The sequence below is a fragment of the Corylus avellana genome, chromosome 1 (genome assembly GCF_965113065.1).
Source record: "Corylus avellana chromosome 1, dhCorAvel1.hap1.2, whole genome shotgun sequence".
Lineage (NCBI taxonomy): Eukaryota > Viridiplantae > Streptophyta > Magnoliopsida > Fagales > Betulaceae > Corylus > Corylus avellana.
The window spans coordinates 16334425-16451265 of NC_142490.1; the positions used below are offsets into that span (position 1 = coordinate 16334425).

The following is a 116841-nucleotide window of genomic DNA, read 5'->3' on the forward strand; positions in this document are numbered from 1 at the left end:
CGAACGATTGATCCTATCGCGATCAATCGAATTAATTCATTATGATCGATCGGATGTTTAATGATCATTTAATCATATCATGATCAACCTAACTAATTCATTATGATCGATCGGATGTTTGATCGAACATTTGATCCCATTACGATCGATCAGACTAATATGTAATAGTATTGATCAGAATTGATTTTATCAGATGTTTGATTGAACCTTCAATCATGCCAAGTTTTATTGATTGTATCCTGATCAATTTAAGTAATGCACTAATATAATATAAAATGCTTAGAGTTCAATTCAATGTTCTATCGAACATTTAATTTGTTTGAATTTTGTTCGATCATTTGATCTTATCACGATCGATCGAATGAATGCACTAGGTATGACCAATCGGATGTCTGATAAAACATTCAATTTCAATTGTTTCAATCATTTGATCTTATCACGATCAATCAAACTAATTCATTATGATTGATCAGATATTTGATCAAACCTTCAATTTCAATTGTTTCAATCATTTGATCTTATCACGATCAATCGAACTAATTCCTTTTGATTGATCGGATATTCGATCAAACCTTCAATTTCAATTGTCTCAAGTTTGATCGATCATTTGATCCTACCATGATCGATTGAACAAATGTACTATGATCAAACGGATGTTTGAAATAACCTTTAATTTCAATTGTTTCAATTTTGATTGTCACTTGATCCTATCATTTGATTGTATCACTATCAAAGTTGTTGTACATTATGCAATAAAAATTAAAAAATTAATATATATATATATATATATATATATATATATATATATATATATATATATATTACATTCTGTTTCTATGATCGATCGCATACTTGTTACGATCAATCTCAGTAATGGAATTTTGGCTTTGAAGATTCTGTTATTGCGATCGAACGCACCTTGGGTGCGCTCGATCATAGTAATCGAATTTTACACCTTTGAACATTCTATTACTGCGATCGATCGCATCTTAGGTGCGATCGATCGCAGTAATCGAATGTATACCATTGTACATTCTGTTACTGCGATCGATCGCAGTAACAGAATGTATACTTGTGTTGTTTCTATTACTACGATCGATTGCATATTGGGTGCGATCGATCGCAGTAACAGAAACAACATGCACACTGCTGCCGAATGTGATCGATCGCCTCGGACAGCACTCCACGTGACCTATTTTAGGTCACTTTCCCCCCACACCCCACATATTTTTCTTCTCCAAGCTAGCACCCACCTCCGGCACTCCACCGTTTTTCACCACTCCTCCACCGTTTTTCACCACCTCTAGCACACAAGCACCACACGGTTCTCTTCTCCGGCAACCATACCAGGTACTTTTCACCACCTCTACTTTACACCCCGTTCCTCATTCCCATCAACACCCCAACGCCGATCAATTCTCCAACTTTTTTTTTTCTTATATTTCTACAATTGTGGGTGTTCATCCACCCACATTGCTTTCTTGTGGTTGAATTTTGGTGTTTTTACATGGGTTTTGAGCGGAGTTGCGTTGTTTTGCAATTTTGGCTATCTCTAGTGCACACAAGGTGTTCGTCAAAAGTCCCCAATCAAGCTCATCATGCCAAGAGCTCAAGCTTCATCCTCCCGAGGGCCCGATACCCGAGCCATTTCTCCCCCGCCCACTTTTGAGGAGCAGGAGCTGCTATTTGAGACCACCTTCGCCATTCGAGAAGACTTTCAAAATCTTGAGGCGACTCAATGGGCGGTCGCTAAGTTCAAGCGACGGGGGCTCAACAAGCTTTTCAAGCCGGTCACCCCCACTGCCTACAGAAAATTGGTGATCGAGTTCTATGCCCACCTGTCTCATGACTGCAACAGGGTGGCTGCCCTCTCTTCGAAAGTGAAAGGTGAAGCTATTGAAGTAACACGGGCTGACATTGCTGCTGCCCTTCGATGCAATCATGAGCACCCTCCAGAAGCCACACAACTTGCTGAGTAATCGGACATATTCTACGTGGCAGAAATCATTGAGGACATGTGCGAAGGGCCGATGCCCATCATAATACCGGCAGCCGATCCAAGCTACCTCAACGGCTTTGGTTTGTGAACTCCGTATTACACCGTAATGCTTTTCCCTTGGGGCACAAAAGTCAAAGGCGGGATCAATTTCTTCAAGCACTCTACGCCTTCCATAAAGGTGCTTGGTACTCCATTCCTGACATAATTTGGAACCAAATTCACAAATTTTGGAATGGGGTGCACGTTGGAGGAGCGGAGTCCACACATTCATGGGGGTTGCCTTTCCCATATTTAATCTCCTACATTCTCCGGAAGAAAGGCGTCAAGGGTGCCGCAGTTGATGAGCCTGTCACTACTACTCCCATATTTGGCATTCGCCAATGGAACAAGAGCCTCTCCCGCATGCTCCGGGTAGCTCCAACACCAGCAGCTGGTGCAGAAGAGTATGAGGCCGAGCCGATGGCCGAAGATGAACCTATAGTTGGGCCAGAGGCAGCTGAGGAGGAGGCCCTGACAATTTTTCGTGAAGCACAAAACCGCTCACTTAGTGAAGAAATAGCGGGCCTTCGAAGAGAGTTGGCTGGCCAAAGAAAGGAGGCTCGGGAAAATAAAGAATTGATGGACAAACGCCTAGGCGCCTTAGAAGAATTGATGCAGTCCATTCTCAGCCGGTTGCCACCACCATCTGCAGGAGCATCATCTTCTGGACAGTAGTGAGCAGAGACCACCTCATGGGAGGCACCCCATACTTTACCCTTTTTATTTTGTTTAGTATGTTTTAAGTTAATCTTTTTATTTGTCTTTAGTTTTGTTTCTTTTTACTTGCTTTTGTGTTTTCTTATGGGAATGACCTCGTATTTGCACACGGCCGGTTGTTGAATTGAAAGGTATCAATATATTTTCACTTAAAACTGAGAGGAATTATTTTACGGTTTAGATTTTATTTTGTTATATTTAACAGTGTAAAATCTTTCCAAAAGGTATCAATATATTCATCATATAATATATATACACTATTAGATCTATAAAATTTAATATGAATTATGAAATGGGAATTAAGTCTTCAAATTAGTTCGAATGAAAACTTTATCCTCCAAATGGAACTCCTAACCAAATGGCAAATATATATATATATATATATATATATATATATATATATATATATATATTGAAACAACTGTACATATGGAATAAGTGAAAGGGAGAGCTTTACTTTTACGGTTAAAATTTTATTTTGTTATATTTAACGGTGCATATTGTGTCACTTTATTTGAAAATTTTAAAGAATGTAGTGATATATACACAATTTTAGTGGATGCTATTGGGCATCAATTTTTTTTTAAAATTTTTTTTTTCTACCTACTCTTTTGTCGATCCTAATACTTAAGTATTAGGGTCGACTTTGAAAGTCGACCCTAATAATATGTCTTCAGCGTCCACTCTTAGTGGATGCTATTGGTCATCAATTTTATTTTTTTATTTTTTATTTTAATTTTTCTACGTACTCTTTGGGGTCGACCCTAATATACTTAACTATTAAAAGTCGACCCTAATAATATGTCTTCAGCGTCCACTCTTAGTGGACGCTATTGGTCATCAATTTTATTTTTTTATTTTTCTATGTACTCTTTACTTAACTATTTGAAAGTCGACCCTAATAATATGTCTTCAGCGTCCACTCTTAGTGGACGCTATTGGTCATTAATTTTATTTTTTTATTTTTCTACGTACTCTTTACTTAACTATTAGGAAAGTCGACCCTAATAATATGTCTTTAGAGTGGACGCTATTGGTCATCAATTTTATTTTTTTATATTTTTTTTTAATTTTTCTACGTACTCTTTAGAGTCGACTTTGTCGACCCTAATACTTAACTATTAGGGTCGACTTTAAAAGTTGACCCTAATAATATGTCTTCAGCGTCCACTCTTAGTGGACGCTATTGATCATCAATTTTATTTTTTTATTTTTTATTTTTTATTTTTCTACGTACTCTTTTGGGTCGATAAAGTCGACCCTAATACTTAACTATGAAAGTCGACCCTAATAATATGTCTTCAGCGTCCACTCTTAGTGGACGCTATTGGTCATCAATTTTATTTTTTTATTTTTTTTTTTAATTCTTCTACACACTCTTTAGGATCGACTTTGTCGACCCTAATACTTAACTATTAGGGTTGACTTTCAAAGTCGACCCTAATAATATGTCTTCAGCGTCCACTCTTAGTGGACGCTATTGGTCATCAATTTTATTTTTTTATTAATTCTTCTACGCACTCTTTAGGGTCGACTTTGAAAGTCTACCCTATTGATCTTTTATTTGATTTTTTTTTTCCAGCTTTTAGCATCCACCTAAGTGGACGCTATTGGTTAAGTATTAGGGTCGACTATTATCGACACTAAAAGTTTTTTTTTTTTGGCCGCTTAAATTTTTCTCGCCCCTTGAATAATTCCCGCGTGTATATTTGGGTCGACTTATTAGCGTCCACTGTAAAGTGGACGCTAATAGTCAACCTTTCGACCCATTATTAGCGTCCACTTTGACGTGGACGCTAATACGTAACTATTAGGGGCGACTTTTTAGTCGCCCCTGATGAGTAACTTTCTTGTAGTGATATTGATGGAATGATTAATTCCAAGATGATTGGTGAAGATTTGTGTCTAGCAGACATTTGTACAACGCACATAATTCTTAGAGATAGGAAATATTTTCAATACTTGATATTAAACAAAGCTAGTGTTAATACAATATCAGGTTCATCAAACATAATCGAAGGCTCTGGAAGAGTGAATATCATATTACCAAAAGGAACAAAATTTTGTATTGATGATACTTTGTATTCTTCTAAATCTAGAAGAAATTTAATCAGTTTTAAGGATATTCGTCTAAATGGTTATCATGTTGAAACCACTAATGAAGGCAGTGATAAATATCTTTATATTACTTCAATAATTTCGGGCTAGAAGCTCATATTGGAAAAACTGCCTACTTTTTCTTCCGGGTTGTATTATACAACAATAAGAACAATTGAATCACATATTGTGATGCACCAGAAGTGCTCTAATCCAAAGATGTTTATGCTCTGGCATGATCGTCTTGGACATCCGGGAACAATTATGATGCGTCGAATAATTAAGAACTCTCATGGGCATCCCTTAAAGAACCAGAATATTCTTTTACCAAGTAATTATCCTTGTGCTATATGTTCTCAAGGTAAACTTGTTATCAAACCATCCCCTTATAAGGCAATTTTTGAAACTCCATCATTTTTACAAAGAATTCAAGGGGATATATGTGGGCCGATTCACCCTCCATGTGGGCCATTTAGATATTTTATGGTTTTAATAGATGCATCATCTAGGTGGTCACATGTTTGCTTGCTTTCTACTCGTAATGTTGCATTTGCTAGACTTCTTGCTCAAATAATTAGATTACGAGCACAATTTCCAGATTATCCAATTCAATCTATTCGAATAGATAATGCAGGTGAATTTACATCTCAAACATTCTATGACTATTGCATGTCAATTGGAATTAATGTTGAACATCTTGTTGCTCATACTCATACTCAAAATGGTTTAGCTGAATCGTTTATTAAACGACTTCAATTAATTGCTCGACCTTTGCTTATGAAAACAAAATTACTTGTTTCTGCTTGGAGACATGCAATATTACATGTTACATCATTAGTTCGGATCAGACCAACAACTTACCAAAAATATTTCCCTGTGCAACTTGCATTTGGTCAGCCACCAAATATTTTTTATTTTCGTATTTTTTGTTGTACTGTTTATGTTCCTATTGCGCCACCTCAACGCACTAAGATGGGACCTCGACATAGACTTGAAATTTATGTTAGTTTTGATTCTCCTTCTATCATTAGATACCTTGAGCCTTTAACTGGTGATATTTTTAAAGCACGTTTTAAAGATTGTCATTTTGATGAAAACATATTCCCATCACTAGGGAGAGAAAAGTCGTTGCCAGAAGCACGACAAGAAATCACTTGGAATAATTTGATGTTATCTCATTTTGATCCTTGTACAAATCAACGTGAACTAGAAGTTGAAAGAATCATTCATTTGCAGAGTATTGCAAATCAATTGCCGGATGCATTTATTAACAACAAGAAAATAGTTAAGTCTTACATTCTAGCTGCTAATACTCCAACGAAGATAGAAGTCCCTGTAAGACAATCAATTAATACAGCAGCAAATGAGTCTAAGGCACACCTGAAGCGTGGAAGACCTATTGGTGCAAAGGATAAGATTCCCCGGAAGAGAAAAGCACAAGGAAATGAAATCGGAGCTCCTGAAGAGGCCTTACCTACAAAACAGGCAACGAAAATTGATCCATCCAAACTTTCTGTACAAAATTTTCCTGAAAATGAATCCCTCAAAGAGGAACTTCTTGAAGAGGAATCTCCTGAAGAGTTACCCCCTAAAGAGGAACAGGTACCTAAAAATAATGAGATCTCAATAAATTATGTAAGTACAGGACAAATATTTGCTAGAAACAAAATTGTTGTCAACAACATATTTTTCATTTAAAGTTGCATTTGACATTACCAGAAGTAATGATGATATTGAACCACAAACCGTCGAAGAATGTCGATGTAGAAATGATTGGCCAATATGGAAGGAAGCAATTCAGGCAGAATTGAACTCACTAGCAAAACCTGAAGTATTTGGACTTGTAGTCCAAACACCTAAAAGTGTATCGCCTATTGAATACAAGTGGGTATTTGTACGAAAACGTAATGAGAAAAATGAAATTGTGAGATACAAAGCAAGACTTGTTGCACAAGGTTTCCTGTAGAAACCGGGTATTGATTATGCAGAAACATATTCCCCTGTAGTGGATGCTATTACATTTAGATTTTTGATTAGCTTAGTAGTTACAGAAAGTTTGGATATGCGTTTAATGGATGTGGTTACAACATATTTATATGGATCACTTGATAATGATATATACATGAAAATTCTTGAAGGATACAAATGCATGAAGCATATAATTCCAAATCTAGAAGTATTTATTCTATCAAGCTACAAAGATCTTTATACGGGTTAAAGCAATCTGGATGCATATGGTACAATCGTCTTAGTGAATATTTATTGAAAGAAGGATTTGAGAATAATCCAATTTGTCCATGTGTTTTCATTAAGAAATCAAAATCTGGATTTGCCATTATTGTAGTTTATGTAGATGATTTAAATCTAGTTGGGACTCTAGAGGAGCTCATAAAAACTGTCACTTATTTAAAAAAATGAGTTTGAGATGAAAGATCTTGGAAAGACAAAATTTTGTCTTGGCTTACAGTTTGAACATTTTCCAAATGGAATTCTTGTTCATCAGTCAACATACACAGAAAAAGTCCTGAAGCACTTTTACATGGAGAAAGCTCATCCTTTGAGCACTCCAATGGTTGTTAGATTACTTGATGTGAAAAAAGACCCTTTTCGCCCTCGAGAAGATAACGAATAAATTCTTGGTCTTGAAGTACCATATCTTAGTGCTGTTGGTGCTTTGATGTATTTTGCAAATTGCACACGACCTAATATTGCATTTTTAGTTAATTTGCTAGCAAGATACAGTTCCGCACCAACTCGAAGGCATTGGAATGGCGTCAAACATGTTCTACGTTATCTTCGTGGAACAACTGACATAGGATTGTTTTATTCAAGAGGTTCAAATTCACAATTAATTGGATATACAGATGCGAGTTTTCTTTCTGATCCATATAAAGGTAAATCTCAAACAGGATATCTATTTACATGTGGAAGTACTGCTATTTCATGGAGATCTGTCAAGCAAACACTTGTCGCTACTTCTTCAAATCACTCAGAGATTTTTGCAATTTATGAAGCAAGTCGGGAATGTATATGGTTAAGATCAGTAATTCAACACATTTGAGAAAAATGCGGTTTATTCACAATCAAATATAGCCCGACAATATTATATGAAGATAATGCTGCTTGTATCACACAGATCAAATGAGGATATATTAAGGGTGATAGAACCAAACACATTTCACCAACGTTCTTTTATACACATGAGCTTCAAAAGAGTGGTGATATTGGTGTCAAACAGATACGATCAAGTGACAATTTGGCAGATTTATTTACCAAAGCATTACCAACTGCAACATTTAAGAAGTTGGTGAATAACATTGGAATGCGCCGACTGAAGGATCTTTCATCATAAACAATTGAAGCTCTTCATGCTAATGATGGGGAGTAAAATGATTATACTGATTGTACTCTTTTTCCTTTGCTAAGGTTTTTCCCACTGAGTTTTCCTTTGCAAGGTTTTAATGAGGCAATCTTAAAGCATACGAAGGCACACAAGAATATTGTACTCTTTTTCCTTCGCCACAGGTTTTTTCCCACTAGGTTTTTCTTGGCAAGGTTTTAACGAGGCATATTCTTAGTGTATGGTCATCCAAGGGGGAGTGTCATGAATGCATTCATGCATTTGGTGGATGACCATTTAGTTCCATCTCTTGGAATTCTACACATTCATGCTATCTTTTAGAATTCCTATAACATCTATGTAATACATTGATTAACCATTTTGTTTCATATTCTCCTTTCATATTCCTTAACCTCCCATTATGATTCCATGCCTATAAAAGGGCCTATTGAGTTGTATGTAAATCACACAATAATAGAGAAGAATCATACATAGTTCTTAAAGAACTAGTTTCACATATTGCAATCTTTTATCTTGTCTTGTTATTTTCTTTGATTTTACAACATATTTCCTTTATCTCTTTAATTTAATTATTAGTTTCTATAACTCAAAACAAATGCATTTAATTATGTTAATGATGGCATCATTAAAAAGTTGAATAATGAGAACAAACAATGAAAGAAATGTCATTGGAAGAACAATCACATTTCAAACATAACATTATATTCAGCATTGAATGAGATGCAATAATGCCACAAATTTTCAAAACACATTTTATGGGTTATCGAAAGTCACTAGAGAGAGAAAAATAACAGGAAGCGTCTTAAGTGAAATCATTGTCGTAGACGCCGTCTCCTTCTCAAGCCTTGGTGGAAAATTCAGTTGGTGCGCGAAGATGAAAGACCGTGAGAAATATGGGTCTATGATTGGGTATGGAAGTTTTTCTTGCTGCAAAGAATCCACACATCGAGTCTTCTGCGTGCAAATTGGAATTGCCGGTGAAGACATTCCATGAGGACCTGTGATTTTCACAAGTTATAATCAATGGATAAATAGTTCACGTCAATATTTTTTTTATTTGTTATTTCAATTAATCCTATAAATTTAATAGATTAATTATTAGAATTTGTGAACTTATGTGAACTAAACACAAATTCAATAGTACGTTCATCTATTTACTATAAAGGTAGTTAAAAAATTATTGAAAAAATAAATGAAGTCTATGATTTCTCTAATCAATACAAATTAAGTCCTCTTTGGAAACCTAAAGACCATCAATACACAACATCCTAGTCAGGTGGTAGATGATGGATAACCTTAAACATTGCTTGATTCCCTTGTAATATCAGAAAGTTCAATAATTGGTATTGTTATTACTTGTCAGAGAAATGATAAAAATTATTGTTTATTCTATCTTTCATCTTTCTCTGTAAAGTGGATGAGTGAATTACAAATTTAATGGTAAATTTACAAAAATATCATTAAGAGATAATTGAAAGAATGATGCGTAAATCCAATTTTATGAATTCACAGTATGGCACAATGACAAATTGATGAAGCCTAAGCCAAATATGGCAAAATCCGAAAGTTTCTAGCTTGCAGATTTGAAGGTGGGCAACGTGAGCAACCAAGAAAATTTTAGAGAAAATTAATGCACACCTAAAAACACAACCATTTTTTTAAGGGTTAAGTCTTTTCTTCTGGGGATTGAGCATTTTTTTCATGGGTCATAAAGAGAACGAATAGCTAGGTTGCAGCCAGGTTTACAGGTCTAAGCCTGGTGGCTCCATTTTATGACCGAGCAGTGAGTGAGAGAGAGAGAGAGCACTAAGAGTGAGGTGGCGGGGAAGAGGGTGGAAGGTGGTGGCACGCAATAAAGAAATAAATGCCTTGTACAATTTTTCAATCAAGTATACTTCACGTCACTTCTAGTAATGTCTTGTTTTTTAGTTAACCTCACTTACATTGTGTAAACGACTTGTTTTTGATAGATTTTATTGTCCTTTACAAACAAATGACAAGGGAAGTTATTTAACATCGTTTCATTAAAAAACGACATTTTTTTTTATAATATTTTATTGACCTTTAATACTATTAACTTTTGTTAAATTAATGATTAAGTGATTAAATTTATCTCTTTTTATAAGCTTAAGTTTTTGGAATAACTAGCAATTTAATATGGTATCAAAATCAAAAGGTCCTGAATCGAACATTGACTCAATCAATTCACCACTCATTTAAATTAAATATTCCATGTATTAGACATCATCTATTAAAAAGAAACATAGCGCCCACATGTGAAGTTGAGTGTTAAATTAATGATAAAGTGTAACATCCCCAGCCCATTAAGGCTGAGTTTGTCACTTCTCTTCTTTTTTCAATAAACATTTTTGCAAAGATGTATAAGGTCTATCAAAGTACTTGATTTTAAAAGGTACGATAAATGTATAAAACATTATTCAAAAGATTTTATTACAAGCAAAATTAGAAAACATTAAACTTCAGTTGCGGAATATCATATTATTACAATAACTGATATGAAAAGACTTTGAAAATTAATAATTATTCCCGTCCCCATTCCGGCCTCCTATTCCAGCATCTTTTCTACCTGAAAACAAGAAATAAAACTGAATGAGCCCAAAGGGGGCCCAGCAAGTAAAATCCACAACCATAAATAGTTTTACTCCTTGTTCTCAGTTTTGAAAATCGTTTTCACAAATAAATATACATCCAGCCATAATAATATATGTATGTACGGTTGCATCTCCCGTAACATATACATACCATTACATCTAGTAACAGATCATCGTTGTAAATCATCTTTATAAATCATCATCATAATGCATCATTATAAATCATCATTGTAAATCATCTTTGTAAATCATCGTAGCATATCATCGTTGAAAATATAGTATCATTTTCTCATAATAGGGCCCATGTACACTGTTACCCCTGTGCACGAGGGTTGCGGGTCCTGTGACCATGGCACTGAACTGTGGCCACAGCCATGCCCGACCATCAATTAACTCTTTCTTGGTGCACTCAACGGTCTGGTTGATGGAATACCACCTTCTGGCATAGCCTCCTTCAGTGGTTTCGCCTCCATCCGAGTATCGGTACCGAACTCTTCTCATTCTTACTTATCTTGGGGCCAAAAATACTCTCTTCCATACATGTGCCCTCATTTCATAAACATTTATCTCATCTCTTGTACTTTTCTTTGTACTTCTTTTGATGCAGCTTAGGGCAACATGTAGGAAGGTTTATCATCATTTTTCTTTCTTATAATCATCATCATTTCTCAACTTTCTTTTCTCAAAATGGAAACCTTTTCAAATATAAACTTGTTGTACTTAAAAAGCGTTTAAAGAAATAGAAACTTTCTACATAATTCATTTAGAAATCCTTCATGCATGCAACATAACTTCATAATACGTAAATAAAAGAATCATTTACAGTTTGATACAAGAATGAATAAATAGCATGACATGAAGTAACTTTAGAAGGGGTAGTGAATTTACTTACCTCTAAACTGAAGCTAAAAGTGGTCAGAAGGAATCTAGTTGCTCCAATATGACTAACACCACTAGTATATCTTTTGAAACTAATTTCTAAAGTCCGCTATCTCTTGTGTTCTTTTTTTCTTGTAGCGCTTGGTCTCGCCCTTTCTCTCTCTGTTCTGAGTAAACACTCTTAGAAAGAAGAAAGACCGAGTAAAAAGCGGAAGAAGGAAGAATATATGCAAGAGATGGGATAGGAGTAGTGAAATTGTGAAGGAGAAGAGCTCTATTTATAGGAGAAAATCCAATACTATTCTACCTTCAATTTACAATTACACCCTCATTTTACTATTCCACCTACCCACTTAGTATACCTACAATTGACTATTCTACATTCTTATTTAAAATTATACCCTCCTTATACCTACCATTGACTATTCTACATTCTTATTCAAAATTCCACCTCCTTATACCTACCATTGACTATTCTACCTTCTTATTCAAAATTCTACCCTCCTTATACCTACCATTGACTATTTTACCTTTACTATTCTACCTACCCATACAATTCTTCCTACCATTTACTATCCTATTATTTCACCAATTACCATTCTTTAATTACCACTCTCTGTAACACCATAAATTTTCTAAGAATTAACATCCTTAGCTACAATAGATATTAAAATAACATCATTATCAAAATAATCTATTTAAATAGCTTTGAAAATTCTGGGGGTACTACATAAAGTAATTAAATTTACCTATTTTTATGAGCTTAAGATTTTGGAATAACTGATAATTTAACACTAAACTCAATAAATTTATGTCATTTTTTTTTTTAAGAACGAGTTTAATGGAGAAGGATTGTATCCATTTCAAAGGAGATGGAGAGGCGCCCATCTTTTATTTTGCAAGGGTGGAATTATTATTTTTTTTAAAAAAAATGACAATTCTATTCTTGTGAAATAAGGAAAAGGTTCCTCTCAATTTCCTTTGAAATGTAGAGGATTGTGTCCGAATTTAATAACATTTTTCTGTAACCGATGTAAATTTTGATGTTGTTTACCAATAAACAAAGTTATCTATAAGTCTCTAAGGAGTAATTTAATCGGTTGGAGACCACGTCTCATGAAGAGAATACCACTAAATCGAATCTCCTTTTTTCTTCCATTCTCTTGTGTGAACATGTCAAAAAAAAGTTCATCTATAAAAATAAGGTCATTTTTTAGAAACGACAAAAATAAATAAATAAATAAATAAAGGGGCATTAATAGTCTATTTTCCTGTCATTAAAGAAATTTGCTCTTAAGAGCACTAATTCTTTGCACTTTTTTTTTTTTTTTTCAATAATGAGACAATGGTTACTGGTAGTCAGGGACAACACAAATGAAACCGGATGGGTTCCTCAACAACAAGACACAAACAAAAAAGACAATACATATATGGTAATGGAAACAAAAGGTAGGCAATAGAACAAAAAAGAATCTAGGCTTCTCTAAGGCTGCACAAAACGGTACTGTTAGAGAGAAAATTGGTAACTAGGTTTTGCCAATTTTCACATGTCACCATAGAGGGTTTGTCTCTCTAAGTAAAAGATGGGATAGCTTCAAGGCCCGTAGAATGGATAATTGTCAAAGCCCGTGGTTCGCCATACGAACCATACTACCCTCAGGGTCCACTACGCTAAACCTCTTCATGTACATTCATGCCGAGCATTGGGGGTTGCCTAGCCTAGCCTGGTGACGCCGGGCAAAACTAGGATTGTTCTGACAGCGTATAAAAGCAGCAGAAACTAAGACTTGAAGATAGAAAAGGGAATTCAGGAAGAGAGAAAATAACAAGTAGGGAAGAGAAAATCCCTAAGTGCCTCAAATAAGCAAACAGAGAAATAACTCTGAAAGACTTAAATTTAATTGATAGTATACACTGGATTGAAAAACAACAAAGACTAGATGCCTTTATCTAGGCTAGGCACCTCCTAAACCAACAAGGAAAAGAAAAAGCAAACTTAATTGGAAAAGGAAAACAAATCCCAATAGGAAAAGGAAAAGCAAATCCTAATAGGAAAGGAAAAACCCAATCCTTATTGAAAAAGGAAAACTAAAACATAAATAATAAATCTACTTTATTATTATTATTCTCCTGCATCAGTCTCCCCGGGTTGGAAAGAACTCGCCCTCGAGTTCAAGTTGTCTTTGTCTGCATCAACAAAACATGGAGTCAAATGCTTCACATTGAACACATCAGAGGTCTTTAAATGACTTGGAAGACGTAGTCGGTATGCATTGTCATTTATCTTTTGCAGAATCTCACAAGGCCCAATCTTCCTCTCTCGTAGCTTGTTATACTCACCAACAGGGAAACGATCACGTGTGAGTACAGCCCAAACTAAATCACCAACCTCAAAAGTTACCTTGCGTCTATGGCTGTCGGATTGTGCTTTGTACTTAACATTGCTATCTTCTATCGCTTTCTTGACCTGGTCATGAACTCCTCGAAGATAATCTGTCATTTCATCAGCCTTAATACTCAATCGACCAATACGGGGAATAGGTGCTAGGTCAAGCACTCCCGATGGGTTTTGCCCATACAAAATCTCAAAAGGGCTCAACTGAGTCGTTCTATTCTTGGACCGGTTGTAAGCAAACTCTGCTTGTGACAAAGCCAGGTCCCACTGCTTTGGCTTATTTCCAGCTAAACTCCTTAAAAGATTCCCCAAGCTTCGATTTACCACCTCAGTTTGACCATCTGTTTGGGGATGGTAGGCACTACTAAAATTAAGCTTGGTCCCCATCTTTTCCCACAGGCTCTTCCAAAAATGGCTCATGAATTTTGTATCTCGATCCGATGTAATAGATCTTGGAACCCCATGCAAGCGAACAATCTCCCAAAAATACAAGTGAGCAATTCGGGCGGCATCCATCGTCTTCCGGCAAGCAACAAAATGGGCCATCTTGGAAAAACGATCAACCACCACAAGAATAGAATCCATGCTCTTTTGAGTGCGAGGTAACCCCAAAACAAAATCCATGCTGACGTCAAGCCATGGGCCGTCGGGCACAGGTAATGGGGTGTATAAACCCGCATTTGTGAGGGTCCCCTTAGACCTTTGACAAATAAAACACCGTTCCACGTAACGGGTCACATCACTAGTTAACTTGGGCCAATAATAGTTTGATGAGACCAAGGCCAAGGTTTTGTCTCGCCCAAAGTGACCTTCTCCATGCAACTCTCGTATTATTTGCTCCCTCAATGAACTATCCGGAATGCATAGCTGTAAACCTCGAAATAGATAACCATTAAGAGTAACATAATCACTGCGCTTACCTATAGATACCTCAGCAAATATCTTCCTGAATGAAGGATCTTCCGTATACAACTCTCGGAAAGTGTCAAAACCCACAACTTTGGTATGCATGGTAGTAAGGAGTGCAACTCTCCTACTCAGAGCATCAGCAACTCGATTCAAATTTCCTGATTGGTGCCGTAAAGAAAAAGTGAACTCCTGAAGGTAAGCGACCCATTTGGCATGTCAGCGACTAAGCTTCTGTTGGCCATTGATATACTTGAGGGCCTCATGGTCAGTGATAAGGATGAACTCCTTCTGCACTAGGTAATGACGCCAATGTTTCAAAGATTGTACAATGGCATAAAACTCCAAGTCATAAGTGGAATAGTTCTTCTTGGACCCGGACAACTTTTCACTGAAAAATGCAATCGGACGTCCCTCTTGGCTTAGGACACCTCCAATGCCAACGCCAGATGCATCACAATTAACTTCGAAAATCTTCTCGAAGTCTGGAAGAGCTAGAACAGGTGCTTCCGTCATTTTCTTCTTCACCAATTGAAAGCTTGCATTGGCTTCTTCAGTCCATTGGAAAGTCCGACCCTTTAAGCACTCCGTGATTGGTGCAATCGATGTACTGAAATTTCGGATGAATCGTCGATAGAATGATGCCAATCCGTGAAAACTTCGAACATCATGTAGACTCTTGGGTGTTGGCCATTCTATAATTGCTGTCACCTTAGACTGATCTGCATGAACACCATCAATAGACATAACATATCCAAGGAAAGTGACAGTAGTAGTAAGAAAGGAACACTTCTTCCGATTGATATATAGACACTCTTTTCGTAGCGTGTCAAGAACCTCCCTGAGGTGTTTTAGGTGTGTCTCTTGTGAGGAGCTATAGATGAGAATATCGTCAAAGTACACAACAACAAACTTCCCCATGTAAGGCCGCAACACTTGATGCATGAACCTCATGAATGTACTGGGAGCATTGGATAGCCCAAAAGGCATGACCATCCACTCGTACAACCCATGATGCGTTTTGAACGCTGTTTTCCATTCATCTCCAAGCCTGATTCTGATTTGGTGATACCCGCTTTTAAGGTCAATTTTGGAGAAAACCTTAGAACCTGCTAACTGATCTAGCATGTCATCTAAGCGAGGAATCGGGAATCTATACTTCACTGTGATTCGATTGATGGCTCGGCTATCAACACACATACACCACGACCCATCCTTCTTTGGAACTAAGAGAGCAGGAACTGCACATGGACTCATGCTCTCTCAGATGTAACCTCTTTCTAGCAACTCTGTCACTTGGCGTTGCAATTCTTCAGATTCCTTCGGGCTAAGGTGATAAGCTGGACGATTGGGCAAGCTTGACCCCGGCATGAGGTCAATGTGGTGCTGTATATCTCTCATGGGTGGTAAACCAGGGGGTGGATTCTCTGGCATCAAATCAGCAAACTCCGTAAGCACCTCTTGTAACTCTATGGAAACTTCATCATCTACGTTGTCACCTTCTTCACATGGCATCAAGGCGTATACAACTCCCTCTTCTTCTGCTTCCTCCAGGAATTGAGATATTGATAAGAGATTAGTGCCCCTTTCAATCACTGGTCCATGAATGACTCTTTCTCATTGAGGTGCTAATACCACCTTCTTTCCCTTGATGCTCAAGGTATAGGTATTTCGTCGTCCATCATAAATAATACTTTGATCATACTGCCAAGGTCTGCCTAATAATAAATGACATGCATCCATAGACACTACATCGCACCATGTATTATCAAAATATTTTCTACCAATTGAAAAAGAGACCAAACACCTCTTATCTACTATTACCTCACTCCCTTTTTTTAACCATGACAATTTGTATGGTTTTGGATGGCGATCAATCTTCAGCTGAAGCTTCTTAGTTGCTTCCTCTGACACCACATTCTCGCAACTACCATTGTCAATAATAAGCTTGCAAACCTGCTCTGCAATTGTGCATGTGGTATGAAAGATATTGGTTCTTAACCAGTCTTCTTCAGAATCATCATTTGGAGTAAGCAAGCTTTTTCTGACAACAAGAGTTTCGTTCCCATCTCCATACAAAATATCCCCGTCATTACCTTCATAAAAAATAGGATCTCCGATGTTGACTTGCTCTTCTACTATCTCATCCTCAATCAAGAGATTCTTACCCATTCTGCTAGAAGATTTTCGGCAATCTGTCGATCGATGACCGGGCTCCCCACATCTAAAACAACGAATGTTGGAATTGGAACTCTGACCTTACGTAGATTGAGGATTAGGATGAGGCTCTTGAGGACGAGTTCCTCGTGTATTTTGATCTCCTCTCGGTGTAGATCTGGTATTATTCTTGGCATGCTGCTTTTCTACAGTCAAGGCACGTTGGTAGGCTTCAGAAACCGTCCAAATGGAGTGGAGACTAAGGACGTCTTGTAGGGATTGCCGCAAACCGCCTAGGTACCGCGCCACCAACTGCTCCTCAGTCTCTGACAAGTCGTTCCGAGCAACCAACTGGTAGAACTCTTCAGTGTAATCATCAACAGATCTCGCACCTTGTCTCAGCATATGAAGTCGCTGAAATAATGTCTGTGTGTATCCGAAGGGTAAAAAGTTTCCCTTCATCTTCTTCTTCATCTTCTCCCAATCACAAATCTTTGACTTGCCTTGTCTATCTCACGATCTCTTTAGCTGCTCCCACCAAGCAGATGCGTGACCTTTTAGTTTGATGGCGACAAGCTTCACCTTCATACGATCTGGAACCTCCTTATAATCAAAGATCCTCTCTACCTCATGCAACCAATCAATGAAGCCTTCGGCTTGTAAAGTGCCTGAAAATTCTGGAAGCTCAACTTTGAAGCCTAAGTCTCCATGCCGCCAATCCCGAACACCCTGTTCCCGACCCAGAACAGGATTGTGATACGGGTTCTCAAAATTGGATTCTGAATCACGATCATCCATCTCGCGATCCCTCTCCAAGTTTTGCGCCACTAGACGCTGGGTTAACTCCGCAACCTGCCTCTCCAAATCTTCAATCCTCACGTCTCGTACATGGTGTTCATGGTAGGAGACTTCCTCATTCGGAACCTGCCCATGCCGACCACGACCACGACCTCCAGCCATAAAAACTGATGAAAAATTCACCCCAAGAAGACGCTAAGCTCTGATACCAACTGACGCCGGGCAGAACTAGGATTGTTCTGACAGCGTATAAAAGCAGCAGAAACTAAGATTTGAAGATAGAAAAGGGAATTCAGGAAGAGAGAAAATAACAAGTAGGGAAGAGAAAATCCCTAAGTGCCCCAAATAAGCAAACAGAGAAATAACTCTGAAAGACTTAAATTTAATTGATAGTATAAACTGGATTGAAAAACAACAAAGACTAGATGCCTTTATATAGGCTAGGCACCTCCTAAACCAACAAGGAAAAGAAAAAGCAAACTTAATTGGAAAAGGAAAACAAATCCCAATAGGAAAAGGAAAAGCAAATCCTAATAGAAAAGGAAAAACCCAATCCTTATTGAAAAAAGGAAAACTAAAACATAAATAATAAATCTACTTTATTATTATTATTCTCCTGCATCACCTGGTCCTTATTACCGAGCCACCCCTTGAATACAATAAATCGTACGAAAAGGCCTTGAGGTGTGCCATGCTCTTCCCACCAAATCTCTTATCCAGACAGCAGTAATGATCACGTCATACAAGGTATTCAATCGGCAGGGCCGGCTCAATGTATTTGGGGGCTTTAGGCGAAATTTTGAAGTTGAGCCTTTTTTTTTTTTTTTAATATTTAAATATTAATTAAATAATATTTATTTTAATAATATTATTATTATTTTCATTCTCATTGTTGTTTCATGACTTTTAACTTTAACTTTTAACTAGTTGTCCAAAAAAATTGATCTGGCATATATATATATATATATATATATATTTGGTTAATTGGTCTTATTTTACAATGGACTTATTATATTGGGGCCTTATTTTAGAGGCCTTAAATTTTTATGAGAAAAATTTTTGGGCCTTATATTTTTTTTTAAAAAAAAAAAAATTATACCTTAAGTTAAAATAAAATTAAAAAAAAATTTAGGCCTTATTAAAAATATTTTTGGGCCTTATTAAAATTTTTTTTAACCTTTCTAATTGAAAGCCCTAGGGGACCGCCTTAAGGCTTAGCCATTGAGCCGGCCCTATCAATCGGTACGTCACATCTACTGAGGGAGAACTTTTGCTTTGTACTAATCTTTGTCATTTGACTTTGTTATTTAGCTGTCTAGTGTGTTGTTAGCCCAAATCCCTCTTTGATTGGAAACTGCGTTAACATGTACTATACGAAGGCAAAAATGCTTCCTTAGAAGCTCTATCCTGTAAAGGTAAACCACCTATTAAGCAGTTGTTGAGTTGTTGTAGGGAGCATTGCCAAGAATCTAGAGATTTGTGAAAAACACACCGATTACAAAAGTCGCTACTTTCCAAAAAAACAAAAAAAGCCTGGGAGACGGTACCAAAAAAAAAACAAAAAAAAATGCAGCGACGCACGACAAGAGCTTCGGAAAAGAAAAACATCAGAAAAACATAAATAGAAGAACACCGAAAAATCCTTGCACCCATTTACTCCGTTGTGTGCGCATACATCCTCTAAGCCAAAAAATCCCAAGGTATTCTGCATAAATCCATTACTTTGCCCGCCATACTCTCCTCGAAATCCCAGTCCAAGCCATCCAGATTGGTTGCGCTTTGCGCTTCCCATACCGCAAGACATTTCAATGCCGAACTGAAGGATTGTGGGGTGGAGGAGGTTCCGACTCCGAGGGAAGACTTTGTTGAAGATGAGAATTCACAAAGTCGATGGAATGTGGAAGTGGGGAGCCCCAGTTTTCCGGCCAATGTTTTCCCGGCGGCCAAGTTGATTTAATGAGTGACCAAGCGTTCTTTCTCTTGGCGTTCATTGCCTGCTCGGTATGAGGAAATGTTGGTTTTTCTTTTTTCTTTTTACTGTAATTGTGCTGTTGTTCAAGCTACATTACACCTTTCTTTTGAATGGGAACTATTTTGAATTCTTGACTGACCAAAGGAAATTTTGTAATGGTTCATCGAAAATTAGACAGTAATATGAAATGACTCTCGTTGTGAAAATCAGAAGAATATGCAATTTGTTCCCTGCTAATTAATTGATACTTGCATATGTCAGAAGAATTAGATATGATTTGAATAAACTCTGGTTTAAACTTGTGGTAGTCATTATTGGGCATTTGGATGGGGGTAATCTTTTAAGATTTATGGGAGTTCTAAAAGATTACCCCATTTGATTGCAGTTTAGTGGAGGGAATGTAGATTCCCTCCCAACCCTCTGTGGGAATGTGGATTCTCTTCTAGAGAGGTAGGAATCCACATTCCCTTACCTTGGGAATGTTTACTTTTTTTGTTAAATATTTGACAATAATGTCTAATTTGAACTCTCTTGTACACTTAAGTGCACCCAGTTGCTAAATATTGCCAGTTGACCTGAAACTGTATTCAGATCCCTCAAACAAAACCAAATAATAATAATAATAATAATAATAATAATAATAATAATAAGATGACACAAAAGAGCAAGAATAGGAGATCTGACTTTAGGGTCAATAAACCTGGCCTTCTCGGATTAGGGGTGTTATGATGTTTTCTTTTAGATGTTTTCTTTTATTCTAGTTTAAAAAGTAAGGATGGTGTAGGAAATTCATAATTGTGTGTATGGGATATCCCTGAAGGGAAAAAAACTAACAAAATGGGATTGACAGAATATACTATATATATCCTCTGCAAATCCTCTGCATGGGAAGATTGCAGATACGGCAACAGAAAAACTTATAATATTACATAATGATGCATATTAGTTAAAGAAAGCCCCATTGTCCATTTGCCTCAACTTCTCTCCAACTTGACCTTCCTTAGCCAGGGAACAACTTTGAACATAACAAGAATAGCAATTCTGTCTGTCAAATTATCAAAGCTTCGAAAGTAAGCTTGCCTCTCCATGATACTTTAACAATTAATGTGCCACAAACTCCCCAAAATCCAAAGATAAAACCCACTGCCATGCTAATATAGAAAAATTCTGCATCAATTCCCTTGTCATCATTGCCACCATTTGATGTTACTTTTGGATCGATTTCATCTCCTGGGCACTTTGTTGGAAGAGGAGGTCCACAAAGTAAGCTGTTACCTTCATAGCTGGAAGAGCCAAGTGTCTGTAGTTGATTCCCAGATGGAATTTTTCCAAACAAGTTGTTGAATGACAAGTTCAAATAACTCAAGAAATTTAAAGAAGATAAGCTTTGAGGGAAAGGACCAAAAAGTTTGTTCCTTGAAAGATCAAGTGATTCTAACATTCCCAAATTTCCAATTTTTTGAGGAATTTTTCCAGTTAAATGGTTCATTGATAGATTCATGCTGACCAATCTTACGAGCCTTGTTATATTATCAGGTATTTCTCTTTGATATATTATTATTTGAGAGGTCTATGGAATGGACAAGTGCAATAGTAAAATTATATATGTATTCTCTTCCTTTAGAAACCACCATAATTTGCTCGAAATAATTTGTATGATAGCTGCTTCGTGCTTTACTCAAGTTCCCTATGCATATATTGAGGGATTTCTCCTGACAAATCATTATTTGCAAGGTCTAGGATCTGAAGGCGTGTAAGAAAACATAGTTGTTTAGGTATGTTCCCGTCAAAGAAGTTGGATCTTAAGCTTAACCTCCGTAAAGACATTAAGCTTTCTCCTATACATGCTGGAACATTTCCACAAAATTTGTTCTCTCCAAGGTCAAGGTTTACCATCCCTCCATACTTTCTAAAGAAAGATGGAAGCTCCCCTTCAAAATGATTTTGGCTCAATGACAACACACGTAGTGAACTGAAATATTGCATTGAACTTGGGAAGGTGCCAGATATATTGTTGTTTGCTACGTCCAACACAGATAACAACTTCAAATCCTCCCATTGATGAGGGAGTTTCCCAGACAAGTAGTTGTTTCTCAAAATAAGAACTTTCAATTTCCGTAGCATTCCAATAGAATGAGGAATCCTGCCCGTAATAGAGTTTGAAGAGAGGTCCAAGAATGATATCCTAGGAAACAGCTCACCTACGTTTTCGGGTATAGGACAAGAAAACATATTTTTTTTAAGATATAAGATGCCCAAATTCCTTAAAAAAGTGGGATTGGACCCTCTAAATTGTTGGAACTCAGATCAATATGAAATACTGGATGATGAGCTCGAGTGTTTGGTACCTGCCCGTGCAGGCTGTTATTGGACAAACTCAAATGATGGATATTTGAGCAGGAATTCCAAAAGCCAGGTGGAATGGTGTCAGTAATGCCAACGTTGTGGAGGCTAAGAAACTGGAGTTCATTTTGAGTATGAAGCCATGAAGGAAAGTTTGGACCCACTTACATGTTATCTAATTGAACATGTGTCAAGTTAAAAGAAGGAACCCAATCATGCTTCACATCTAAACCCAATGTCCATTTTCTAGAATATTCCATAGACAAGTTTAGAACTTTTAATCTGGTGAGATTCTGAAAATGAGGTTCCGTTAAGAAACCTTCCCATAAATTCCAACTGAGATCCAATGAAACAAGCTTTGGTAGTTTGCCAATGCTTCTGGAATGGTTCCTCTCATTTGATTGTTCCTGAGGTTAAGTACTTTTAAGGAAGACATGTCTCCAATAGAATGTGGAAGCAAACCCCGAAAAGAACATGACCCAAGGTTAATAGTTTTCAATTTCTTGAGTCCGCCCAATGAGTAAGGGATATTCCCCCCAAGCAATTTATTACCACTCAAAGCATTGATTTGAGGTTGCTGTTGTAACACTGAGATAACCCATTCACAAACTCATTTATCTCCCCACCTATTTTGTTGCCTTTCAGATTAAAAATTTACTAGTTGCAAAGGTTGGAAAATGAGCTTGGTATCTTTCCAGAAATGTTGTTTTCAGATAAATCCAATCTGCGCAAATTGGTCAGATGTCCCACACCAATTGGAATGATTCCAGCAAAGAATGAGCCAGAGAGACTGAGATACTGCAAAGTTTTAATGGAACCCAAAAACTTTGGAATGTTGATTCCATTAAAATTATTCATGCTTAGGTCCAGGTAACTCAAATGTTTTAAATTGAGAAAAGAAGAACTTATCTTACCCCCCAAGCAAGACTTGTTCTCTCCATCAGCATTATATTTGACAACAGGAAATGGGTTTTTGAGGTCAAGCATGACGACATATCCCGTTGTGTTGTCACAGCCAATGCCTTTCCATTTACAGCAATCTTGAGCAACCCAGGAAGAGAGTCGACTGGATGGATCGGTGAGACTTTCTTTGAAGCTAAGAAGTGCTATTCTCTCCATCTCTGAGGATCTGAAAGTTAGATTGCTAGTGCAGGAAGCAGGTTTAATAACTTGTAGGCAGGGAAGTCCCCCCAGACAGATGAAAAAAATCAGAAGGAGACAGCATTGGAGATGAAAATGAGGATGCTAACCATTTTGCTAATGAAACACTTCTCTTGATGTTTGTTCTGTGAAGAAAACTTGAGCTGCCATACCAAATCAATAAATAGAGGTGAGATTCAACCACACTGCTGAAAACCATGCATGTGTTTCGTCGGATGGTGTTGGCTTATTTGAATGTTTGATGCATGTGGCCCTTGGGCCCATATTGTTAAAGGATTAGAGCGCCTTTGTTTCACTTGAACTTTAGAGTAATTATTTTATGGTCAAAATTTTACTTTGTCCCATCTAATATTAATATTGTATAAGTATTAAATTATTTAAAAAATTTAAATGACATTAACAACATGAGTAATGCTAGATACTGTATTTTTATCTAATAATTACTTAACAATATTAATATAACACTTTTCAACTAATCATTGATTTTTTATTTATTTATTTATTTTTTAACTTAGATTAATCCCAAAATTAGTTAAGAGTGTCACCTAAAAATTGTTAGACAATTGTTTCTCACATTTCTCTTAACCTCATATAGAACATTAAATTTGTGAAATATTTCTCTTAACCATAAAATACTCTTATGCTCTCCATTTGATTTGGAATCATGTGAAGAACCCGGAATTAGCCAAAAGACAAAAAGTATAAAACATGTGACTATCAAGAGCTACCGAAGCATATGATACACCAACGAGAGGATGACCTTAAATTACAAGAAATAAAAGGCCAATATTGATCACAGTAAATTAAAGAACAGGGCCAAAGTAAGAGGGATCAGTTTCTACTCAGAAAAATAAATAAATAAATAAAATCGGGGTCAGTTATCATTTCTTCTTGAAGCAGTTCCCATCGTAGATAAAGAGAGTGACAGAGAACCTATTAACTGCCAAGAGACAGAATATGAAGTAGAGACTATAAAGTTGTAAAGGCACAACCTTTCTCCACTCTAATTCGAGGTATGATGCTATCTATGTTGTCACGAATTTCTGTATTGTTTCTCTAAATTACTTCTGTTTTGGTCAAATCAATCTTGTATCTTGGAACCCTTTTCTTATTTCTTCTGTCCTATGTTTCACTTTTGCAGACTGTGTTTTTCCTATATTCAAGTTTCTTATATTTTTTCTTTTTCTTTGTGTTTCCTGAATCTGTTTTCAGGTGGTGGATGATGGGTAACCTTAAACATTGCTTGATTCCCTTGTAATATATATAGCATCAGAAAGTTCAATGATTGGAATTGTTATTATAGGTGATTTACCCAATTCCCTGAATTCACAATGAAATCTGCTCTTATAAGCACTAATTCCTTGCACCCATTTGCTCCGTTTGGTGCGCATATATCCTCTAAGCTAAAGAATCCCAATGTATTCTGCATAAAACCCATTACTTTGCCCGCCATACTCTCCTCGAAATCCCAGTCCAAGCCATTCAGATTGCTTGGGCTATGCACTTCACATAACGCAAGTCCTTCGAATGCCGAATTGAAGGGTCGTGGGGTGGAGGAGATTCCGAGTGAAGACTTTGTTGAAGATGAGAATTCACAAAGTCGATGGAACGTGGAAGTGGGGAGCCCCAGTGTTCTGCCCAATGTTGTGCCGGCGGCCAAGTTGAGCTTGAGTGACCAAGCTTTCTTTCTCCTGGCCTTCATTGCTTGCACGGTATGAGAACATGTTGGGTTTTTTTTTTTTTTTTACTGTAATTGTGTTGCTATTCAATACCTTTTTGAGAAATGCTACACATGCTCCCATACTCTCAAAATATAATGATGATTTTTAGTCACACGTGAGGGAGTGTGAGAATAAGAGCGTTTGTAGCATTTCTCATACCTTTAATGGATTTCTTTGGTTGTTTAAGGCATGCTTGCTTTTCCCATTTGGGTTTAAGGGATCAGTTTAATCCTCCATTGCGTTGGAAGTGCACATCCATGGCTTGATTGGAACTATTCAGAATAAGATGAAGCCTTTTAGGAATTCATGAAGTCACTACATTTTAAATGTTTTGTGTAGTGGTGATGGCTACAATGATAATGACTTCAACAATTAATAATGATGGCTTTTTGAAAAACTCTATCCAGAAAGATAATTTAAATTTCTATTCTCGTGGAACATGCAAACAGGGTTTTAATAATTCTCACTAATCAAAATTGTAGTTAGGTGTAAGATCTCATATTCCCTAAAAAGAAAATTAATAAAAATAGAGTAAATATGGATGCTTATTGATCATTAGTAAGAGGTGACTTTTATGATAAGGAAAAGAATGAGGAAGCCATATAGAGAAGTATGTGCTTTAGGAATGTGTATTTCCCCCTGTTCTGGTCACAAAATAGATGAAATAAAGCAAAAAATGGATTTTTGTTGCAGCAACTGATGTTATTTGGCATTTACAACAGATTGGAAACTATTTTCAATGCTCGACTTACCAAAGGAAAATATGCTATTTGTTCCAAGCTAATTAATTGATACTTACATATGCAAGAATAATTTTTTTGATAAGTAATAAGAAGTTTTATAAAAAAGCGTAGAGGCGCCCCAAGGTACACTGGGAGTATACAATAGGATCACCTAACTAGAAGGAGAAAAACGAAGAAGAAAATCATCATAACTAATCGAAACAGGAGATACATGCGCAACGGTCCAAAGATACAAAGTTTGAAAGCAAGAGGCTAAAATGTCTTCCCAAGTCCCCTCCACATCCTCAAAGCACCTATTATTCCTTTCCCTCCATAGACACCAAAAAAAGCACGTAGGCACCATTTTCCACACTGCGGCACTCTCCCTCCTCCCCGAAGACCACCAACAAGCGAGTAAATCCGAAACCCTCTTCGGCATCACCCAAGACAACCCAAACCGACCGAAAAAGGTGCTCCACAAAGTATAAGCTACCTCGCAATGAAGGAGAAGATGATCCACCATCTCCTCGGACTTCTTGCACATACAACACCTGTTTGTCACAATCACCCGTCGCTTTCTAAGATTGTCCAGGGTCAAAATTTTTCCCAAAGCCGCCGACCACACAAAAAAACTCGCCCTCAGAGGAGCTTGGGTACGCCACACACTCTTCCACGGAAATCCTCCCCCAACAGGACTCGCCAAGGCGGCGTACAGGAGCTTAACCTTGAATCGGCCTCTTTTGGAAGAATTCCACCACAGCCTATCTTCACACCCTCGCCTCACTTGAGCAGCATGTAACACCTGGAAAAAAGAAGCCAACACCTCCACCTCCCAATCATGCGCTTCTCTAGAAAAGCTCACATTCTACTAGTTAGTGCCTCCCAGCACCTCCAGATGCTCCGCCACTGAAGCATCCTTAGCGCAGGCAATGCTAAATAAACCTGGAAAGGCATGCTTGAGAGCCAAATCACCACACCACAGATCGTGCCAAAAGCGCACCTTAGACCCCTCCCCAGCCTGAAATCGAGTAAACCTTTGAAAATTGGCCCACCCCTTCCTGATGTTCTTCCATAACCCCACCCCCAGAGGACCACCCGGCTCCAAGGAACACCACCCTCTCCAAAGACTACCAAATTTCGCATTCACCACAGCCCTCCACCAAGAATCTCTCTCTAACCCATAACGCCACAACCACTTCCCTAAGAGGGCGCGATTGAAGACCCTAAGGTTCCTGATACCCAAACCTCCCTCCTTCATCGGGGTGCAAACCTTCGCCCACCCTACCAGGTGGAACTTGAACTCATCGCCTAGACCTCCCCATAAAAAGTCCCGCTGCAACTTCTCGATCCTCATTGCAACACTACCTGGAATGGGAAAGAGTGACAAATAGTACGTCGGCAAGTTGACGAGAGTACTCTTGATAAGGGTTACTCTCCCCCCCTTAGACAGATAAGATCTTTTCCACCCGGCCAACCGACGTTCTATCTTCTCAATAACTCCATCCCAAATATGAGTAGCCTTGCAAGAGGCCCCTAACGGCAAACCAAGGTACCTAACAGGCAATGAAGCAACCCCACACCCCAGAATCTCAGCTAAGCTGTCCACTTGGACCACATCCCCCACTGGAATTATCTCCGACTTGGCCAAATTAACTTTCAACCCGGAAACAGCTTCAAACAACAGAAACACACTCCTCAAATACCGAAGCTGGGCAGGCCTAGCATTACAAAAAATCAAAGTATCGTCCGCAAACAAAAGATGAGACGTAGTAATATTACCGACCTGAAATCCCTCAATAAAACCCCCGTTCACTGCCGCCGAAATCATTCTGCTTAGAGCTTCCATAACAAAGACGAACAACAGAGGACATAAAGGGTCCCCTTGTCTCAAACCCCTGGAGCTGCTGAAGAAACCATTAGGCGAGCCGTTGATCAGGATTGAGAACCGCACCGAAGAAATACAATGTTCAATCCAAGAACACCAAATCCCCCCAAAACCACATCTCCTAAGCATGTATAACAAGAAACCCCAATTCACATGGTCATAAGCTTTTTCTAGATCCATTTTGCATATAACCCCTGGCTCCCCAGATCTCAGCCGACTGTCTAGGCATTCATTAGAAATCAAGACAGGATCGAGAATCTGCCTACCTTTAATAAAGGCACTCTGGGATTGAGAAATGACCTTATCCAGCATAACCTTCATTCGATTTGCTAACACCTTTGCTATGATCTTGTACATACCTCCCACAAGGCTAATAGGCCGAAAATCTCTGAGATTAGTAGCTCCGGGAATCTTCGGAATTAGCGAAATGAAAGAGGCATTAAGGCTCTTCTCAAACCTCTCCCCAGCATGAAAAGCATAAAACACCTTCATTACATCCTCCCTCACCACCTCCCAACAAACTTGGAAGAATGCCATAGAAAACCCATCAGGACCCGACGCCTTATTGCCATTCATTTTAAACACTACCTTCCTTACCTCCTCTTCTTCGAAATCTCTCTCCAACCATCTAGCCTCCTCCTCCGAAATGGAATCAAAGGAGATACCATCCACCATAGGCCTCCAGTGACATTGCTCCGAAAAAAGTCTTTGATAGAACTCAACCACATACTCACTAATCTCGGACGGATTTGAAGAGATGCTGTCTCCAATCATGAGAGAATCCATAGAATTGTATCTTCTATTAAAATTAGCTATGGAGTGAAAAAATTTCGTGCATTTGTCTCCTTCCTTTAGCCACATCACCCTGGACTTCTGCCTCCAACTCACCTCCTCCATAAGCATGCAATTCTCTAGCTCTCGAGCCACATCCGCCTTCCTCCTAACTTCCCCTTCCTCCAAAGCCCTACTTTCTTCATTCGCATCCAATAACCGAAGCTCTTCAAGAAGCATCCTCTTATTCCTATCAAGGTTACCAAAAACCTCTTCGTTCCAAATCTTCAAATTCAGCTTTAAGGCCTTTAGCTTGCTAGCAAACACGAAACTTGGCGAACCATGAAACTCATAGGAATCCCACCATTGTTTCACTTGGGCCACAAAACCATCTGCTTTAAGCCACATGTTCTCAAACTTAAACGGCCTCTTCCCTCTTGACACTTCCCCGATCTCTAGTAAAATTGGGAAGTGATCTGAGCACAGGCGAGAAAGTCTCTTTTGCTTAACCCCTGGACACCGTGCCTCCAACTCCGGAGAAATAAGAAACCGATCAATCCTTGACCATAGGGGGGGATCATTTGAAATAGACCATGTATACAAACCCCCAATCAAGGGAAGATCCATGAGCCCCTGATCCGAAATGAAATCCGAGAATTCCATCATGGACGAGTCTAAATGAGCATCACCTGATCTCTCGCTGGGAAAGCGAGTTACATTGAAATCACCCCCAATACACCAAGGCATATCCCACCAACTGATAACACCCGCTAATTCCTCCCATAGAAGCCTCCTGTCCCTATAGAGATTCGGGCCATAAACCCCAGCAAAAGCCCAGACAGAATGATCTCCACTGTTTCTAAAAGATATTGCCAAGGTGTAAGACCCCACACAAACCTCGACCTTCTCCACCACCCTATTATCCCACATAATTAAAATACCTCCCGAAGCCCCACTAGAATCCAAACAACACCGATCCACATGACTCCTCCCCCATAAGCTACGGACTATACTGCGAGACATCTCCTGAATCTTGGTTTCTTGAAGACAAACAATATCAGCCTTCCAATCCCTAAGCATATTACTCACCCTAAGGCGTTTATCCTTCCTGTTCAGCCCTCTCACATTCCAAGAAAGTATTTTTAACTTCATAATTACACCACCTGCCCCCTCCCCTTCCTATTTCCGCGACTTGAACTCGCCCCTTTAGTATCATAGTTCACAGAACACTCCAAATTCCTAATCTCCCTCTTACCCTTGGCCCCACTACTCGTATTCAAAATCATCTCATTGTTCCGACGTTCCTCTTCCAAGGTCAAAAGCGCAAGCAATTGTAACTTGTGACCCGTGTAAGAGATCCCCACAATCGGATAAATCTCATTAGCACACTGGATTACCCAATCCGAGTATCCCTTCACACCCCCATCATTGGGCCCGTACAACTTCAAGGGAGAAGGCACACTGACCTCACAAGAATCTGTGTCTACAACTCGAGCTTTAACCTCCCTGCCCACCTTCCCGGCAGAGTAATCAGCTATGATCCTAGTGTCCTGCAACAAGCCCAGCCCCTCACAAGCCTTGCAAGAATAATTGGCTATGATTTAAGTAGGCTGTGGTTTAAACTTGTGGTAGTTATTATCTATGCTATTCTTTGCTGACAAACTTGAAGCTTGAATTTTATTGTTGACTATGATCTACATTAATTTCATCATTATTGATAATCATGAATTAATTTCAATGTTTGCAGACTTCTGTGGCATTCACTAGCCTTATTACTGCAGCTGTCCCAACACTATATGTAAGTAGTCTGACTTTATGATTAAGTGCGGAATTTATTATTTATTATTATTATTATTATTATTACTATTATTTTTTGGTGTCCTACTCCCAGCACCACACGTCAGGCTTAATTCATCTCACTTAAGTCTATTACAACATTATGACTACCTATTCTTTTGCAATATGCCTAAAATATGGATAAACCAGTGATTTATTAGTTGCAGCAATTTCTGTAAGTTCTTTTGGAAAGTGTGTTTTTTTTTTTTTCTTTTATGAGCAATTGTTTCATTTCTCATGCCGTTTCAGCTAATAGCTAAAGGTTGATCCACTCCCACTCCCAAAGCACCCCTAAAATTTTGTTACTGCTAATTGATTTAATAGCCACTAACAACTCTATGTTCGTTTGGCAAAACTCTTTGGAGGGTGGTTTTTTGCTTTTTGGTTGTGAGGTCACATAAAGGTAATAGTTTTTTATGGTTTGAGTTGTATGTTAATGCTTACATACCTTAACAAACGTTGCCAAACGAGCCCAGAGTCTACCTTTTTCTGTTTCCTGACTAAACATTTCTAAAACGCATGCAATATATGGAAACATGCTGCAAATTAGTCTGATATGGAAGATAAATAAGGTCAAATAAAAAATTGTTATATTAGGCAAAGCTTGCTTGGAGCCTACCTTCAAATATTTTTCTCCCTTATATGTTTACCTAAGAAGAGGTATGACAACCTAGTTTGAGTGATTGGTGCACTTGCTGTGAGATTGGTTATATTGCTGATGTTAAAGTTAGGTTGATGCTCTCTGCATAACACTAAACTGAGGTTTCTTCCTTAAAGAGTTTACAATCCAAATTTGTTCTTGTTAGATAAATGTTTTGATTATCTCTGCTGGTTAGTGTATGAGTGCATAAATTTTAGGGCCAAAACCAAGATCTATAAGTTCGAGCACTAAATTTCAGGGTTGAAATAGTATGGTTTTGGTGATTGATATGCAGATATACTACTGCCTGAGGACAATAACGGAAAAGTTGGTTTGGGTAGGATAATGTGATGTCTAGCTTTTGTAGATATATATCTGCTGTTATGTGTGTTAAGCTTAAATCTCTTGACTTTCTCTGGCCTGGCATAAAAATGATGGTTTTCTTTTAAGATATGAGAATTCTAGGTGGTCTCAAATTTTTCTCTGTAGCCAATACCTCATGTTTCTATTTTCTGCATACTTGATCAAAAACTTAAACGATGTTATCATATCCTCAATTTGCAATATACATTTCTTGTGTTGTTGTCACAGCCAACACCTATCCAATTATGGCAATCATCACTAACCCAAGAAGAAAGACGACCTAGTGGATCTGTAAGATTGTCTTTAAAGCGAAGAAGTGCTTCCCTCTCCACCTCTAAGCATCTTAAATTTGGGCTCTTGGTACATGAAATGGGTTTAATAAGTTGAAGGTAAGATGCAGTTCCAAACAGAGAGAAGAAGAAAATGGGAAACCCCGTGAGCATAAGAGTGAGAATTCATATTCTAGGAAAGGTTTTGAGGGGTTATGCATAATGATGAGGGGAGTGTTATCTAGGTTAGATGAGTTTGACAAGAGTCACAAATCTGTATCTAAGGTTAAAAAGGTTTGGGTTAGGAAGGTTAATACCATTCACCCGTTGAGGGGGAGTGGTGGTGGACTCACCTAAAGTAAGGTGGTCCAGAACATGCCTAAGATTGGTTGTCTTGCATATTTCTTCATATCCTAGAGTATGTATCATTCATTGCATTGCATTTTGTTTCTAATTTCTGTTCTGCATATATATGCATTGCATTAATTTTGTGCATTTTATTTTGAAAAAATTCAAAAAGACAAATATTTCTTTTAAGGTTGTTTGCTTATTGTTGTCATATGCACCTTGATAGTCCATAAATTTCTCATGACTATACATGAGATGAATATGTATTAATTAATGGACTGATTTTTTTTGTGCCTAAGCATAAGCTTCTATGGTACATTTTACCTATGCTTGAACTCTTGTGCACATTTAAGCTTATATTAAGTATAAATTTGACCTTAAGGGTGAGTTATGTTAGGCAACCATATAAGGACGATTGACTAGTTGTGTCTATTAAATTGACCAAATGCTAGTTGAACCTAGGACCTAGAAATTCCAACATTCCACTAATTTCTTTTTAAGCACTAAATGATTAAAGACACGTTCTCAAAGAGAAAAATAGTGAAACAATAAAACAAAACATATTCCAAAAGGAATCTATTTCACTGTGCCTTATTTGTGCTCAACTTGTCCCTATATAAATAGTCGTGACCATATTCATTGTGGAAAGAGACAGTCACTACCAAACAATGTTTGAGTATGTGCTATTACTACATGAGAAGTGTATTGGATGAGGGTGACACGACCCTAACAAGGTTTGACTTTTATTTAGACATACATGTCAATCTTCCCATGAGGTAATTTAAGTTTTTTTTCTTGCTAGCCTATCCCCTCACCTTATAAGTTCTTAAACTTACTTGATGGTTAGCTTTCACACACAACACACAACCATGGGTCGAGTGGAACATGTTGCTTTGCTTGTGTTGAAGAAACTTTTGTTTCATATCTTTTTATCCTCATGGATATTTTGGACATTTTGAGAAATAACCGGATAATCATTTCTTAATACATGAGTCTTTTATGTTATCATGTGTGTGTATTTGACATAATGAGTCTTATGTTGAGGGGGATAATTTTTTTCATGATCTGCATTTCACTTATTATGCATTCGTAGCTTTGATCATGTTTATGTTTCTGTGACTTTCTTTGGGCTTACTGGTGTTTTACTGCCCCTGATGAGAATAGATAGAACACCATAGATAATTTTGATTTTGATATACTTGTTGCATCTATGAATGATATTTGTTTTGTGTTCTAATAGATTTGGTGAGCTCATGATTATATTCTATTCAAATCTATTATATTATTGATCATTATTTATTCCTGTTCCACATTTGTCTTTATGTGTTTTGTGAAGTGTTTCAAGAAATATGAAGACCTTTTGTCATTCTGTGATAAAAAGGGGGAGTAATGATGGGAGATGATGGAATGTCTGCATATTGGTTTTTGTCACCGAATTGCCAAATGGGGAGTTTGTTAGTATTTTTTGTCGACAATTATCTCTAGGATTTGGTTAGCTTTTTCAATGTGTAGGTATATTGTAATCTGGAATGTGCAGGATTCTAGTGTTATAGGATAACTCGAGATATTTTGCTTGATAGTAGTAGATATGATGCGGCTAGGCTATCGGTTGCCTCTGTATAATGCTTATATACATACTTATTTGTCTGTATTTGTTGTGTGCACATGCAAAGAGACAATTGACATGCATTTGATGATTACAAACACTCTAAAAAAATATTAATTTGATGATAACATTGAGTTATTTAAACTTCATCGGGTGGAGCTAATAACAGAAACGAATTAGGCAATTAGGCAATTAGCATGACTATATATATCGAGTAATCTAAAATTAAAATGCTAGCGTTATCCTGTAACTATTAAAATCATAAATATCTCGCACAAATCTCTATCAAAATGTTAAAAAACAAAAAAGTGTATGAATTCACCATTTCTTCCATAGAGTAAAATTATTTGGAAGGCTGAATTCAGGTCCGTAAACGGTGCCCAAATGTCTAACAGTCCAACTTTTTTTCTTCAAATAAAATATATTGTTGATATGCCAATCCTGTAACTATTAAGTAATGATAGAAGAATCATCTGAATGACTGAAAAAGAAGGAAATCAATGATTTTTTTACAACTGAAGCATGAAAGCTTATGCATTCAATTCGCAGATTCTATTTCGTTTCATAGCACATCATTGCTTGAATGACAATATTAGCTTCAGTGATGTAATATTAAGAATGATGGTTAAAATTGTAAATTTAGGACTTGTCCTGTCTTTACCCAACTGTTCGCTCACAGCACCATTAAATAGAGAATGAAAATATAATAGTAAGTAATGAGAAATGGATTTTGGAAAATATAATAGTAAGTGAATGGGCTATAGGGTCTCCGCTGCTAGTGCTCTTAGGTTGGGCACATTTGCCTGTTTCTCTCAGCTTATTACTTGCTCCCAAGTGAATATATAAATTTTACAATTGACAGAAAATGGGAATGAGTGAATGTAATGTAATGCTTTTATTTCATGGGTGACACCCAATCCCACCCATGAAACAAGTGGCATATCTATTTGCCAAAGCAATTGAATTATGAGTCATGCGATATACCAACCCTCAATTCCTTTTCTATTTTACTTGGTTGACGTGGCAATGTCTAACATTTTATTTTTTTGAAAAAAAATAAAATAAAAGTAATTGACAATGACACATTAACCTGGCCAGTAAGATATGATGGAATGAGGATGTAGTATGTAACATTACTCTTGAATTATACTTCAACTTTTTTAGTTATAAGAACTAATATTTAAATAAATGAAGAGAAGATTTCATTGAAATTCAAAACAAAGGAAAAAAAAAAGAAAAAATATATTGCAATCAAAATTTTCTTGTGAGTGTTGGTATCATGTGGATACCCCTCGTTAATTACGTTACATTGACTGATTTTTTTTTAGGTACTTTGGAAAATGTAAATTCATGTACTCTTTAGATTTAGAAAATTTATCACATTATGCTTGATTTTTGTAAAATGTTTGCAAAATTTTATGCATCGAAAGCAAAAGACAGAAAATCAGAAGTTTAACAAACAAAGCCATTGATTTTCTAATAATTGTACTATTTTGATTTCTTAATTACTTCCGTTTTCTTGGAAAACTAAACATAACATAGGTGCTTGCAGTTATATACCATGATTTTGAAATTAATTGTTCTATTTTGATTTTCTGCCCTTCATTTTTTCTACTTGGATTGAATTAATTTAAGAATAGCATGGTTAGGTTCATACTATTGATCTCAATTTATTCAGTCATTTTGTGGTGACTTTGCATATTCTATGGAATTATCACAAGTTGTTTTTTTGGTGATCAACTGTATTGTACATGGAAATGCTTTTGCATTCAAAATCAAGTGAGAGTGGAACTTGACTATGTGAATATACTGCTTGATTTTGTAATAAAAGAGGATTACTACTTATCAAAAAAAATATAGTGCTTGATTTTGCTCCATCTGCAATTAGTGTTTGTTTGAAGTGAAAACAACGTTATCTCTAATTCCTGTCAGCATTTTCAACTTTGATGATTTGGATTTTCTCTCCATCATTTGACAGATGTGGAGATAGCTGATGGGAATCAAAGCATGCATTCTTTAAAGCCTGCTGGTGGAATAGGGAAGAAGTTCAAAAGGAAATTCAAGATGGGTAAAGGCAAGCGCCGTGGTAAGGGCATCAGGAGGAAGCACCATATTTGATTCCATAGATACTGGTAATTGATATTTCTCCTACTGTACTAATGGTATCAAGTGGCCTGTGGGCAATCTTGGTAGTTCTAAGATAGGTATATTTTGTATTCTGCTTTTGTGTCCTAGGGATCAAGTTTGGAAGGTTGTTGAGTGACATGAATGTAGACTATCCTTTTCTTCTTTTATCACAACTTATAAATATGGATGGATGACTTTTTTTCCCACGCACACAGAAAATTTTAGTGGATTGAAGGATATATCAAATTAGTGTAAAAACAGAAAATTATTCAACTGACTGTTTTACCAAACAGTCACCATTTATTGCAAAGACTAAAAACTTTTCTGAAAGGAAGGCTAAATTTCACTACCTTTATGGTATTCAAATTGTCCATTTTTTTCCCTTAAAAAAATATATATTGTTGAGGTACCAATCCAGTAACTGTTAAGTAATAAAAGAAAAATAATAGATAACTTTTTCTCATCTGAAAGACTGAAAAAGAAGGAATTAGAACGAGTTTTTTTATAGCTCAAGTGTTGAGCTGATGCATCTGTTTATGGCACATCATTTTTCTGGATGACAATATTAGTTTCGGTAATGTAATATGAAGAAATATGATAATTAAGACCCTAAAATGGTTATATCGAGAATAAGAATATAATAGTAGCAGTTGAACAAATGGTTATTAGAAAACGGGATGCAATAAAAGAAATAATGTCTCGCACAATTGTAAAATCTTTCATATATGACTTTAACAAGTGAAGATTGGAGCATATGTTATTACAACAATCTGAAAAACTTATAATACATAAATAATTAATGCATATTAAGAAAAACACCAATACCTATAGCTTCAACTTCTCTCCCACTTGACCTTCCTTAGCAAGCGAACAATTTTGACCATAACGAACACAATAATCTTGTCTTTCAAATTATCAAAGCCTCGAAAGTAAGCTTGTCTCCATGATGTTTTGATAATCAGTGTGCCACAAACTCCCCAAAATCCAACAATAAACCCAGCTGTCATGCTAATGTAGAATGAGAATGACTCAATACTAGCCCTTCCATTTTCATTGGCTATTCCGTTACCGCCATTTGGTGTTACTCTAGGTTTAGTTTCATTCCCTGAACACTTGGTTGAAAGAGGAGGCCCACAGAGTAAAGAGTTACCTTCGTAGATAGAAGCGTCGTTCAATGTTTGAAGTTGTTTCCCATTTGGAATTTTTCCGGACAACTTGTTGAATGACAAGTTCAAGTGACTTAAGAAGGTCAAAGAAGACAAGTTTTCAGGGATAGGACCATAAAGCTCATTCATTGAGAGATCAAGTGTTTCTAAATTTTGTAAATTCCCAATTTCTTTAGGAATTCTTCCAACAAGATGATTCATTGACAAATTCAAACTCACCAAGTCTACTACGTTTGTAATATTAACAGGTATTTCCCCGGATAAATTGTTACTTGAAAGGTCTATAAAATGAACAAAACTGAGTTGATGAACAGCATATATATCTTCTCTTCCCTTAGAAACCAACGACATTTGTTCACCCATGTACTCTTCAAATGTATCAGAACTGAAATTTCCTAAACATTGAGGGATGGCTCCTGAAAAATTATTGTGTGCAAGGTCTAGGATCCAAAGATTTGAAAGAAGACATAACTGCTGTGGTATGTCCCCGTGAAACAAGTTGGACCTTAGGCTTAACCTCTCTAAATCTGGTGAACTTTCACCTATCCATGCGGGAAGTTTTCCAGAGAATTTGTTTCCTCCAAGATCAAGGCCTATCAAGCTGCTGTAATTTTTGAAGAAAGAGGGAAGCTCTCCCTCGAGATGATTTTGGGGCAATAATAATTCTTCTAGTGAACTTAGATTCCGCATTGAGTGGGGGAGTTTCCTAGATAAGGAATTGTTTCCCAAAAAAAGAATTGCCAATTCCTTTAGCATTCCAATTGAATGCGGAATTTCACCCGAAATTGAATTTGAAGAGAGGTCCAACACTTGCAATGTGGGCAATAACTGACCTATATTTTTTGGAATAGGTCCAGAAAACATATTATTCCTGAGGATTATGTAGCCTAGATTACTATGAAAAAGTGGAAGTGGGCTCTCTAAGTTGTTGTAACTCAAATCAAAATAGTCTGCTGAAGGATGAAATTGAAAGTATGGTACCTTCCCATGTAGTTTGTTATGAGATAAACTCCAAAGGCTGACATTTGGGCAAGACCTCCAAAGGTCGGTTGGAATGGTGTCTGAAATGCCGACGTTATTGAGCTGAAGATGTTTGAGTTCATTTTGTGTTTTTAGCCACACTGGAAAGTTTGGGCCGATTCGTACATTATCTAATACAATCTCTGTCAGCTTAAAAGGAGGAACCCAGTCGTGTTTGACATCTAAAACCAATGTTGCTTTCGCATAAACTTCCATATAGAAAGAAAGAGATTTTAATCGAGTGAGATTTAGAAAATGAGCTTCAGTTAGGACACCTTCCCAAGAATTCTTACCTCCTTCCCAAGAATTCTCACCTCCTTCCCAAGAATTCTTACCTTGAAGCTTCAATGAAACAAGCCTTGACAGTTTCCCAATGCTTTCTGGAATGGTTCCGCTCATTTGATTATCAGCAAGATTCAGTGAAACAAGCATTGACAGTTTCCCAATGCTTTCTGGAATGGTTCCGTTCAATTGATTACCAGAGAGGTCAATTTCTTGCATTGACGGTAAGTTCCCATCTTCAGAGCTACTATTGGAACATTGAGACAAGCCATCCACAAACTCAGTTATCCCCCCATTTATCTTGTTCCCACTCAGATATAATGCTTGCAAATTGCAAGGGTTGGCAAATGAATTCGGAATCTTTCCAATTAAATTGTTGCCACCTAAATTCAAGCTTCGCAAGTTGGTTAGATGTGACAACCATTGAGGTATAGAGGTGCTAAAATCATTGCCAGAGAGATCAAGAACTGAAAGTAGTGTAAAATTGATGGAGGAAATAGAGGAAGGAAGACTAGCAAGTCCACAGCTAGCTAGGTGTAACTCCCGTAAGGAAGGAAGCACATTAATCGCATGAAGCCAATCCGGTACTTTCTCAAGATTTACATTATCCATTCCAAGGTACTTAAGAGAAGGAAAACCAACAACCCATTCTAGACTTTCAGACTGACTCAATGTTGGATATTTTGAATTGAGGTCTAGATATTGGAGCCTTGAAAGGTTCCCAAGATGGGGAGGAATAACTCCAGAAAACATTGAGAATGAGAGATTGAAATACCTCAAATTCTCAAGAGAACCCAAAAACTTTGGAATATTGGCTCCAGTAAAATAATTCAAGCTTAGGTCAAAGTAACGCAAATGCTTGAGATCGAGTAAAGAAGAACTTATCTTGCCCCTTAGACACGACTTTTTGTATAGTTGATATTGATCAAAACCACCATGCCACGAAAATTGGTTCCTGAGGTCAAGCTTGATGACATTTCCTGTGTTGTTATCACATCCAACGCCTAGCCAGTTGCAGCAATCCTCACCAACCCAAGAAGAGAGACGGACCGATGGATCTGTGAGATTGTATTTAAAGCTAAGAAGTGCTTCCCTCTCCACCTTTGAGCATTTGAAAATAGGGCTTTTGGTACATGAAACGGGTTTAATAAGTTGTAGGTAGGATGAAGTTCCAAGCAGAGAGATGAAAAAAATGAGGATGAGATGATGAAGAGTGGACATAAAGATATGGCTGCTAATAACCATTCTGCCAGGGCAATAGTTAGACATGATCATCTAAATGCTTGTGAGGCCTAGACATGCATGGGGTTCATGTATTTATAGTTTGAAGAATTCTAGGCGCTTCTCTTTACACGTGGCACAAATATATGCTGTAGTTTTTTTTTTGTTTTTTTAATTTATTTAATTTAGAGTTAAAAATGACAACGTGTAACATGAGGAGACTCCGATCGAGTCAGTTATACCTATCAGACCACTCGTTATCTACAGTTTTTCACTCAAGGTTTTGGACTATATATAATCCTTTTAAATGACTATGCACGATAGACACAAATTGGTCTATCATCTCTAATTACAAAAATAAATTGTATAATAAAATGAAGTTATATCTGCATGCGTATGCGTATCCACGCTCTAGTTGCATTCACAATAAATCCAAAAGAAAAATCTACTTTGGGAAATAAAGAAGATATAATTGCTGTCCACTTTGGGATTGAAAGTTTATCTCAATGCAAAGACTTCACACTTGGAGTCGTTTACACGCAAATTACATGTAAGTTTCATACAGATAAAATTTTTCACCAGACTGCAAGTAAGAGTCCTATAATAACTATTATTTGGAATCATTTTCTTACTTACCTCCATATATTTAAAGTTTCATTATCAATTTGTCCCATCATTTTCTTACTTATCTCATCGTCTGGATTCTCAAATATTATTATTAAAATGATTTAAAAAAAAAACAAAAAAAATTAATTTAAAAATAATATTTTTTAAAAAAACAAATTTTTTTAAACAAAAATTTTTATTTTTTTTTTAAAACGGAAATTTTTATTTTTAAAATATATATATATATATATATATATATATATATATATATATATATTTATTTAGTTTAAAAAAAAACAAAAAATTTCATTTTATTAAACGAAAATTTTATTTTTTTAAACGTAAATTTTTATTTAAATAAAATTATAAAACAAAAATAAAAAATAAAAAAACGAAAATTTTCAATTTATATATAAAAAAAAAATCGAAATTTATTTAATTTTTTTCTTATAAAATTGATTTAAAAATAAAATAAAAATTGGCCAACGTTTGGATTTTTTTTTTTTTTTTTTTGTTAGTTTTAGGTTTTTTCTAGAAGTTTTATTTTTTTTTTAAAAAAAAAAATTTTACTAAGGGTAATTTCGTCATTAGGGGGAACATTGACAATTTTTGGTAGTTTGGGGGGGACATTATCAATTGAGTGGTAATTTGAGAGGGTTATGTGGACTTTCCCCATTCTTTTATATTAACCAATAGTTATTATTTATTTATTCTAATAACCTTATTGCCTGGGAGTCTGGGACAGTAATAAGAACCTTGTGGCCTAATGAAACTTCTTTTTCTTTTGAAGGTAGAGTCTCAGGAATTGGTCGACACTTGCTTAGAGGAAATATATTGAGATTAAGAAGTAATATATCCTTTGTCAAAGTAACAAAAAATATTAGAAAATTGAGAAATAGTTAAGCGTAAAAACACCTAATGGATTAGCAACATGGGCCAGCCAAAAATTCTTCAGTCATCCGTGACCGTCCAAGAAAAAGAAAAGAACAAAATCATGAGCTCCGGTTGTCGTCAAACATTGTTGGAACGCGAATAAGGGTATTCTTTCGGGAGCAGCAGGGGCATAAATTTCGAGTGCTTCATTATTTTCTTATTTAATTAAGACACCTGGTCCGTAAGTTGTAATGGCCAGGTCAACAAGAAGTAGGAACTGCATCCATATGAATAGGGTGCCAAGAACAGTAGCCAAACAAATGGCTGGAATGAAATTCAATGAATCTTCATGTAACATAAGTAACAGAGCAGCACAAAATGCAATCCCCATGGTTGCAATGGGTTAGCAACATGAGCTAGCTGAAAATTCTTTAGTCATCTGTGGCCGTCCAATAAAAAGAAAGGAACAAAATCATAAGCTCTGATTGTTCGTCAAACATTAAAGGAACCCCAATAAGGGTATTCTTTCGGGAGTAGGGGGGGCAAAAATTTTGAGCGCTTCATTACTTTCTTATCTAACACATCTGGTCCATAAGTTGTAATGGCCAGGTCAACAAGAAGTGGGAATTGCATCCATATGAAGAGGGTGATAGGAATACTAGCCAAACAAATGGCTGGAATTAAAATTTATGAATACTAGCTATTTCTCTCATTTTTTAGAGGAATAGCTATTTTTGTGTGTATGAGATTAATCATTCCCATAAGAATAACTATACCCATACCAAACAAAAGAATGATTATTCCATAGGAATAACCATTCCATTTTAGGGGTCTATTCTGCAAACCAAATGGACCCTTAGTGAGTAATGCTAGAGCCATCTTTTTATCTTCTTAAAGTTGATGTGGCTTTTAAAATCATCATTGGATAAAAATCTAAGTATGATTCATCTAAAATATAATGATAATTTTAAAAGCTATATTTATTTTAGGAGGATAAAAAAATGATTCCTAACATATTACTCAATAAGTATTTAGATAAATGTGATGAGTAAATGATCGAGTTTTAGCTTTGAAGATAAAATTGTACATGTTGAGTCAATAATTGATAATATTTTATTTGAGGTTCTGATAATGAAAGCAGTGAGGACTTTTCATGCACATATATATCCAATTTCTTGACTGACCAAAAATAAATTCAAGAAAATAAAGGAGATGTAACATTTGCTACAAATGAATTCAATGAATCTACGGGTTGCAAATTGCCAGTTAAATTCCACATGGGGCCCATGATGTCAATAATTTCCAAATTCCAAGTGATAATACTAAGAATAAATCCAAGAAATGTAGACCATGAGAAATAAAAACGACGTACCTAACTTATCTCATCAATACGGCCTAGACTTTTCTCTTCAAGTCCTCTTCATGCAAATTGCTTTTTGTTAAATTCCACGTGGACCACATGATGTGAATTTATTTTGCATGTGATAATCAATAAAGCGTATGGAATTAATTTCTGGATATCCACTCTCTTGATTTAATCCCAATAAATCTAAAAGAAATTTCAACTTTTGAAAAATAAAGAAGATGTAATTGCCGTCCACTTTCGGATTGAAAGTTCATCTCATCAATGCACAGACTCAAGGATTGGAGTCGTCCATACCCAAATTGCACGTAAGTTCCACATGTAACATAAGGGCCCTATGACTATGATGACACATAATTTGTCTGAGGCTGAGGGATGGGATTTTAATGTTGTGGGTTTAATTAAAATTGCGACTTCTTAAATTTAAACCTTTTTTTTGTGTTCCCAAGAGGTAGTTCAGTCGGTTAGGATCACGGCTAATGAAGCGAAGGTCACTAGTTCGAATTCCTCTCCCCCCCTCTTGTGTGAACATGTCAAAAAAAAAATTTAAACCTTTTTTTGTTGGGAGCTTAAAATTTAAACTTATGAATAAAGATATTTTGCTTAAATTGTATTAAATCTGAATGTATACTTGTAATTTTATGTGATGTTGTGGATTAAAAGGTCAAAATGTAGATACTTGTAATATTAGGTTGTGACTTTGTGACAATGAAAGCATGGAGTGGGAACTTCCACATATCCACTTTCTTGAACGACTAAGAAAAAATCCAAGAAATCCAAGAAAATAGACTAGGCAATGTGAAATGAAGAAGATGTACATGTGCTTTATTAATTGGTCTGCCAAAGTTTACCTAAATGCAAAGACTCAATATCAAAGTCTATTAATGGTGTGACATGACAAAACGAGTGAGGACTTTCGACGTGCCTAATACTCGATCCCTTCACTGACTAAGACAAAATCCATACAAACATAGACCATGTAAAATAAAAACATTAATTGATCAGTCCACATTGGTTGTGGAAGTTTGTCTAATTGTCTTAATGCAAAGAATCCACTCTTTGAGTCTCTGCTTATATGGAAATTGCATAGTTGACCCTAAACACTGGCTTGACTACAAAACTCTATACGACAGATAAGAATCTACCTATAACACACAAATAAATATTAATTATAATTCCTCCCACTAAAATAACCTTTGTGGGGTTAAATTTTAATAAGGTGAAATCTTTAAAATGAGTTCAATAAAAGACACCAACTCAAAAATTAAACCAATTTGCAACTGAATAATGTTAGAAAGAAGACTTTTGTTAAATTAAAGATTCACTAATAATAAAAAAAAAATCAATAATGATACATGAGCTCGAATGGACCGGTCATGTCCCGCCTCATGCATGATGAGATTATGCTTCCTTTTGTCTTCTATTTACAACTTTTTTATTATAATACGAGATTATGCTAAAGGCTTATATATAAATAATATATCAAAACGATGCCATTTTGGTGTTATATAGTAAGATCAGCTGAGACTAATCTCCGAACAATATCTCTTCCAACATCAAATATCTATAAATGAAGTCCATCCTCGTCCTGCTAAGCGATAGTAACTGAAAGTCTGAAATAGAGAACTTGAGACATTTTGAGTTCATGTAGGAATGAAATTTAAAGAGTATATATGCTTCATGAAAGACATGCCCGGAGAGAGTACGTGCTTCAAGTCTGATCCGTGGATGACTTGGTAACAAGTCATATGGCATGATATATTGTCGATGTGGTACTCTTAACATCTTGAGAAGCAGTTAGAAAACTAAAGCCAGTTAAAAGTTTCTAAATGGAGAGATTAATTAGAGAAGCAGAATGTGAAGAAGTGGATACTGTATTTTTAGTTAACTTGAAAATCAGTTGTTCTTAATTTTTTGACATTGTATTATTGGGGACCTTTGTCATGTAGGTCAATGACTAAGGGTCCGTTTGAGATTGCGGTTTCAATAGGTGCATTTTTAAAAATTGCGTTTGTGAAATTGCTACTTTTTAAAATCGCAAAAGCGTTTGGTAAAACATGTTAAAAAGTATTTATTTTTTTATTTTTATCAAATATTTGTTATGCAAAATTGTGATTTTGATTTAAATTCATGCTTTTTTAAATAAACACCCCTTAGTCTGCTTTTAGAAATCGCAATTTTTTTTTCCTATTTTATATTAAGTGCTTTTTAAATCACAATGCCAAACGTTTACGTTTTGCGATATTTTTTTAAAAAACGCAAATTATTCTTACGAAATCGCAATTCCAAATGCACCCTAATTAGATATGGAAGGTAAATTATTATTAATTTTATTTTTTTTATACACAAAGGAAAGTTAGAAAGGGAAAGCTTACATGCATTGACAGAGATGAATAAGAGAGATGCTTAGAAGCGGGATCCACTAATGTCCCTCTACCAAATAAATGATTCCTAGAAGAAGATTCATAGTGCTTAGGAACCCATTCGGCTACTTGACCGATGTGGGACTAATCACATTTTTCTTTTCTTTTCTTTTCACAACATTGACTGAGAAACTAGAAAATGAGAAAAACGACACTAAATAAAAAAAGAGAGGTTCAAAAGCGAGACCCACTAATGTGTAGAGGGTAACTTTACTTGAGTCATTTGATAAAAACATGCATTATTGAGCAATTCTTGCTGATTGAATTGCTCTCATTGTTAGTGCCATCTCATTTTCCAACTCAAAAGGAGGAGCAACTTTAGGCTTAGCAATTAGGAGCGGACGCCTGTACCTGAATCATTCAAGGCCTGTCTTGCTGCAAGGTAAGACAATTGGATCTTAGTACTAAAAGATCTCCTCTTTTTTTTTTTTTTTTTTAAAGCCGAAATAAAAGAAAAATGTTACGCATACTCTCAACTATTCATTGTTTTTTTTGAAAAACTCACGACTTATTAGATACGTGATTAGTACAATGTCACAATTAATTAATTGGCCGAACAGAGTTCTCCTCCTAATAAAAAAAAAGACGTGTATTAATAATGGTATTAGTCTATTGTAGTGGCAAATTGTTGAGTTAGCTAAAGCTGTTATGGTATGTATATATAATTTAATATGATTTATGAACGGAAGGCTATATATATATATATGAAATAGTTCAGATCTTCACATATTTTCTTCATTTTTACTTCGAATTAAGATATGGAATTTATTCTTTTAGGGTAAAGTCCACATACCCCCATCAAACTACCATTCAATTGACAATGTACCCCCCAAACTTTCAATTGTGACAATGTCCCCTCCAAACTACCAAAACATTGTCAATGTCTCCCCTAAGACTAGCAATAAGACAAAAATGCCCCTATAAATTTCTCAATAAGACAAAAATACCCCTATAAATTAAAAAAAAATGATTTTTAAAAAAAAACAAAAAAATTTAATTTAAAAATAATATTTTTTAAAAAAACAAATTTTTTTTTTTTAAAACGGAAATTTTTTTTTTTAAAAAAATATATATATTTTTTATTTAGTTTTAAAAAACAAAAAATTTCATTTTATTAAACGTAAATTTTTATTTAAATAAAATTATAAAACAAAAATAAAAAATAAAAAAACGAAAATTTTCAATTTTTATATAAAAAAAAAAATTGGCCAACGTTTGGATTTTTTTTTTTTTTTTTGGTTAGTTTTAGGTTTTTTCTACAAGTTTTAGTTTTTTTTTTTTTTTTTTTTTTTAATTTTACTAAGGGTAATTTCGTCATTAGGGGGAACATTGACAATTTTTAGTAGTTTAGGGGGGACATTGTCACAATTAAAAGTTTGGGGAGGACATTGTCAATTAAGTGGTAGTTTGAGGGGGTCATGTGGACTTTCCCTATTATTTTATATTAACCAATAGTTATTATTTATTTATTCTAATAACCTTATTGCCTGGGAGTCTGGGACAGTAATAAGAACCTTGTGGCCTAATGAAACTTCTTTTTTCTTTTGAAGGTAAAGTCTCATGAGGAATTGGTCGACACTTGCTTAGAGGAAATATATTGGGATTAAGAAGTAATATATCCTTTGTCAAAGTAACAAAAAATATTAGAAAATTAAGAAATAGTTAAGCGTAAAAACACCTAATGGATTAGCAACATGGGCCAGCCAAAAATTCTTTAGTCATCCGTGACCGTCCAAGAAAAAGAAAAGAACAAAATCATGAGCTCCGGTTGTCGTCAAACATTATTGGAATGCGAATAAGGGTATTCTTTCGGGAGCAGCAGGGGCATAAATTTCGAGTGCTTCATTATTTTCTTATTTAATTAAGACACATGGTCCGTAAGTTGTAATGGCGAGGTCAACAAGAAGTAAGAACTGCATCCATACGAATAGGGTGACAAGAACAGTAGCCAAACAAATGGCTGGAATGAAATTCCATGAATCTTTATGTAACATAAGTAACAGAGCATCACAAAATGCAATCACCATGGTTGCAATGGGTTAGCAACATGAGCTAGCTGAAAATTCTTCAGTCATATGTGTGACCATCCAAGAAAAAGAAAGGAACAAAATCACGAGCTCCGATTGTTCGTCAAACATTAAAGGAACCCCAATAAGGGTATTCTTTCGGGAGTAGGGGGGGGGGGGGGGCAAAAATTTTGAGCGCTTCATTATTTTCTTATCTAAAACACCTGGTCCATAAGTTGTAATGGCCAGGTCAACAAGAAGTGGAAACTACATCCATATGAAGAGGGTGACAGCAATACTAGCCAAATAAATGGCTGGAATTAAAATCCATGAATACTAGCTATTCCTCTTATTTTTTAGAGGAATAGCTATTTTTGTGTGTACGTATGAGATTAATCATTCCCATGGGAATAACTATACTCATACCAAACAAAAGAATGACTATTCCATAGGAATAGCCATTCCATTTTAGGGGTCTATTCCGCAGACCAAATGAACCTTTAGTGAGTAATGCTATGAATCATCTTTTTATCTTCTTAAAATTAATATGGCTTTTAAAATCATCATTGGATAAAAATCCAAATATGATTCATCTAAAATATAATAATAATTTTAAAAGCTATATTAATTTTAAGAGGATAAAAGATGATTCCTAACATTACTCAATAAGTATTTGGATATATGTGACGAGTAAATGATCGAGTTTGAGCTTAGAAGATAAAATTTAAATTTTTAAATTTTTATGAAAAACGAAATTTTATTTGGGTTTCAGCTATATGTGATGTTAAATGAGTTTCAGCTTTGAAGATAAAATTGTACGTATATGAACATTATGAGTCAATAATCCAAAGAGTCATTGTGAATATATTTTACTTGTGATTGTGATAATGAAAGCATTGATGACTTTTCATGCACGTGTCCAATTTCTTGACTGACCAAAAATAAATCCAAGAAAATAAAGGAGATCTTAACATTTGCTATAAATCCAACAAAAGTTTGGAAGTTTATGATCTGAATCCAAAGAATCAACCATATATTTGCAAATTGCCTCTTAAATTCCACATGATGCATGCATGTCAATAATTTCCAAGTGACAATCCTAAGTTTATCATGTAGCTAAGTTTTTATTGACCGACTAAGAATAAATCCAATAAATCCAAGTCCTCTTCATGCAAATTGCTTCTTAAATTCCACGTGGACCACATGATGTCAATTTTTTTTTTTGTTTTTTTGCAATGGAATTTCTGGATATCCACTCCCTTCATTCATTCACAATAAATCCAAAAGAAAAATCCACTTTAGGAAATAAAGAAGATGTAATTGCCGTCCACTTTGGGATTGAAAGTTTATCTCAATATGCAAAGACTTCACACTGGGGTCGTTTACACGCAAATTGCACGTAAGTTTCATATAAAAGATAGAATGTTCCTCCAGACTGTAAGTAAGGGTCCTATGATAACAAATATTTAGAATAATTCAACTTCCCCACATTAAGTACTTTTCTTTCGTAAACTATATCATTGTCTTACTTACCTCCATATACTTTAAAGTTTAGTTATCAATGTGTCCCATCAATTAATTAAGTTTGGATAAAAAAATTATATATAAAATGACTAAATTGGTTATTTATGTGAAAAATTGGTCTGGAATATTAAAAAAACAAATCATCGTCTGGGTATAACTTGTAACCAACTGACAATTAATTGGAAAGAGTCAATTATTGTTTTTTAAAGTCTAAACTATTTATATTACGAACAGGAGAAATTGTAATCTTCCCCAGCGATAATAACTGAAACAGAGGATTTATGAGATTTAAAGTTTAAGACAGAAAACGACAAGTTATAACAAATGGAGGCATTGACTTAATTTCTAATAATTGTACTATATATTTTGATTTCTTGCTTCCGACTTCTTGGCAACTTAACATATAGCATATGTGCTTACAATTCTATGCTATGGTTATGTTGAAACTAAATTGTGCTATTTTCATTTCTTGCCCTTCATTTTTTTTTCAACATGGATTAAAGCAATTATTTAAGAGTACGTAGCATGGTCAGATTCATTCTATATTGATCTTTGCTAATAAGTTGCTTTTTTGGGTGATAATTGTATTTTACATGGAAATGCTTAAGAATGGAACTTTTTCTGGTCTACATCTAGATGCCTCCGATGCCTCGGATCTGCTTCTTTCTTTTGCCAGTTTGTCGCCACGGTAAGATCGTTGGCTCTGATACCAAATGTAATGGATTTTTCTTGTGTTTGAATGATATTTTTGGATTTTGATGTATTAGATGAATGGATGCTCATGAAATTATAGAATGGAGATGATTTGATGATAGAAATACTGGATAAACTTGTATTGAAATGATAAAGAACAATTTCTCCTGAAATTATAAGATATTCTTTCTTGGCCCATTTCTGTTGATTGCTGATTGGGTTGATTCTTATAGACCCAATCGGCTACAATTGTCTAACAACCAAAACCCATAAAACTACTAATAAAATGCAAGACTACAAAAAGGACCTAATTAATTTCCTAAAAGACCCATTACAAATTTACAACTAAGGGATCTACTAACATAATAGACCCATAAAAGCCCACTACCTAAGAAACCCATATTTTGTAGCTCAAGTAAATTTTTGTATTAGTTATAAAAGTTCTCTAAAGAGTACATACCATTTTCTGATGTCCAAAATTAAAAACGTACCAAAAAAAGGTGGTTTCATAATAAAATGCACAGATCGATCTCCAGCAAAAAGTTAAAATAAATAAAAATATGAGCAGTCAGCATATATATATCTTGCACGGACTAAAAACGTTTTCAGGATGAAAGCTAAATTCCAGCTAGCTCGTTTATGGTACTCAGATTATCCAACATTTTCTCTTGAAAGAAAATATGTTGTTGATGTGCCAATCCAGTAACTGTTAAGTAGTGAAAGAAAAACAATAGATTACTTTTTCTTGTATGAAAATACTGAAAAGGAATGAGTTTTTAAAGTTGAAGCGTGGAGCTCATGCATCAGTTTATAGCACATAATTTTCTGGATGACAATATTAGTTTCGGTAAGCTAATATTAAGAACGATGGTAATTATAACCCTAAAATAGTTAAATCGAGAATGAGAATATAATGGTATTATATGAACAAATGGTTAATGGAAAATAAGATGCAATAAAAGAAATAATGCCTCGCACAATCGTAAAATAATTCATATATATATATATATATATATATATATGACATTAGCAAGTGAAGATTGGAGCATACATTATTAATTACAACAACATGAAAAACTTACAATACATAAATAATGCATATTTAGAAAAGCTCCAATGCCCATAGCCTCAACTTCTCTCCAACTTGACCTTTTTTCGCAAGCAAACAATTTTGACATTAACGAATACAACAATCGTGTCTTTCAAATTATCAAAGCTTCGAAAGTAAGCTTGTCTCCATGATGTTTTGATAATTAGTGTACCACAAACTCCCCAAAATCCAACAATAAAACCCAGCCGGCAAGCCAATGTAGAACGAGAAGGACTCAATTTCCCTTCCATTTTTGTTGGCTACTTTGTTACCACCATTTGGCGTTAGTCTAGATTTAGTTTCATCCTTTCAACACTTAGTTAAAAAAGGTGGCCCACAGAGTAAAGAGTTATCTTTGTAGATAGAAGAGTCATTAAGTGTTTGAAGTTGATTTCCGCTTGAAATTTTTCCAGACAAGTTGTTGAATGACAAATTCAAGTGACTTAAGAAGGTCAACGAAGACATGCTTTTAGGGATATGACCAGAAAGCTCATTCATTGAGAGGTCAAGTGATTCTAACATGTGTAAATTCCCAATTTTTTCAGGCATACCTCCAGACAGATGATTCATTGATAAATTCATGTTGATCATGGTCGGTTGTAATATTATTAGGTATTTCTCCCGATAAATTGTTACTCGGAAGGTCTAAAGAATAGATTAGACCAGTAATAGAACCATCATATAGATTTTCTCTTCCTTTAGAAACCAACAACATTTGTTCTTCATAGTCTGCTCCGCCATTATCATCTCTACTCAAGTATCCTAAACATTGAGGGATTGCTCCTATAAAGTGATTGTGTGCTAGGTCTAGGATCTAAAGTTGTGAAAGGAGACATAATTTTTTAGGTATGTTCCCGTGAAACAAGTTGGACATTAGGCTTAACCTCAATAAATATGGTAGGCTTTCTCCTATCTGTGCTGGAAGTTTTCCAGAGAATTTGTTTCGTCCAAGATCAAGGTTTCGCAAGTTTCTATAGTTTCTAAAGAAAGGGGAAAGCTCTCCCTCAAGTTGATTTTGGGGCAATGATAATACCTTTAGTGAACAAAGATATGTTGCATTGAACTTGGAACATTGCCGGATATATTGTTATCTGCTAAGTCCAATATCTTTAATTGTTGTAAATCCTTCCATTGAAGGGGTAGTTTCCCGGATAGAGAATTGTTTCCCAACACAAGAACTCCCAATTCCTTTAGCATTCCAATAGAATGGGGAATCCTACTAGTAATTGAATTTGAAGAGAGGTCCAACCAAGATAACTTGGGCAATAACTCACCTATGTTTTTGGAATAGGTCCAGAAAACATATTATTCGTGAGACGTATATCGATTAGATTGCTAGGAAAAAGTGGGAGTGGACCCTCTAAGTTGTTGGAACTCAAATCAAAATAATATGTCTTGTGCTGTTGTCACTGCTAACGCCTATCCATGTGCAGCAATCATCACCAACCTAAGAAGAGAGACGACCCGATGGATCTATAAGACTTTCTTTGAAGCTAAGAAGTGATTTTCACTCCATCTCCGAGCATCTGAAAATAGGGCTTTCGGTGCATGAAACAGGTTTAATAACTTGTAGGTAGGATGTAGTTCCAAGTAGAGAGAAGAAAAAAATCAGATGGAGAGGAAAAATAGACATAAAGAAGTGGGTTCTAACCATTTTGCTAGTGAAATAGTTAGATATCTAAATGCATGTGTTGCTAGCTACATGCATGGGGTTCGACTATTTATTCTTTCCAATAAGGTTGGCAGAGTTAGACATGTTATGTGGCATTAAATAAATAATAAACTCAACATTTATTCAATTCAAAACCATTAAGTACTTCAGCTTTCAATATATAATTGTATCTCAACTTGTTAAGTGGTTGTAAGAGTCATATTTCATTTAACATTTTGATGTGATGAAACCACTAAGGACTTTCTAAGTATCCACTAACTTGACTCATAAATCCACTCTCTTGATTCTATGAGAATAAAGCCAAAAAAAAAAAAAAAAAATGAAAAATACGATGTAATTGCCGTCCCCTTTGGGTTTAAAAGTTAATCCAGGACAAAGACTCCACGGTTGGGTCTTCCTTCTATAAAGCAAAAAATAAAAAAATAAATTTAATTAAGGATATTTAAGGCTATTTATTTAAGTTTTTCAATTAAACTAAGATTTTGGGTCCAACATTTTTACTTTCATCATACATCATGAATAGTACATGACCTTTCCAATGATGGCGAGAGGAAGTTGCAAGGCAAGGGTGAAATTAAAATAGAATGGACTATTTTATATCTAAATTGGCTGTGTGTTTGTGACTATTCTTTGATACCCTTTTTTGTACATGCAACTTGTGAAAGGGGGAATATTCATATACTCATTACGATTTTGACCAGGTTCTCTCAATAAAATCATTTTAATTATTTTTCTTAGTGTTAAATTATTAATTGAATAATTAAATCCATCATTTTCTATTACTTAAACTTTTATGAGATTTAGAAATTTAACACCTACTAGATGCCCTTGACTGACTAAGAATAAATCCAAAGAAACATCCTCCTCTTTGGATTGTGAATTTCTCTGATTTGGATTAGATGCAAAGACCATCAGAAATAAAAAGAAGTAGTTTCTGATTTAGAATCGAAATTGCGTGTTAAGTTCCATATGGGCCCGTGATGTTTGCAAGTGATAATCAATGAAATGGACATATGGCTTTCTTTATTGATTTGTTGAGCTTAAATTCCTCCAATAATAGTGGGGGGGGGGAAGTCACGTTATACTGTATGGGGTCAATTATTTCTACTGAAATTAGTAATATATGTGAACTATTTATTAGGTTTTTGAGAAATTTGATGTATGTGTGTGTCCATATATATACAATTAATTCCCAACTAAAAACCTTTGTGGGTTTAATTATGTGAGTTTTTTTTCTCAAAATTGGGACTCCCAACATTTTAGAAACTCGTGATCATTGTAGCTCCCAATCCCACGGACTTGCTTCGCTTTATTTCTATTAAAAATTAGAGCAAAAGTCAATTAAAAAGATGCTTTTTTACTGTAGAAGAATCATCTGAATGATTGAAAAAGAAGGAAATGAAACCATTTTTTACAACTGAAGCTTGAAAGTTCATGCATTCGCAGATTTCATTTCGATGTTCTAAAGACAATATTAGCTTCGGTAACGTAATATTAAGAATGATGTTTAAAATTGTAAATTAAGGCACTGTCTTGTCTTTAGCCAACCGTTGGCTCACCATTTTATTGCAGCACCATTAAATAGAGAATGAAAATATAATAGTAAGTGATGAGAAATGGATTTCGGAAAATGCGATGCAATAAAAGAAATAATGCCTTGCACAATTGTAAAAATTATTCATATATATGACTTTGACAAGTGAAGATTAAACCATCTTGGATCACACATTATTACAACAACCTGAAAAATAAATCCTCTGTCGTGGGAGATACGATTGCATTTGGCATATGCAACAAGCCTTTTAAACCCCTAGGCATCCCTAATGGACGAGTGAAGTCTCGTGAGGGTTTAACATAAATGATACCCACAAACATTGTAGCACTATGTTAGCCCATAGCTTCAATTTCTCTCTGACTCGACCTTCCTTAGTAAGCAAACAATTTTGACCATAACGAACGCCGCAATCTTGTCTTTCAAATTATCAAAGCTGCGAAAGTAAGCTTGTCTCCATGATGTTTTGATAATCAGTGTACCACAAACTCCCCAAAATGCAACAATAAACCCAACTGCCATGCTAATCCAAAACGAGAATGACTCAACTGCCCTTCCCTTTTGGTTACCACCATTTGGTGTTACTTTACGATTAGTTTCATCTTCAGAACACTTGGTCGAAAGAGGAAGTCCGCAGAGTAAAGAGTTACCTCTGTAAATAGATGAGTCATCAAGAGTTTGAAGTTGATTCCCAATTGGAATTTTTCCAGACAAGTTGTTGAATGACAAATTCAAGTGACTTAAGAAGGTCAAATTAGACAAGCTCTCAGGGATAGGACCATAAAGCTCATTCATCGAGAGATCAAGTGATTGTAACATTTGTAAATTCCCAATTCTATTAGGAATTCTTCCAGTGAGATGATTCATTGATAAATTCATGATGACCAATTCTGAGATGCTTGTTATATTATCAGGTATTTCTCCTGATAAATTGTTACTCGAAAGGTCTATAGAATATAAAATATCAACAAAAGTTAGACCATATTCATATTCTATTCCTTTAGAAACCAACAACATTTGGTAATCATAGTATGCCCAATAATCTTCACTCTCATTACTATACAAGCTTCCTAAACATTGAGGGATTACTCCTGAAAAATCATTGTGTGCAAGGTCTAGGATTTGAAGATGTGAAAGAAGACATAATTGTTGAGGTATGTCCCCCTGAAAAAAGTTGGACCTTAGTCTTAACCTCAATAAAAGTGGTAGACTTTCTCCTAACCATGTTGGAAGTTTTCCGAAGAATTTGTTTCTTCCAAGATCAAGGCTTTGCAAGTTACTATAGTTTCTTAAGAAAGAAGGAAACTCTCCATCAAGATGATTTTGGCTCAATGATAATACCTGCAGTGATCTCAAATATTGCATTGAACTTGGAACATTGCCAGATATATTGTTCTCTGCTAAGTCCAATATTGATAACCGTTGTAAATCCTTCCAAAGAGGGGGGAGTTTCCCGGATAAGGAATTGTTTCTCAAAATAAGAAACGTTAATTCCTTTAGCATTCCAATAGAATGGGGAATTCTGCCAGTAATTGAATTTGAACAGAGGTCCAACACATACAACTTGGGCAATAACTCACCTATGTTTTCTGGAATAGGTCCAGAAAACATATTATTATCGAGAAATATATCGCTTAGATTACTAGGAAAAAGTGGAAGTGGACCTTCTAAGTTGTTGGAACTCAAATCAATAAAGTATGCTGAAGGATGAAATTGAAAGTATGGTACCTGCCCATGTAGTTTGTTATGAGATAACCTCCAATAGGTGACATTTGGGTAGGACTTCCAAAAGTCATGCGGAATGGTGTCAGAAATGCCAACATTCTCGAGTATAAGATAATTGAGTTCATTTTGTGTTTTTAGCCACACTGGAAAGTTTGGGCTGATCCGTACATTTGCTAATTCAATCAATGTCAGCTTAAAAGGAGGAACCCAGTCGTGTTTGACATCTAAAACCAATGTTGCTTTCGCATAAACTTCCATATACAAAGAAAGAAATTTTAATCGGGTGAGATTTAGAAAATGAGCTTCAGTTAAGACACCTTCCCAAGAATTCCCGCTTAGGTACAATGAAACAAGCCTTGATAGTTTCCCGATACTTTTTGGAATTGTTCCGTTCAGTTGATTATATGCGAGGTCAAGTTCTTGCATTGGCGGTAAGTTCCCATCTTCAAGGCTGCTATTGAAAACTTGAGACAAGGCATCCACAAACTCAGTTATCTCCCCAATTAAATTGTTGCTAGCTAAATTCAAGCTACGCAAGTTGGTTAGATGTTCCAGACCAACTGGAATAGTACCTCCAAGGAAAGTGTACTCAAGGTTGATTGTTGAAAGCTCACTCACATTTGACAACCAGTGAGGTATGAAGGAGGAGCTAAAATTGTTGGAAGAGAGATCGAGGACTGAAAGTAGTGTAAAATTGATGGAGAAAATAGAGGAAGGAAGACTAACAAGTCCACAGCTAGCTAGGTGTAACTCCCGTAAGGAAGGAAGCACATTAATCGCATGAAGCCAATCTGGTACTTTTTCAAGATTTACATAATCCATTCCAAGGTACTTAAGAGAAGGAAAACCAACAAGCCATTCTAGACTTTCAGACTGAGTCAATGCTGGATATGAGTTTGAATTGAGGTCCAGATATTGGAGCCCCGAAAGGTTCCCAAGATGGGGAGGAATAGCTCCAGAAAACATTGAGAAAGAGAGATTGAAATACCTCAAATTCTCAAGAGAACCCAAAAACTTTGGAATATTGGCTCCAGTAAAATTATTCAAGCTGAGATCAAAGTAACGCAAATGCTTTAGATCGAGTAAAGAAGAACTTATCTTACCCATCAGACACGACTTGTTATATTGATCAAAATCATCAAAATACGATGGGTTCCTAAGGTCAAGCTTGACGACATTTCCTGTGTTGTTATTACATCCAACGCCTAGCCAGTTGCAGCAATCCTCACCAACCCAAGAAGAGAGACGACCCGATGGATCTGTGAGATTGTATTTAAAGCTAAGAAGTGCTGCCCTCTCCACCTCTGAGCATTTGAAAATAGGGCCTTTGGTACATGAAATGGGTTTAATAAGTTGTAGGTAGGATGAAGTTCCAAGCAGAGAGATAAAAAAAATGAGGATGGGATGATGAAGAGTGGACATAAAGATATGGCTAACCATTCTGCTAGTGCTATAGTTAGACATGATCATCTAAATGCTTGTGAGGCCTAGACATGCATGGGGTTCATGTATTTATAGTTTGAAGAATTCTAGGCGCTTCTCTTTACACGTGGCACAAATATATGTTGTAGTTTTTTTTTTTTTTTTTTAATCTATTTAATTTAGAGCTAAATGATAATGTGTAATATGAGGATACTCCGAGTCGGTTATACCTATCAGACCACTCTTTATCTACAGATTTTCACTCAAGGTTTTGGACTATAATCCTTTTAAGCGACTATGCACGATAGCCACAAATTGGTCTTTCATCTCTAATTACAAAAATAAATTGTATAATAAAATGAAGTTATATCTATGAAAAGCGAAATTAATCCCAATTTCCCTCCTAAATGTTACTCATTTTTCTTTTTTCTTAAAATGTACTCGGTACAAATAATATATAAGTCAATGTTATATGTATTTTGAAGAAAAAAAAATGTATACTTATAATTTTATTTTCAAAAAATTTAGATACATGTTATTTTATCGATTAAATGATTGAGTTTCAGCTTTGAAGATAAAATTTTATTTATGAACATGATGATGAGTCAATAATTCTAAGAGACATGCATGGTTATATTTTAATTGAGGTTGTGATATTGAAAGCAGTACTAATGACTTTTCATGCACATATCAATTTCTTGACTAACCAAAAATAAATCCAAGAAAAGTAAACCATGAGAAAATAACGGAGATGTAACATTTGCTATAAATCCAACAAAGGTTTGGAAGTTTATAATCTCAATCCAAATAATCCAACAAAAGGTTTGCAAATTGCCTCTTAAATTCCACATGATGAATGTCAATAATTTCCAAGTAATAATCCTAAGTTTATCATGTAGCTAAGTTTTTCTTGACCGACTAAGGATAAATCCAATAAATCCAGTCCTCTTCATGCAAATTGCTTCTTAAATTCCACGTGGACCACATAATGTCAATTTTTTGCTTTGCAAGTGATAATCAATTTAATGTTGGGATGTGACGATATCAGTATGGAATTTCTACGTATCCACGTTCTAGATGCGGTCACAATAAATCCAAAAGAAAAATCCACTTTGGGAAATAAAGAAGTGTAATTACTGTCTACTTCGTAAGTTTCATATGGACATACAAAATTTTCCTCCTGCAAGTAAGAATCTTATAATAAGAATTATTTGGAATAATTCAACTTCCCCACATCTCAATTATTTGGAATCATTTTCTTACTTACCTCCATATATTTTAAAGTTTCGTTGTCAATTTGTCCCATCAATTATGTTGGATAAAAACAATATATATATATATATATATATATATATATATAATGACTAAATTGGTTATTTATGTGAAAAACTGGTCTCGAATATTAAAAAAAAAACAAATGATTCTCAAATATTACAGAGGGTATTATCCAAGTGACAATTAATTGGAAAGAGTCGAGTATTGTTTTTAAAGTCTAAAGTATTTATGTTACAATTTAATAAAATTTAATTATTATTTAAAACATGCAAATGTACATAAGTTGTGTAATTTATAATTTATGAAAAAGACCATATGCCCCCTCATACTATCATTTAATTGATAATGTTGTCCTCCAAACTTTTAATTTGACCGCCTCTTTCAAACTATCAAAATATTGTGAATGTCTTCTCAAGGCTAGCAAAAAGGCAAAAATGGCCCTATAAATTTTTCAATAAGACAAAAAATATCTTATAAATTTGAAAAAAGAAAAAAAATATTTTTTTTTCATTTTTTTAAAGAACGTAAATTTATTTTTTTAAAAATAAAAACGAAAAAAGGAAATTTTTTATTTTTTAAATGAAAATTATTAATTTTTATAAAACAGAAATTTGTATTAAAAAAACGAAATTTATAAAATAAAAGTTTAAAAAAAAAACCAAAAAACGAAAATTTTTAAATTTTTATGGAAAACGAAATTTTATTTGGGTTTCAGCTATATGTGATGTTATTTGAGTTTCAGGTTTGAAGACAAAATTGTACGTATATGAACATTATGAGTCAATAATTCAAAGAGTCATTGTGAATATATTTTACTTGTGGTTGTGATAATGAAAGCATTGATGACTTTTCATGCACATGTCCAATTTCTTGACTGACCAAAAATAAATCCAAGAAAATAAAGGAGATGTAACATTTGCTATAAATCCAACAAAAGTTTGGAAGTTTATAATCTGAATCCGAAGAATCTACCATTTGCAAATTGCCTCTTAAATTCCACATGTGATGCATGCATGTCAATAATTTCCAAGTGACAATCCTAAGTTTATCATGTAGCTAAGTTTTTATTGACCGACTATGAATAAATCCAATAAATCCAAGTCCTCTTCATGCAAATTGCTTCTTAAATTCCACGTGGACCACATGATGTCAATTTTTTTTTTTTTGTTTTTTTGCAATGGAATTTCTGGATATCCACTCCCTTCATTCATTCACAATAAATCCAAAAGAAAAATCCACTTTAGGAAATAAAGAAGATGTAATTGCCGTCCACTTTGGGATTGAAAGTTTATCTCAATATGCAAAGACTTCACACTGGGGTCGTTTACACGCAAATTGCACGTAAGTTTCATATAAAAGATAGAATGTTCCTCCAGACTGTAAGTAAGGGTCCTATGATAACAAATATTTAGAATAATTCAACTTCCCCACATTAAGTACTTTTCTTTCGTAAACTATATCATTGTCTTACTTACCTCCATATACTTTAAAGTTTAGTTATCAATGTGTCCCATCAATTAATTAAGTTTGGATAAAAAAATTATATATAAAATGACTAAATTGGTTATTTATGTGAAAAATTGGTCTGGAATATTAAAAAAACAAATCATCGTCTGGGTATAACTTGTAACCAACTGACAATTAATTGGAAAGAGTCAATTATTGTTTTTTAAAGTCTAAACTATTTATATTACGAACAGGAGAAATTGTAATCTTCCCCAGCGATAATAACTGAAACAGAGGATTTATGAGATTTAAAGTTTAAGACAGCAAACGACAAGTTATAACAAATGGAGCCATTGACTTAATTTCTAATAATTGTACTATATATTTTGATTTCTTGCTTACAATTATATGCTATGGTTATGTTGAAACTAAATTGTGCTATTTTGATTTCTTGCCCTTCATTTTTTTTTTCAACTTGGATTAAAGTAATTATTTAAGAGTACGTAGCATGGTCAGATTCATACTATATTGATCTTTGCTTATCATAAGTTGCTTTTTTTGGGTGATAATTGCATTTTACATGGAAATGCTTAAGAATGGAACTTTCGCTGGTCTACATCTAGATGCCTCCGATGCCTCGGATTTGCTTCTTTCTTTTGCCAGTTTGCCGCCATGGTAAGATCGTTGGCTTTGATACCAAATATTATGGATTTTTCTTGTGTTTGAATGATATTTTTGGATTTTGATGTATTAGATGAATGGATGGTCATGAAATTATAGGATGGAGATGATTTGATGATAGAAATGCTGGATAAACTTGTATTGAAATGATAAAGAACAATTTCTCCTGAAATTATAAGATATTCTTTCTTGGCCCCTTTCTGTTGATTGTTGATTGGGTTGATTCTTATAGACCCAATCGGTTACAATTGTCTAACAACCAAAACCCATAAAACTACTAATAAAATGCAAGACTACAAAAAGGACCTAATCAATAACCTAAAAGACCCATTACAAATTTACAACTAAGGGATCTACTAACATAATAGACCCATAAAAGCCCACTACCTAAGAAAACCATATTTTGTAGCTCAAGTAAATTTTTGTATTAGTTATAAAAGTTCTCTAAAGAGAACATACCATTTTCTGATGTCCAAAATTAAAAACGTACCAAAAAAAGGTGGTTTCATAATCCATATTGGAAGCAATCCCTGCAATTTTGGCATGACTTCTACATAGTTTGGGGTATAAAATGATTGTTTGATATTAAATTATGAATTTAAGTTTTGCATGTCAGGACTTATTTTTATTTCTAGTTTGGAAGCCCAACTTGAGCAGAATTGGTTTGCATTTGAAAGATGAAGTCGACCAAGAATGTGATTGCTTTGGTCTAATTATTCTTACGTACGTTTTGTCAATAACAAGTGAACCTAATTCATATATACTTAAAATCTCGCTCATTTTCAAACAAAATTCAAATAACAAGAAACACTTATTGATCAATTTCATAACAATACAAATCACAAAAACCAAAATTTTTAAATCGATCGCCAAAACTTCATCAATTCATGAAGCTAATAACAGAAAGGAAGTAGCATGACAACGTCAAGTAATTAAAATAAAAATACTAGTACTATTAACAAAAATAAAATGCACAGATCAATCTCCAGCAAAAAGTTAAAATAAATAAATAAATGAACAGATGATTCATTGATAAATTCATGTTGATCAATTTTGAGATGGTTGTAATATTATTAGGTATTTCTCCCGATAAATTGTCACTCGAAAGGTTTAAAGAATAGACTAGACCAATAATAGAACCACCATATAGATTTTCTCTTCCTTTAGAAACCAGCAGCATTTGTTCTTCATAGTCTGCTCCGCCATTATCATCTCTACTCAAGTATCCTAAACATTGAGGGATTGCTCCTAAAAAGTAATTGTGTGCAAGGTCTAGGATCTGAAGTTGTGAAAGGAGACATAATTTTTGAGGTATGTTCCCATGAAACAAGTTGGACCTTAGGCTTAACCTCAATAAATATGGTAGGCTTTCTCCTATATGTGCTGAAAGTTTTCCAGAGAAATTGTTTCGTCCAAGATCAAGGTTTTGCAAGTTTCTATAGTTTCTAAAGAAAGGGGATAGCACTCCCTCAAGTTGATTTTGGCACAATGATAATACCTTTAGTGAACAAAGATGCCGCATTGAACTTGGAACATTGCCAGATATATTGTTATCTACTAAGTCCAATATCTTTAACTGCTGTAAATCCTTCCAATGAAGGGGTAGTTTCCCGGATAGAGAATTGTTTCCCAACACAAGAACTCCCAATTCCTTTAGCATTCCAATAGAATGGGGAATCCTACCATCAATTGAATTTGAAGAGAGGTCCAACCAAGATAACTTGGGCAATAATTCACCTATGTTTTTTGGAATAGGTCCAAAAAACATATTATTCTTGAGATGTATATCGATTAGATTGCTAGGAAAAAGTGGGAGTGGACCCTCTAAGTTGTTGGAACTCAGATCAAAATAATATGTCATGTGCTATTGTCACAGCTAACGCCTATCCAAGTGCAGCAATCATCACCAACCCAAGAAGAGATACGACCCGATGGATCTGCAAGACTTTCTTTAAAGCTAAGAAGTGATTTTCTCTCCATCTCTGAGCATCTAGAAATAGGGCTTTTGGTGCATAAAACAGGTTTAATAACTTGTAGGTAGGATGCAGTTCCAAGTAGAGAGAAGAAAAAAATCAGATGGAGAGGAATAACAGACATAAAGAAGTGGGTTCTAACCATTTTGCTAGTGAAATAGTTAGATATCTAAATGCATGTGATGCTACATGCATGGGGTTGGGGTTCGACTATTTATTCTTGCCAATAAGGTTGGTAGAGTTAGACATGTTATGTGGCATTAAATAAATAATAAACACAACATTTATTCAATTCAAAACCATTAACTTCAGCTTTCAAAATATAATTGTATCTCAACTTGTTAAGTGGTTGTAAGAGTACACATATTTTATTTAACATTTTGATGAGATGAAACCACCAAGGACTTTCTAAGTATCCACCAACTTGACTCATAAATTCGCTCTCTTGATTCTCCGAGAATAAAGCCAAAAAAAATTGAAAAATAAGATGTAATTGCCGTCCCCTTTGAGTTTAAAAGTTAATCTCAGGACAAAAACTCCACGCTTGGGTCTTTTATAAAGCAAAAAATTTAAAAAAAAAAAAAAAAAATTATAATTATGGTACATTTAAGCCTATGAATTTAAGTTATTCAATTAAACTAAGATTTTGGGTCCAACATTTTTAATTTCATCATACATCATGAAAAGTACGTGACCTTTCCAATGACAGCAAGAGGAAGTTGCAAGGAAAAGGGTGAAATTAAAGTATAATGGACTATTTTATATCTAAATTGGTTGCGTGTTTGTGACTATTCTTTGATACCCTTCTTTGTACAACATGTGAAAGGGGGAATATTCATATACTCATTGCGATTTTGACCAATTTCTCTCAATAAAATAATTTTAATTATTTTTCTTAGTGTTAAAATATTAATTGAATAATTAAATCCATCATTTTTTATCACTTCAACTTTTATGAGAAATAGAGATTTAACACCTACACCCTTGACTGACTAAAAGTAAATCCAAAGAAACATCCTCCTCTTTGGGTTGTGAAGTTTTTCCGATTGTGCAAATTAAGACTATAGAGCATAAGAAATAAAAAGTAGTTCCATATAGGCCCATGATGTTTGTAAGTGATAATCAATGAAATGGACATATGGCTTTCTTTATTGATTTGTTGAGCTTAAATTCCTCCAATAATAGTTGGGGAAGCCACGTTATACTGGATGGCCTGGAGTCAATTATTTCTACTGAAATTTGTAAAATATGTGAAATATTTAGTAAGTTTTTATGAAATTTGATGTATGTGCGTCCATATATAAAAACCTTTGTGGGTTTAATTATGTGAGTTTTTTTCTCAAAACTCCCTATAATTTTAGAAACTCCCATGGACTCGTTTTACTCCATTTCTATTTAAAAATAGAGCAAAAAGTCAATTAAAAACAAGATGTTTTTACTATATAGAAGAATCATCTGAATGATTGAAAAAGATGGATATGAAACGATTTTTTACAACTAAAGCATGAAAGCTCATGCATTTGCAGATTTCATTTCGTTTTCTGAAAGTCAATATTAGCTTCAGTAATGTAATATTAAGAATGATGGTTAAAATTGTAAATTAAGGCCTCGTCTTTTCTTTAGCCAAACGTTCGCTCACCCTTTGATTGCAGCACCATTAAATAGAGAATGAAAATATAATAGTAAGCGATGAGAAATGGATTTCGGAAAATGCGACCCAATAAAAGAAATAATGGCTTGCACAATTGTAAAAATTAGTCATATATATGACTTTGACAAGTGAAGATTTGAAGCATTTTGGATCATACATTATTACAACAACCTGAAAAACTTACAATGCATAAATTATGCATATTAAGAAAAGCTCCTAAGCCCACAGCTTCAATATTTCTCTGACTTGACCTAACTCCTTAGTAAGCAAACAATTTTGACCATAACAAACACAACAATCTTGTCTTTCAAATTATCAAAGCTACGAAAGTAAGCTTGTCTCCATGATGTTTTGATAATCAGTGTACCACAAACTCCCCAAAATGCAACAATAAACCCAACTATCATGCTAATCCAGAACGAGAATGACTCAATTCCCCTTCCATTTTGGTTACCACCATTTGGTGTTACTTTAAGATTAGTTTCATCCTCGGAACACTTGGTTGAAAGAGGAGGTCCGCAGAGTAAAGAGTTACCTTCGTAAATAGAGGAGTCATTAAGTGTTTGAAGTTGATTCCCAGTTGGAATTTTTCCAGACAAGTTGTTGAATGACAGATTCAAGTGATTTAAGAATGTCAAAGAAGACAAGCTATCAGGGATAGGACCATAAAGCTCATTCATTGAGAGATCAAGTGACTCTAACATGTGTAAATTCTCAATTTTTTCTGGAATTCTTCCTGTCAAATGATTCATTGATAAATTCATGCTCACCAATTTTGAAATGCTTGTTATATTATCGGGTATTTCTCCTGATAGGTTGTTTCCCGAAAGGTCTATGGAATAGACAAGATGAATAGTTGATTCATCATATAGATTTTCTCTTCCTTTAGAAACTATTGGCATTTGCTCAGCATAGACCATAACCAGACCATCATCATAACTAAAGTTTCCTAAACATTGAGGGATTACTCCTGAAAAATTATTGTGTGCAAGGTCTATGATTTGAAGATTTGAAATAAGACATAATTGTTGAGGTATGTCCCCGTGCAACAAGTTGGATCTCAAGCTTAACCTCAATAATTGTGGTAGACTTCCTCCAATCCATACTGGAAGTTTTCCAGAAAATTTGTTTCCTCCAAGATCAAGGCTTGTCAAGTTTCCATAGTTTCTAAAGAAAGAGAGCTCTCCTTCAAGATGATTTTGGCGCAAGGATAAGTGTGCTAGTGAACTCAGATGTCGCATTGAACTTGGAACATTTCCAAATATATTGTTTTCTGCTAGGTCCAACACCAATAACTGTTGCAAATCCTTCCAATGAGGGGGGAGTTTCCCAGACAGGGAATTGTTTATCAAAATAAGAAAGCTCAATTCCTTTAACATTCCAATAGAATAAGGAATTCTGCCAGTAATTGAATTTGAAGAGAGGTCAATCGAAGACAACTTGGGCAATAACTCACCTATGTTTTCACTAATAGGTCCGGAAAACAAATTATTTTGGAGAAATATGGAGCTCAGATTACTATGAAAAAGTGGAAGTGGACCTTCTAACTTGTTGGAACTCAAATCAAAATAAGATGCCAAAGGGTGAAATTGAAAATATGGTACCTGCCCCCGTAATTTGTTACCAGTTAGACTCCAAGAGACAACATTTGGGCAGGACTTCCAAAGGCCATCCGGAATGGTGTCGGAAATGCTAACATTGTCGAGCCCAAGAAAATTGAGGTCATTTTGTGTTTCTAGCCACGCTGGAAAGTTTGGGCCAATCTGCATGTTTGCTAATTTAATTTTGATCAGCTTAAAAGGAGGAACCCAATCGTGTTTGACATCTAAAATCAATGTCCATTTCGTAGACAAGTAGAGAAATTTTAATCGGATGAGATTTTGAAAATGAGCTTCAGTTAGGACACCTTCCCAAGAATTTCCACCAAGGCTCAACAAAACAAGCATTGAGAGTTTCCCAATGCTTTTTGGAATTGTTCCGTTCATTTGATTGTATGAGAGGTCAAGTGTTTGCAATGATGACAAGTTTCCAATAGAATCTGGAATTGAACCCGTGATGGAGCATCGAAAGAGGTCAATAGTTTTCAAATTCTTGAGTCCTTCCAACGAATGGGGCAAGTTCCCCCCAAGCAACATATTATGACCCAAATTTAGATCTTCAAGGCTACTGTTAGAGCATTGAGATAAGCCATCCAAGAAATCAGTTATCTCCCCACTTATGTTGGAAAATCGCAGATCTAATGTTTGCAAGTTGCAAAGGTTAGAAAATGAGTTTGGAATCTTCCCAACAAAATGGTTGTCACCTAAATCCAAGTTGCGCAAATTGTTCAGATGTCCCAAACCAACTGGAATATCACCTATAAGCCCACTAAACTCAAGTTTGATTGTTGAAAGCCCACTCATATTTGACAACCAGTGAGGTAGGGAGGAGTTAAAAAAGTTAAAAGAGAGATCAATGACTGAAAGCTTTGTAAAGTTGATGGAAGAAATAGAGTGAGGAAGACTGACAAGTCCACAGCCAGCTAGGTGTAACTCCCATAAGGGAGGAAGCATATTAACCGCATGAATCCAATTTGGAACTTTCTCAAGATTTACATTTCCCAAATTAAGGTACCTAAGAGAAGGAAAACCAACAAACCAATCTAGGCTTCTGACTTCCAATCCTGTAAAGGGATTGACCATGATGAAGGCGGATGAAATTGAATTGAGATCTAGATATTGCAGCCTTGATAGATTCCCGAGATGGGGTGGAATAACTCCGGAAAAAAATGAGAAAGAGAGATTGAGATACCTTAAACTCTCCAGGGAACCAAAAAACTTTGGAATATTGATTCCATTAAAATTATTCAAGCTTAGGTCAAAGTAACTCAAATGCTTTAGATTGAGTAAAGAAGAACTTATCTTGCCTCCCAAACACGACTTGTTGTGAGCTTTTGCTATTTCATCAACATGACGGTCAGATTCTGTTGCTACATGAAATTCATTGTCTTCATAATAAAGATCAAATTCAATCGTTGGAAATGAGTTTTTGAGGTCCAGCTTGACGACATGTCCTGTGGTGTTGTCACAGCCAACGCCTGTCCAATTGCAGCAATCCTCACCAACCCAAGACGATAGACGACCCGATGGATCAGTGAGATCTTCTTTGAAGCTAAGAAGTGCTTCCCTCTCCACCTTTGAGCATCTGAAAATATGGCTTTTGGTGCATGAAACTGGTTTAATAAGTTGCAGGTAGGATGCAGTTCCAAGCAAAGAGAAGAAAAAAATCAGGAGGAGATGAACAGTAGACATGAAGTTGTGGGTGGTAACCATTCTGTGAATTCAAAATAGTTTAGACATCTAAAGTATTTATTGTTACAGATGAGAGAGGGCTAGCTTGTACTAATACCTTCATCAACTTAGGTTCGAAGAAGGTGAGCAGTCAGACTTTGCGAGCTATATCCAGCTGTAGTTAGACATCTAAAGTTTGAATGCAGGAGATCCAGTCAAACTTTGCGAGCTATAGCTAGCTGTCATGTTTTGTGACACTAAATGCATTGAGATCCAGTAATAAAGGTGACTTTGGAAAGTTTGAAATTTTTTTTGGATTGAAGTGTTTAGCTCTCTAACGTTTCTCTTAGATTTATAACGCCATGTTTAAGGTAACACAATCTTCAAACTGAATGGCTAAAAGTGACTATGCACCGTAGAATTATCCATCCTTTTAGGCGCAAATGGGTCTATGAACTCCTATTCCAAAATAATTATATAATAATAAAATGAAGTTACATCTATGTACGTAAAGCCAAATTAATCCCAAATTCCCTGCACTCATTTTTCTTTAAATGTACTTGTTACAAATAATATATACTATACCATAATGTAAGAGTAATGCTCTAGACTATATATATGTACCTTCATTCTATTAGGTTGATATGATAGTATCATTAGTTATTGAATCAGTTCTTGTAAAAAAATAAAAAATTTAAGAATCGATAAACACTGCCCCATCAACCCACACTTAACTAAATATATATATGATGCTACATTGTTACCGATTAAATGGTTGAGTTTCAGCTTTCTGGAGAAAATTGAAAATTGTATATATTTTATATGAGGTCCGTGATAGTAAAAGCTGAAAATTCTAAAATGACTCCAAATAATAATCAACCAAATACAAATATGAAATGAAAAACAAAAACACAGATATTTGGTTACGAAGATGAAACCATTTAGAGAACTCTCTAAAATGTAAAATCTTTCCGGGGCAGCCAAACCCAGGAAATCAATCAACTATAAAAGAATAAGGATTACAAGAAGTTCACACTTACAAAACCTTTGCAATTGACACTCCTTTGCATAAGACAAGGGACTCACTTAACTTCTACCGCAGTAGCCTTTTCCAGAACATCTGACACAACATTTAACTCTAAGAGAGACTAACCCTAACGCTCAATATCTTAAACGCTCTCTTAGCACATGGAATTCTTATGTGGAATACCTTACAATTTCGTGTATAACAGCTCTCTATATATAGACTACAAGAAAACCTAGTACTAGTTGAAATGGAAAGAAAAAACTAGTTCTAGTTGGAATAGGATTCATCCAAATTTTCTTCTTTATCTTGCGAGACGATTTTGGCATAACTAACTTTCGAATTTTGAAAATCTTATTTCAAAAAGATTTGTATAATTTTCTGTTAGCTTTCCAATGCCGCTGGTTTCACCTCAATCCGATTCTCGAGCCGAAAGTTATGCTTTGAATACTGATACATGTGCAGGATACGAAATTTAATCAAATCCTATTTTAACTCTAATTAAAGAATTTCGATTTAATTAAATTTAACAATATCATATCGATCTTCTAGGTCTTCTCTTGACACAACACCTTATGTATGCACTGCTGACGGGATTGCAGATGAATGTATTTTGTCACTGAATTTAGCAATTTAAAACCCAACAAAAGCAATGAGGACTTTTCATGCACATATGATGCGACTGACCAAAACTAAATCCACGAGAAATAAAGGCGACTTGACCATGAGAAATAAAGGCCACGTAACTATGGGTTTCGCTTATGTTGGCCATGGTGGGGGTTGAAAAATTAATTCTATTAATTGATAATTTACGTAGTCAAGAATTTTGGGTTTTTTGTTATCAATTTTTTTTTTTTAAGTACACCAAAGTGGAAGGAAATGAAAGTTTGATACATTAAAATAAGAGTTTTTGAACAATAGGAGAGTGTCTGCAAAAAGCGCGAAAGTATAGGGGAGTAAGTGAAGTTTTCCCTAAAAAGAAATTGGTTATTGGCAAGAAGTGGAGGTCACTAGCTCAATCAATTAGAGACTATGTTTCATAAAGTGTATGTCACTAGCTAATTCGAATCCCCCTCCCCCTTTTTCTCCCTTTGTTAAAAAAAAATAATAATAAATAAAAATAAATAAATTAATTAATTAATTCAAGAGAAGCTCGCGAACAACAAAACTCAAATATAAGAAACAATGCTGCTTTATTCTTTCCTTTATATATATATATATATATATATATATATATATATTGTACTGCTTTATAGTTTTAAACTTTAAAGGGTTTAACGCCTTCTCCAAAAAAAAAAAAAAATTAAGTACCCGCCAATTTTTTTTTTTAATTTTTAAGTTTTCATTTTATTTTTTAATTTTCACCCTTTTCAACCAAAATTCTGGTTCTCTATTGTCTTGGACAAAATCCAAGAAAAAGGATGTATAAAGTGGTATAGCACCAAAACAAAGGGGCATGACCCTTGCAAAACCTTTCAACCTTATCCAAACCTCTAAAGAAAGGAACACATGCAGAGACATGATCCTTGAAAGACCCTTTAAATCCTATTGGTGGAAAGAAAAGAAGTTTAATAGGAAATATGAAGTTCAAATTCTAATTGTTTTTGATTTTGAACACTCGAAAATATATTACTTTGATGGTAAGCTGCGTATTTGGGGTTAAAACTTGACTATTAACAAGTGATTAGACAACTAGATAGTTCTGAATCAAAAATGATAAACCCAAAGATAGCTAATTACATTGGTTATTTGAGCTTATATGATGTTACCTACTACTTAAAAGGTCGATTCTAATTTTATATTTCATTTGAGGTTACGACAATGAAAGAAGGGAAGACTTTCTTGATTGACAAATTAAGAATAAATCCAAGAAACGGTTTCCTACAAACAACTCTCTCATTTTCCACCTGTATATATTACGTGCTTCTCTACTGCATTTAGTTTGGTGTTGTGGAGGGAAGTCAAATTGGGTGGCTCATGATTCCTAACCTTTGCGTGATTTGCGGGGAGAAAAAGAAAGGTTCGCAGTAGTACTACTGGTCGGGGAAGACTGAAGAAAAAAGCAATTGGCTTGCGTGGGAAAGACTAAAGAGAGAGATTCGCGCGGTGGAGGCTGAAGAGCACTCATAAATACTGGCTCCACAGGCTGTTTGCTGTCTTCTTAACGAAGAAGAATGAAAGATGACAAAACCAGTGACGACCTTCCGAGTACCTACTACTCCCTTGACTGACTAATTAACACGAAATCCAAAGAAATCACATGCATCTGCTACTTTAATATTGGTCCGTTCCAAGTTTTGTTAGGACGGAAGACAATGCAAGAGCTTCGTCCTAATTAGTCCAATCTGTTTTTAATAAAATCGATTTAATTTTTATTATATCTGTTGTGTTTAACTTCGCGCATAAATATGTCTTCTATGGATTCCAAATTTCACTTTATTTTGCTATTTAAATTATATACTCGTATTAACGCACGTAATTGACATTGAGGTCAGGTGCGTATATATGATTCAAAAAGATTATATTGGAGTAGGTCCCAATTAAGAAGTACTGTATGCTGCCATGTATAGTGTTACTCACTTGCCAACTCTTAGTTTTGGAGAGCCTGCGATTTAAGTCACTGCAAGAGAAAATCGTCAACCACGCCACATATGCAAGAGAAAATCATTAATATTAAAAAAAAAAAACACACACACACACACACACAAAGGTATAAAGGAAGTGAAACGAATTTTTACCGCTCAAGCGTGGTAAATTGGGAAATGGGATTAAATAAAAGATAAAATGTCTCTCACAATTGTAAAATCATTCATATAAAGTATGGTACAATCTTCAGATGTGAAAATCATATATATTTCACATCTGAAGATTGTACCATACTTTATTACAGCAACCCGAACAAACTTATGATACAAATATAAATTAATGATGCATATTAAGGAAAGCTCTGATACTCATAGCCCAACTTCTCTCTGACTTGACCTTCTTTAGCAAGCGACCAATTTCAACCAAAACGATCACAACAATCTTGTCTTTCAAATTATCAAAGTTCCAAAAGTAAATCTAAATTATTCTCAAATTCCCCACTAAATGGCCGAGTCTCAGATTATAAAATAAAATTGTATCTTAACATGTTAATTAATTAAGTCAATAATTCAAAGAAATTGACTTAATTGCCAACTGATAATTAAGATAATTGGCTGAGTCTCTGCAAATTGCCTCTTAAACTCCACATGGGCTCCATGATGTCAATAGTTCCCAACTGATAATTCTAAGTTTAATTACCACGCAGCTAAGTTTTTCTTGACGGACTAAGAATAAATCCAATAAATCCAAGTCCTCTTCATGCAAATCGCTTGTTAAATTCCACGAGGACCACTGGATGGGATGTGACGATATCAGTATGGAATTTCTGAATTAGGATCGTCTCGAGTTCAAATGAACCGGATAATATCCGGTTAGTTATTATTTTATTTTCTTTACATGTCCACATAAGATGGGGAGGGGGATTCGAACCAGTGATCTCCACTTCATGAGGCGTGGTTCCTAACCGATTGAGCTACCTCTTGGGGAGATCCAGTTAGTTATATTGAAAATGTATTTTAATCCGCTAAAAAAGTAAAAAAGCAAAAATACCCCTCTAATATAACTAATTGGATATCATCCTGTTCTGAAATTTCTGGATATCCACTCTCTTGATTCATTTACATGGAATAAATCCAAATGAAAAATACACTTTGGAAAATAAAGAAGATGTTAATCTTAGAAGCACAAAGTTTAAATAAACTCTTGACTGCTTTCTTATTCCATGGCAATGTAATATTTAAAAAACGAATACGCAGAAAATATAGTCCCTCACTAACAGGACTTACAACTGACACACGACTCAACACAATACAACGAAATAACAACACCAAAGCAATAAGGATAACTTGCTGTCAATTACTCATAACTACTGCAGCCATCAGCCATGCACACGTAACAGCCCACACCTGCAATAACTCCAAAAAAAAAAAAAAAAAAAAGGTTTATTCACCATGTTTATTTCAATACATAGAAAGGCTCATAACATAAACGAATTAAGGCTTTAGCTTGTCTTTAGCCAACTGCTTGTTCATCATATTTTCTATATGATGACAAATGGTTATTGGAAATTAAATGGGATGCAATAAAAGATGAAAATGTCTAACACAATTTAAAATCATTCATATAGATATATAAAGATTGGAGCATATATTGTTACAGTAACATGAAAAACTCACAATATATAAATGATGCATATTGAGGAAAGCCCCAATCGTGCCCATAGCCTCCTCAACTTTTCTCCGACTTGACCTTCCTTAGCAAGCGAACAATTTTGACCATAACGAACAAAACAATCTTGTCTTCCAAATTATCAAAGCTTCGAAAGTAAGCTTGTCTCCATGACGTTTTAATAATCAGTGTGCCATAAACTCCCCAAAATCCAATAGTAAATCCAGCTGCCATGCTAATGTAGAACGAGAATGACCCAATATTCCTTCCATTTTCGTTGGCTACTCTGTTACCACCATTTGGTGTTACTCTAGGTTTAGTTTCATCCTCTGAACATTTGGTCGAAAGAGGAGGCCCACAGAGTAAAGAGTTTCCTTTGTAGATAGAAGGGTCATTAAGTGTTTCAAGTTGATTCCCGCTTGGAATTTTTCCAGACAAGTTATTGAATGACAAATTCAAGTGACTTAAGAAATTCAAAGAAGACAAGCTTTGAGGGATAGGACCATAAAGCTCATTCATTGAGAGATCGAGTAATTCTAGCAGCTGTAAATTTCCAATTTTTCCAGGAATTCTTCCAGTGAGATGATTCATTGATAAATTCTGAGAAGTTTGTAATATTTTCAGGTATTTCTCCCGATAAATTGTTACTCGAAAGGTCTACAGAGTAGACAAGATTAAAAAAAGACTGACCATATAGATATTCTACTCCTTTAGAAACCAACACCATTTGGTAATCATATCTTGGAAAAACAGCTTCATCACTTTGCTTATTTCTCAAGCTTCCTAAACATAGAGGGATTGCACCCGAAAAATCATTGTGTGCAAGGTCTAGGATCTGAAGATATGAAAGAAGACAAATTTTTTGAGGTATGTCCCCGTGAAAGAAGTTTGACCTTAGGCTTAACCTCAATAAATATGGTGAACTTTCACCCATCCATGCAGGTAGTTTTCCAGAGAATTTGTTTCCTCCAAGATCAAGGCTTTTCAAGTTTCTGTAATTTCTGAAGAAAGAGGGAAGCTCGCCCTCCAGATAATTTTGGGGCAATGACAATACATTTAGTGAACTCAGATGTCGCATTGAGTGGGGGAGTTTCCCAGATAGGGAATTGTTTCCCAAAATAAGGACATTCAATTCCTTCAGCATTCCTATTGCATAGGGAATTCTACCAGTGATTGAATTTGATGAGAGGTCCAACCAAGACAACTTGGGCAATAACTCACTTATGTTTTTTGGAATAGGTCCAGAAAACATATTATTCCCGAGATTTATGACTCTTAGATTACTTGGAAAAAGTGGAACTGGACCCTCTAAGTTGTTGTAACACAAATCAAAATAAGATGCTAAAGGGTGAAATTGAAAGTATGGTACCTGCCTGCGTAGATTGTTATTAGATAGACTCCAATAGGTGACATTTGGGCAAGACTTCCAAAGGCCATGCGGAATGGTGTCAGAAATGCCAGCATGGTCGAGCACAAGAAAATTGAGTTTATTTTGTATTTTTAGCCAAGCTGAAAAATTTGGGGCGATCTGAACCTTTGATAAAAAAATAGATTCCAGCTTAAAAGGAGGAACCCATTCATGTGTGACATCTAAAACCAAGGCCCCTTTTGCATTAACATTCGTAGACAACCTAAGAGATTTTAATCGGGTGAGATTTTGAAAATGAGCTTTAGTTAGGACACCTTCCCATGAATTCTCTGTTAGGTCCAATGAAACAAGCATTGACAATTTCCCGATGCTTTTTGGAATTGTTCCATTCAATTGATTATATGAGAGGGCAAGTGCTTGCAGTGATGACAAGTTCCCATCTTCAGTGCTACTGTTGAAACATTGAGACAAGCCATCCACAAACTCAGTTATCTCCCCATTTATATTGTTGGAATACATATATAATGCTTGCAAGTTGCAAAGGTTGGCAAATGAGTTTGGAATCCTTCCAATTAAATTGTTTCCAGCTAAATTCAAGACACGCAAGTTGGTTAGATGTCCCAGACCAACTGGAAGAGTACCTCTAAGCAAAGTGGACTTAAGTTTGATTGTTGAAAGCCCACTCACATTTGACAACCAGTGAGGTATGAAGGAGTTAAAATGGTTGTAAGAGAGATCAAGGACTGAAAGTAGTGTAAAATTGATGGAGGAAACAGAGTGAGGAAGACTAACAAGTCCACAGCCAACTAGGTGTAACTCCCGTAAGGAAGGAATCATATTAACCGCATGAAACCAATTTGGTACTTTCTCAAGATTTACAAAATTCATTCCAAGGTACTTAAGAGAAGGAAAAGCATCGACCCATTCTAGACTTTCGACCTCCAATCTTTGAGATGAAAAGTTATAGAAGTTAATGGAAAATGAAAATGAATTGAGGTCTAGATATTGGAGCCTTGAAAGATTCCAAAGATGGGAAGGAATAACTCCAGCAAACAATGAGAAAGAGAGATTAAGATACGTCAAACTTTCAAGGGAACCCAAAAACTTTGGAATATGGATTCCATCAAAATTATTCAAGCTTAGGTCAAAGTAACTCAAACACTTTAGATCATGTAAAGAAGAACTTATCTTGCCCCCAAGGCACGACTTGTTGTAAGCTTCCATCTCTTCATGCGAAAGAGATATATTTGGATCAACATGATAATAATTAAACGCCGGAAATGGGTTTCTGAGGTCAAGCTTGACGACATTTCCTGTGTTGTTGTCACAGCCAACACCTATCCAATTGCAGCAATTATCGCCAACCCAAGAAGAGAGACGACCCGATGGATCTGTAAGATTGTCTTTAAAGCTAAGAAGTGCTTTCCTCTCCACCTCTAAGCATCTCAAATTTGGGCTCTTGGTACATGAAATGGGTTTAATAAGTTGAAGGTAGGATGCAGTTCCAAGCAGAGAGAAGAAAAAAAAGGGAATGAGTTGAAGAGCGGACATAAAGCCAATCATTCTGCCACTGAAATGCTTGTGAGGCCTAAGGCATGCATTGGGGTTCAAGTATTTATAGTAAGAATTCTAGGCTCTTGATTAGAGAAAAAAATTAATAATAATAAAAAATAAAATAAAAAATAAAAAATAAAAAATTCTAGGCACTTCTCTTTACACATGGCACAAATACATGCGGTAGTTTTTTTAATTTAGAGTTAAATGATAGGCTAACAGTAACTTGTATAGTAATATGAAGTTATATCTATGCAGAGCTAAATTAATCTCAAATTTCCTACTACAAATAATATACAGATTTTTTTAATATATATATATATATTAAAAAAATGTATAGTTATATATAATTTTGCTTTCAAAAAATTTAGATATATGTGATGCTACCGATTAAATGGCAGAGCCTCAGATTATAAGATAAAATTGTATGTGAACATGTTAATTAACTCAATAATTCAAAGAGTAATATTATATTTAATTTGAGGTTGTGATATATAATGGAAGGCACTTAATTTCAAAATAAAAACTACTTTATTGACCGACTAAGAATAAATCCAAGAATGAATAGAGTTTAATTGGGAGTTTATCTCAATGTTTACAAAGACTCTATGCCTCAAGCCTTCGAATTTGGATCTTCTCCAATTTATTTGAACCAGAGATCGAATATCCAGTTAGTTACAATGAAAGGGTATTTTTTTTTTCCTTAAAAAGTGAAAAGATAAAAATACCTATAAAGTATAACTAACCGGATATTCTATGGTTCATTTGAAGTGAAGAGGATCATGTTCCCAAATCTTCACGAGGATTAATTTGCCTGTTAAATTTCGCATGGGCCACCTATATGATGTCAATAGTTTCGAGTGATAATCAATAAAGCTTATATCCACTTTCTTGACAGAGTAATTAAGACTAACTCCACTTACTAATCAAAAATAATAATAATAACTCCACTCACTTTTGACTAACAATAAATAAAAATAAAAAAATAAAAAAAATTGATATAAGATAAGATGCAACATTTGGTATATTGGTCCGTCCACTTTAGGCTTTAAAGTTTGTGCGAATGCAAACACAATTGACCCCTAACTTCCTATATTAAATAATATATCAGCTGAGACTAATCTCTGATATATCAATATCTCTTCCAACATCAAACATATATATGTAAATGAAGTCCATCCTTGTCCTCCTGAGCGATAATAACTGAAACAGATGACTTTTGACAATTAGAGTTTTAAGTAGGAATCAAATGTTAATTAAGAGACTAATTAAATTTAACATTAGCATTACGCCTACTCTCATCCCAAACCTTCCTTGCCGAATCATCCAAATTTAGCATTACTGTATAAATTTATTTATTGATTATTTAGTTTCCATCTAAAACACTAAATGTTAAAACTGACTAAATGTTAAAATACCCATACCTAAAAAGTGGTTATGCGCAGGAACAGAACCAGGAAGTACTATGGGCAGGGGCCGGGCCAAGGCATAAATTAAAATTATTTTTGAAGTGAAATTAAAAATATATTAAGCTCTTCGAATTTCATCCCGTTGATTAAGATCATAATCTCATATCTGATGACGCAATCTAGGATCAAACTCAAATGAACTAATATCAAATTGATTGGCATCAACTCTCGGAGGCTTTTTTGGAGAATTTTCAGAAATTGGAATATCAGAAATTAGCAATGATGTATCACCAACATTGGCATTTGAACTTTGTACATTTTTTCTTTTGAAAAATTCAAGTATTGTGTTTGGCTTTCCCATCATCTATAAATAAATTTACATGATCATATTGGAGTCTTTAGAAAATAAAGAAAAAATATGCGTAGGTTAACAAACTCACACAAAAAACAATATAATATAAATAGCTTTCATGTATCAAATTCTCCAATTAAATGTTTAAATTCTAACAATCAATATTCTCAATAGTTAATAACCATAATATCCAAATTACAAGACTACTTAGATTAGAAATTGAGCTTAGAATACTAACCTCAAAAAGTACAACTTACATTGAGTTATTTTGCACCGCTTCTAAATGGTTTTGTCATTTACGAGTTGTTGTTCTGCATGTGTTAGGAAAGACAAAAACAAATTAACAACTCTCTCATTATTTTGATTTGAATTATTGTTAATTTTGTGAGTTGCAAGCTAAAGAGATAATTAAAAAACTCAAGAATCAAGAATTTAAGGATCTCTTTGAGAGACCTTGTTTTACATTGAATAAATTGTTTTACACTCACAGTAATTACAATTTTTATGAAATTAAAAATTGCCTTTAAGTAAATTACATTGATGTTGATCAAAAATTTCCCATATCTTCTTGGCTCTAACATCAATTTCTCTAAGATTTTCAGAAATTGACATGGGAGAATGAAATTTCTCTAACATCAATTTCTCTAAGTAAATTACATTGAAACTCATATTTCCTTCATACAGCCCAACCCACCACCAAGTACCCTGATCAGGTCCCTCACAATCCCAAAATGCTACAAAGAGTCTACTCTGTCATTTACGAACAATGTTAAGCTTGCAACTTTTGTTGGACTGAGAACCATCTAAGGAGGAAGTCAATTATTGCAAGGATTTAAGAACCTCTTTGATAGATTCACTCGACAATTATTTCTAGGATTTGGTTAACTTTTTCAATGCCTTGAGATAACTCGATATATTTTACTTGATTAATCGATATGATCATGTGGATAGACTATCAGTTGCCTCTTTATAATGGTTATAATATACATATTTGTCTGTGTTTGTTGTGTGCATATGGAAAGAGACAATTGACATTAGATGATTACAAACACTCTAGAATATATTACTTCAATGATAAGTTGAGTATTTGTTGTCAAAAAGTGATTATTAACCAGTAATTAGGCAACTAGCTAGTTCTGAAATAAAAATAATAAATGCAAAGATAGGTAATTACATTATTTGAGCATTTCTTAATCCATAGGAATCATATATATTTTGTAGCTCACGTCCATTTTTGTATTAGTTATATATAAAAGTTCTCTAAAAGAGTACATATATACCATTTTCTGATATCCAAAAATAAAAAACATAACACAAAAGTTGTTGCATAATCCATAATGGAAGCAAGTAATTTTGGCTTGACTTTTACATAGTTTGTACATAAAATGGGGGTTTGATATTAAATTTTGAGAAAAAAAAATAAATTTGCGTCTATCTAGTTTGCAAGCCCAACTTGAATAGAATTTGTTGCATTTAAATGATGAAGTTGACCTAGAATGTGCTCGCTTTGGTCTAACAAAAATGGTTTGATATCTTGAGAAATGCTATTTGGTAAACCCTCATATAATTGTCATACAACTATAGTAATATAACAGCGAAAATCAACCTTTAATTTTTTCTTTTTATGATTTGCCTTTGCAACCAGACAATCCCACAAAAGTTGTCGAGTAGTCTTCATCTCTACTCCGCGTAGGGGCATGATGGATCTCAGTACATAATTTCTTAATTGACCAAAAATAAATCCAAGAAAATAAAGGAGATGTAACATTTGCTATAAATCCGACAAAGGTTTGAAAGTTAATCTTAAATTCCACATGGGGGCCCCATGATGTGAATAATTTCCAAGTAATAATCCTAAGTCTATAATGTAGCTTAAGTTTTTGTTGACGGACTAAGAATAAATCCAAAAAAGATAGACCAACATAACTTATCTCAATACCAAGACTCCTCCCTTGAAGTCCTCTTCATACAAATTGCTTCTTAAATTCAACATATATAGGACCCCATCATGTCAAATCTTTTCTTTTGCAAGTCATATGATCAATAAAGCGTGTGGAATTAAGGCTTTGTCTTTCGCCAACCATTTGCGCACCATCTTAACCATTTAAACTTATATTGACACGTTACGAGTCAGTGCCATGGCAATGTGGCACGTCACTGGTTGGTGATGTGCCATATTGACCCGTCACCGAAATGGTGACGTGGAAATATGACACGTCACTATTTAGTGATGTGCCAATGTAGCATGTCACTAAATAATGACGTGTCATAATTCCACACGCCGTCATTTCTTTAAGTTTAAATATTCTTGGTTTTAATTTAAAGAATTTTAAATTTAGTGACGTGTAACTTATCTCAATACCAAGACTCCTCCCTTCAAGTCCTCTTCATACAAATTGCTTCTTAAATTCAACATATATAGGACCCCATCATGTCAAATCTTTTCTTTTGCAAGTCATATGATCAATAAAGCGTGTGGAATTAAGGCTTTGTCTTTCGCCAACCATTTGCGCACCATCTTAACCATTTAAACTTATATTGACACGTTACGAGTCAGTGCCGTGGCAATGTGGCATGTCACTGGTTGGTGATGTGCCATATTGACCCGTCACCGAATGGTGACGTGGAAATATGACACGTCACTATTTAGTGATGTGCCAATGTAGCATGTCACTAAATAATGACGTGTCATAATTCCACACGCCGTCATTTCTTTAAGTTTAAATATTCTTGGTTTTAATTTAAAGAATTTTAAATTTAGTGACGTGTAACTTATCTCAATACCAAGACTCCTCCCTTCAAGTCCTCTTCATACAAATTGCTTCTTAAATTCAACATATATAGGACCCCATCATGTCAAATCTTTTCTTTTGCAAGTCATATGATCAATAAAGGGTGTGGAATTAAGGCTTTGTCTTTCGCCAACCATTTGCGCACCATCTTAACCATTTAAACTTATATTGACACGTTACGAGTCAGTGCCGTGGCAATGTGGAACATCACTGGTTGGTGATGTGCCATATTGACCCGTCATCGAAATGGTGACGTGGAAATATGACACGTCACTATTTAGTGACGTGCCAATGTAGCATGTCACTAAATAATGACGTGTCATAATTCCACACGCCGTCATTTCTGTAAGTTTAAATATTCTTGGTTTTAATTTAAAGAATTTTAAATTTAGTGACGTGTAGGATTGGACACGTCACTAATTAGTAACGTGTCAAATATAACACATCACTAATTAATGACGTGTCAAATTTGACACATCAATAAAAATTTTAGTGACGTGTTACATTTTAACACGTCACTAATCCCTTAGCTCTTTGTAGTGAATTATGATGTCAATTATTTGCAATAATTCAAGTTCCCTACATTACACTTTGAGTCGTCTACTGGATATTCTCTAGTTCAAATAAAATTGAGAGGATCCTAATTTCATCTCTTATACGCAAATAAACTCTACGTAAGTATGGGTTTGGCAATTATCAATAAATGACTATTAAATATTAAAAAAAAAACACCTGACACTTATTAGATTAGGTTAAAAGAAATTTCCTTTAAACTGGTTTTGAGGAAATTTGTTTCTGTTATCGAATTAGTCACTATCTCCGTTTCCAACGTCACTAATCCCTCAGTTTTTTGTAGTGAATTATGATGTCAATTATTTGCAATAATTCAAGTTCCCTACATTACACTTGGACTCGTCTACTGGATATTCTCCAGTTCAAATGAAATGGAGATGATCCTAATTCCATCTCTTATACGAAAATAAACTCTACGTAAGTATGGGTTTGACAATTATCAATAAATGACTATTAAAATATTAAAGAAAACATGTAAGTGAGAACACTTGACATTTATTAGATTAGATTAAAAGAAATTTCCTTTAAACTGGTTTTGAGAAAATTTGTTTATGTTATCGAATTAGTCTCTCTGTTTCCAATATTGTATTTATCAATTTAGTCCCTTTTTTTTTTTTTTTTTTTTTTTAATTTGATTAATTTGATCATCAACATTTAGATTGTCTTCAATACAGTTCATGAGCTTGAATGGGCCCGAAACAGGCCTGTATCGGCATGGTTATTATTAGAGGTGGTCATTTGTGTTCACGTATTAGGTTTGAGTCGTGTTAAGGTATGGTTTAAGATTATATATATAGGTCAACAGTAGTCTAACTTATTTAATTAAATGGGTCAAAATATTCAACCATAACTCTTTAATTTTGTGGTGGGTTCGCGAATCATTTCAAAAATTGTTAGTCTAATTACTATACAACAATTCTGCTTCCTTCTCTCTTATTTTTATTTTATTCATCAATTTTTTTTTCTTTTACAAAAATTATATGGCTTAAAGCATTATGTCACGAACACATTATACCTTCCAGTTCCAAAAAAAAAAAAAAAAAGCACGTGACTATAAACTAACGGAATAAATTAAAAATCATACTAATTTCATTAAAAATTAAGGAATTAAATTGATCAAGTTAAAAAAATAAAAATAAATTGCGTGGAATTTGATTTTCGAAAAACAAAATAGAAAAAGAGAAAAATGTTCCGTGTTTGTTATCATTTGAGGGTAACTAGGAAGAAACAAAAAATGATTAGAGTTTAGTAAAGGCACAACCTTTCGACTGGTAGCATTCAATATCTTCAGTGGGGTTTTATTATTAATTTGTTCAAGGCATTCTTGGGTTTCGCGGTAATTAGGATTTAATAGCTCGGTTTAATTCTTCATTGCGTTGATCCATGGTTTGAATGGAACTATTCAGAATAAGATGAATCCTCATGGTCACTGTCAGATGTTGTGACTTGTTTTCACAAGTCTTACCGTGGGCCCCACAGCAGTATGGCATCCCATACTCTTTGTCTTGTTTTTTTCTTTCCCACACGTCTCTCTTTCTCTCCATCTATTGAGCTTCTTCTAGAAGTTTTGAGAAAAGGCTGGCTTTGTTTTATTTGAAGCCATTCGGTCATCAAGAAGGAAGAGAGGGCAGCAGCTACTTTAGCAAGAAAAAGAGAGAAAGAAGAAAAGAAAAAAACTGCCAAGAGAGAGAGAGAAAGGCTTGTGCTGTTGGGAGAAGAAGATGCACCATTTTTCTTCATTTTGATCTCACTTTTGGAGTGCTGAAATGCTTAGAGAATTTTAGAGAATATTTTTCTCTTTTGTATCTAATTCTCTTTTGAGTGAGATTGGGGTGTATTGGGGCTTTTGGGTTTGAGTGGTTTTGTTTGTACTACTCTTTGTACTCCACTCTTTTGTTAGTGAATTTCTCCTGAATCGTCTCCGCCAGTGGATGTAGGCTTGTTAACCCGAACCACTTAAATCTTGGTGTCTTGTGTGGTTGTGTTATTTTTCTATTCTGCACTTTTCTACTTCTTTGGTGATCTTGGATTTGCATTTGTCACAACAAACTGGTATCAGAGCTCGGGTATTTATTTTGCGGGATGGCTACTGCAAAATTTGAAGTAGAGAAGTTTGATGGTCAGAATAGTTTCAATCTTTGGCGCATCAAGATGCGAGCTTTGTTACAACAACAAGGCTTGGCGAAGATTTTGGATGGCGAGGTGCCATCAACATCATCAACGGAGGAAACGAAGGAACTTGAAGAAAAAGCCCACAGTGCAATTTTGTTGTCTCTTTCAGATGGAGTTTTAAGAGAAGTTGCCGATGAAGAAACGGCCGCTGGACTTTGGAAGAAGCTGGAGAGCTTGTACATGAAGAAATCCCTCACTAACCGATTGTATTTGAAGCAACGGTTATATACCCTCAAGATGAAAGAAGGTATGCCTCTTTGTAATCATCTTGATGATTTTAATAGAATTATTTTGGATCTGAAAAATATTGATATTAAAGTAGATGATGAGGATCAAGCCCTGATTTTGTTATGTTCACTACCGGATGCCTTTGATAATTTTGTTAATTCAATGTTGTATGGTAGAGATACTATCTCCTTAGCTGATGTTAAATCTCCTTTAAATTCTATGGAGTTGAGGATAAGATTGAATAGTAAAGGTAGTGATAATCAGACAGAGGGTTTATTTGTTAAGGGTCGTTCAGAAAATTCTTCTAATTTTAGAGGTCGATCCAGTGAGAGGGATTCGGGTAAAAGTAAATCAAGAGGCCGATCACAGTCTAGGTCAAAGAAGAAAGTAAAGTGTTACTATTGTAAAAAGTATGGGCATTATAAATCCGAGTGTCCGAAGTTGAAAAATAAAGAGGAAGGTGACAGGCAAAGTTCCTCTTCTGTGGCTGGTGTTGTCGAAGGAAATTCTAAAGGTTCAGACCTTGTCCTTGCAGTTACCATTTCTAATGATCGTTCTAACGACAAGTGGGTTCTTGATACTGCTTGTACATTCCATATGTCCCCTAAAAGGGATTGGTTTACTACCTATGATTCAGTCAATGGTGGTTCAGTCTTGATGGGAAATAATGTCGCCTGCAAGATTGTTGGTATTGGTACAATCAGAATTACGATGCATGATGGGATTGTGAGGACTTTGACGAATGTTCGACATATACCAGATTTGAAGAAAAATATTATTTCATTGGGCACTTTGGACTCCCTTGGATACAAGTATTCCGGTGAAGGTGGAGTTATTCGGGTTAGCAAAGGCTCATTGGTTATAATGAAAGGTAACAAGGTTGATGGCCTTTACTTTCTTCAGGGTAGTACGGTAACAGGTTCAGCTGCTGTGTCTTCTTCAGATGATCCAGATTTAGACACTACCCGGTTATGGCATATGCGGTTGGGTCATATGAGTGAGAGGGGTATGACAATCCTGAGCAAGCGGGGTTTGCTTTGTGACCAGAAAACAGGATCTCTTGACTTTTGTGAGCATTGTGTGTTCGGAAAACAGTGCAGAGTCAAGTTCAGTACAGGCATCCACAGAACTAATGGTACATTGGATTATATCCATTCAGATCTATGGGGTCCCTCTCAGGTTCCATCAAAGGGTGGTGCTCGATATTTTGTTACATTTATTGATGATTATTCGAGAAAAGTCTGGGTGTATTTTTTGAAGAAGAAAAGTGATGTGTTTGTCACTTTCAAGCAATGGAAGACATTAATTGAGAATCAGACTGGGAAGAAAATCAAGCGACTCAGAACAGACAACGGCATGGAATTTTGTGGTGATGAATTTAATAAATTCTGCAAGGATGAAGGCATCGCTAGACATCGCACAGTTAGTCATACTCCACAGCAAAATGGGGTTGCTGAGCGGATGAACAGGACTCTCTTGGAGAGAGCGCATTGCTTACTTTCAAATGCCGGGTTGTCTAGAGATTTTTGGGCTGAGGCGGTCAATACTGCTTGCTATTTGGTCAACCGTTCTCCATCAACAGCCATTGATTGTAAAACTCCTTATGAGGTATGGTCTGGTACTCCTGCTGATTATTCATTTTTAAAAACTTTTGGTTGTCCTGCTTATTGTCATGTGAACGATGGTAAGCTTGAGCCTAGGTCAAAGAAATGTATATTTCTAGGCTATGCGGATGGGGTGAAGGGATATAGATTGTGGTGTTCTGATCCTAAATCACCTAAGTTTATAGTCAGTAGAGATGTTGTATTTGATGAATCTGCCATGCTTCACCCGAGAAAGGAGTCTATTGTTTCTGCAGGAAAGGAGCAGGGTTCTAGCAAGGAGGTGGAGCTTCAGGTGGAGGCTTCACAGAGGGTGCGAGATAACACTCAAGATCAGCCTGTTACAGATGTTCATGATTCCAGTTCTGATGATGATGATCCACAAGAAGAGCAAGAGACCAGTATTGCGGCTGGTAGACAGAGGAGGCAGATTAGGCCATCTCAGAGATATGGCTATGCAGATTTGGTAGCATATGCACTTACTATGGCAGAGGACACTGCAGTCCAGGAGCCTTCCACCTACTCAGAAGCTGTCACAAGTAGTGAGTCTGCTCAATGGGTTGTTGCCATGAATGAGGAGATTGAGTCTCTTCATAAGAACCAAACATGGGAATTGGTGAAATTGCCTAAAGGCGCTAAAACTGTTGGTTGCAAATGGATCTTCAAGAAAAAGGAAGGAATCCTAGGTGTTGAAGATGCAAGGTTCAAGGCACGTTTGGTAGCAAAGGGCTATAGTCAAAGAGAAGGTATGGACTTCAATGAAGTCTTCTCTCCTGTTGTGAGACATAGTTCTATTCGTGTTTTGCTTGGCATGGTTGCTTTAAATGATTTGGAACTTGAGCAACTTGATGTGAAAACTGCATTTCTGCATGGTGAGCTTGAGGAAACCATTTACATGCATCAGCCAGAAGGGTTCATTGTTGAAGGTAAAGAAGATCATGTTTGTCAGTTGAGGAGGTCGTTGTATGGTTTAAAACAATCTCCAAGACAGTGGTACAAGCGCTTTGACAGCTTTATGATCGGACATGGTTACACAAGAAGTAGCTATGACAGCTGTGTGTATTACAGGCAATTGTCTGATGGTTCTTTTGTTTATTTGTTACTCTATGTGGATGACATGCTTATTGCTGCTAAAAGCATGTTGGAGATTAAGAGATTGAAATCTATGTTGAGTGATGAATTTGAAATGAAGGATTTGGGTGCTGCGAAGAAAATCCTTGGTATGGAGATTCACAGGGATAGAAAAGCGGGAAAGTTGTACTTGTCACAGAAAAAGTACATTGAGAAAGTACTTGAACGCTTTGGTATGCATAATTCTAAATCAGTGAGTACTCCACTTGCAGCTCATTTCAGACTCTCAGCAGCGTCAGCACCACAGAGTGAGGAGGAGGAGCAGTTCATGTCACATGTTCCTTACTCCAGTGCAGTTGGAAGCATCATGTATGCTATGGTGTGCACTCGTCCAGATATTTCACAGGCAGTCAGTGTTGTTAGTCGCTACATGGCGAATCCGGGCAAGGTTCACTGGCAGGCAGTGAAATGGATACTCCGTTATTTACGGGGCACTACAGATGTTGGTTTAGTCTATGATAGAGGCAGTGGTATCAGTTCCAGTGTTACTGGTTATGTTGATTCAGATTATGCTGGTGATTTGGATAAAAGAAGATCTCTGACAGGTTTTGTTTTCACTCTCTCAGGGTGTGCCATTAGTTGGAAAGCGACTTTACAGTCGACGGTTGCTTTATCCACTACGGAGGTAGAGTATATGGCAGCAGCAGAGGCAGTGAAAGAAGCTATTTGGCTCAGAGGTTTGGTTAGTGATCTGGGTTTGCAACAGGATGAGACTGTTGTATTTTGTGATAGCCAGAGCGCAATACATTTGACCAAAAATCAAATGTATCATGAGAGGACCAAACACATTGATGTCAGATATCATTTTCTTCGGGAGGTCGTGACACAAGGTGATATCATAGTGAAGAAAATTGCTTCGGCGGAAAATCCAGCAGACATGTTGACTAAGCCACTTCCGATCCTCAAGTTCAAGCATTGCTTGGGCTTGATTGGTGTTTGTCGTTTGTAATTACCCTTAGGGGTGTTGGAGGAGACGTCTTGAGGAGATTTGAGTTGAAGACTTGATGAAATTCAAGTCAAGGTGGAGATTTGTCAGATTTTGTGACTTGTTTTCACAAGTCTTACCGTGGGCCCCACAGCAATATGGCATCCCATACTCTTTGTCTTGTTTTTTTCTTTCCCACACGTCTCTCTTTCTCTCCATCTATTGAGCTTCTTCTAGAAGCTTTGAGAAAAGGCTGGCTTTGTTTTATTTGAAGCCATTCGGTCATCAAGAAGGAAGAGAGGGCAGCAGCTACTTTAGCAAGAAAAAGAGAGAAAGAAGAAAAGAAAAAAACTGTCGAGAGAGAGAGAGAAAGGCTTGTGCTGTTGGGAGAAGAAGATGCACCATTTTTCTTCATTTTGATCTCACTTTTGGAGTGCTGAAATGCTTAGAGAATTTTAGAGAATATTTTTCTCTTTTGTATCTAATTCTCTTTTGAGTGAGATTGGGGTGTATTGGGGCTTTTGGGTTTGAGTGGTTTTGTTTATACTACTCTTTGTACTCCACTCTTTTGTTAGTGAATTTCTCCTGGATCGTCTCCGCCAGTGGATGTAGGCTTGTTAAGCCGAACCACTTAAATCTTGGTGTCTTGTGTGGTTGTGTTATTTTTCTATTCTGCACTTTTCTACTTCTTTGGTGATCTTGGATTTGCATTTGTCACAACAGTCACATTTAGAAATTCACCCAAGTCACAACAATTTAAATTTTGTTTAATTTGGTGGAAGAGGAATTGTTATGACTGACAATTGTCATCAAATTATGTTTTGATTGATGTACATATTTAGGGGAAAGTTCACATAATCCCCTCAAACTACCACTCAATTAACAATGTCCCCCCTAAACTTTCAATTGTGACAATGTCCCCCCCAAATTACAAAAAATTGTCAATGTTCCTCCAATGATAAAATTACCCTTAGTAAAATATAAACAAAAATACTAAAACTTCTAGAAAAAACCTAAAACTAACAAAAAAAAAAAAAATCCAAACTTGGCCAATTTTTTCTTTTTTAAAATCAATTTTATAAGAAAAAAATTAAAAAAAAAATTCGATTTTTTTTTTAATAAAAATTGAAAATTTTCGTTTCTTTTTTAAAATCAATTTTATAAGAAAAAAATTAAAAAAAAAATTCGATTTTTTTTTTAATAAAAATTGAAAATTTTCGTTTTTTTATTTTATTTTTGTTTTATAATTTTATTTAAATAAAAATTTACGTTTAAAAAAAATAAAATTTTCGCTTATTAAAATGAAATTTTTTGTTTTTTAAAACTAAATAAAAAAATAGTTTTTAAATTAAAAATTTTTCATTTTTTTAAAAAATCATATATATATTTTTTTAATTTATAGGGATATTTTTGTCTTATTGAGAAATCTATAAGGGCATTTTTGTCTTATTGTTAGCCTTGGGGGGGACATTGATAATGTTTTGGTAGTTTGGAGGGGACATTATCACAATTGAAAGTTTGAGGGGAACATTGTCAATTTGGTGGTAGTTTAAGGGGAGTATGTGGACTTTACCCATGTATTTATGTGTATTTGGTATATATGTACATATGCAGAGAAATACATATATAACATTAAATGATTACAAAATTTCCAAGCTATATTACTTTGATAATGAGCTGCATATTTGGTGTTAACTCTTGATTATTAACAAATGTTAAGGCAACTAGCTAGATAGTTCAGAAAAAAAAATAATAATAATAATAAATGCAAATATAGGTAATTACACTATTTGAGATTTTCTTAATCCATTGGAATCGTATTTGTAGCTCAAGTCCACTTTTGTATTACTTATAGTTTAGAGTACACAATTACCATTTTTTCAATAGATTTTTTGATACTTACGGTTTTTCTGTGCATTGGGTTGGAAGAAATTTTTTCAATTCAATTTACGCAATTGCTATGTGTCTTTTACCATGTGAGAAATATATGCTTATTTAATAGTTTTAACAAAGTTGGAAAAGAAATCTATTGAAAATATTTGTTTCTCACGAGATGAACAAAAAAAAAAAAAAATTAGTGGAATGGAATAAAAATATAAAATGTCTCACACTAAAATCATTCATATATTTGACTTTACCACACTTAATTGGCACATACATTATTACAGCAACATGAAAAACATAATATACATAATTGATCCATATTAAGGAAAGCTCCAATACCCACAGCCTCAACTTCTCTCCGACTTGACCTTCCTTAGTAAGTGAACAAATTTGATCATAACAAACACAACAACCTTTTCTTTCAAATTATCAAAGCTTCGAAAGTAAGCTTGTCTCCATGATGTTTTGATAATCAGTGTGCCACAAACTCCCCAAAATCCAACAATAAACCCAGCTGTCATGCTAATGTAAAATGAAAATGACTCAATTCCCCTTCCATATTTGCCGGCTACTCTGTTACCGCCATTTGGTGCTACTGTAGGTTTAGTTTCATCCTCTGAACACTTGGTTAAAAGAGGAGACCCACAGAGTAAAGAATTACCTTCGTAGATAGATGGGTCATTAAGTGTTTGAAGTTGATTTCCTTGTGAAATTTTCCCAGACAAGTTGTTGAATGACAAATTCAAGCGACTTAAGAAGTTCAAAGAAGACAAGCTTTCAGGGATAGGACCAGATAACTCATTCATTGAGAGATCAAGTGATTCTAACATGCGTAACTTACCAATTTTTGTAGGAATTCTTCCAGACAGATGATTCATTGATAGATTCATGATGACTAATTTAGAGATGCTTGTTATATTATCAGGTATTTCTCCTGAGAGGTTGTTACCCGAGAAGTCTATTGAATGAACAAGATAAAGGATTGGATCATCGTATAGATATTCTCTTCCCTTAGAAACCAGCTGCATTTGCTCAAAAAATGGAATTTCACTATTTTTGTCAGAACTGAAGTTTCCTAAACATTGAGGGATTGCTCCTGAAAAATCATTGTGTGCAAGGTCTAGAATTCGAAAACTTGAAAGAAGACATAATTGTTGAGGTATGTTCCCATAAAACAAGTTGGACCTTAGACTTAACCTCAATAAAGATGGTAGACTTTCTCCTATCCATGTTGGAAGTTTTCCAGAGAATCTGTTTCCTCCAAGATCAAGGGTTTGCAAGTTTCCATAGTTTCTAAAGAAAGTGGGAAGCTTTCCTTCAAGATGATTTTGGCCCAATGATAATACCCCTAATGCACCCAGATGTCGCATTGATATGGGAATGTTACCGGATATATTGTTCTCTGATAAGTCCAACACCCATAACAGTTGTAAATCCTTCCAATGACTAGGTAGTTTCCCGGATAGAGAATTGTTTCTCAAAATAAGACATGTCAATTCCTTTAGCATTCCAATAGAATGTGGAATCCTACCAGTAATTGTATTTGAAGACAGGTCCAACCAAGACAACTTGGGTAGTAGCGCCACTATGTTTTCAGGAATAGGTCCAGAAAACATATTCTTATAGAGAGATATGTCACTCAAATTACTAGGAAAGAGTGGGAGTGGACCCTCTAAGTTGTTGGAACTCAAATCAAAATAATATGCCGAAGGGTGAAATTGAAAGTATGGTACCTGCCCACGTAGTTTGTTGCCGGATAGACTCCAAAATGTGACCTTTGGGCAAGATTTCCAAAGGCCATGCGGAATGGTGTCAGAAATGCCAACATTGTTGAGTGACAAAGAATTGAGTTCATTTTGTGTTTTTATCCATGCTGGAAAGTTTGGGCCAATCCACATGTTTGTTAACTGAATATCTCTCAACTTAAAAGGAGGAACCCAATCGTGTTTGACATCTAAAACCAATGTCCACTTTGCAGAAAGTTTCGTAGACAGGGTAAGGGATTTTAACCGGGTGAGATTTTGAAAATGAGCTTCAACTAGGACACCTTTCCAAGAATTCTGAGCAAGGTTCAATGAAACAAGCATTGATAGTTTCCCAATGCTTTCTGGAATTGTTCCATTCATTTTATTGTTCGAGAGGTGAAATGTTTGCAATGATGATATGTTTCCAATAGAATCTGGAATTGAACCCAAAAAAGAGCAGCCTTGGAAATCAATAGTTTTCAAATTCTTGAGTCCTTCCAATGAATAGGGCAAGTTGCCCCCGAGCAACATATTTTTACTCAAATATAGATACTCAAGGCTACTGTTGGAACATTGAGATAAGCCATCAACAAATTCAGTTATATCCCCACTTATATTGCTGCTCTTCAGATCTAATGTTTGCAAATTGCAAAGGTTGGCGAATGAGTTTGGAATCTTTCCAGTAAAATGGTTGCCAGCTAAATTCAAGCTGCGCAAGCTAGTTAGATGTCCCAGACCAACTGGAATAGCACCTCTAAGCGAACTGGAATCAAGATTGATTAATGAAAGGCCACTCACATTTGACAACCAGTGAGGTATAAAGGAATTAAAACTGTTGGAAGAGAGATCAAGGACTGAAAGCAATGTGAAGTTGATGGAGGAAATAGAGTGAGGAAGACTAACAAGTCCACAATTAACTAGGTGTAACTCCACCAAGGAAGGGAGCATATTAACCACATCAAGCCAATTTAGTACTTTCTTAAGATTTACGTCTCCCAGATTCAGGTACCTAAGAGAAGGAAAACCAACAAGCCACTGCAGGCTTTCAACCTCCAATCCTGGGGAGAAATAATATGGGTCGATGGAGGATGAAAATGAATTGAGGTCCAGATATTGCAGTCTTGAAAGATTCCCAAGATGGCTAGGAAGAACTTCAGCAAACATTGAGAAAGAGAGATTGAGATACCTCAAACCCTCAAGGGAACCCAAAAATTTTGGAACATTGTATCCATGAAAATCATTCAAGCTTAGGTCCATGTAACTCAAATGCTTTAAATTGAGTAATGAAGGACTTATCTTACCCCCCAAACATGACTTGTGGTAAGCTCTTACTACTTCATCATAATGATACTCATAGTCTAGATTATAAGAGGTTGAACTTTCTTCATTAATAAAATTAAATTCACTAACCGGAAATGGGTTCTTGAGGTCAAGCTTGACGACATATCCCGTGTTGTTGTCACAGGCAACACCTATCCAATTGCAGCAATCATCACTAACCCAAGAAGAGAGACGACCCGATGGATCCGTGAGACCTTCTTTGAAGCTAAGAAGTGCTTCCCTCTCCACTTTTGAGCATTTGAAAACAGGGCTTTGGGTGCATGAAACGGGTTTAATAACTTGTAGGTAGGATGCAGTTCCAAGTAGTGAGAAGAAAAAAATTAGGAGGAGATGAACAAAGTACATAAAGAAGTGGATACTAATCATTTTGGTAAATAAATCGTTAGACAGCAAAATGCATGTGATCATGTGATGCTTAGACATGCATGGGGTTCAAGTATTTATAATGTTAACGACAAGAGAGGGCTTGCACTACCTTCACCATCTTAGGTTGGAAGCAGCAGAAAGACTTTGCGAGCTATAGCCAGCTGTCATATTTTGTGGTCAAATTAAAGGTATCAATTTGCATTTTACAAAAAGAGATAAAGAGCAAAGGTTGTGGATGCAATTCTTTCAACTCTTCTTTATGACTCTCTGAAGAGTCAATGATAATTTGGTTGGGAAAATTAAGGAAACAGGTAATAATTCAATTAAACCATTTTGCACGGTATAGAGTTTTCCATCCAGATCCTTTAAGACACAAATTGGTCATAAATTATATATAGAATGAAATATATCTATGTAAATCAAAATAAATCCCAAATTCCCTGCTAAAATGTCACTCATTTTTCCGAAATTCTACCAAGTACATCTAATAAATCAATTTTACATGGATTGTGGAAAAAAAGATCGAATGTATACTTGTAATTTTATGTGATGTTGTGGATTAAAAGGTCAAAATGTAGATACTTGTAATATTAGGTTGTGACTTTGTGACAATGAAAGCATGGAGTGGAAACTTCCACATATCCACTTTCTTGACCGACTAAGAAAAAATCCAAGAAATCCAAGAAAATAGACCAGGCAATGTGAAATGAAGAAGATGTACATTTGCTTTATTAATTGGTCTGCCCAAGTTTACCTAAATGCAAAGACTCAATGCTTATCAAAGTCTATTAATGTACATGACAAATTAAATGAGTGAAGACATTCGACGCGCCTAATACTCCCTTCACTGACTTGAGTAAAAAACTCTCTATGACAGATAAGAATCTACCTATAACACACAAATATATATTAATTATGATTCCTCCCACTAAAATAACCTTTGTGGGGTTAAATTTTAATAAGGTGAAATCTTTAAAATGAGTTCAATAAAAGACACCAACTCAAAAATTAAATCAATTTGCAACTGAATAATGTTAGAAGGAAGACTCTTGTTAAATTAAAGAATCACTAATAAAAAAAAAAAAAAATTAACAATGATACATGAGCTCCAATGGACCAGTCATGTCCCGCCTCATGCATGATGTGGTTATCCTTACTTTTGTCTTCTATTTACAATTTTTTTATTATAATACGAGATTATGCTAAAGGCAAGGCTTATATATAAATAATATATCAAAACGATGCCGTTTTGGTGTTATATAGCAAGATCAGCTGAGACTAATCTCCGAACAATATCTCTTCCAACATCAGATATCTGTAAATGAAGTCCATCCTCGTCCTACTAAGCGATAATAACTGAAAGTCTGAAACAGAGAACTTGTGACATTCTGAGTTCATGTAGGAATGAAATTTAAAGAGTATATATGCTTCATGAAAGACATGGCCGGAGAGATGTATGTGTTTCAGGTCTGATCCGTGGATGACTTGGTAAAAAGACATATGGCGTGATATATTGTCGATGTGGTACTCTTAACATCTTGAGAAACAGTTAGAAAACTAAAGTCGGTTAAAAGTTTCAAAATGGAGAGAAGCAGAATGTGAAGAAGTGGATACTGTATTTTTAGTTAACTTGAAAATCAGTTGTTCTTAATTTTTTGACATTGTATTATTGGGGAACTTTGTCATATAGGTCAACGACTAAGGGTCGTTTAGGATTGCAATTTCAATAGGTACAGTTTTAAAAATTGTGTTTTTGAAATCGCTACTTTTTTAAATCGTAAAAGCGTTTGGTAAAATATGTTAAAAAGTACTTTTTTTTTTTTTTTTTATCAAATATTTGTTATGCAAAATTGTGATTTTGATTTAAATTCGTGCTTTTTTAAATAAGCACCTCTTAGTCTGCTTATAGAAATCTCAATTTTTTTTTTCCTATTTTATAAATCCAAGAAATGTAGACCATGAGAAATAAAAACGACTTACCTAACTTATCTCATCAATACGGCCTAGACTCTTCTCTTCAAGTCCTCTTCATGCAAATTGCTTGTTAAATTCCACGTGGACCCCATGATGTGAATTTGTTTTGCAAGTGATAATCAATAATATAGCGTATGGAATTTCTGGATATCACTCTCTTGATTCAATCCCAATAAATCTAAAAGAAAAATCAACTTTTGGAAAATAAAGAATCTGTAATTGCCGTCCACTTTCGGATTGAAAGTTCATCTCATCAATGCAAAGACTCAAAGACTCGAGGATTGGAGTCGTCTATCCCCAAATTGCACGTAAGTTCCACATGTAACATAAGGCCCTATGACTATGATGACACATAATTTGTCCGAGGCCGAGGGCTGGGATTTTAATGTTGTGGGTTTAATTAAAGTTGCGACTTCTTAAATTTAAACCCTTTTTTTTCGGAGTTTAAAATTTAAACTTATGAATAAAGATATTTTGCTTAAATTGTATTAAATCTGAATAATAAGTCAATATATGCCGTATATGTTCTAAAACAATGTGTATTTTAGAAAAAGAGATAAGAGAAAAGGTTGTGGATGCAATTCTTTCTACTCTTCTTTATGACTCTCTAAAGAGTCAATGCTAATTGGTTGGGAAAATTAAGAAACAGCTAATAATTCAATTAAACCATTATGCACGGTAGAGTTTTCCATCCAGATCCTTTAAGACACAAATTGGTCATAAATTATATATAGAATGAGATATATCTATGTAAATCAAAATAAATCCCAAATTCCCTTGTAAAATGTCACTCATTTTTCTGAAATTGTACCTAGTACATGTAATAAATCAATTTTACATGGATTGTGGAAAAAAAGATCGAATGTATACTTGTAATTTTATGTGATGTTGTGGATTAAAAGGTCAAAATGTAGATACTTGTAATATTAGGTTGTGACTTTGTGACAATGAAAGCATGGAGTGGGAACTTCAACATATCCACTTTCTTGACCGACTAAGAAAACATCCAAGAAATCCAAGAAAATAGACCAGGCAATGTGAAATGAAGAAGATGTACATTTGCTTTATTAATTGGTCTGCCCAAGTTTACCTAAATGCAAAGACTCAATGCTTATCAAAATCTATTAATGGTGTGACATGACAAAACGAGTGAGGACTTTCGACGTGCCTAATACTTCCTTCACTGACTAAGACTAAATCCATACAAACATAGACCATGGAAAATAAAAACATTAATTGATCGGTCCACATTGGTTGTGGAAGTTTGTCTAATTGTCTTAATGCAAAGAATCCACTCTTAGAGTCTCTGCCTATATGGAAATTGCATAATTGACCCTAAACATGCTGGCTTGACTAAAAAACTCTCTAAGATAGATAATAATCTACCTATAGCACACACAAATATATATTAATTATAATTCCTCCCACTAAAATAACCTTTGTGGGGTTAAATTTTAATAAGGTGAAATCTTTAAAATGAGTTCAATAAAAGACACCAACTCAAAAATTAAACCAATTTACAACTGAATAATGTTATAAGGAAGACTCTTGTTAAATTAAAGAATCACTAATAAAAAAAAATTAAAAAAAAAAAATCAATAATGATACATGAGCTCCAATGGACCGGTCATGTCCTGCCTCATGAATGATGAGATTATGCTTCCTTTTGTCTTCTATTGACAATTTTTATATTGTAATACGAGACTTATAAATAAAATCTAATAACGATACATGCGCCACAATCGATCGGTCATGTCGCGCTACTCATGATGAGATTATGCTTCATTTTGTCTTCTTTTTACAATTTTTTTTTTATTATAATACGAAATATGATTATCACCGAGCGACGCCAACGGAAGGACTATATTCATTTGAAAAATACTAAATGATTAAAATGATCTATTTTATTTATTTATTATTAAAAAAAAAAAAAATGAAAAAATGAAAAAAAGGGATATATCAAATTAGAGGAGTTCAAAACCCCATTCGGCCACTTTGATTTTGCTTTCCTCATTCTCTCACTTTCTCTCAACTCTTCTCATGTACACCCAACTTTTTTAGAGCCAAAACATCTACCACACTCCACTCTTCTATGTTATTCCACACGGTATGGCAGGGGAAAAGTTCATCAAAACATCCTTTTGATTAATTTTTTCACACCATTCTAAGTAGCATATATATACCTCCTGATGATAGCCTTGCTTGAATATTGAAAAACTGATTTGAACAAATTGAAAAGTGATTATATTGCTTTCATTGAAAATCCCATATAATGCTATTTTTCTTTTTATATCAATTGCATGAAGACATATATATGGAGAGATAGCCAAACCTATAGTACATATATATACATAATCTTCTTAAACCATTTTCTGGAATGAATACTAAATTCCACTACGTTTACGGTATTCATATTGTCCAACTTTTTCCCTTCAAAGAAAACATGTTGTTGATGTGTCAATCCCGTAACTTTTAAGTAATGAAAAAAAAAAAAAAAATTAATAGATAAATTTTTCCTCATCGATCTGAACTGAAAAAGAAGGAAATTGAATGAGTTTATACAACTGAAGCGTGAAGCTCATGCATCAATTTATAGCATATCATTTTCTATATGACAATATTATAAGTTTCGGTAATGTAATATTAGGCAAGCTGGTAATTAAGACCCTAAAATGGTTAAATCGATGACAAATGGTTATTGGAAAATGGGATGCAATACAAGAAATAATGCCTCACAATTGTATATATATAACTTTAACAAGCAAAGAGAAGATTGGAGCATATATTATTACAACACCTTGAGAAACTTATAATACATAAATAATGCATATTAAGGAAAGCTCCAATGCCCGTAGCCTCAACTTCTCTCCAACTTGACCTTCCTTAGCAAGCGAATAATTTTGACCATAACAAACACGACAATCATGTCTTTCAAATTATCAAAGCTTTGAAAGTAAGCTTTTCTCTATGATGTTTTGATGATTAGTGTGCCACAAACTCCCCAAAATCCAATAATAAACCCAGCTACCATGCTAATGTAGAATGATAATGACTCAATTCTCCATCGATTTTCATTGGCTACTCGGTTACCATCATTTGGTGTTACTTCATATTTTGAACACTTAGTCAAAAGAGAAGGCCCATAGAGTAAAGAGTTACCTTTGTAGATAGGAGAGTCATTAAGTGTTTGAAGTTGATTCCCAGCTGGAATTTCCCCCGACAAGTTGTTGAATGACAAATTCAAGTGACTTAAGAAGTTCAAAGAAGACAAGCTTTCAAGGATATGACCAGAAAACCTATTCATTGAGAGATCAAGTGATTCTAACATGTATAAATCTCCAATTTTTTCAGGAACTCTTCCAGTCAAATGATTCATTGATAAATTCACATTGACCAATCTTAAGAGGCTTGTTATATTACCAGGTATTTCTCCCGATAGATTGTTACTTGAAAGGTCTATAGAGTGAACAAGATTAATGATTGTATACTCATATAGATATTCTCTTCCCTTAGAAACCAGCAGTATATGATCGTCATGGTCAGTATAACTATAATCATCTTTACTCCAATTTCCTAAACATTGAGGGATTGCTCCTGAGAAAGCATTGTGTGCAAGGTCTATGATTTGGAGACTTGAAAGAAGACATAACTGAGGAGGTATGTCCCCGTGAAACAAGTTGGACCTTAGGCCTAACCTCAATAAAGAAGAAAAACTTTCTCCTATCGATATCGGAAGTTCTCCAAAAAATTTGTTTCCGCCAAGATCAAGGCTTCTCAGGTTTCTATAGTTTCTAAAGAATGAAGGAAGCTCTCCTTCAAGATGATTTTGGTGCAACAATAATATAACTAGTGAACTCAAATATCGCATTGAACTTGGAACATTGCCTGATATATTGTTATTTGCTAAGTCCAATACCTTTAACTGTTGTACATGTAAATCCTTCCAATGAGGGGTATAGAAGATTTTAGTTTTTGTGTTTTTTGCCTATTCAATCGTATGGCAGTGTTTCTTACTTATAATAATAAAAAGATTGTTTTGTTTACAAGATCAATAACTGAAGAAAACCTAATTCTATACAAATTGTCTTTGAGAAGTAATTCACTTCAGTTCTTGTTCCTACAAGAGTTTCTGTTGGAGCAAAGGTCCTTTGTCATTATCTTTATTACAATCGGTTGTTTGTGATTTATCTATTCCAATACGCCCCCTCAAACTCGACGTGGGCATGCTAACGTTGAGGTTGGATTTTAGCACCAGGAACTTCTGTGAAACTAGAGGTTTGGTAAGGATGTCAGCTATTTGGTCTTTCCCTGAGATGAAATGAATGTCAAGTTCCTTGGTAGCCACTAAGTCATGAACAAAATGATAGTCGATGGCAATATGTTTTGTTCGTGTATGAAACATGGGATTGGAGGAGAGATACGTGGCTCTGATATTGTCGTAATGTAAGATTGGAGGATGCTGGAAATGCTGACCAAGTTCACGGAGAAGAGCTTGAATCCATACCAATTCGGCTGGGGCATTTGCTAAGGCTTTATACCCAGATTCGATGCTAGATCTTGACACCATGGGCTGCTTTTTTGAACTCCATGAGAGTAGATTTCTGCCGAGAAAGGCGCAATATTCAGAAGTTGATCGACGATCATCAAGGCATCCCACCCAGTCAGAGTCTGAATATGCTGTAAGAGAATGTGAAGATGAGCTATATATTGAGAATGTATGATCACTTGTGAACTTTAAGTAACGCAGGATGCGCTTGACTATTGTCCATTGGGTGTCTCAGGGTTCCTGCATGAATTGTGATACCTTGTTTACGACAAATGACAAATCTACGGTATAATGAGGGATCAATGATTGTGAAGCCATCAAACTTGCTTAAATGGGAAGAAGCTAACATTGGAGAGGATATAGGCTTGGCAAACATCATGTTTGTTTTTGTAAGCAGATCATGTATGTAACGTTGTTGAGAGAGATGTAGAGCATCTTTTGTCCAAATTGCTTCAATGCCTAAGAAGAAGTACAATGGTCCAAGGTCTTTGATGGCAAAGGATAGTTGCAGGTCAGCAATAAGTCTTGGAATAGCCGCTTGGTGGGAGCTCGTAATGATGATATCATCGACATATATTAAAACAAAGATAGTAACACCATTGCATTTATAAATAAAGAGAGAGGAGTCAGATTTTGAACTTTTGAACTTTAGTTTATAAAGCTGTGAACTCAATCGATCAAACCAGGACCTTGATGCCTGTTTTAAGCCATATAACGCTTTGTGTAGTTTGCAAACTGCATTGGGGAAGTTGGGATGTGTGAATCCTGGAGGTTGGAGCATATAAACATTTTCCTTGATAACACCATGTAGGAATGCATTGCTAACATCAATTTGATGAATAGCCTAATTCTGAGTGATGGCAATAGTAAGGATAGTGTGTAGAGTGATAAGTTTCACTACAGGGCTGTAAGTTTCATCAAAGTCGATCCCTGGTTGTTGGTGGAATCCCTTGGCTACTAGCTGAGCCTTATATCTTTCAATGCTCCCATCAGCTTTTTGTTTGATTCGAAATACCCACTTTGAGCCAACAACATTCATTGAGGGAGAGAATGGTACCAAGGACCACGTACCATTTTTGAAGAGAGCATCAAACTTCTCATTCATTGCATGACGTCAATTTGCATCCTTGGCTGCTGTAGTGTAGCAGGTTGGTTCAATGGTAGCTGAACTTAAGGTGGTGGTGAATGCACTTCGTGGATACCTGATCATCCCTATAGGGAGAGGCTTTGGCTTGAATATCTAATTTTGAGACCATGTTGTCATCTCATGAGTGCATGTGAGAGGACCTGGCACTTGTTCATCTTCTGAGGCCGTGGATGAGGTATGAGAATCACTTGCGGCAGAGGGTGTGATGGTGGGGGCTGGGACAATAGGTAATTGAGGTGAGGTGTGAGGATTGCTGATTGGAGACCTTTGGTTATGAGGAGTTTCTGTAGGTGGGGACCTGTTCTTGTAGTCTACCAATCCTGGGCACCTGTTCCTGTAGTGAGCAAAAAATAATTGTATTTGACTACCCACCTGTGTTGGGTGGGGATCCCTTGTAGTAACCCCCTAGGGGACAAGGGGCTTCCGTTGTGCTAGCGTTGAACAAATCAATCGTCACCCAATCCCACACCCATAACAAATCATGGTAGGCTTTGACACTATGAACAAATTTGTCTTTGAGAAGTAAGTCATTTCAGTTCTTGTTCCTGCAAGATTCTATGTTGGAGTAAAGGTCCTTTGTCATTATCTTTATCACAATTGGTTGTTTGTGATTTATCTGTTCCAATAAGGGGGTAGTTTCCCGGATAGGGAATTTTCTCTCAAACTAAGAGTTTTCAATTCCTTTAGCATTCGAATAGATTGGGGAATTTTACCGGTAATTGAATTTGAAGAGAATTCCAATGAAGTTACGTTTGCTAATCCAATATATCTTAACTTAAAAGGAGGAACCCAGTCATGTTTGACATCTAAAACCAATGTCCATTTCGCATAAAATTTTGGAGTCATGAGCAGGGATTCTAAACGGGTGAGATTTTGAAAATGAGCTTCAGTTAGAACACCTTCTCAAGAATTCGAACCTAGTCTCAACGAAATAAGCATTGACAATTTCTCGATGCTTTGTGGAATGGTTACGTTCACTGAGACGTCAAGTGCTTACAATGATGATAAGTTTCCGATAGAATCAAGCAATGAACCCCAAACAAAGCTTTCAGAGAGATCAAGTGTTTGAAGACTACTATTGGAACATTTAGACAAGCCATCCACAAACTCCGTTGTCTCCCCACTTATGTTGGTGAATTGCAGATGTAATGTTTGCAAGTTGCAAAGGTTAGAAAATGAGCTTGGTATCTTTCCAATTATATTGTTGATAGATAAATCCACGCTGCACAAGTTGGCTAGATGTCCTATACCATCTGGAATACCACCTCTAAGAAAACTAGACCCAAGATTTATTGTTGAAAGCCCCTCACATCTGACAACCAGGGAGGTATGAAGGAGTTAAAACTGTTGGAAGAGAGATCTACACGTCTACAAGCATGTAGGTGTAACTCCAACAAGGAGGGAGCATATTAACCGCATGAAGCCAATTTGTAACTTCCTCGAGATTTACATATCCCAAATTAAGGTACATAAGAGAAGGAAACCCATCAAACCATTGTGGGCTTTTGACTTCCAATACCCATACTGGAAAGGGAATGACCATTTGGATGTTGGATGAAAAGGAATATGAATTGAGATCTAGATATTGGAGCTTTGATAGATTCCCAAGTTGGGAATTCACAAAGTTGTTGATTTGGAGAAGCCCACTGCAGTCGACAATTGCCTCAATATATGGCTTGCATGGGCCATAAGCCCATACTGTTAAACGGATTAGATCGTCTTTATCTCACTTGAACTTTAGAGTAATCATGGTCAAAATTTACTTTGTCCCATCTAATAGTTTATAAGTGTCAAATTATTTAAAAATCTTAAATGACATGGTAATTTATCTACTACCATTAACAACACGAATAATGTTAGATACTATCTTTTTATCTAATAATTGTTTAATAATGTCGATATAACACTTTCAACCAACAATCAAATTTTATTTTTTTATTTTTTTATTTTATTTAACAAAGATTAATCCCAAAATTAATTAAGAGTGTCACATAAAAATTGTTAGACAATTGTTTCTGACATTTCTCTTAACCTCATATAGAATGTCAATTGTCAAGTACGCGGAATTTGACAAAAGACAGCTAGAAAACATGTGACTATCGAGAGCAACCTAAGCGTATGATATGCCAACGAGCGGATGACCTTAAATTACAACAAATTAAAGCCCAATATTGATCACAGTAGAGTAAAGAACGGGGCCAAAATAAGAGGGATCAGTTTCTACTCATTAAAAAGAGAAAAAAAATCGGCTTTGGTTGTCATTTCTTCCTGAAGTAGTTCCCATCGTAGATAAAGAGAGTGGCAGAGAGAACGCAGTTAACTGCCAAGAGACAGAATATGAAGTAGAGACTATAAAGTTGAAAAGGCCCAACCTTTCTCCAATCTAATTCGAGGTACGATGCTATCTATATTGTCACGAATTCCTGTAATTGTTGCTCTAAATTACTTGTGTTTTCGTCAAATCAATCTTGTATCTTGGAACCCTTTCCTTATTTCTTCTGTCCTATGTTTCACTTTTGCAGACTGTGTTTTTCCTATATTCAAATTTCTTATCTTTTTTCTTTTTCTTTGTGTTTCCTGAATCTGTTTTCTGGTGGTGGATGATGGGTAACCTTAAACATTGCTTGATTCCCTTGTAATATATATAGCATCAGAAAGTTCAATGATTGGTATTGTTATTATAGGTGATTTGCCCAATTCTCTGAATTCACGATGAAATCTGCACTTATAAGCACTAATTCCTTGCACCCATTTACTCCGTTTGGTGCGCATATATTCTCTAAGCCAAAGAATCCCAGTGTATTCTGCATAAAACCCATTACTTTGCCCGCCATACTCTCCTTGAAATCCCAGTCCAAGCCATCCAGATTGGTTGCGCTTTGCGCTTCCCATAACGCAAGCCCTTCGAATGCCGAACTGAAGGATCGTGGGGTGGAGGAGGTTCCGAGTGAAGACTTTGTTGAAGATGAGAATTCACAAAGCCGATGGAATGTGGAAGTGGGGAGCCCCAGTGTTCTGCCCAATGTTGTGCCGGCGGCCAAGTTGAGCTTGAGTGACCAAGCGTTCTTTCTCCTGGCCTTCATTGCTTGCACGGTATGAGGAAATGTTGTGTTTTTATTTTATTTTTATTTTTTTAATTTTTTTACTGTAATTGTGTTGCTATTCAAGCTTGTAGCATTCAATACCTTTCTGAGAAATGCTACACATACTCCCATACTCTCAGAATCTAATGGGGATTTTTAGTCACAAGTGAGGGAGTGTGAGAATAAGAGCGTGGGTAGCATTTCTCATACCTTTAATGGATTTCTTTGTTTGTTTAAGGCATGCTTGCTTTTCCCATTTGGGTTTAAGGGATCAGTTTAATTCTCCATTGCATTGGAAGTGCACATCCATGGCTTGAATGGAACTATTCAGAATAAGATGAAGCCTTTTAGGAATTCATGAAGTCACTACATTTTAAATGTTTTGTGTAGTGGTGATCGCTACAATGATAATGACTGTAACAATTAATAATAATGGCTTTTTGAAAAACTCTATCCAAAAATATAATTTAAATTTCTATTCTCGTGGAACATGCAAACAGGGTTTTAATAATTCTCACTAATCAAAATTGTAGTTAGGTGTAAGATCTCATATTCCCTAAAAAGAAAATTAATAAAAATAAAGTAAATATGGATGCTTATTGATCATTAGTAAGAGGTGACTTTTATGATAAGGAAAAGAAAGAGGAAGCCATATAGAGAAGTATGTGCTTTAGTAATGTGTATTTCCCCCTGTTCTGGTCACAAAATAGATGAAATAAAGCAAAAAAAGGATTTTTGTTGCAGCAACTGATGTTATTTGGCATTACAATAGATTGGAAACTATTTTCAATGCGTGACTTACCAAAGGAAAATATGCTATTTGTTCCCAGCTAATTAATTGATACTTACATATGTAAGAAGAATTGGCTATGATTTAAGTAGGCTGTGGTTTAAACTTGTGGAGTTATTATCTATGCTATTCTTTGCTGACAAACTTGAAGCTTGAATTTTATTGTTGACTATGATCTATACGTTAATTTCATCATTATTGATAATCATGAATTAATCTCAATGTTTGCAGAATTCTGTGGCATTCACTAGACTTATTAATGCAGCTGTCCCAACACTAAATGTAAGTAGTCTGACTTTATGTATAAGTGCAGAATTTTTTTATTATTATTATTATTATTATTATTTGGTGTCCTACTCCCAGCTCCACACGTCAGGCTTAATTCATCTCACTTAAGTCTATTACAACATTATGCTACCTGTTCTTTTGCAATATGCCTAAAATATGGATAAACCAGTGATCTATTAGTTGCAGCAATTTCTGTAAGTTCTTTTGGAAAGTGTGTTTTTTTTCTTTTATGAGCAATTGTTTCATTTCTCATGCTGTTTCAGGTAATAGCTGAAGGTTGATCCACTCCCACTCCCAAAGGCCCCCTAAAATTTTGTTATTGCTAATTGATTTAATAGCCACTAACAACTCTATGTTCGTTTGACAAAACTCTTTTGAGGGTGGTTTTTTGCTTTTTGGCTGTGAGGATATAAAGGTAATAGTTTTTTATGGTTTGAGTTGTATGTTAATGCTTACCTACCTTAACAAACGTTGCCAAACAAGCCCAGAGTCTACCTTTTTCTGTTTCCTGACTAAACATTTTCTAAAACGCATGCAATATATGGAAACATGCTGCAAATTAGTCTGATATGGAAGATAAATAAGGTCAAATCAAAAATTGTTATATTAGGCAAAGCTTGCTTGGAGCCTACCTTCAAATATTTTTCTCCTTTATATGTTTACCTAAGGAGAGGTATGACAACCTAGTTTGAGTGATTGGTGCACTTGCTGTGGGATTGGTTATATTGCTGATGTTAAAGTTAGGATGATGCTCTCTGCATAACACTAAACTGAGGTTTCTTCCTCAAAGAGTTTACAATCCAAATTTGTTCTTGTTAGATAAATGTTTTGATTATCTCTGCTGGTTAGTGTATGAGTGCATAAATTTTAGGGCCAAAACCAAGATCTATAAGTTCAAGCACTAAATTTCAGGGTTGAAATAGTATGGTTTTGGTGATTGATATCCAGATATACTACTGCCTGAGGAAAATAACGGAAAAGTTGGTTTGGGTAGGATAATGCGATGTCTAGCTTTTGTAGATATATATCTGCTGCTATGTGTGTTAAGCTTAAATCTCTTGACTTTCTCTGGCCTGGCATAAAAATGACGGTTTTCTTTTAAGATATGACAATTCTAGGTGGTCTCAAATTTTTCTCTGTAACCAATACCTCATGTTTCTATTTTCTGCATACTTGATCAAAAACTTAAACGATGTTATCAGATCCTCAATTTGCAATATACATTTCCTGGGTTGTTGTCACAGCCAACACCTATCCAATTGCAGCAATCATCACCAACCCAAGAAGAAAGCGGACACCTATCCAATTGCAGCAATCATCACCAACCCAAGAAGAAAGCCGACCCGATGGATCTCTAAGATTGTCTTTAAAGCGAAGAAGTGCTTTCCTCTCCACCTCTAAGCATCTTAAATTTGGGCTCTTGGTACATGAAATGGATTTAATAAGTTGAAGGTAAGATGCAATTCCAAACAGAGAGAAGAAGAAAATGGGGATGAGATGAAGAGCGGACATATCGCAAACCATTCTGCCACTCAAATGCTTGTGAGGGCCTAAGACATGCATGGTGGAGTTCAAGTATTTATTCATGGCGATGACGAGAATTGGTTCGTAAAGCTAAGCAAGTACAGCTAATTAATAATCCTATTAAACGACTATAATAAAGTTAAGCAAGTAAGATGAAGTTATATATTTCGTCTCCCAAAAAAAAAAAAAAAAAAATACACTTTACCCCCCAAAGTTTGGGACAATTCTCAATTCAACCTTCAATGTTTTAATTTTTACAATGCACCCTCCTCCAAACTTCTAAAATTTTGCAATTTGACCAATTTTATTTCAAACTTTCCATATTGCCCATAATTTTTTTTTTTTTTTTAGAAAAAAAAAAAGAAACAAAATTCGGGGTTGCCGTAGCCACCCCTTTGGGGGATGCATCGCAAAAATTGAAACATTGGAGTTTGAATTGAAAATCGCTCAAAAATATGAAGAGTAAAGTGTAATTTTCCTAAAAAAATAATAATAATAAATACCTAAGACTTTATAAATGCTGTCACATGACAAAACCACTGAGGACTTTCGGAGTACCTACTGCTCCCTCGAAAAATAAAAAAGAATTCACATTGGTTATGAAAGTTTGTCTAATTGTCTTATTGCAAATAATCCACTCGATCTTCGAGTCTACTACTTGGAAATTGCGTGTAAAGTTTCATATGTGCCCGTGATGTTTGCTGATAGTCAATGAAATGCAGATATGGATTTTTCTTTTTCTTTTTTATTGATTTGTTGAGGTTAAATTCGTCCAATGATTCACGTGGGGAGCCGCGTTATACTTGATGGACTAATTATTTCTACTTAAATTTGTAACATATGTGAAGTAGTCATTAAGTTTTTGAGAGATTTAATTATGTGAATTTTCTCTTATAATTGGGACTCCTATAATTTCATAAGGGTTAAATACATAATTGACATATGTGGTTTAGCTCTTTATCAAAAAAAAAAAAAAAAAAAAAAAAAAAGAAGGGAAAATGCATAGTTTTTAAAGAGCAATAAAATTGAAATTAAAAATTGAGAAAGTCAAAAGAATGTGGAAGTGGGGAGCCCAATATTCCGACGAAAGTTGTGCCGGCGGCCAAGTTGAAATTTGAAGCCTTCTTTCTCCTGGCGTTCATTGCTTGCGCGATATGAGAATTTTTTTTCATTTTTAGTGAAATTGTGTTGTTGTTCAAGTTTCAAGAAAGATGTCAATTAAATTTAAGACCCCAATATGGTAAATTAAGGCATTGTCTTGTCATTCGCCAACCACTTGCTCACCATCTTAATCATTTAAATCGACAATGAGAATATCATTGTATTATATGATTACAATGCAATAAAAGAAATCATGTCTCACACAAATGTGAAATCATTCATATCATGTATATATATATAACTTTAACAAGCGAAGATTGGAGCATATATTATTATAGCAATCTGAAAAACTTAGAGTGCATATCATCTCCACCATGAGTTACTTTTATCAATCAAAGGGGAATGCTCTCGCATGGGACAACAAAGCTCTATGTGGAAACAAATTTGGTAGACGAATACACCTAACGCTGTGAAGGTATTTATGTGGAGAGCATGTCACAATGCTTTTGCCACCAAAGCAAATTTGTTTCGACGGAACATTACAGAGGATCCGTTGTGCCCCACCTGTGGAGTGGAGGTAGAAACCACGGGACATGTTTTGTGGAGCTGCTTGGCTGCGAAGAATATCTGGAGTAGATGTGGGAGTAAAATCCAAAAAAGAAGCATCGAGAATGCGAAGTTTGCCTTCATATTGGAGGAGCTCTTTCAATATTTGGGTAAGGAAGATACAGAGCCCATGGCGGTTGTGGCTAGAATGTTATGGTTTCGTTGGAATGCCCGTGCTTATGGGAAGAAGGTTAGTCCACTGTCCAGTGTAATCAGGTGTGCCACGAAGTCTCTGGAGGCATTCCAATTAGCTAACTCTTGGAAAGATGGCCAGATGGAGAGGGCGATTACAGTCTTTACAGATGACATTCGATGGGAAGCCCCTAAGAATGGGTTTGTTAAAATAAATTGGAATGCGGCTGTGGATAAGAGTAAAAGGAAGATGAGTATTGGTGTGGTTGTTAGAGATGGTAAGGGAGAGATGTTTGCGACATTGGTAGCGCCAAAAGACTACATCGTTGAGCCCGATATTATGGAGGCAGTAGTGGCTTTAAGGGCACTTAAGTTGAGTTAGGAATTGGGTTTTCACAAGGTGGTTTTGGAGGGTGACTTCCTCCAAGTAGTGCAGGCTCTTAATAAGGATAGGAAAAATTGGAGCCGTTACAGTTATCTTATGGAGGAGGCGAGGGAATTGCTTAATTGTCTACAAAACTAGAAGGTTAGACATGTTAGACGAAATCTCAATGGTGCTGCTCATAGCCTGGTGAATGAAGCATTATCCCGTAGTGTGGAACAAGTCCTTATTGACAAAGTTTCTAATTTTATTTTAGACATTATCTCTGTAGAGCGTTGTGCTTAAGTTGTTTTGATTTATATATTGCTCGATTCCTTAAAAAAATAAAGAAGGCAGAGTCTCAGATTATAAGATAAAATTGTATGTGAATGTGTTAATTAAGTCAATAATTGAAAGAGTAATGATTATATTTAATTTGAGGTCGTAATATATAATGAAAGGCACTTAATTTCCACATATCGACTACTTTATTGACTGACTAAGATAAATCCAAGAATTAATAAAGGAGTTTAATTGAAAGTTTATCACAATGTTTATAAAGACTCCATGCCTCAAGTCTTCACGCGGATTAATTTGCCTGTTAAATTCCGCATGGGACCCATGATGTCAATAATTTCCGGTGATAATCAATAAATTAAGCTTATATCCACTTTCTTGACAGACTAATTAAGAATAACTCCACTCACTAAATAAAAATAATAATAATAACTCCACTCACTTTTTGACTAACAATAAATCCAAAAAAAAAAAAAAAAAAAAATGATATAAGATAAGATGTCACATTTGGTATGTTGGTCCGTCGACTTTAGGATTTAAAGTTTGTGTGAATGCAAACACAAAGGACCCTAACTTCTTATATTAAAAATATATCAGCTGAGACTAATCTGTGATATATTATTTAATATATTTAAAAAAAGACATCGTGATAGCAACTCATGCGTGTTATATTGTCGATGTGGTACTCTTAACATCGTGAGAAACAATTAGAAAACGAAAGTCAGTCAAAAGTTTCAAAATGGAGAGACTAATTACGTACAGAAGCAGAATGTGAACAAGTGGAAATTAATTTGTTTGGACTTGGAACACAAAGTAGTTTCAGCATTAGCATTAATTACTCCTACTCTCATCCCAAACCTTCCTCCCCGAATCATCCAAATTTATTAATTAGTTGATTATTTTTTTTTTTCTATCTAAAACATTAAAGCTTAAAAAAAAAAAGAGAAAAGCTGAAAGATCGAAAATAGTCCCAAAATCATCTAAAATAGGCCGTAGAAAGAAGCTCAATGATGGTTATTTCAAAACTACCAATAAAATTAATGTCAATCTCCCCCCTAAGGACAAAAGTAACCTTCATATATAAGATTAAAAAACTTTTAAAACAATTTTTTTTTTTAAATTTTTAAAAAGAAAGTCCAATTTATAAGGATATTTTAATTTTTTTTAAAACTACAGAAAAATATAAAAATTAAGAAAAAGAAAAACCAATTTAGAAGGATAAATTTTTAATTTTTCCAATTTTTAAAATTTTTAAAAAATATATATATGAAAAAAAAAAAAAGAGCAAATTTTTTAGGGGAAAAAAAAGAAGAAAAAAACCAATTTATAAGAATATTTTTAAAATTATTTATTTACTTTTATAAGGATATTTTTGTTTTATTAAAAAAAATTAGGTCCTTTTTTTTGTCTTTTTGCGGACTTTAGGAGGACATTAATATTTGTTGGTAGGTTAGGGGGGACATTGACACGACTGGTAGTTTGGGAGATAGTGACAATAGAATGATAGTTTGAAGGGATTATATATTTTTCAATTTTTTTTTTTTTTTTTGTTATTTTTAGAGTTAAATGACAATGTGTATTAAGATAAATGATACTTTGTGTATTTTGAAGTGTTTACTTTTAAGTGCTTATTCTTTGATGTGGTAGTAAAAGTATTATTGATATATCATATATATAAATTAACTGTTCAAATTTAATAATAATTTTTATTGCCAAGTCAAAGAATAAGCAGTTGAGAGTAGGGAATTGAATATGTATGTCCCATTTCATATAGAACAATAATAGATGACTTCTTCTCGTCTAAAAGTTTGGAGAAGAAGGAACTGAAACAAAGTTTTACAACTGAAACCTGGAGGTCATGCATCCACAGAGTTCATCTCGTTTTATAGCACATCATTTTTTTGAATTACAATATTAGTTTCATGCATCCACAGAGTTCATCTCGTTGCAATATTAAGAATGATGGAAATTAAGACTGCAAAATGGAAAATTAAGGCCTTGTTTTTAGCCAACCTTTTTGGCTCACCAACTTCAGAGCCATTTAAATCGAGAATAAGAGAATAACCATATGATAAATGGTTATTGGGAAATGGGATGCAAAATATCTCTCACAATTGCAAAATGATTCATATATATATATATATATGACTTTAACAAGATAAGATCGGAACATTCATTATTACAGCAACTTGAAAAACTTATAATACATAAATAATGGATATTAAGAAAACCTCCAATTCCCAAAGCTTCAACTTCTCTCTGACTTGACCTTCCGTAGCAAGCGAACAATTTTGACCATAACCAAGACAATAACCTTGTCTTTCAAATTATCAAAGCTTCGAAAGTAAGCTTGTCTCCATGATGTTTTGATAATCAATGTGCCACAAACTCCCCAAAATCCAACAATAAACCCAGTTGTCATGCTAATGTACAAGGAGAATGACTCAATGCCAGCCCTTCCATTTTCATTGGCTCCTCTGTTACTACCATTTGGTCTTACTCCAGATTTAATTTCATCCTCTAAACACTTGCTTGAAAGAGGAGGCCCACAGAGTAAAGAGTTTCCTTTGTAGATAGAAGAGTCACCAAGTGTTTGAAGTTGATTCCCATGTGGAATTTTCCCAGAGAAGTTGTTGAAAGACAAATTCAAGTTACTTAAGAAGGTCAAAGAAGACAAGCTTTCAGGGATAGGACCATAAAGCTCATTCATTGAGAGATCAAGTGTTTCTAACATGTGTAAATTCCCAATTTTTTTAGGAATTCTTCCAGTGATATAATTCATTGACAAATTCAAATTGATCAATCTTAAGAGGCTTGTAATATTAACAGGTATTTCCCCGGATAACTTGTTACTTGAAAGGTCTATAGAATAAACAAGATTAAGGACTAGATCATTATACATATATTCTCTCCCTTTAGAAACCAACAACATTTGTTCACCATTATACATTTCTCCATATCCATCATTACTTAGGTTTCCTAAACATTGAGGGATGGCTCCCGAAAAATTATTGTGTGCAAGGTCTAGGATTTGAAGATTTGAAAGAAGACATAATTGCTGTTGTATGTCCCCATGAAACAAGTTGGACCTTAGGCTTAACCTCAATAAATATGGTGAACTTTCACCCATCCATGCAGGAAGTTTTCCAAAGAATTTGTTTTCTCCAAGATCAAGGCTTTTCAAGTTTTTGTAATTTCTAAAGAAAGAGGGAAGCTCTCCTTCGAGATGATTTTGGGGCAATGATAATACATTTAGTGAACTCATATGTCGCATTGAGTGGGGGAGTTTCCCAGATAGGGAATTGTTTCCCAAAATAAGGCCATTCAATTCCTTTAGCATTCCTATAGCATGAGGAATTCTACCAGTAATTGAATTTGATGAGAGGTCCAACCAAGACAACTTGGGCAATAACTCACTTATGTTTTTTGGAAAAGGTCCAAAAAACTTATTATTCCCGAGATATATGATGCTTAGATTACTATGAAAAAGTGGAAGTGGACCCTCTAAGTTGTTGTAACACAAATCAAAATAAGATGCTAAAGGGTGAAATTGAAAGTATGGTACCTGCCCGTGTAATTTGTTACGAGATAGACTCCAATGGGTGACATTTGGGCAAGACTTCCAAAGTCCATGCGGAATGGTGTCGAAAATGCCAGCATTGTTGAGCACAAGAAAATTGAGTTGATTTTGGGTTTTTAGCCAAGTTGGAAAGTTTGGGCCTATCTGAACCTTCTTTAAATAAATCATTTTCAGCTTAAAAGGAGGAACCCATTCCTGTTTGACATCTAAAACCAATGCCCCTTTTGCATTAACATTCGTAGACAACATAAGAGATTTTAATCGGGTGAGATTTTGAAAATGAGCTTCAGTTTGGACACCTTCCCAAGAATTCTCATTTAGGCCCAATGAAACAAGCATTGACAATTTCCCAATGCTTTTTGGAATTGTTCCATTCATTTGATTACCAAAGAGGTGAAGTTCTCGCAATGACGATAAGTTCCCATCTTCAGAGCTACTGTTGGAACATTGAGACAAGCTATCCACAAACTCAGTTATCTCCCCATTTATATTGTTGGAATACATATATAACGCTTGCAGGTTGCAAAGGTTAGCAAATGAGTTCGGAATCTTTCCAATTAAATTGTTATCACCTAAATTCAAGTCACGCAATTTGGTTAGATGTCCCAGGTCAACCGGAATAGCACCTCTAAGCAAACTGGACTCAAGTTTGATTGTTGAAAGCCCACTCACATTTGACAACCAGTGAGGTATGAAGGAGTTAAAATGGTTGTAAGAGAGATCAAAGACTGAAAGTAGTGTAAAATTGATGGAGGAAACAGAGTGAGGAAGACTAACAAGTCCACAACCAGCTAGGTGTAACTCTCGTAAGGAAGGAAGCATATTAACTGCCTGAAACCAATTTGGTACTTTCTCAAGATTTACAAAATCCATTCCAAGGTACTTAAGGGAAGGAAAACCATCAACCCATTCCTGACTTCCGACCTCCAATCTTTGAGATGAAAAGTTATAGGAGTTAATGGAAAATGAAAATGAATTGAGGTCTAGATATTGGAGCCTTGAAAGATTCCAAAGATGGGGAGGAATAACTCCAACAAACAATGAAAAAGAGAGATTGAGATACATCAAACTTTCAAGTGAACCCAAAACCTTTGGAATATTGATTCCATCAAAATTATTCAAGCTTAAGTCAAAGTAACTCAAATGCTTTAGATCGAGTAAAGAAGAACTTATCTTTCCCCCAAGGCACGACTTGTTGTAAGCTTCCATCTCTTCATTTGAAAAATCTAAATCAGGTTCAACATCATAATAATTAAACGGCGAAAATGGGTTTCTGAGGTCAAGCTTTATGACATTTCCTGTGCTATTGTCACAGCCAACACCTATCCAGTTGCAGCAATCATCACCAACCCAAGAAAAAAGACGGCCCGATGGATCAGTAAGATTGTCTTTAAAGCGAAGAAGTGCTTCCCTCTCCACCTCTAAGCATCTTAAATTTGGGCTCTTGGTACATGAAATGGGTTTAATAACTTCAAGGTAGGATGCAGTTCCAAGCAGATAGAAGAAAAAAATGGGTATGAGATGAAGAGTGGACATAAAGCTAACCATATATTCTGCCACTGAAATGCTTGTGAGGGCTAAGACATGCATGAGGGAGTTCAAGTATTTATTCTTGGCGATGAGAGAGGACACACTTACACGTGGCACAAATATATGGAGTAGTTTTTTTATTTTAAGTTAAACTGAAAATTCTAGAAATGCCTTTAAACTTAAAAAAAAATTAAAATAATAATAAAATCCAAGGGCCAATTTAAATTTTTTTTTTTTTAATTCCTTTTTATAATAAAAAAAAATAAAAAAGTTTCCTTTATATACACGTACGAAGACTAGAGTCTTCACGCGGATTGCTTAAATTCCACGTGGATCCCATAATGTCTGTTGCGGTCTATTCCGTGCACAACGATGCCAATGATTTAAAACTAATTTTAGGAGGCCACTTATGTCTTATTAGTATCTTATTAAGAATAATGTAATTATTAAAATTATTATTAAGTTTAAGATCGATCATTATTAAATTTTGATCAAAAAAATAATTTTAATAGCTACATTATTTTTAATAAAATATAAATAAGAAATAAATAGACTACTTAGAATTCTAATTTACAACTATATTCAATAAGCATACATTGGCATAACATGATGTCGGTTTAAGCCTACTTTTTTGACTGAACAACTCCATCCACACACTTTCATCCATGCCTTGCATTCGCATGCGTAAAGACTTTTTGACTAAGAATTATTCCAAAACAAAATGAAAAGACCATTGAAAAATAGATATAAAGATGTCACGTTCCAGTCCACTTTAGGCTTTAAAGTTTGTGTGAATGGAAGACACGATGGACCCCGAAGAAATAAAAGAAGGGGAATTATGTAAGAACCTTCTTGGTCCGTGTAAAATACGAGTAATCTTATAAGTCATTTTAAAGTCTTTTAAAGTTATTCAAAATATGATATAACTTTTAAAATTACCGTTGAATTTGACATGTGATTTATTGAATTTCTATTTCTCATTAACAATAAAATGGTCTTCGAATATAAAAGTAGTGGTAGGGATCATCTTTTTATCCTCCTAAAGCTGATATAACTTTTAAAATCACCACTAAATTTTAAATTACTCATACTTGAATTTTGATCTAATGATGATTTTGAAAGCCACATCAACTTTAGGAGAATAAAAAAAATGGTCTCTAACATTACTCTAAATAGAAATACAAGTAGATAACACCTACAGTTCAAATATTCAAATTTAAATAAACTCTAATCTTAATAACCTTATCATAATATTAAATAATCTAATCTTAGTTGTAATAGAATTCCAACTCAAATATTACCGACCGTTGTAGTGATCATGTGATACCACCAATTTGAAGTCTCTCATCTCAAGCAATGATTTCAATGACAAATTCTATTTTGAAATCACCCAGTTCGAAATTCATTCATGCTCACACCCAAATAACTTGACTAGCATATCACTTTATTAAAGAGTAAAATATTTTGCACTCATGTTAAGGATATAAATTTTTTTATTAATGGAGAATTGATTTGTAATTAATTACCCTTGATTCAAGGGATTTGTATTGTATTTAAAATCACATCAAAGCTCTATAAATAGAGACATTTACTCAAATCATATATATCAACTAAAATGTAGCTTCTAAGCCTTTAACATATGGATATTGACCCTAAGTCGAACCACCTAAAATATCTACGTTTACTGGATTTTCTTTATCTCTTTTTATTTAATTATTAGTTTCTATAACTCAAAATTAATGCATTTAATTATGTTAATGATGGCATCATTAGAAAATTGAATAATGAGAACAAACAATGAAAGAGATGTCATTGGAAGAAGAATCACATTTCAAACATAACATTATATTCAGCATTGAATGAGATGCAATAATGCCACAAATGTTCAAAACAAATTTTATGGGTTATCGAAAGTCACCAAAGAGAGATAAAAATAACAGGAAGCGTCTAAGTGAAGTCATCGTCGACATGGACGCCCTCTCCTTCAAGCCTTGGTGAAAAATTCAGTTGGTGCGCGAAGACGAAAGACCATGAGAAATAAAACAAGTCCTCCTATATTGGGTGTGGAAGTTTTTCTTGCTGCGAAGAATCCACACATCAAGTCTTCTGCATGCAAATTGGAATTGCCGGTGAAGACGTTCCATGAGGACCCGTAATATTCGCAAGTTATAATCAATGGAGAAATGATTCACGTCAATATGTTCTCTATTTTTTTATTTATTTTTTTCATTTAATCAAACAAATTCAATAGATTAATTATTAGATTTGTGAACTTATGTGAACCCAACACAAATTTAATAGTAAATTCATCAATTTATTATGAAGATGGTTAAAAAATTATTGAAAAAATAAATGAATTCTAATCAATACAAATTAAGTCCTCTTTGGAAGCCTAAAGACCATCAATACACAACATCCTAGTCAGGTGGTAGATGATGGATAACCTTAAACATTAATGCTTGATTCCCTTGTAATATCAGAAAGTTCAATAATTGGTATTGTTTTTACTTATTAGAGAAATGCTAAAAATTACTGCTCATTCTATCATTCATCTTTCTCTGTAAAGTGGATGGGTGAATTACAAATCTAATGATGAATTTACAAAAATGATTGTTAAGAGATAATTGAAAGAATGATGCATAAATCCAATTCTATGAATTTACAGAATGGCAAAATGACAAATTGATGAAGCCTAAGCCAAATATGGCAAAATCCGAAAGCTTCTAGCTTGCAGATTTGAAGGTGGGCAACGTGAGCAAACAAGAAAATTTTAGAGAAAAATGCACACCTATTTTAAGGGTTAGTCTTTTCTTCTGGGGATTGAGCATTTTTTCATGGGCCATAGAGAGAAAGAATAGCTAGGTTGCAGCCAGGTTTACAGGTCTAAGCCTGGTGGCTCCATTATATGACCGAGCAGTGAGAGAGAGAGATCAGTAAGAGTGAGGTGGCCGGCGGGGAAGAAGGTGGTGGCGCGCAATAAAGAAATAAATGCCTTGTACAATTTTTCAAACAAGTATACTTCACGTCACTTCTAGTAATGTCTTGTTTTTTAGTTAACCTCACTTACGTTGTGTAAACGACTTTGTTTTTGATAGATTTTAATACCAATGACTTTTGTTAAATTAATGATTAAATGATTAAATTTACCTCTTCCTATAAGCTTAAGTTTTTAGAATAACTGGTAATTTAACATGGTATCAAAATCAAAAGGTCCTGGATTGAACTTTGACTCAATCAATTCACCACCCATTTAAATTAAATATTTCACATGTTGGACCTCATCTATTAAAAAGGGAGTTTGCACCCACACGTGAAGTGAATTGTTAAATTAATAATTAAGTGATTAAATTTACCTATTTTTATGAGCTTAAAGTTTTAGGATAACTGATAATTTAACACTAAACACAAATAAATTTACGTCATTTTTTTTTTAAAGAACAAGTTTAATGGAGAAGGATTGTATCCATTTCAAATGGAGAGGAGCCCATCTTTTATTTTGCAAGGATGGAATTATTATTTTTTAAAAAAAATGACAATTCTGTTCTTGTGAAATAAGGAAAAGGTTCCTCTCCATTTCCTTTGAAATGCAGAGGATTGTGTCCGAATTTAATAACATTTTTCTGTAACCCACGTAAATTTTGATGTTTGTTACCAATAAACAAAGTTATCTATAAGTCTCTAAGGAGTAATTTAATCAGTTGGAGATCACGTCTCATGAAGAGAGTGTCGTTAGATCAAATCTCCTTTTTTCTTTTCATTTTCTTGTGTGAACATGTCAAAAAAAAAAAAAAATCATCTATAAAAATAAGAAACGACCAAAAAAAAAAAAAAAAACCCGACATTAATAGTCCGTTTTCCTGTCATTAAAGAAATTTGCCCTTAAAAGCATTAATTCTTTGCACCCTTTATTTTTTTATTTTTTTATTTTTTTTCAATAATAGGACAATGGTAACAGGAAGTCAGAGACAAATACAAATGAAATTTGATGGGCTCCCCAACAACAAGACACAAACAAAAAAGACAATACATATATGGTAATGGAAACAAATGGTAGGCAATAGAAAAAAAAAAAAGAATCGAGGCTTCTCTAAGGACCGCACGAAATGATACTGTTAGAGAGAAAATTGGTAACTATGTTTTGCAAATTTTCACATGTCACCATGGAGGGTTCGTCTCTCTAAATAAAAGATGGGATCGCTTCAAGGCCCGTAGAAGGAACAACTGAAAGCCCATGGTTCGCCACGTGAACCATACTACGCTAAACCTCTTAATGTACATTCATGCCGAGCATTGAGGTCGCCTAGCCCAACCTAGTCCGTATTAGCGAGCCACCCCTTAAATACGAGAAGCCTCGAGGCGAGCCATGCTCTTCCCACCAAATCTCTGATCTAGACAGCGGTAATGATCATATTCAATCGGCACATCCCATCTGCTGAGGGAGAGCTTTTGCTTTGTACTAATCTTTGTCATTTAGCTGTCTCGTGTGTTGTTAGCCCAAATCCCTC

The 116841-nt window shown here is 35.1% G+C and overlaps 10 protein-coding genes and 4 pseudogenes across 14 annotated transcripts; 3 read left to right on the forward strand and 11 right to left on the reverse strand.

The window, feature by feature from the left end:
• The first annotated feature begins 19535 nt into the window (after positions 1-19535).
• Positions 19536-35904, forward strand: LOC132171840 (uncharacterized). 4 transcript variants are annotated; one of them, XR_015912106.1, is made up of 5 exons: positions 24046-24449; positions 24649-25148; positions 30283-30333; positions 33328-33434; positions 35574-35904. XR_015912106.1 is itself a non-coding variant. In XM_059583247.2 (4 exons), exons 2-4 carry the CDS (start codon positions 24768-24770, stop codon positions 31759-31761), a joined length of 591 nt encoding a protein of 196 aa, XP_059439230.1. In that variant the 5' UTR covers positions 19536-19961; positions 24649-24767; the 3' UTR covers positions 31762-32181. The 4 variants fall into 4 exon arrangements, 3 of the variants coding, with proteins under 3 accessions (XP_059439230.1, XP_088372594.1, XP_088372590.1); XM_059583247.2 differs by lacking the exons at positions 24046-24449; positions 33328-33434; positions 35574-35904 and adding exons at positions 19536-19961; positions 31603-32181; XM_088516468.1 differs by lacking the exon at positions 35574-35904 and having other exon boundaries at positions 33328-33671.
• Positions 20907-23510, reverse strand: LOC148587996 (uncharacterized; annotated as a pseudogene).
• A 517-nt stretch (positions 35905-36421) lies between the features above and the next one.
• LOC132169207 (receptor-like protein EIX2) lies at positions 36422-39460 on the reverse strand. Its single transcript, XM_059580277.2, has one exon. It carries the CDS (start codon positions 39435-39437, stop codon positions 36558-36560), a length of 2880 nt encoding a protein of 959 aa, XP_059436260.2. The 5' UTR covers positions 39438-39460; the 3' UTR covers positions 36422-36557.
• Positions 39461-50029: 10569 nt separating this feature from the next.
• LOC148587997 (receptor-like protein EIX2) lies at positions 50030-51931 on the reverse strand (annotated as a pseudogene).
• Positions 51932-53401: 1470 nt separating this feature from the next.
• Positions 53402-56380, reverse strand: LOC132169258 (receptor-like protein EIX2). The gene has a single exon (XM_059580321.2). It carries the CDS (start codon positions 56378-56380, stop codon positions 53564-53566), a length of 2817 nt encoding a protein of 938 aa, XP_059436304.2. The 3' UTR covers positions 53402-53563.
• Positions 56381-63482: 7102 nt separating this feature from the next.
• Positions 63483-66699, reverse strand: LOC132169204 (receptor-like protein EIX2). Its single transcript, XM_059580274.2, has one exon. It carries the CDS (start codon positions 66697-66699, stop codon positions 63640-63642), a length of 3060 nt encoding a protein of 1019 aa, XP_059436257.2. The 3' UTR covers positions 63483-63639.
• Positions 66700-71556: 4857 nt separating this feature from the next.
• LOC132171999 (receptor-like protein EIX2) lies at positions 71557-72541 on the reverse strand. The gene is made up of 2 exons (XM_059583417.2): positions 71944-72541; positions 71557-71673 (listed from the first exon to the last, which is right to left on the reverse strand). The coding sequence occupies exon 1, from the start codon at positions 72524-72526 to the stop codon at positions 71996-71998; it is 531 nt and encodes a 176-aa protein (XP_059439400.2). The 5' UTR covers positions 72527-72541; the 3' UTR covers positions 71557-71673; positions 71944-71995.
• Positions 72542-72702: 161 nt separating this feature from the next.
• Positions 72703-74867, reverse strand: LOC132169210 (receptor-like protein EIX1). Its single transcript, XM_088513684.1, has 2 exons — positions 72841-74867; positions 72703-72718 (listed from the first exon to the last, which is right to left on the reverse strand). Exons 1-2 carry the CDS (start codon positions 74865-74867, stop codon positions 72703-72705), a joined length of 2043 nt encoding a protein of 680 aa, XP_088369810.1.
• A 13405-nt stretch (positions 74868-88272) lies between these two features.
• On the reverse strand, positions 88273-91377 carry LOC132169211 (receptor-like protein EIX2). Its single transcript, XM_088512386.1, has one exon. It carries the CDS (start codon positions 91375-91377, stop codon positions 88273-88275), a length of 3105 nt encoding a protein of 1034 aa, XP_088368512.1.
• Positions 91378-96208: 4831 nt separating this feature from the next.
• On the reverse strand, positions 96209-99749 carry LOC148587998 (uncharacterized; annotated as a pseudogene).
• A 48-nt stretch (positions 99750-99797) lies between these two features.
• LOC148587999 (uncharacterized) lies at positions 99798-100817 on the reverse strand (annotated as a pseudogene).
• Positions 100818-101312: 495 nt separating this feature from the next.
• Positions 101313-105012, forward strand: LOC132172754 (uncharacterized). Of its 2 annotated transcripts, none has more exons than XM_059584318.2 (4): positions 101313-101437; positions 101729-102137; positions 103149-103199; positions 104408-105012. In XM_059584318.2, exons 2-4 carry the CDS (start codon positions 101757-101759, stop codon positions 104561-104563), a joined length of 588 nt encoding a protein of 195 aa, XP_059440301.1. In that variant the 5' UTR covers positions 101313-101437; positions 101729-101756; the 3' UTR covers positions 104564-105012. The 2 variants fall into 2 exon arrangements, with proteins under 2 accessions (XP_059440301.1, XP_059440303.1); XM_059584320.2 differs by having other exon boundaries at positions 104450-105012.
• Positions 105013-106311: 1299 nt separating this feature from the next.
• Positions 106312-106950, forward strand: LOC148588000 (uncharacterized). Its single transcript, XM_088513699.1, has one exon. The coding sequence runs from the start codon at positions 106312-106314 to the stop codon at positions 106948-106950; it is 639 nt and encodes a 212-aa protein (XP_088369825.1).
• A 2524-nt stretch (positions 106951-109474) lies between these two features.
• Positions 109475-112354, reverse strand: LOC132169212 (receptor-like protein EIX2). Its single transcript, XM_059580282.2, has one exon. The coding sequence runs from the start codon at positions 112352-112354 to the stop codon at positions 109475-109477; it is 2880 nt and encodes a 959-aa protein (XP_059436265.2).
• Between the last annotated feature and the right edge of the window lie 4487 nt (positions 112355-116841).

What these genes read in the sequence shown, in the direction of transcription:
- LOC132172754 (XM_059584318.2), top strand. Translation starts at nt 101,757, where the DNA reads ATGAAATCTGCACTTATAAGCACTAATTCCTTGCACCCATTTACTCCG. An exon ending in TGGCCTTCATTGCTTGCACG is followed by an intron (nt 102,138 to 103,148) that starts GTATGAGGAAAT and finishes CAATGTTTGCAG; the next exon opens with AATTCTGTGGCATTCACTAG. An exon ending in CAGCTGTCCCAACACTAAAT is followed by an intron (nt 103,200 to 104,407) that starts GTAAGTAGTCTG and finishes CGATGTTATCAG; the next exon opens with ATCCTCAATTTGCAATATAC.
- LOC132171999 (XM_059583417.2), bottom strand. Translation starts at nt 72,526, where the DNA reads ATGAATCATCTCACTGGAAGAATTCCTGGAAAAATTGGAAATTTACAG.
- LOC132169258 (XM_059580321.2), bottom strand. Translation starts at nt 56,380, where the DNA reads ATGGTTAGCCATATCTTTATGTCCACTCTTCATCATCCCATCCTCATT.
- LOC132169210 (XM_088513684.1), bottom strand. Translation starts at nt 74,867, where the DNA reads ATGATTGGCTTTATGTCCGCTCTTCAACTCATTCCCTTTTTTTTCTTC.
- LOC132169212 (XM_059580282.2), bottom strand. Translation starts at nt 112,354, where the DNA reads ATGGTTAGCTTTATGTCCACTCTTCATCTCATACCCATTTTTTTCTTC.
- LOC132169207 (XM_059580277.2), bottom strand. Translation starts at nt 39,437, where the DNA reads ATGGTTATTAGCAGCCATATCTTTATGTCCACTCTTCATCATCTCATC.
- LOC132169204 (XM_059580274.2), bottom strand. Translation starts at nt 66,699, where the DNA reads ATGGTTACCACCCACAACTTCATGTCTACTGTTCATCTCCTCCTGATT.
- LOC132169211 (XM_088512386.1), bottom strand. Translation starts at nt 91,377, where the DNA reads ATGATTAGTATCCACTTCTTTATGTACTTTGTTCATCTCCTCCTAATT.
- LOC148588000 (XM_088513699.1), top strand. Translation starts at nt 106,312, where the DNA reads ATGTGGAGAGCATGTCACAATGCTTTTGCCACCAAAGCAAATTTGTTT.
- LOC132171840 (XM_059583247.2), top strand. Translation starts at nt 24,768, where the DNA reads ATGAAATCTGCTCTTATAAGCACTAATTCCTTGCACCCATTTGCTCCG. An exon ending in TGGCCTTCATTGCTTGCACG is followed by an intron (nt 25,149 to 30,282) that starts GTATGAGAACAT and finishes CAATGTTTGCAG; the next exon opens with ACTTCTGTGGCATTCACTAG. An exon ending in CAGCTGTCCCAACACTATAT is followed by an intron (nt 30,334 to 31,602) that starts GTAAGTAGTCTG and finishes TTGTTGTCACAG; the next exon opens with CCAACACCTATCCAATTATG.